This window comes from Haliotis cracherodii, unplaced genomic scaffold, assembly GCF_022045235.1.
Source record: "Haliotis cracherodii isolate W230 unplaced genomic scaffold, xgHalCrac1.p SCAF_12, whole genome shotgun sequence".
In the NCBI taxonomy this organism is placed as follows: domain Eukaryota; kingdom Metazoa; phylum Mollusca; class Gastropoda; order Lepetellida; family Haliotidae; genus Haliotis; species Haliotis cracherodii.
In genome coordinates this window covers 23,741,862-23,872,778 of record NW_027266267.1, presented here as the reverse complement: position 1 = coordinate 23,872,778, position 130,917 = coordinate 23,741,862, and the positions used below count along the sequence as shown (strand labels likewise).

Sequence of the window (130,917 nt, the reverse complement as noted above, 5' to 3'; positions counted from 1 at the left end):
CATTTGTGGTCTGTATTCGCCTGATAGTTTGTTATTTTTATTGTGTAAGCATATCTACGATTTGTTTTTCGTTTTAGCCGTCCACGTCTAATTTATAAAACCGTCATAAACCGTAACTGAATTCTTATTTTGAATGCGCATTTAAAAGTCATCACGTCACGAGCAATACTCACGAACCATCAAACTTCTGCTGGTGACGCGTTTGAGAAACGTGGGCACGAAAGCATGCCACGTGCGATCACAATAATTGCACAGAGAGTTTTCATTTGCACGCAGGGCACGTGCGCAGTATACACACGTGACAACCTCGTGCACGCTACTGTTTCGCTCACAGCAGCACTCACACGGTCGCGATCGTATTCATTTGTTCAACCCACGAGTGAGTGAGTGAGTTTGGTTTTACGCCTCTTTTAGCAATATTTCAGCAATATCACGGCGGGGCACACCAGAAATGGGCTTCACACATTGTACACATGTTGGGAGTCGAACCTGGATTGTTTCGGCGTGAGGAGCGAACGCTTTAACCACTAGGCTACCCGACCGCCCTCAACCCACGAAACTCACTCAAGCATTGCGAGTAATCGAACAGGGGACACTGTTATGCCAAGGTATTTCCACAAACCCTGGAATATACCACTCAACATTTGATAGGGATATGTATAATATTTGATTATCTCTATCAAAAATTGAGCAGTATGCTTTGAAAATATCCCCCATTCATGTTCATTGTGGTGACAGCTCTCCTCATCTCATCTGTGTGTAGCGGTAAGTTCCAGTAAGGGGGCACGGGTGGCCCAGTCGTGTGCAGAGTTGCGTCCCTTAGGCACGCCAGAAACCTATGATTGTGGGTTCGAATCCCAGTTCGCCCCGATTATGTTTTCTAGATTTGTTAGCACCGTAAACGTGCTCGTGGGTTTCACCGAAGTGATGACAACATGGGTTGTGGCATATTTTCGATGCTGAGTTCGGAGTTGTTGTTTCCAAATGGCATACAAATTGTCACGAAAAGAAGCCCCTCTTCTAAAGTTGTAGTTTTTCAATTTCGTTTTCGACAAGTTTTTATTAATTTGTGTATTTTAGACATCACGTGAACCACTCTTATTCCTTTTTAGTCCATACATAACAGGCACTTTCGAATGTTAAACGCAGACTCGCTGAATTGGTTGATGCATGTCATCGTATCCAAATTGCGTTGATCGATGCTCATGATATCAATCGCTGGATTATCTGGTCCAGACTAGATTATTTACAGGCCGGAATATTGCTGAGTGTGGCGTTAAACAACAAACGAACAAAAAACAAAAACAATGTTAAACGAAACAGCTTTACAACGTAATCTCCAGTGTTAGTGAATAACATGTTGATATGAATAACGTCTGTCGTGTTTATTAAACTCGGTTTATAATAGGGCTGGCACTTTTCATATGCTTTCCAGTTTCAAGTCGCATGTGTTTTCAATCATGTTGTTGTGTTCTTTATCTGTAATGGTCACATGTGGTGCTCGTATATTTTTAAATTTGTAATACAACCAGGTCAGTAATTTGTTGCCACTGAACATTTTGATAAGTTATCCTGAAAAAAAACTTATCCACGTTTAAAAAATATAAAAGTTACACAATATACATTTAGTACTCCAAATCAATATTTTATTTCTGTTTGCTGGTATCACATTATTAATAACTCAGAAATGCTTTTCAGTTTTTCGCATGCAAAAGTATTTGGTATATATAATTTTGTTATCATTTTTGTGTTTTGCTGTGTCTTCGCCATTTTGTACCAATCTTTTTACAAAATAAATATATATGACGTTATGTGTGCAACTCGCACTGTCTCAGAAGTGATTATTGTACAAACTGTTTTTCAAACGTTGTTGTTATTTTGTTTGAAATAAAGGTGTTTGGGTTTAAATCTTTCATTGTGCATTTGTTAGGATAACCAGTGACTATATGTATATAGGTGCATGCAAACCTGTCATAGTTTTAATACTTAAACATTGTACAAGTCATAGTATTCTTATTTCACGGGGGCACGGGTGGCCTAGTCGTCCCTTGGGCACGCCAGAAACCTATGATTGTGGGTTCGAATCCCGGTTCGCCCCGATTATGTTTCTAGGTTTGTCAGCACCATACCCGTGCTCTTGGGTTTCACCGAAGTGGTAAACGTCTGATACCTACATCACTTCGGACTTTCCTCCCACATTAAGCTGACACACCGCGATATAACTGGAATACTGTTAAAAGCGGCGTTAAACCCAACTCACTCACTCACTCACTCACTCACTCACTCACTCACTCATACTTCACGCCCGGTTCGATCCCCAACATGGGTACAGTGTGTAAGGGCCCTTTCTTGTGTCCCCCGTAGTGATGTAATATTGTCAACAGGGACACTATATCTTTTCATTTCAGATGCACCCGTGAAGATCCGGGTTAGAATAGGCCTTGAGCAAACCATGCTTGTCGTAAAAGGCGACTATGCGTGCGTCTGTGTTCGTGTGGGTAGGGACCAAGTGGCTTCTGAGCTTGATATAACTGGAATACTGTTAAAAGCGTCGGTAAACACACCTGCTAGGACTTTGCATGGGCAAATTCGCGTTAACAATTAGCTGAATTCACTGCGGACCTGGTCCTAGAATAGACAAGTAGAGATTGCTGCAGAGCATCAATAGCTCCCCGCAATATAATGTTATGTGCAGAGGAAGGAAGTGTAAGCTATGGGAGGAGAGTATTGGTGTAAAGTACAAATTGGTTGTTATTGATGTAGTTATCTTTGGAAAACACAATAAAAGAAACAGTATATTTAAACGGTCAGCACAAAGAAACACCCATGCAAGAAAACTGGGCCTGTCAGACAAAGCTTCATATATAGCCACTAATAGTACCAATAAAAAAATAATTGATTCCAAGTCCTATATAGATAACACAACAAATGTCATTCTAAAACATGCCTCTTCAGCATATATCAATATGTCTGGTCAAAATGTTGGTTGGGTTAAAAAAAAACACTTTTTAAATAGAAAACACAAAAATGTAATGAATCCACTGTAAATACACTTCAGTTCAAATTTAAAAATTCACGCAATTATTAAGGGATTCCCATTTATCCAACAGCAAGTTAAGATCACAGTTTGGTCAAGTCATCTGTAAATATTGAGAATTATCTTACATATTGTGAAAACAAAGGTCGTAGGTCACTTTTCTCAAAACTTCATTTAAGTAGTCACAAACTGAAATTGAAAAATTGGTAGATATACAAAAACACCAACGCCATTGGAACAACGTCTCTGTGAAACATGTGATGTCTCAGAAGATGAAGAACGCTACGCACTGTCTTACATGATACAGCCAAGTAAGAGGATGACAATTCTCAATTATGATAGAGAATTTGGTACACTCTGTTCAAAAAGGAACAGTTCTTAATAATTTTACCAACAGTTATCCAGAAACAACTACCAAGATCTGTTATATCAACAATGACAAACAAATTCCTTGTATGGACAACATTGCCATAGTTTTGCTCAATTCTCATATAGTTTCCATATCATTATAATACACTTGTTTTGAAATAAAATCGTTATAATGTACCTCCTTTGTATGTTGAATGTACCTGTGTTTTTTAATTGTCGTTTATTGTGCATGTATTTTTTAGTTTGTGATGGTGTAATATTGCCACTGTTTCTTCATGGAATGTTCCGCAATACATATCTCATCTAAAATATCTTTGTTGTATAATAGTTTCTTACAGTTGTGTACAGGGGCACGGTTGGCCCAGTCGACGAAGGCGCTGCAATTCGCTATGCAGAGTTATCTCCCTTGGGCACGCCAGAAACCTATGACAGTGTGTTTGAATCCCGGTTCGCCCCGAATTTGTTGTGAGCACAAAACCCTTGCTCGTTGGCTTCACCAAAGTGGTGAACGTCTAAGACCTGCATCACTTAGCACTTTCCTCCCACATCAAGCTGACACGGAATACTATTCAAAATGGCGTTAAACCCAACTCCCTCACTCACTCTTGTGTACGGTTCCGTTTGGTTAACTGGGTTTGTGTTGTGATTGCTTCCGGTTTAGATTTGAGGTATGTTTAGAAGAATGTTACTATGTTCAACCCAAACATCGTGAAGATATCATGCAACAGTAAGTAATTGCAAACTACAGACCAACCTGTTGATTTCCTATGTATCCAGAAGCAAAGAACATATACGGGTGTATGATCTCTGCCGGAAGTTAAAAAAACTGTCAAAGCAATAAACCATGCAGAACCGTAAACCGCCGCATGAAACGGTATGAATCGTACATTACATACGGTAAACTATTTAAAACAATGCTGTGCTCAACTATGCACAGCAAGCGCCATACACGTGATTATGAAGACAACTAATTACAAATTTCTGATATCAAACCCGTTGTTTTACATGTGTTGTTTATTGAACAGAGTCATACTTTATAGAAGCCTGGTATTTTATCGTGTTGAACAATATGTTGCAATAGCAATGTGTAGTTGAAAGATTGAGTGCGCGTGACAGGCTTGACACCTATGCCCTCCCGGGAACCTTTCTCGAGGGCTGCCTGAATAACATGCGATACATTGCAAAGGTAGTGCGCAATAGAGTTGTTCGGGTAAGGGAGATAATCACTCACTCTCATTGATACACCTTGAATAAGATACAATGTACAGCATTGCAAGGTCACGCGTGATAAAGCTCTATGCTACGCCTATAGCTAAAGGAGATAATCGCTCAATGCGCAATAGTTTATTCTTACGAAATACAGACCGGTTAACTTTAGCGAAATGAGTTATATATTACCCCTAAACGTTTTTAGCTCTTTTCAAAACAAAATGAACAAAGTTCATGGGTTATCTGCATTACGAAACTTTCAGAATAGCAAGACGATTTAGAAGTATCTCTTATTGCTGGGAAAGAATAGCATCAACATTTCACGCACATTATCTGTATGTTTCGCTTCGGTAACTGTATGGCTTGACATTTCAATGAAACCACCATGTCGCCATACATGCTACACAATTAACCTCTCCCATATACTTCCCCGCCTTCAGGGCGGGGAAGAATGATGACTTCAGTGGGATAACGGGACATTGTGCAGCGTGATGTCAGACATGGCAACAGGTGGTAAACACAGCTTGGTTTCGATTTCATGCAAACCCCTGGACGCCCCTGTAAAACCCGTGTTGACCAAGGTATGACCGGATTTAACTTTGGTTGACCAGCGTTGACACATGTCAACTGATTGACATCATACTTCGGTTGACAAAAGTTGCCCATACCGACTGTTTGTTTGTTTAACGCCACACTCAGCAATATTCCAGCTGTATGACAGTGGTCTGTAAATAATCGAGTCTGGACCAGGCAATCCAGTGATTAATATCATGAGCGTCGATCTTCGCAATTGGGATACGATGACAAGCATCAACCAAGTCAGCGAGCCTTATCACCCGATCCCGTTAGTCGCCTTTTACGGCAAGCATGGGTTGCTGAAAACCTATTTTAACCCGGGCTTTCGCGGTTCCCCCTACCTACTAAACTCCCGGGGTGCGATACTCTGGTCAGCACCATCCAAGACACGTCACCATTAAAGCTAATTAGTTTCATTTATTGACTTAATCATGAATAAAACATTTTAATGAATATAATTTTACTAAAGGACCTTCGGAAATCCTATAAAACTGCTTTTTGCCTTTTAAACAGGATATAATTGTTCACATTCTGTTATTGAAATACCTTATCCACACACAAAAAATATTTTGAGAAATTTTTTACATGTACATCTTCCAAAATGACGCTGCGTTTGTTTTGTTAACATTGCTCCCATGATGCATGTTACGTTACACTCGCATAGCCATAACCATTGGTACACGATATGGAGTCTGTACTGGGAAATGTCGAACCTGGGTTGTTTCGGCGTGAGGAGCGAACGCTTTAACCACTAGGCTACCCGACCGCCCTCAACCCACGAAACTCACTCAAGCATTGCGAGTAATCGAACAGGGGACACTGTTATGCCAAGGTATTTCCACAAACCCTGGAATATACCACTCAACATTTGATAGGGATATGTATAATATTTGATTATCTCTATCAAAAATGGAGCAGTATGCTTTGAAAATATCCCCCTTTCATGTTCATTGTGGTCAGAGCTCTCCTCATCTCATCTGTGTGTAGCGGTAAGTTCCAGTAAGGGGGCACGGGTGGCCCAGTCGTGTGCAGAGTTGCGTCCCTTAGGCACGCCAGAAACCTATGATTGTGGGTTCGAATCCCAGTTCGCCCCGATTATGTTTCTAGATTTGTTAGCACCGTAAACGTGCTCGTGGGTTTCACCGAAGTGATGACAACATGGGTTGTGGCATATTTTCGATACTGAGTTCGGAGTTGTTGTTTCCAAATGGCATACAAATTGTCACGAAAAGAAGCCCCTCTTCTAAAGTTGTAGTTTTTCAATTTCGTTTTCGACAAGTTTTTATTAATTTGTGTATTTTAGACATCACGTGAACCACTCTTATTCCTTTTTAGTCCATACATAACAGGCACTTTCGAATGTTAAACGCAGACACGCTGAATTGGTTGATGCATGTCATCGTATCCCAATTGCGTTGATCGATGCTCGTGATATCAATCGCTGGATTATCTGGTCCAGACTAGATTATTTACAGACCGGAATATTGCTGAGTGTGGCGTTAAACAACAAACGAACAAAAAACAAAAACAATGTTAAATGAAACAGCTTTACAACGTAATCTCCAGTGTTAGTGAATAACATGTTGATATGAATAACGTCTGTCGTGTTTATTAAACTCGGTTTATAATAGGGCTGGCACTTTTCATATGCTTTCCAGTTTCAAGTCGCATGTGTTTTCAATCATGTTGTTGTGTTCTTTATCTGTAATGGTCACATGTGGTGCTCGTATATTTTTAAATTTGTAATACAACCAGGTCAGTAATTTGTTGCCACTGAACATTTTGATAAGTTATCCTGAAAAAAAACTTATCCACGTTTAAAAAATATAAAAGTTACACAATATACATTTAGTACTCCAAATCAATATTTTATTTCTGTTTGCTGGTATCACATTATTAATAACTCAGAAATGCTTTTCAGTTTTTCGCATGCAAAAGTATTTGGTATATATAATTTTGTTATCATTTTTGTGTTTTGCTGTGTCTTCGCCATTTTGTACCAATCTTTTTGCAAAATAAATATATATGACGTTATGTGTGCAACTCGCACTGTCTCAGAAGTGATTATTGTACAAACTGTTTTTCAAACGTTGTTGTTATTTTGTTTGAAATAAAGGTGTTTGGGTTTAAATCTTTCATTGTGCATTTGTTAGGATAACCAGTGACTATATGTATATAGGTGCATGCAAACCTGTCATAGTTTTAATACTTAAACATTGTACAAGTCATAGTATTCTTATTTCACGGGGGCACGGGTGGCCTAGTCGTCCCTTGGGCACGCCAGAAACCTATGATTGCTGGTTCGAATCCCGGTTCGCCCCGATTATGTTTCTAGGTTTGTCAGCACCATACCCGTGCTCTTGGGTTTCACCGAAGTGGTAAACGTCTGATACCTACATCACTTCGGGCTTTCCTCCCACATTAAGCTGACACACCGCGATATAACTGGAATACTGTTAAAAGCGGCGTTAAACCCAACTCACTCACTCACTCATTCACTCATACTTCACGCCCGGTTCGATCCCCAACATGGGTGCAGTGTGTAAGGGCCCTTTCTGATGTCCCCCGCAGTGATGTAATATTGTCAACAGGGACACTTTATCTTTTCATTTCAGATGCACCCGTGAAGATCCGGGTTAGAATAGGCCTTGAGCAAACCATGCTTGTCGTAAAAGGCAACTGCGTGCTTCTGTGTTCGTGTGGGTTTGGGTAGGGACCAAGTGGCTTCTGAACTTGATATAAATGGAATACTGTTAAAAGCGGCGGTAAACACACCTGCTAGGACTTTGCATGGGCAAATTCGCGTTAACAATTAGCTTGGACAAGTAGAGATTGCTGCAGAGCATCAACTGTTCACCGCAATATAATGTTATGTGCAGAGGAAAGAAGTGTAAGCTATGGGAGGAGAGGATTGGTGTAAAGTACAAATTGGTTGTTATTGATGTAGTTATCTTTGGAAAACACAATAAAAGAAACAGTATTTTTAAACGGTCAGCACAAAGAAACACCCAGGCAAGAAAACTGGGCCTGTCAGGCAAAGCTTCATATATAGCCACTATTAGTACCAATAAAAAAATAATTGATTCCAAGTCCTATATAGATAACACAACAAATGTCATTCTAAAACATGCCTCTTCAGCAAATATCAATATTTTTGGTCAAAATGTTGGTTGGGTTAAAAAAACAAACTTTTTAAATAGAAAACACAAAAATGTAATGAATCCACTGTAATTACACTTCAGTTCAAATTTAAAAATTCACGCAATTATTAAGGGATTCCCATTTATCCAACAGCAAGTTAAGATCACAGTTTGGTCAAGTCATCTATAAATATTGAGAATTATCTTACATATTGTGAAAACAAAGGTCGTAGGTCACTTTTCTCAAAACTTCATTTAAGTAGTCACAAACTGAATTGAAAAATTGGTAGTTATACAAAAACACCAACCCCATTGGAACAACGTCTCTGTGAAACATGTGATGTCTCAGAAGATGAAGAACGCTACGCACTGTCTTACATGATACAGCCAAGTAAGAGGATGACAATTGTCAATCATGATAGAGAATTTGGTACACTCTGTTAAAAGGAACAGTTCTTAATAATTTTACCAACAGTTATCCAGAAACAACTACCAAGATCTGTTATCATATCAACAATGACAAACAAATTCCTTGTATGGACAACATTGCCATAGTTTCGCTCAATTTACATATTGTTTCCATATCATTATAATACACTTGTTTTGAAATAAAATCGTTATAATGTACCTCCTTTGTATGTTGAATGTACCTGTGTTTTTTAATTGTCGTTTATTGTGCATGTATTTTGTAGTTTGTGATGGTGTAATATTGCCACTGTTTCTTCATGGAATGTTCCGCAATACATATCTCATCTAAAACATCTTTGTTGTATAATAGTTTCTTACAGTTGTTTACGGAGGCATGGTTGGCCCAGTCGCCGAAGGAGCTGCAATTCGCTATGCAGAGTTGTCTCCCTTGGGCACGCCAGAAACCTATGACAGTGTGTTTGAATCCCGGTTCGCCCTGATTTTGTTGTCAGCACAAAGCCCTTGCTCGTTGACTTCACCAAAGTAGTGAACGTCTAAGACCTGCATCACTTAGCACTTTCCTCCCACATCAAGCTGACACGGAATACTATTCAAAATGGAGTTAAACCCAACTCCCTCACTCACTCTTGTGTACGGTTCCGTTTGGTTAACTGGGTTTGTGTTGTGATTGCTTCCGGTTTAGATTTGAGGTATGTTTAGAAGAACGTTACTATGTTCAACCTAAACATCGTGAAGATATCATGCAACAGTAAATAATTGCAAACTACAGACCAACCTGTTGATTTCCTATGTATCCAGAAGCAAAGAACATATACGGGTGTATGATCTCTGCCGGAAGTTAAAAAAACTGTCAAAGCAATAAACCATGCAGAACCGTAAACCGCCGCATGAAACGGTATGAATCATACATTACATACGGTAAACTATTTAAAACAATGCTGTGCTCAACTATGCACAGCAAGCGCCATACACGTGATTATGAAGACAACTAATTACAAATTTCTGATATCAAACCCGTTGTTTTACATGTGTTGTTTATTGAACAGAGTCATACTTTATAGAACCCTGGTATTTTATCGTGTTGAACAATATGTTGCAATAGCAATGTGTAGTTGAAAGATTGAGTGCGCGTGACAGGCTTGACACCTATGCCCTCCCTGGAACCTTTCTCGAGGGCTGCCTGAATAACATGCGATACATTGCAAAGGTAGTGCGCAATAGAGTTGTTCGGGTAAGGGAGATAATCACTCACTCTCATTGATACAGCTTGAATAAGATACAATGTACAGCATTGCAAGGTCACGCGTGATAAAGCTCTATGCTCCGCCTATAGCTAAAGGAGATAATCGCTCAATGCGCAATAGTTTATTCTTACGAAATACAGACCGGTTAACTTTAGCGAAATGAGTTATATATTTCCCCTAAACGTTTTTAGCTCTTTTGAAAACAAAATGAACAAAGTTCATGGGTTATCTGCATTACGAAACTTTCAGAATAGTAAGAGGATTTAGAAGTATCTCTTATTGCTGGGAAAGAATAGCATCAACATTTCATGCACATTATTTGTATGTTTCGTTCCGGTAACTGTATGGCTTGAAATTTCAATGAAACCACCATGTCGCCATACATGCTACACAATTAACCTCTCCCATATACTTCCCCGCCTTCAGGGCGGGGAAGAATGATGACTTCAGTGGGATAACGGGACATTGTGCAGCGTGATGTCAGACATGGCAACAGGTGGTAAACACAGCTTGGTTTCGATTTCATGCAAACCCCTGGACGCCCCTGGACGCCCCTGTAAAACCCGTGTTGACCAAGGTATGACCGGATTTAACTTTGGTTGACCAGCGTTGACACATGTCAACTGATTGACATCATACTTCGGTTGACAAAAGTTGCCCATACCGACTCTTTGTTTGTTTAACGCCGCACTCAGCAATATTCCAGCTGTATGACAGTGGTCTGTAAATAATCGAGTCTGGACCAGGCAATCCAGTGATTAATATCATGAGCGTCGATCTTCGCAATTGGGATTGATGACATGCATCAACCAAGTCAGCGAGCCTGACCACCCGATCCCGTTAGTCGCCTATTAAGGCAAGCATGGGTTGCTGAAAAACCCTTATCTACTAAACTCCTGGGGTGCAGTACTCTGGTCAGCACCATCCAAGACACGTCACCATTAAAGCTAATTAGTTTCATTTATTGACTTAATCGTGAATAAAACATTTTAATGAATATAATTTAACTGAAGTACTGTGAGAAAATTCTACATGTGCATCTTCTAAAATGACAAAATGACGCTGCGTTTGTTTTGTTTACATTGCTCCCATGATGCATGTTACATCACACTCGCATAGCCATAACCATGGTACACGATATGGGGTCTATACTGGGAAAAGTATACAAGTTCTTTACACTTAAGAGAGATAGAGTGAAACCATTTATTAATTTAGATAGGGTGAATTACCAAACTCCCCAAGCAAAACGTGTTTCAATTCATACCATGAAGTCTACGGTATGATGATTAAAGATACAGTTAATGTTAACTGCACTAACTATTGCCCTCCTAGAGATGGGATTTCGATAAACTGCGCGTGGCGATGACCGAGCACTTTTCATAGGAAAATCTTCCATCCTGTCTATGAGGTCACATTATCTCTGAACCATTCATAACTGTCACAGTCAGGGCATCCAGATAATTTACCTTGGTGAATCATTCCACTGACTACATGTGGCTTTTGGCAGATGGACAAAAAGTACCCATGGTACCATCAGGTAAAGGTAATCGTGTCATTGTTTTGCACGCTGCAACCCATGATATAGGACTTATTGATGGATATGTGATAGTTTTCGAGGCGAAAAATAAAACTGGTGAGGAAATTTTAGGCGGTGATGTGTTCATAGACTGGTTGGAACTTCAGTGGCATTGTCATAGATAACGCCAGTGTTATTGTCATGGATAACGCCAGTTAATATAACGTCCGGGAATCAGATACTGTCGCCCAAACCATGAGTAGTCTGAAGGCGACCATACAGGAATATATGACATTGTCGACTTCAGACCATATGAAACGAAAGTCCAACTCATGGAGAAAATTCGGCTGAATAAGAACCCTGTAAAGTACAGGACATATGTGCTGGCGGCACAACACGGTCACGTTGTCTTACGTACGCCAGTCAGACATTGTGAGCTCAACCCTGTTGTGCCCATCTTGGCTACGTGTAACGGGTTCGTGGCAAGACATAACACAACATTCAAAAGTACAGTTTCATATACGTCATCAGCGGAGATAAATGCTACCTCAAGAAATCATCTGTAGAACAACAAATACTCCTGGATTCCAAAACCGCAACCTTCCAAAAATTGAAGTATACATCCTTAATTGCTACCCCATCAACGCACAGGTCAATCGGGTACAATAACAGCAATATTTTGAGACCACCCCCAACTCGGTGATAAGGGCACCTGTGAGAATAAACGGGACGGTGTGAGGTCATCACCTTGGGACAGGTGTAAGCTAATGACCTCAGGTTATAGGCCATTTCATACATGCACGACAACACACGAATATGTTCAATATTTGAACATGATTTTACCTGTAATTTTGAGGCTAATCCCTGTGTCAGTTAGCACAGGCTAGATTAGGGCAATTTTTGATATATGCCCTTTTTATAGTCATTTTGCTCGTATTTATTAAATGAAGCCAGAAAAGCAGTTTTCTAGCATTTCCAACAGTACTTCAGCTATTGTATCTTGAATTTGGAAATTATTGTTATCAAACCGCTTTTAACACACAATAAAACACCGTTGTGTCGAAGTTGATGGGATTTACGTAAATACTTCGAGTTATCTGAGGTTCGACACAACCAAAACATGATGAATAATGAGTGAGTGTGGTGTTACGCCGCTTTTAGCAATATTCCAGCAATATCACGGCGGGGGACACCAGAAATGGGCTTCACACATTGTACCCATGTCGGGAATCGAACCCAGGTCTTCGGCGTGTCTGGCGGACGCTTTACCCACGAGTGGCCCAGTCGTCTAAGGCGCCGCGATTCGCTGTGCAGAGCACGCCAGAAACCTATGATTGTGGGTTCGAATCCCGGTTCGCCCCGATTATGTTTCTAGGTTTGTCAGCACCCCACCCGTGCTCGTGGGTTTCACCGAAGTGGTAAACGTCTGAGACCTGCATCACTTCGGGCTTTCCTCCCACATTAAGCTGACACGCCGCGATATAACTGGAATACTGTTAAAAGCGGCGTTAAACCCAACTCACTCACTCACTCACTGATGTGGGAGGAGAGCACGAAGTGATGACGTTTTGTGAATCTCATACTCGTGTGGTGCTGACAAACCTTGAAACAAAATCAGGTAAATCTGGGAATCGAACCAACGATCATAGGTTCCTGGTGCGCCTTAAGTGACGCAACTCTGCAAACGAATGGCGCCTCCTTAGAGTACTGGGCCACCGTGTTCCCGCCAAACATGGGCTTGATCATGAGCGCGAAACAGATCGGTATTGTCGAGATAACCAAGGTCTTTTATAGAACTCATAAGGGGGCGGTCGGGTAGCCTAGTGGTCAAAGCGTTCGCTCGCCACGCCAAAGACCCGGGTTCGATTCCAGACATGGGTACAATGTGTGAAGCCCATTTCTGGTGTCCCCCGCCTTGATATTGCTGGAATATTGCTAAAAGCGGCGTAAAACCATACTCACTCACTCCCTATAGAACTCATAAACCCAGAGTCGTCCACGGGCATCTTTTGAGTCTACCCCGTACGGAAACGCACCAGTCTGTGGACACGAGCCCGGCTTGCAAACATTCCCGTTTGATGTTCTTCATCCCGTTGTCGGGGCAACAGATGTTATCTCAGTGACAGACAATTAATCATTCTGACAATGTTGTTTGTTTCATACTGATTTTGTTTTCCATTTGATTAGTGCAGAGATCGACGATTGTGTTGGATATATACTGAACCGCAAAAGAAACGTCACCCAAGTAACATTGCATGAACAGTTGTCATTTAAATATCTGGGTAATTTTTGTCAAAGTTTCTAAAATTTAACATTACCTTGTCCAGAAAAATGAAATTTGATGATAAAATAACCAAAGCAGATGACAATAAAAACGAACATCCCGATGCACGTGAGTTCCGTGCAAAATGAAATGCACATGCGTGCCCCCATTTCGTGCCCTATAAAAACCCACCCAGATCGGATAAAATTCATTTGTTATTGAATTGGTACCACATGCTAAGAGTGACAAGAAATCAGCGAAAATCAAGCCCTTGGACGATTGCAAGCTGGAGAAACCGCCCGGCAAGTAGCCAATGCATTTCAAGTCCGCGTTCTGACCATATACCAGCAACGGTACCAGACCACCAACACTACAAATGACCGACCACGTAGTGGAAGACCAAGGGTCACCACCCGACGTCAGGATTGTCAGATTGTACGACAGCATCTTCAAGATCGCTTTGTTACCGCTCGACAGACCATGGGGACACACAAGCGACACATTAGTACGGACACCGTGCGTCAACGATTTGACGAGCAGACACCTCCACTGTCACAGGCCACACCGAGGACCCATTCCGACGCCACGTCATCGCCGAGACCGTCTTCAGTGGGCAACCAGCATTGACGCCACCAGCAGTGGAGAAGAGTCATCTTCTCAGACGAGAGCCGTTACTGTATCTCAACAGCAGATGGCAGAGGGCGAGTCTGACGCAGCCTCGGGGAACGTTATTCGGATGCTTGTGTTGTTGAGAAAGACTCGTGGGGTGGTCCGAGCATCATGGTGTGGGGTGGAATTGGTCTTGCACAGAGGGTCAACATTGTGGTCTTCCAGAACATCGGTCCAGGGAGAGGCAATGGTGTCACAGCAGCTCAGTACACTGATCAAGTCTTGAGACCACACGCCATACCTCATTTGGCACGTCGCCGCAACCACGAGTTTCAGCATGATGACGCCCGTGCCCACACTGCGAGAGCAACAAGAGACTTCCTCCAGCAGAATGGCATCAGAACCATGCAGTGGTCTGCCCTCAGTCCCGATTTAAATCCCATTGAGCACCTGTGGGGCGAAATTCAAAGACAGCTAAATGACGTCAGATCAAGACCGACAACTGCAGCTGAACTGCGTCAGGCGTCCCTTGGAGTGTGGGCTCAAGTGCCTATGACCTTCATCAACCGCCTCATCCATTCAAAGTTTCGACGTTGCACGGCAGTCATCAATACACATGGCGGACACACGAGATACTGACTTGTGATACCATTTTCTCAGAAACTAGTGTTGTGTTTCACTTTAAGAACATTCAACACTTTAATTTCAACCTTGATGATCAGTTTTGCCAAGTTTCATCTTTTTAATATGTCTCAAAGTATGATTACAGTGTTTGGACAAATAAGGTTTCTCATATATCTATTCATGGTGATATTTCTTTTGCGGTTCAGTATATTATACTTTAAACAATATATATCGCTGGTGATATGATCCATAAAGACCTGGTCAAAATATACACAAAGAAAAAAGTTAAGTACACCCTAATATCTTTCATTATTGTTTGGTCCCAATATGTGTAACAGTAATGAAAGATAAAATTACGGGATGAATTATATTTTCTCAAGATCAGTCATGCGTGGCGAAAGTATGTGTGTTTTTGTTTATGTGACAAACCTTGAAACATAATCGAGGCGAACCAGGATTAGAAAACCCAATCATAGGTTTCTGGCGTGCCCAAGGGATGCAACTCTGCACATCAAATTGCGTCACCTTCGACGACTGGGCCACCCATGCCCCCGAATGGTTAATTAAATTACGTATAAGTAAAGTTACATCACGTTACATAACTGTAGAACATGTGGAGGAATATCATCATCTCCAGTACGTTTTGTAGGGCTGGATGTAGTTGTCGCCTTGCCAACAAAAATCTTGAAAAAATCTGAAATTACAAAACGGTAGAGATTGATGTTGAGCTTAAATGATAGTAATGGAGGCCAAGAGGCATAGGATGTCAGTTCAGAAGTCGTCTGTGTTTGCGTGTGTATTCCATTCAACATATGTATGGGTGCGTTAAGGATTAGACGTCTGGGACCTGCGCCATTTCGAGCTCAGCTCCCACAGCGAGGTTTCTGGCGTGCCCACGGGACGCAACTCTGCACAGCGAATTGCGGCGCCTTAGACGACTGGGCAACCCGTACCCCCGGGAAACAAAAACTGAGGTAATGTGCCTTACACGTACTATCAACACAGGATGAAGAGGAGGAGCCTTTTAGTGCTGTGTTTATATACCAGATTGTCACACGGCAAAGCAGATAACGAGTACTAATCACGTCTAACGTGCAAACATTTCTGACATTCCAAAATGGCGGCCGGTCGCCATTATTGCGCTGCCTGGCGACGCAAACAGCCAACCGATGATAGGACATTGAAAAGCAATATGGCGGCGATTCTGACCCTGTTGATTTTAGGTAGGTCTGTTTAAGCGTAAACTTTGCTTTAATTGGTGATGTTTTAAATCATTCCTCATTTAGGCTCATCAGTTAATGACGTTGTTATGACGTTGTTATTACGTGACGAATGTGTTGCGTTGTTTCATCATTACGACGTCGTGTTGATATTGCTACATTTGATAATGCCCCTTGCTGACCAGTATGATATGACCCTTGACCCTCTAATATATCACCGATTGCTTTAAAGAAGAACTTGAAAACCACTTTACAATTAAATCTAGTTTTTATACATATAAAAATTCAATTTTGATGTTTTGGATTTAGAAAATAGACGTGAGGATTAGAATTACTGGAAACATTCAAAGAAACAAATAAATACACACATTAGATTCCACATTATGGGGTTTGCTATTAACTGTGATCCAGATAGTTGTTTATCTGTATAAGTACTCACTCATATGTGCTCAGTGGTAGTCACAACACTGATGTCCTGTGCAGAAATATAACGCCAGGTTTCCAGCCTTAAGTATACCTTGGGTTGTTATGCAACATGTATGTACGTTCTCTCGAGGATAGAAAGGGAAAGCAAAAAAGAAGCACAATCACAAAACGCCAGCATCCCCGTTGATGACCTCGCACTAAATTGTCGTTATAGTGGGAATGACAACGTTTCAACCACTTGTCATCAGACCCCCTTTCGTACCGAAATAGTCCATTGAGTCCTATATAACTGTTATCTTAAACTCACCACAAGCTACAATTACGTGAGATGCTTGTCGTAAAAGGCGACTATGCTTGTCGTAAAAGGCGACTATGCCTGTCGTAAAAGGCGCCTATGCTTGTCGTAAAAGGCGACTATGCTTGTCGTAAAAGGCAACTATTCTTGTCGTAAAAGGCGACTATGCTTGTCGTAAAAGGCGACTATGCTTGTCGTAAAAGGCAACTATTCTTGTCGTAAAAGGCGACTATGCTTGTCGTAAAAGGCGACAAACGGGATCGGGTGGTCAGGCTCGCTGACTTGGTTGATGTATGTCATCGTATCCCAATGGCGTGGATTGATGCTCATGATGTCAATTACTGGATTGTCTGGTCCAGACTCTAATATTTACAGACCGCCGTCATACAGCTGGAATATTGCTGAGTGCGGCGTTAAATAACACACAAACAAACATGTACATGGCTCGTCTTGTGGAACAGAGACAAGTGTAGATCCTACAGTCGTGGACTTCCTTGCAGGTGTGTGTGCGGAGATTGCTGAAGCGTCCAACTGTCAACCTGGATCCCCTCCACAGAATGGACTCCTGAGCTGTCGACAAGACGGATCAACACTGTACGTCATGAGTCACTATATTTGTATGTGGTTCTTAGAGGTGTTCAGAGTATGTCTTTAAATGATTGTTTTGTTTTATTTGTTTGTTGTTTAACACCGCACTCAGCAATAGTCCAGCTATATGACGGCTCTCAACATTAAGGGTCTAAAATACGGACGGGTCGGCTCGGAGTCAGTATAGTTTGTCTGAGAGGGGTATTCATGTTCAACTGCGGCATGGTATCTCAGTGGTCTGGCACAATAAAACGGGCACTAGTCCGGACTAGTACAAGCAGGTATCTAGACACACACACACACGCACGCACGCACGCACACGCGCGCGCACACACACACACACACGCACGCACGCACGCTCGCGCGCGCATGTACATGCTCGTCGTCGCTATGGAAGTGTAATAATCTTGAACGTGACGCTAAACCCAATTTCACCTCACTTCACTGCACCAAACACTATTAACTCATGGACTCTGACTTCGCCCAAGATTGCTCTCTTCCCACTATGTTCTGTGTTGTAATTCATTGCAGGGTCTGCCATGCTACGTGTAACGACTGCTACATGTTCCCAAACAAAGAAAAGGTTATGACGTCAAAGTGTGACGTCAATACCGGTCGATGGGAGGGTACCAGCACATTTGAAGACTGTGCTATTGGTAAGAATACTAACTAGGCCCCAGATGAAATCCACGGATCTTAGCGAGACAACAACTGTGTATAGTTCTCGAGGCAAGGGAGTTAACTGTATGTCTAAGTCCAGTTTCTACCCTTGCCGAACAAGGCTGAAACTTCTGGGCTCGATCGTAGCGCCACCAATCGCTCTAACGAGTTATGGCCCTTCTATGTACCTCCTACCGAATTTCGATTTTGATTGGACTATGCATAGACTCGTTAGTCCGGCCAACACATCCTTGAACAAAAACAAGAATCCTTGAATAAACCCCTTCCTTGAATAAACGGCTGTCTTCAATGACTAGGTATCTTGAATAAACCCCTTCCTTGAATAAACGACTGCCTTGAATAAACCCCTTCCTTGAATCAACGGCTATCTTGAATGACAAGCTGCCTTGAATCAACGGCTATCTTGAATGACTAGCTGCCTTGAATCAACCCCTTCCTGAATAAACGGCTATCTTGAATGACTAGCTGCCTTGAATAAACTCCTTCCTGGAATAAAGGGCTGCCTTGAATAAACCCTTTCCTTGAATAAACGGATGTCTTGAATGACTAGCTGCCTTGAATCAACGGCTATCGTCAATGGCTAGCTGCCTTGAATCAACGCCATCCTTGAATAAACGACCATCTTCAATGACCAGCATGGATCTGGATGAGAGTGTGCCAACCCTAGACAGAACATAGCCTGACACAATGTTTCAAAAAGATGATTTAAGGAACGACAACCAGAAGTACATCCGTATTATTAAAGGTCGGTGTCGTCTTTCGCCAACGACGGATACTCGGGTCTTAATCTGCCCCGGAATCCCTCATAGTGAGCTATGCAGCATAGGAAACGATGACTGATTTGGATATTGTGTTTTTCATTTCTATATCGTGAACATTTATCTAATACCGTGGTGTGTTTAGTAATCGTGTTTGTTGTAGAGTCATGTACGTGCTCCCTCCTCAGCAGCTCCTCCCCCGACACCACGATGACAGCATCGACGGTGTACCTCAACAGGTCAGATATATTCGGACCAGAATTAGCTCGTCTTTCAGCGACTCGAGGAATCTGGCGGCCAGACATTGAAGATGTCGCTCAGTATGTTCAGGTATATGTTGTTACTGGCGTTGGTTGGTTGCTTGGTTGTTTAACGCCGCACTCAGCAATATTCCAGCCATATGACGGCGGCCTGTAAATAATCGAGTCTGGACCAGACAATCCAGTGATTGACATCATTAACATCGATGCACGCAATTGGACACGGTGACATGCATCAACCAAGTCAGCGATCATACCCAACCAATCTCATTAGTCGCATTTACTCACAGCATGGGTTGTTGCAAACCTATTCTACCCCGGATCTTCACGGGTGTCTCTGAGATTCTGATCAGATATATCTATATCAAAAATCAGCATGGGAATATACTGCTCTTGGATATATATTCCTGAATTTGGAAAGCCGTACTTAGGCATTCGACACATGCATATGTAAAAAAGGAAAACGGTTAGTTATCAGCCATATAAACATGTATCATTATCAAAGTTTTTTTGTTATTTTAAATTTGACATACCACTAGGACAATAAATGGCCCATATACTAAAATGTACCTGGTTTATTGCCTATTGCCATTTACTTCAGTATTTCAATGTCGACGTTTTCATTTCAGGTTAATTTCAAATCTCTGCACAAGATCACTGGCGTGGTAACCAAGGGAGACGGCCTTGATGCCTACGTCAGGCTCTACCGGATGTTGTTCAGCATGGACGGGGTCACGTGGTTCCCCTATACAGATACCGTGAAAGATAAGGTAAAGGAATGGTGCATAATATAGTACTGTAAATATTCACCGAAGCATGGACAGGTCGATGCATAAGAAGGAATCGATATATACTGAACCGCAAAAGAAACGTCACTTCATGAAAGTTTCCAATTGAAATATCAATGCATTTTTTTAGATATCTCGTTTTTTACTTCTGTCTGTGTCCAAATTTAAGGGAACACAAATAAGGATATTATGAGTCGTCAAAACTCAGCTTAACAAACGACCATGGTACAAAGCCCCGAGTGCTTTCCATGAAAATCAAAATGCACTTGCGTTTCCATGTGTCTTTTCTGATAAATAACACCCCAATACGTGCATCTGACATTCTTGTATCGATACTAGCGCCACGCCAAGACTTATAGGAAGAATCAGAGAACCCAGGCTTGAGGAGGACTGGAACCTGTTGGTGGCTTAGTATCGTAACGTTGCAGTAATCTGTAGATGGTTCTCACGTTGACATTAGCAGCATTGGCAAACAACATGCAGTCGCCCTGAAGCCTGGTATCTCTGACTCCTCGTAAGTCTTGGCATACCCCAAAAAGGCGTTGATATTTCAATGGGAAACTTTCAAGAAGTATTGTCACGAAGCCAGGTTTCTTTTGCGGTTCCGTATATAAACACTTAACTACATGTTACATTGTTCATTTTGTTTGTTTGATGCCTAGCGTTTGTTGTTTCACAGCAATGAGCAACACTGGGATGAGGTGAGGTGAGGTGAGGTGAGGTGAGGTGAGGTCAAATGGGGTTTAACGTCGCGTCCAAGATTATTGCACTTATATAGCGACGTGCATGCACGTGTATGTGTGTGTGTGTGTGTGTGTGTGTGTGTGGCTGCTTGTACTAGTCCGGACTGATGCCGATTTATAGTGCTAGCACACTGAGATACTATGCCGCAGTTTAACATGAATACCCCACTCAGACACAGTATACTGACTCCAAGCTGACCAGTCCTTGTTTTAGCCCCTTAATGCCGAGCGCCAGACAGGGTAACAACAAGTACCATCTTTAAACGTCTTTTGGTATGACGCGGCTGGGGATCGGGATGATGGAGGCTGATCATCCTATTCATGTTGGTTTGTTTGTTTAACGCCGCACTCACCAATATTCCAGCTATATGACGGCGGCCTGTAAATAATCGAGTCTGGACCAGACAATACAGTGATTAATATCATGAGCATCGATCCACGCAATTGGGATCGATGACATGCATCATCCAAGTCAGCGAGCCTGACCACCCGATTCCGTTAGTCGCCTCTTACGACAAGCATAGTCGCCTTTTACGGCAAGCAGGGTTGCTGAAGACCTAGTCCACCCCGGAATCCTCACGGGTCCCCCTATAAGTTGCATGGGGCCTTTTCCAACTTCTCAGGCAAGGGAGTTAACTGACTTTTAAAGTCCAGGGAAACAAACAAAGTTAAGGCTTGGTCTCTTTTTAGTTGGCTAAATTGCTGTTGCGATGGCGAGTATCTTTCCCATGCCTTTCTCCAAGTGGTGAACCTGTATCTTTGAGTGAGAGTAAGTATGGTTTTACGCCGCTTTTAGCACTATTTCGAGCAATATTACAGCGGGGGACGCCAGAAATTGGCTTCACACATTGTACCCATGTCGGGAATCGAACTAACGTCTTCGGCGTGACGAGAGAACGCTTTAACCACTAGGCTACCCGACCGTCCCGTATCTCTTTGAGCCTAACACACCGTGGTTTAATACTGTTCAAAGGGGGCACGGGTGGCCCAGTCGTCTAAGGCGCCGCGATTCGCTGTGCAGAGTTGCGTCCCTTATGCACGCCAGAAACCTATGAATGTGGGTTGGAACCCCGGTCCGCCCCGATTATGTTTCTAGGTTTGTCAGCACCATCCCCGAGCTCGTGGTTTTCACCGAAGTGGTAAACGTCTGAGACCTGCATCACTTCGGGCTTTTCTCCCACATTAAGCTGACACGCCGCGATATAACTGGACTACTGTTAAAAACGGCGTTGCACCCAACTCACTCAATCCCTAATACTGTTCAAAGCGGGGTTAATCCGACCTCACTCACTGACCTTTTTCTTCAGTTCTTCCAGGGTAACTCCGACAGCAGACACAACCACACTGTGAGTCTCCCCTGCCCTCACATAGCCCAGTATGTCCGGATCAACCCCCTCTCGTGGCACCAGCACATTGCACTACACCTCGACCTACTTGGATGTCCTTACGTCAAACGTAGGTGTGATGTTCTCACTCAGCAATACTCCAGCTAAATGACGGCGGTCTGTAAATAACCGAGTCTGGGCCGGGAAATCCAACCGATCCCGTTAGTCGCCTCTTACGACAAGCATGGGTTGCTGAAGATCAATTCTAACCCGGATCTTTGCGAGGGTCTCGTGAGGATCAAGGGTCACAGAAAATCGTCACCACTCGCATCTTTCCGTAACCGATAACAAGATATCAGTCCCCGCCTCCTCTATGGATTCCTGGTTCGTCAGCAACTCGTGCGTGCGTGCCCAATGTGGATCGGTTGGTTAAAATAAGTTTGTTATCTCCTATCCGAAAGGCGTGGTTAACGAAATCTGGTTTGTCCTGTGGCCAAGACATGAAGCCCAGCTTGAAACACTAACTTCAGCTTCAGTTTGGCGTAATATATTAATTATCATATTATAATCTCCGCCTCTCCGCCAAACAACATTATTTTGTGGTTCCCAGATACCCCGAGGCGAAACACGTCGCTGTGTGTTTCGTAACTTGTTGAAATGCATCATACCATTATGATATGAACCACTCGTGGTGAATCACATCCGTGGGCAGGTGATGTACACATATGCCTTGAAGTTGGTTTGCTGGTTGGTTTGTTGTTTAACGCCGCACTCGGCAATATTCCAGCTATATGACAGCGGTCTGTAAATAATCGAGTCAGGACCAGGCAATCCAGTGATTGACATCATAAGCATCGACCCACGCAAATGGGATCGATGACATGCTTCAGCCAAGTCAGCGAGCCTGACCGCCCGATCCCCTTAGTCGCCTCTTACGACAAGCATGGACGACCATTACGGCAAGCATGGGTTGCTGAAGACCTATTCTTTGCCTTAAGTGATTCATTGCATATGGTTTTACACCGCATTTTGAAAAAAAGAAATGAGTGAAACTCTAATACTTAATTTGCAACCTTACACCATTCGGGGAACGGGTGGCCCAGTCGTCTAAGGCGCTGCAATTTTGCTGTGCAGAGTTGCGTCCCTTGGGCACGCCAGAAATCTATGATTGTGGGTTCGAATCCAGGTTCGCCCCGATTATGTTTCTAGGTTTGTCAGCACCATACCCGTGCTCGTGGGTTTCACCGAAGTGGCAAACATCCGAGATCTGCATCACGTCAGGCTTTCCTCCCACATTAAGCTGACATGCCGTGATATAACTGGAATACTATTCAAAGCGGCGTTAAACCCAACTCACTCACTTATTATATATAATTACAACTTATTACTAATATGGTCATGCCATGTTTCATGTTTGTAATCATCAGATTTGTTTCGCTGCTGAGACATTAATGCAGGATGACAGCTCCATTGGTATAAAAAAACTTATTTGTTTTACCTGAATATGGTGAAAAACGCTATTCCCTGACCAATGGTATCGATTAGTTACAAAAAAAAATTGTTCAAAGCTTAAATGACATTTTTTTGCAAAATATTTAAAAAAACAATTGTGTCTTTCAGAAACAGCGAAGCCAGCCAATGGTAGGTCGATTGCGTCATAATTATTCCCGTGTAATTGCTTTCGTAAATCCTCTGGCAAAATTATATTCTCAAGTCATTATGGATCAAAACAATCTGATCATTGTAATATTAAATTTTCACAAATTCGACGTTGAACAACTTTCACTCACTCATCCTTGTGAACTCTGTACAGGTGCACTGTGTGAACCCATGCTGCCACCGAAGCATGGAATGACGTCGTGTGAAAAACAAGGACAGACTGTGTACGTTTTCATAACCATTTGTACAGTTGTATATCATCAATGTACATCTAGATTAATGTTGCCACCCAGTACATCCAGATCCCACCTACTCCTCTTACGACATCAGTCATATGGGTTGCTGAAGACTAAATCTATCATCATGGGTTCCAAGCCTAATCATATTTAGTAAACATAAGTCCATTAGTGAGTGAGTGGTTTAACGCCGCTTTTAGCAATATTCCAGCAATATCAGGGCGGGGGGCACCAGAAATGGGCTTCACACATTGTACCCATGTCGGGACTCGAACCCGGGTCTTGCAAACCAGTGACGAGCGAACGCTTTAACCACTAGGCTACCCGACCGCCTCCATAAGTCCGTTAAGCTACACATGACGTAAGGTACATGATATACATAGTTATCGCTCGTGAAATGATTAATGTTTGCTGTATATTTCAACAAATGACAAAAAAATATATCAATCATCAGTCACTGAAGACAAAGTCATCCCGGGTCTTCACGGGTAACAAAAAAAAACAAGACAAATAAGCCATCATTTATCTAAGGGGGCACGGGTGGCCCAGTCGTCTAAGGCGCCGCGATTCGCTGTGCAGAGTTGCGTCCCTTGGGCCCGCCAGAAACCTATGATTGTGGGTTCGAATCCCGGTTCGCTCCGATTATGTTTCTAGGTTTGTCAGTACCATACCCGTGCTCGTGGGTTTCACCGAAGTGGTAAACGTCTGAGACCTGCATCATTTCGGGCTTTCCTCCCACATTAAGCTGACACGCCGTGATATAACTGTAATACTGTTAAAAGCGACGTTAAACCAAACTCACTCGCTGACTCATCTATCTAATGACATAAATAGCGCAACGTCGAGATTGATTTCGGCCGTCAGTAGTGTTGTTTATTAATTAACAATCAAATTTGTTTTTCACTTTAGGGTGTGTACCTTCACCTGTCAAAGGGGTTTCATGTTTGAAACCAACAAACTGAAGAAACCGGTTGCCATTAAGCGCACGTGCGACACGAGTGTTGGGCTGTATGATTATGGCCCGGTGCCACGCTGTGTTGGTGAGTTGTTTTTTCTTCTTAAAAAAACATAAAAAATGACATCCAGTCTGTGTTTAATCAACAGCAACGATTACTTCATCATCTTTTGATGTTTTGAACACATCATATTACGACGTGTGTTATTGAGTGTGTGTCAAATGATTCACATTGGATCCGTAAAGATCCGGGGTAGAATGGATCTTCAGTACCCAATGCTTGCCGTAAAAGGTGACTATGCTTGTCGTAAGAGGCGACTAACGGTGGTCAGCCTCGCTGACTTGGTTGATGCATGTCATCGATCCCAATTGCGTAGATCGGTCATCATGGCGTGAAACACTGGATTGTCTGGTGCAGACTCGATTATTTACAGACCGCCGTCATACATTGCTAAATTGTTGAGTGCGGCGTTAAACAAACAAACAAACAAACAAACAGGGGAACCTTGCCGCTGCCACATGCCTTTGGGTCATTCTATTCATGCTTCGAGCAGTAGGGGGCGTGGCCAAAATAGGTCACTTGGTATATTCAAATCAGGTTCACCTTTGATGAAAAAAATAAGAAACTTTTGAAAATATGTATAATCATAACTTTATAACTATAACAATGCACACATTCACGTTCAATATCGGTGTTATTTCAGAGAGAGGACAGTCGGTATCTTCCAACGCCAATATAAGTAAGTATTGCTCAACATTTCCATTTCTACAGAACTGAAAGAGAAAATCCCTCACTCACTCAATGCATGAATGTACTGTAATGCGACGACAGCTTCATTTGCAAAGGTACCCGTAAATATCCGGGTACAATAAGTCTTCAGCAACCTATGCTTGCCGTAAAAGGCGGCTAACGGGATCGGGTGGTCGGACTTGATAGATGCAAGTCATCGTATCCCAATTGCGTCGATCGATACTCATGATGTCAATCACAGGATTATCTGGTAAAGATTTGATTTATTATAATTTATTTTCTGACCGCCGTCATACAGCTGGAATATTGCTTGGAGCGGCGTTAAACAACAAACAAACAAAACATCATTTCCAAAGCCGTTGGGCTGCGCTCAGCGATATTCCATATGTATGGCGTCGGTCTGTAAATAATCGAGTCTGGACCAGACAATTCAGTGATTAACATCATGAGCATCGGATCCACACAATTGGGACACGATACCATGCATCAACATTGTCAGCGAGCCCGACCTTCCGATCCCGTTCGTTGCCACTTACGACAAGCATGGGTTGCTGACGACTTATTCTTGCCCGGATCTTCACGGGTCTCACCATTTGTAGATAAATAGTTTTAATCACAAGTATTCCATGTTTGCAGCGGGATTCTGTATAGAGTCACTGGAAGATTGCGATCAACTCGGAAACGGAGATTACCAATTCTGCGGCGACTGCCACTTCTTTTGCACATGCTCTGAGCACATCTACTACGTCAGAGCGTGTCCCGCGCAACTCAAGTTCGACTCGAAGTCGCACCTGTGTGATTTCTACAGCAGCACGTGCAAACGCACGGGTCGCCATGCCATGTTACAAAACAAGACAGATTAGAGAAAACCAAAAACAACACGTGCAACAACTGAAGTCCGTGCATCGCATGATAAAATAGATTAACGTATGTTGTTACACTGCAGCAAGTCAAAACGCAGTTTCCGGCATTACCCAGCTGCCATCCATTCGTGACCAACTCGTGTTGTTCCGGGACAATCCGATTAGCGAGGTTACGGAAAAGGGCGAGTGGTGACGAATGGCTGCCATCGTGACAGAAAACGTTGTAAATTGCCCAGCGCAGTGCGACCACACAACATACCATTTTAATGTACTCCAAGGAAAGAGTTCCTTCAGAAAATAATCATATTGTATATTTATTACATTGTGGACTTTATTGTTTTATTATTTGTCCGTGCAAACAACAATCTATAGACTAACATCTAGTCCTTGAAATGAACATATTTTACAGAATAAGTCTAAAACACCGCACTCAGCAATAGTCCAGCTATATGACGGCGGTCTGTAAATAATTGAATCTGGGGGAGATAGTCCAGTGATTGACACCATGAGCATCGATCTTTGCAATCGGGATACGATGACTTGCATCAATCAAGTCGAGTCTGACCATCCGATACCTTTAGTTGGCTCTTACGACAAGCAGTGTCGCCTGTTACGGCAAGCTTGGATCGTCACGAATTATGTCAAGTCGATTGATTTTCTTACTGACTTCCTCACATTGTTCACGTAAATATCGGGAAATATTAGTCCATACTTCATACGTATACCCTTTAATATGCCAGAAGCTAACTTGCAAGTGTGAGAAGGAAACAACGTACCGGTATTCAGCCATTTGTACATGTCTGATAACTTTAATACACATATTTTAAGAGTCCCTTAATTATATAAAATGTTACATTTCCCATGTTCCACAATTGGCCCAGTCCTATCTCGTCTTTTGAAATTTTTTTTTGAAGTTTTAATTGAGTGAGTGAGGTTTTACGCCGCTTTTAGCAATATTCCAGCAATATTACGGCGGAGGACACCAGAAATGGGCTTCACACATTGTACTCATGTCGGGAATCGAACCCGGGTCTTCGGCGTGACGAGCTAACGCTGTAACCACTAGGCTACCCGACCGCTCCGAAGTTTTAATTGACCAATACTTATTTCGATTCCAATGCGTAGTAATCTATTCAAATGGTTGATGAAAAGAAATATTAAGTCGTGGAATATGAGCATTTTAACAAACTAATATAGTTTTACGTCGAAATAGAAATTCTTTCGAAGTACGTCTAAAAATAAGATGCCTAAGGTTCATTATGGTTAAGCATGTATCAAACATATCTTTTCATTTATTAATGTTACCCGTTATCCGACATTATATTCTTATTTATACATATATTGAACATATATCAGAAATGTTTATACACTCTGTAATGCGTACTCATTAAAGTTGTTTTTTTTCAAAGTGATTTTGTTTGTTTGCTGTTTAACGCCGCACTCAGCAATATTCCAGCTATAAGAGGTCTGTGAATAATCGAGTCTGGACCAGACAATCCAGTGACTGACATCATGAGCGTCGATATCGATGTACGCAATTAGGATGTGACCAAGTCAGCAGAACATCGATCTACCTTACAGGGATACGATGTCATGCATCAACCAAGCCAGCGAGTCTCTTTCTCTCTCATCCCCTGTCTCTCAACCTTCCCCTCTCTCCCTCTAACCCCCTCTCTCTTTCTCTCTCATCCTTCCTCTCTCTCTCTCACTCCCCTTTTTCTCCCTCTCTCACCCCTCTCCCCTCTCTCTCATGCCCCTCTCTCATGCCTCTCTCTCATCCCCCTCTCTCTCCCTCTCTCTCATCCCCGTCTCTCTCGACAACTCCCTCACTCTCTCATCCTCCCTCTTTCTCATCCGCCGTCTCTATCTCTAACCCCTCTCTTTCACCCCCTTTCCCCTCGTTCTCATCCCCCTCCCCCCTCACTCTCGTCCCCTCTCTCTCTCATTCCCCTCTCGCCCTATCTCTCATCCCCCTCTCTCTCCCTCTAACCCCCTCTCTCATCCCCCGTCTCTCTCGTCCCCCTCTCTCTCATCCCCTCTCCCCTCTCTCTCATCCCCCTCTCTCTCCCCTCTCTCATCCCCCGTCTCTCTCATTCCCCCTCTCCCCTCACTCTCACCCCTCTCTCTCATCCCCTTCTCTCTCCCTCTAACCCCCCTCTCTCATCCCCCGTCTCTCAGCCTCTAACCCCTTCTCTCATCTCCCGTCTCTCTCATCCCCCTCTTTCTCATCCCCTCTCCCCTCACTCTCACTCCCCTCTCTCTCATCCCCCCTCTCTCTCCCCTCTCTCATCCCCCGTCTCTCTCATTCCCCTCTCCCCTCACTCTCATCCCCCTCTCTCTCACCCCCTCTCTCCCTCTAACCCCTCATTCTCACCCCCTCTCTCTCACCCCTCTCTCTCCCTCTAACCCCCCTTTTGTCTCACCCCCACTCTCTCATCCCCCGTCTCTCTCATTCCCCTCTCACCTCACTCTCATCCCCCTCTCTCTCATCCCCCCTCTCTTCCTCTAACCCCCTCATTCTCATCCCGATCTCTCTCACCCCCTCACTCTCATCCCCCTCTCTCTCACCCCCTCTCTCTAACCCCCTCTCTCTCATCCCCCTCTCTCTCACCCCCCTCTCTCTCACCCCTTCTCTCTAACCCCCCTCACTCTCATCCCCTCTCTCTCATCCCCTTCCCTCTCACCCCCTCTCTCTCCCTCTAACCCCCCTGTCTCTCACCCCACTCTATCTCCCTCTAACCCCCTCTCTCATCCCCCGTCTCTCATTCCCCTCTCCCCTCACTCTCACCCCCTCTCTCTCCCTCTAACCCCCCTCTCTTTCACACCCCTCTATCTCCCTCTAACCCCCCTCTCTCATCCCCCGTCTCTCTCATTCCCCTCTCCCCTCACTCTCTCCCCTTTCTCTCACCCCCCTCTCTCACCCTCTTTCTCATCCACCTCTTTCTCAACCCCCTCTGTCTCTCAATCCCCTCTCTCTCTCTCTCTCTCTCTCACACACACACACACACGCACACACACCTACCAAAGTTTGAAGACAAAACATCATATAAGAAGAAAGCTTCATCATGAAAAGTTCATTTTGCCCAGAAAATTTACAAATAGTCATACACCTAATGAATGTTTGATCTTCCAGTGAATGATAACTAATATATTATAAATTTCCGCAGAACAGTAACCAGTTACTGACCAAAGGTCATGTTCGTTCCCAAATATGTGCACTGCAGTCGCATGCATCCCTGCAAAAACAGGGCAAATGACATTTTTAAAAGTCACAGTGAATTTAAAATCGATTTGTTACACGCCTCAATCATACCTCTGAAATTGATCTTGTAATACAATGAACATACCGATAGCATCAGACACAGATACACTGGGGATACGATGTCATGCATCAACCAGTCCGGGAGTCTCTCTCTCCCTCTCTCTCATCCCTCTCTCTCTCATCCCCCGTCTCTCCCATCCCCCCTCTCCACCCTCACTCTCTCTCTCATCCCCCTCTCTCAGCCCCCTCTCTATCCCTCACTCTCACCCCCCTCTCTCTCACCCCCCTCTCTCTCTCACCCCCCCCCCCCCCCCCTCTCACACACACCTTAGTCACAGTGAATTTAAAATCGATTTGTTACACACCTCAATCATACTTTTGAAATTGATCTTGTAATAAAATGAACAGTCATACAGATAGCATCAGACACAGGCACCAGTAGCTGCCAATATCTGTAAGGGCTGCTGAGAACATTATTTTTAGGGTTCGTATAAGTTAGACAGTCACTAAATCAAATCTTGTCAATGACAGTTTAGGAACAATCACAACATTTTATAAAGCATCTTTACCGCCCCATGTGTTGACTTTATAATAACAATATCCTTTCTGCAAAGTGTTGATTAGACTTTATTTAGGAGCAAAATGCATCTTATTTATAATTATTTGTACTTAAAGACTTATCCCTGTTTCGGTACGCAACACTAAGGCATCCATGTTTGAAATTCAGATGGTTCGATACGTATCATACGTCGATATGCCGCGAGCAACAAGCGTAACAATAAAAAGAAACACGGCCGACGGCAATCTGCAAAGATAACCTTGCGATTCTGATCACACCGATATGGTTCCCCCTTGGTCAGCGATACAGTTATATAACAGATTTATTTGATAACAGTTACTGACCTCTGGTCACTATATAAATGCTGACATGGAAACGGACTAGATGTTCCCATTCGCCCATCGTTCCAAGCTGCAACATTTGAAGCCGTCTTCACACATCTATCCATTATAAAGGTGAGTCCAGCCCTCTTTAAACTGGTTACTCGCACACAGTGTCGAGCGATGGGATCGACAAACGGGCAAAGCGTTAGCTCGTTGAGCGGATGGTCCGGGTTCGACTCCCAACATTGGTACAGTCTGTGAGGCCGATCCTTGGTGTCGCGCATTGTAAATTTGTAATCTTCAATAATAATAATGATGATGATGATGATGATGATGATGATGATGATGATGATGATAATAATGTATATCATATCTTCCTTGCCACAGACTTGACGATGTCCTTGGGGAAGTTATGCGGTGTCGCTGCAGCCTTGCTTGTTGTCATGGTAACACAGACGGAGGGTGCGTATCCGCGAGAGAGTCCGCGAAACTGGTTACATGAATTCTGACATGAATTTAACTTTTTTAACCGATTAACTGACAATGTTCATGACCTCATCAGGGCAACCATGTAATGTTGAAAAGTATAATTTGTTCCTCAAACTTCTAGAAGGCAATATTTTGCCTCAAGTTTGAAAGAAAAAAAGGTTCTGAAAAAAGCGTTGTGTAAAAACAAAACCGCGTTGCTTTTCCTTTCAGTGAAAAAGAAATGTCTCAAACAAAAGTCTAAAATACAACTGTACTATTTCTCGCGTTACAATCTCTACAGCTATTAAACTGTTGTTGGGCGGTTGGGTAGCCTTGTGGTTAAAGCGTTCGCTCGTGATGCCGAAGGCCCGCCGGGTTCTACTCCCCGCATTGGTACAATGTGTGAAGCCCATTTGATATTGCTGGAATATTGCTAAAAGCGGCGTAAAACCATACTTACTCACTCTTATTTAACGCCACATTCAGCAGCATCCAATGTCTATCAATTCAGCATGTGCTGTGGCAGAGCCAGTGGCTGATAGCGTGAGCAGTTGTCCACATCGTCGACATACGCTGTGATAATTAGCCAAGCATTACATCCCCACATATCAATGTGGCTGTGTAACTTCTGTTCAAAGTCGTGTTGAACTTAAGCCACTCAAAGACGTGTACAAGGAGCTCATTCAGAGACTTGACCAGGAATTTACACTTTCAACAAAAAGTAGAATCGCCACACAGATCTGATATATGACCAAAGTTTTGTTTTATACTGATCTTCTTCTCCAGCTGCCGCCTGCGTGAACAGCACCGACTGCGGCGTCAACGCCAACTGCGCCAACTCCACCTGTGTGTGTGATCCTGGGTATCAAGGAGATGGCATCACCTGCACCAGTGAGTACCATCAGCAGGGAGACTTTCAGAGTATAGTGCTGATCACAGCCGATGTAATAACTGTTAATCTCCGAATTAACGCTCTCGATAACATTACACGTTTTACCGAAACGAAATTGACTTACGAACCTAACTGAAACGAAACAAATTGATAACAGCTGATTAAGTAAAATGAAGTACTTGACAAAAGAGTATTGCTAAATTGGTTAGTTATTTGCTGATTACTACATTGAAATGCACCGTGCGACCAAAAAACGACTGTTTACCTATCACCGTGGACAAATATGATATTGAAATTGGACAAGACATGCGAAAGTGTACTCGTCAAAATACTTAGTGAAGATTATGTCTAAATGTATTTCTAAGACATGTCCTAATTACTAAATGTAAATGCACCATTCGATCAAATATGCTAACCCATTTGCGTGGATCGATGATCATGATATCAATCGCTGGATTGTTTGGTCCAGACTCGAGTATTTACAGACCGCCGTCATATAGTTGAAATATTGTTGAGTGCGGCGTTAAACAACAAACAATACAATGTGTGAAGCCCATTTCTGGTGTCCCCCGCCGTGATATTGCTGGAATATTGCTAAAAGCGGCCTAAAACTATACTCACTCACTCACTCACTAAACAACAAACAAACTAACATATAATGTTGGACAAATATGCTTACTAACATATCACGACGGACAAATATTTTATGGAAAATAGACAATGTTTGATAGACACGGTTTGATAGACATGTCACCTGATCTTTCACGTCCTTGAACTTCAGCTATATGCAGCATGCTGGACTTCCTGCTGGGGGTCGGGTTCCTCGCCCTGCCAGGGGACTGCAGTCGCTTTGTCCAGTGTGACGTCACAATACCCAAGGTGCAGTATTGTAGCTACGGCACAGTGTGGAGTGACGTCATCAAGGCGTGTGTGACACCAAGTGACGGCAACTGCAGTAAGTAGTAGAACAAAACATCTGCATTAGTTCAAGTGGCAAAGGTCTATAAGCAGTGGTTTCAAATTAGGAGAGATTGCGATATGCACTATCATTATATTCAGGTTGTAACGGTAACGAAAAGGATTTTGATCATACATGTTATAATAAGGTTTATATTATTTCTAAAAATAATACTTTTTGATGCACGTTGAGGACAGATACGTAATAGGTTATACAGTATTTAAAAAAAGTAATCATTTTTATCAGCATAATAACGCCAATCAACACACAATCAAACATGGAATTTAACAAGTTTATATTCGACTGCACAAAAGAATCAGCCATATTAATTTAACAAGTTTATATTCGACTGCACAAAAGAATCAGCCATATTTTATGTCAATCATGTTCTCATGACGTCATGTTTTTCCCAGACAAGTGCAGTGGACAGGCTGACGGCGTCGAGCTGCCCTACCCCCTCATGTGCAACTCCTACTGGCAGTGTCAGGGTGGGGTACCCCGTGCCATGTGTTGCCCTGTCAACAACACCTTCGTGGATGGATCGGGGTGTGTCAGTGGGTCATGTGCTGACACCTGTCCTCCTGCCCTGGCTAATTACACAGCAGGTAAATTCACATTATTATACTCTTGTTTGGGCTAATTACACAGCAGGTAAATTCACATTAATATACTCCTGCCCTGGCTAATTACACTGCAGGTAAATTCACGTTAATATACTCCTGCCCTGGCTAATTACACAGCAGGTAAATTGACGTTAATATACTCCTGCCCAGGCTAATTACACAGCAGGTAAATTGACGTTAATATACTCCTGCCCTGGCTAATTAGACAGCAGGTAAATTCACGTTAATATACTCCTGCCCTGGCTAATTAGACAGCAGGTAAATTCACGTTAATATACTCCTGCCCTGGCTAATTACACAGCAGGTAAATTCACGTTAATATACTCCTGCCTTGGCTACTTGCACAGCAAGTAAATTCACGTTAATATACACCTCTTCCGAAACAATGCTTAAATATGTTTAAATGAAGAGTTATTATGTTAATTCTCTTTGCCATCACACAGATCCATGTGAGTTTGCGCCCTCTAGCGACGGCCCCGAGTTTTACATGGAAACAGTTACCGGGTTTGGTCTCATCAGGAAGGATTGTCCCCCCGGCACCAACTTCAACAACGTCACATGCGGCTGTCACGACTTCGTGAATGTTCCATCATCTCCACGTAGGTGTCAAAACCAATCTTCTTATTGTCTTACTACAAACTGTATGCATAAATGAGTTTCTTTTTCCAACACCACTTTCCCTCATCGTTGGAATTGTGCATTCCAGTGTGCCCTATGATGGCTGACATCTACTACGACAACGCCACCACCGCATTCATTGACAACTCCACCAACGACGCCTGGATCCAAGTCAACAACGTCGCCCTTGGCAACCAGGCAGTGTTTTCAGGTTCCAGTAGTCTGACGGTTTTCGCTCTGGCTGATGTCACGTATGGCTCCAATCTGGAAATCGACACCGTCTTCTCTGTCAACCCTTCTTCCTCCATCAACGACCAGATTGTCCTCCAGAACGGCAAGTGTGACGACAACGGACCTTCCTTCATGATTTACGTCAACGACGTCCCTGGCAACGCCTCCATCATGGACGTGACCTTCACCCTTCAAACTGGCAACTCCGTCGTCGAGATCAACTCCACCTTGACGATCGACGTAATAATTTCTTTATTAAAATACTATGATAATACATAAAAGCGACAAAGCATTACCACAATCATACGAAACTTTTGTTGAAAGAGTCATCAACACATGCAATGGCGAGTCAAGTGTTAACCTGAACAAACATTGGAATACGTGGTACAATTCAAAATAGGAAGTTGCATCAGACATAAATTTTGTCATTGATTCGAATTCGTCAAATATGGAAATGTCCCCCACGTGTCTTCGTAAAACTTTCTTTAAGCTTCACTGCGACCTTACATGTTGAGCTAATTCTACCACTACCTGTGTTTAGCAATTAAGTATTAAATAACATGTATTTCTTAGGGACGGTAATGCACATATAATTTTGTAAAGACGAATAATAATAATGTGCTGGTTTATTTGTACCCAGAAAACCACCACAGCGAGGGTTGAAGTCAGGTACCCAACTCCCAACAACAGCAGCACCTACTCCTTCACACTGTTCGACGACGACACCGACATGTCTCTCACCTCCGTCACGGACGTCATGCCTGCCACAAGTGAGTACAACTTTGAATTCATGAAAATAAGTTTTTCACAGTGGCACAGACCAAAATTTGAATTCATGAGTTAGTTGAGTGGATCTCTTGCTGACAAGGAATATAATAAAATTCAACTTAAAGGCCGTCCATTTAAAGGGTGTGCGTTGTATCGGGGACATGATGGATGCACTAAAATATATGTTGTAAACTAACATAAGTTGAAATTTGTCTTCGCTTACAATCAGAGGGGGCGGTCGGGGGGCCTAGTGGTTAAAGCGTTCGCTCGTCACGCCGAAGACCCGGGTTCGATTCCCGACATGGGTACAATGTGTGAAGCCCATTTCTGGTGCCCCCCCGCCGTAATATGGCTTGAATATTGCTAAAAGCGGCGTAGAACCAAACTCACTCACTCACTCACTACAATCAGAGGATATAATTGAATGTGTTGAGGGAGCGATCGAAAACGTAGTCTGTCTCTAGAAGAACGTTGACTTGAGTTTAAGTCGGGTGTTATTGCCATTATTATTTCAACCTCGTAGCCACCATCACAAGGAAGAACGCAGCTCTACAGATAGGGAGTGGAGACTGCACCAGTCAAGGATTCTCTGGGTTTGTTGGATCCATCTTCAGGGTACGTATTCACGCCTTTCGTTACATTTCCCATGTTGTTATTGTGTTGAAATAACTCCCAGGTAAACAACACAACCCATTTCTCGATGTCACTGACAATGTGACTGACGTGATGTGGCAATATTTTGCTTCTGTAAATAATTACAAGGTCTTTAAAGTATTTTTCTTGTTTGTCTATTCACGTATTTCGCTGATACGTTTTTTGAGTTTCTAAGCCTGTTAAGTTTTCAAGTAAAGTTTTGTTTTTGCAACTGATTTCATTTTTTTGCGCACGATTTGCCATTTCTGGTGTGCCTGACTCACTGAAAACAGCGGTGGTCACTCATTCACTCACTCACTCACCCAAGTGATGTCTATTTCCCTGTACATGCAGAGTCTTTTCACTTGTCTCTTAACACAGGAAGTAAAAGTACTGTAGGACCCCAGCATGGGGATCTACCTTCTGATGCTGGCGATCTAAAGCCTTTTTTTATATTGTACTGTTTCGTTTAGTGATATCTTTTTATGGTTGTATGCTAGTTTTAAATATAAATCTGTGATAATCTAGTAATTTTACTGTCCATCGATGACAGGTTTTATTTTGTTTAAATATATGTATAAATAATGCATAACTTCTCTTCACGATATGGCTTAAATATTGCCGATGTGACGTAAATCATAACTCACTCACTCACTCACTCACTCACTCACCCACTACGCTCGCTCACTCACTCACTCACTCACTCACTCTTAACATAAATACTTATACTCCTTGTTTGACGCTATATATATATCTCATACCAATGTTTTTAGTATGTTAACGATCTTGCTTTCAGACCGGAATTCGCAGTTGCGGCATGGGCGTCTGAGCTTGCAACAGTGTCGACATCCAGACAGGAACGACTTACAATGTTGTTCGATATATACAACGTGACGAACAACGACTTTTTGAGATTTTTCAATTTGTATTTAATTGCTATTGTTTTGTATTATTTATGTTTTACGAATAAATTATGTTCTTCATAAAACAAATGTTTGTTGCTCATGTGAATACATGCAACTGTGCTGTCACAAAACCTTTCTAATTTTTTAGATAAATGACATCCATAAATCAATGACCACGTAAAGTTGAGATGCCTTTATCGTGTAAAATACTGTATACATTTTTTATTTATTTTAAAGCGTGGGGAATGAACAAAACACTAACGTTAAATAGTTGAGTATTATTCATAAACATAAGAATGCTAAGACCTATTCTTGAATGGAAAAGGGGAATGGAGGTCACATATGAAATAAACGGGTATCACCAAAATATAATGAATACTACGTTCATTGAAAGTAGACAAGATTGTGTTGCGGGTAGATGTCGATTTAATTGATATTAAACACATTTCTTTGTGATAGAAAGTCTTTTTTCAATTGAGGGTCTTATCACAAAACCTTAGGAACGTAACTATTACAGTGTGGGGCAGGACCAAAACCCTTTTAGAGATCATGTTGCCGAGCACGCTCACCCATCCAACTCCTCTCCGCAACCAACGTTATACGATTTGTAATAAGTACCACAGTGGGTGTCACTATTTAAAGCATTTTCAGTTTAAATAATATCAAAGTTAATGAAAGCCTACATATAGGTTAGGTCACATTAATTGTCTTGAATATACAATAGAACACAAGAGGTGAGGTGAAATGGGGTTTAACGTCGCGTCCAAGATTATTGCACTTATAAAGCGACGTGAATGCACGTGTGTATGCATGTGTGGCTGCTTGTACTAGTCCGGACTGATGCCGATTTATAGTGCTAAGAGACCCGTGACGATTCCGGGAGTAGAATAGGTCTTCAGCAACCCATGCTTGCCGTAAAAGGTGACTATGCTTGTCGTAAAAGGCGACTAACGGGATCGGGTGGTCAGGCTCGGTGACTTAGTTGATGCATGTCATCGATCCCAAATGCGTGGATTGATGCTCACGATATTAATCACTGGATTGTCTGGTCCAGACTCGATTAGTTACAGACCGACGCCATATAGCTGTAATATTGCTGAGTGCGGCGTTAAACATCAAACCAACGAACCAACCTCTCATTAAGGAATTCTAATCCAGTCTCAACACACACACATTCTGAAGAAACATGCACAGGGAATCCAGTATTTTTTTTTATAGTTTCCCTTTTTGTTCAGTGCCACATTCATCCAGAACGTCAAATGGATATACAAAATTAGGTAGAACGAACGTTATGCATTTTAAGGCATCTGCAAAGCTTTCAAAACGTTCTTTGGAAGCCATGTGTAAAATTGCGGTGAAAATTAGATGAATTAATGACGGAAAATGAGTAGGAACACCAGGTGTTCGCGAAAAGGTAAGCCTATCCTGCCCTAGTCTGTCTTACAGACCCTGATACAAATATATATCAAATACAGCCCATGCAAGTCTATAATGTTTGGCAAGTCTAGATAAGTGAAGAGAGTCACTGGGCTCCCTTTTATTATATTTTTATTAAGATAACTGAACAACTGGTTTTTCTGTACGATATGTTGATTTCAGAGATTACATGTTTTGCTAATCCTGCCCTACAAACTCACGCTGTGTGAAAATCAATATTAAAGAGAATGCTAGTCTATTCCCACAATGCAGTTATGCAGAGCTATGCAATAGATGGATGCTAGTGTGATATGGCAAGACGTTATGACATACCAAAATACGTATCTTAATCGCAATGTTATTGTGCGGCAGTGGGTAACCAATCTGGCTAAACTGATCCATAATCGACCTGATTAGCATCACCCCCCTCGGCAACTGCGACTACAACTACCAGTTGCGTCGTGACCCCGGGGTCCGATTGTCCATGTTTCCCCGTGGCAAATGTTACAGATATATGAATAGATAATGACGTAACGCTCGCTGACCACTGGTCAGTATATCAGCTGGCGCATTGGTCACCTCGTCAGTTATCGATATCCCGTCTTCACACAAGGTCTTCCAACTTGTAAGTAGAATTGGATTTTTATATTTAAAAAAAATAATAATTTCAAGTGACTTTGTACGTTTGTACCGCTTACCTCACAAATTGTTTTTGAAGTTGCAAATTAGCAACATCTAGATCTGTATCTGCAGTTGGATACAAATATGAAAAGAATATGGCAGCAATACTATTTATTGTCTGTTTGGACGAAATACTTATTTAAATGGACAGTGCAACCTCGTTTTTCCGGACCCTGTTAATCTGGAAATCATATGTATCACTTCCTCCAACATGAGGGGCGGTCGGGTAGCCTAGTGGTTAAAGCTTTCGCTCATCACGCCGAAGACCCGGGTTCAATTCCCGACATGGGTACAATGTGTGAAACCCATTTCTGGTGTCCCCCACCGTGATATTGCTAGAACATTGCTAAAAGTGGCGTAAAACCATACTCACTCACTCACTCCTCCAACATCAAGCAGACACGCCGTGATATAACTGGAATACTGTTAGAAGCGGCGTTGAACCCACTCATACATGCATGTTATAAAAGCAGTGCAACATAGACTAGTTTCTATATTGCCAATTGGTATGGAACATTTGGAAAGAGATTGTGTTGAGAATCGGGGAGAATATCTATTACTTATTAACTTATCGTGATGAATTTTCCATACAGATATCAACATGGCACTGGATACGTTTTGTGGTGTAGCGACGGTCATGCTTGTTGTCATGGTCATGCAGACAGAGGGTATGTATATAAAAGCGATACAAACAATGTCCATAGTCACAAGAAACATCAAACGGTAATTCAAGTGTTCATCTGATAGAAAAGCGAAACAAACCTTTACATATTCATAAGAAATATTTGCCGAAAGCAGAGTCGATTTAACCGTTTAGATTATACCATAATCGTGTGTTTACGAATCACTATCAGATAGTGATGGTACCAGGAGTTGGCGAAAAGGTGAGCATACCCAGCCCCATATCTAGCGGTGGCACCCGCTACAAATACATGCAAAGTCAAGTCAATTGCTCACCTGAAATAGGGCGGTCGGGTGGCCTTGTGGTTAAAGCGTTCGCTCCTCACTCCGAAGATCCGGGTTCGATTCCCGACATGGGTACAATGTGTGAAGCCCATTTCTGGTGTCCCCCGCCGGGATATTGCTGGAATATTGCTAAAAGCTTCGTAAAACCAAACTCACTCACTCACTCACCTGAAATAACACGGAAACGTATGATACAAGTCAAAATGGGGAACAGTAACGGACACACTTCCTGTCACTGATGCGCAAAATATGAAAACTTCCTGATCATATCTAACTTAAAACTTTTTGAATCTTTGCTTAGGCCTTGACGTTGTAACAATGATCAAACAACATTTGATCAAGAGTCGTACGACATTGTTTGAAAGCTTCATAGAAAGGGCATCCTCAAGTATACCTCATGGGTTGTGAAATGTAGACACCGAAGGATGGAGGTGAAGGAATAGTGCTCCACACACGTTCTGTAACGTTTAACAGTACACACTTTATGGCAATAGATGAGGTCCAAATCTTGCCTTGATACCGATGAACAAAGGCAAACATGTACGCAGTTTTATTTGTTACATTAAGACAAAATGGGGGTGATTGATTGAATGAAATCTAGGTATGTGTCCTGATCCAATATATCTGTCGAAGAAGAATATCACTTCGTTTTCAACTGTAAGCATCATGTTCACTTACGTAAAGTTTATTTGCCAGAATTGTATTGGAAATTTAAAGTTTTTATGAATTTAAAAGTTTGATGTGTACATCCCAGGATGATCTATTAAAACGTTGGCAATATGATGTATATTAGGCATTAAAAAATATATGACGTCTTCAATTTATGTAATATGTTTCACATTGTACTTCTTGTATATAGACGAAAGGCCTACTCACAGATAAGCTAAACTTGCCCTAACTGCTTGCATGGTATGCTGTTGCACACATTAAAATGGCTGGGAGAGGTGATGTGAGGTGAAATAGGTTTAACGTCGCGTCCAAGATTATTGCACTTATATAGCGACGTGAATGCACGTGTGTGTGGCTGCTTGTACTCGTCCGGACTGATGCCGTTTTATAGTGCTAGCACACTGAGGTACCCGGCCGCAGTTTAACATGAATACCCCACTCAGACACAGTATACTGACTCCGAGCCGACCAGTCCTTGTTTTAGCCCCTTAATGCCGAGCGCCAGACATGGTAAGAACAACGTTTCGGATAACCTTCGTTGCTACCCACAAAGACTTGGCTGCGTGAGAGAGGTCCCACATACCACCACAGTTGAGATCTAAACATAACTCCTTTCAGCTGCCGCCTGCGTGAACAGCGCCGACTGCGGCGTCAACGCCAACTGCGACAACTCAAACTGTGTGTGTGATCCTGGGTATCAAGGAGATGGCGCCACCTGCACCAGTGAGTACCATCAGCAGGGAGACTTTCAGAACATAGTGCTGATCACAGCCGATGTAATTATTGCTAAACTCAAACCTTAAAGGTTTTCACAACATTGCCCATTTTTACAAAACAAACACTGACATACGAATTTAACTTGAATGAAACAAAAATGATAACAGTTTATGGGAAAGTGTACTTGATAAAATACTTTCGTGAAGATTATGTCTAAATCATTTACTAATTGCTAAATGTACTCAGTTCTATCAAATATGCTTGCTAACATATCACGAGGGACAATTTTTTTATGGAAAATAGACAAGGTTTGATAGACACGGTTTGATAGACATGTCACCTGATCTTTGACGTCCTTTACCTTCAGCTATATGCAGCATGCTGGACTTCCTGCTGGGGGTCGGGTTCCTCGCCCTGCCAGGGGACTGCAGTCGCTTTGTCCAGTGTGACGTCACAATACCCAAGGTGCAGTATTGTAGCTACGACACAGTGTGGAGTGACGTCATCAAGGCGTGCGTGACACCAAGGAACGGCAACTGCAGTAAGTACAACAGAAACCATCAACATTTATAAGCTTGAGCTTCATACATACAGTAAACTACGTTTATAACGAACACGCTTATAACGAACTGACGGATATAGCGAACTTACTTTTCTGTCCCGACTACTATTTTGCTGTATATATATATATATATATATATATATATATATATATATATATATGCTATAACTAACTACGGTTATAACGAACTAAAATAAGTGGTCCCTTTGAGTTCGTTATATCCGTAGTTCACTGTAATTCATATTGGTTAAAGCATCAATAATAGCAACGCCCTGTAACCATCACCAACGCGTATTAACAACAGTGACTCTTATATAATATTTCTTTAGTAAATGCCTTAGAGATACGACCCCTTCTTCTGGATCCAGAGGTTATATGTTAAGCCAACTTGGGGTCGGTGATTGAGTAAATGGTTGAACGCCACAGTCAGCAATATGTCTTCCACATAATAAGACGAATACATGACACTTTCTCATGGACAGCGACTTCTTTGATTCTTTGTAAGACGTTTCAGAGCTACTTCCTCCTCCTTGGTCAGGTGAATGATGATGGAGCAAGATGTAGCTCTGAAACGTCTTACAAAGAATCAAATAAGATGCTATCCATATCCAAACAGTGTAATGTATTCACGTTCTCCCAACCTCTAAATGCCTTCTCAATGACCACATAATGAGGTCTGTGTATACTTGAATCTGTAGCAGACAAACCAATACACGAGCATCAATACACGTCTTCCCCAGTGAGTCAGTCCTCTTCACGTGCAGTTAGTTCTTACAGGTGACCTTTTTCATTGTTATTCCAGAAAGAGAAATGAATAATTTTATCCCCCAATCGTTAAACAGTGGTCGATGTGTTTCTGTATATATAAACTTCATACTGATGATTCATTTTATCTGTTTTTCCCAGACAAGTGCAGTGGACAGGCTGACGGCGTCGAGCTGCCCTACCCCCTCATGTGCAACTCCTACTGGCAGTGTCAGGGTGGGGTACCCCGTGCCATGTGTTGCCCTGTCAACAACACCTTCGTGGATGGATCGGGGTGTGTCAGTGGGTCATGTGCTGACACCTGTCCTCCTGCCCTGGCTAATTACACTGCAGGTAAATTCACTTTAATATACCCCTGTCCAGGTTAATTACACAGCAGGTAAATTCACGTTAGTATACTCCTGTCCAGGTTAATTACACAGCAGGTAAATTCACATGAATATACTCCTGTCAAGGCTAATTACACAACAGGTAAATTGACGTTAATATACTCCTGTCCTGGCTAATTACACTGCAGGTAAATTCACGTTACTATACCCCTGTCCAGGTTAATTACACAGCAGGTAAATTCACGTTAGTATACTCCTGTCCAGGTTAATTACACAGCAGGTAAATTCACATGAATATACTCCTGTCAAGGCTAATTACACAACAGGTAAATTGACGTTAATATACTCCTGTCCTGGCTAATTACACTGCAGGTAAATTCACGTTAATATACTCCTGTCCCGGCTAATTACACAACAGGTAAATTCACGTTAATATACTCCTGTCCTGGCTAATTACACAACAGGTAAATTCACGTTAATATACTCCTGCCCTGGCTAATTACACAGCGGGTAAATTCACGTTAATATACTCCTGTCCTGGTTAATTACACAACAGGTAAATTCACGTTAGTATACTCCTGTCCTGGCTAATTACACAGCAGGTAATTTGACGTTAATATACTTCTGCCCTTGCTAATTACACAGCAGGTAAATTGACGTTAATATACTCCTGTCCTTGCTAATTACACAGCAGGTAAATTCACGTTAATATACTCCTGCCCAGGCTAATTACACAGCAGGTAAATTCACGTTAATATACTCCTGCCCTGGCTAATTACACAGCAGGTAAATTCACGTTAATATACTCCTGCCCTGGCTAATTACACAGCAGGTAAATTCACGTTAATATACTCCTGTCCTGGCTGCTTACACAACAGGTAAATTCACATTAATATACTCCTGCCCTGGCTAATTACACAGCAGGTAAATTCACATTAATATACTCTTGCCCAGGGTAATACTAACAGGTAATGTGTTATGGATATACTCCTGTCTAGTTATATTATAACAGGTAAAGTAACATTTATACAGTCAAGTCCAGGTTAATTATACTACAATATAAAGTGTACATTTAAAAAAAATTCATCTTCCGAAACAAAGCTTAGATAAACGAAGAGTTATTATGTGAATTCTCTTTGCCATCACACAGATCCATGTGAGTTTGCGCCCTCTAGCGACGGCCCCGAGTTTTACATGGAAACAGTTACCGGGTTTGGTCTCATCCGGAGGGACTGTCCCCCCGGCACCAACTTCAACAACGTCACCTGCGGCTGTCACGACGTCGTGAATGTTCCATCATCTCCACGTAGGTGTCAAAGCCGATCTTCTTATTGTCTTACTACAAACTGTATGCATAAACGAGTTTCTTTTTCCAACACCACTTTCCCTCATTGTTGGAATTGTGCATTCCAGTGTGCCCTATGATGGCTGACATCTACTACGACACCGCCACCACCGCATTCATTGACAACTCCACCAACGACGCCTGGATCCAAGTCAACAACGTCGCCCTTGGCAACCAGGCAGTGTTTTCAGGTTCCAGTAGTCTGGTGGTTTTCGTTCTGGCTGGTGTCACGTATGGCTCCAATCTGGAAATCGACACCGTCTTCTCTGTCAACCCTTCCTCCTCCATCAACGACCAGATTGTCCTCCAGAACGGCAAGTGTGACGACAACGGACCTTCCTTCATGCTCTACGTCAACGACGTCCCTGGCAACGCCTCCATCATGGACGTGACCTTCACCCTTCAAACTGGCAACTCCGTCGTCGAGATCAACTCCACCTTGACGATCGATGTAAGTGGCGACAGTAGTAACATCATTGTCAAAAATGTCACAAGTGAAAAGTGTCATCATAACAAGGTGTGCCCATAGAGAAAGTCTGTACTTCAACTAATCAAAATATGTACTTTAGGAAACATCCTTTTAAATTGAACAGGTATTTCGTTACCACATTATTATCATATTTACTTGTTGGAGTTGTTATTGTGTGATATTCATATGATGGAAACAATAAAACTGCTGCTGATGATAATTATAAACATCTGATTATTTACAATCAGACAACCACCACAGCGAGGGTTGAAGTCAGGTACCCAACTCGCAGCAACAGCAACACCTACTCCTACACCCTGTTCGACGACGTCACCGACATATCTCTCACCTCCTTCTCCGACGCCATGCCTGCCACAAGTGAGTTAAACAGCGATATCCATGTTACATGCAATTGATGATGACATTTTACCATTTCATTGAATATTGAAATCATGCACATTTTGAAACACATTTTTAAATAGAAATATGAATGATATTTTCACAAGAGTTTTTGAACTCATCTGTCGTTTACATCTTCAAGTGATACATTTATCTAAAAAATGCAGCAGTTCGTAATGACCGATAATTAATGCCAATGACGCCCCTCTCTCGTAGCCACTATCACAAGGAAGAACGCAGCACTACAGATTGGGAGTGGAGACTGCACCAGTCAAGGATTCTCTGGATTTGTTGGATCTATCTTCAGGGTAAGCATCTGAACCCTAATGTTTATCAATAAGGTTACCTTGTTTCAGTTAGTGTGCATTGTGACCTAGTGGTCTCCGGCACTGTACAGAATTGCCACCCTTACGCGACCCAGGATCCTATGATCACTCTCTCATTAAGGTGATCATGAAACACTGAGATAATAATAATGATAATAATAATAATAATAATAATAATAATAATAATAATGGTGATGATGGTACTACTACTACTACTACTACTACTACTACTACTACTACTTCTACTACTACTACTACTACTACTCATTGCATTTATAATGCGCCAGATTCAATTGTGGATACTCATAGCAATACACTATTATTAACCCGGTCAATGAATAAGTGAGCACTCGATTTTTATTCTCATCTCCCTGGGGAGTATACAACCCTGTGAGGAGCTAGAAGGTTAACAGCAACATTAATTACCATCTCATCCTACCGGGCGCCCACTCACTGCATTGATAGTCCAACATTCTGCAGCAGCTTTTACTCCATCTCTTCATATTAGTTGAAATTCAGCATTACAATAATTCAGATAATTGCAATCGAAAGTGAGATTTGGAGGTGTTCGGGTCATGAAATGGTTAATGATACATCATTTGACCAGGCATAGCAATCTCCTGGAATACAGAGGATGGCGTGGGCGAGGTTGGATTGGGTGTGCACAGCCCTTCGTCAACCGTCAACCTTGCGTGCACCCCATCAACGTCTCCCGTTTCCAAAATCCGCATTTACTTATTTGCGTATCCAAGTTGTTTACTCTGACGTCTAAGACGCCGCGATTCGCTGTGCAGAGTTGCGTCCCTTGGACACGCCAGAAACCTATGATTGTGGGTTCGAATCCCGGTTCGGCCTGATTATGTTTCTAGGTTTGTCAGCACCATACTCGTGCTCTTTGGTTTCACCGAAGTGGTAGACGTCTTAGACCTGCATCACTTCGGGCTTTCCTCCCACATTAAGCTGACACGGCGCGATATAACTGGAATACTGTTAAAAGCGGGGTTAAACCCAACTCTTTCACTCACTTATAGTGATGCACGGTGACGTTCACATGATTGCCATAAAAACTGTATTTCAATCAATAATATATATTAATATTTGAGTTTCGACCTGTTTTCATGTGGTACTTGTGTTTATTGCAGACTGGAATTCGCAGCTGCGGGATGGGGCTTTAACGGTTCTATAACCAGGAAACCCAGTTCATGTTATCATACATTGTAACACTTTGTTACATACACATATGGTGTTCACGCTATATAAATATTACTGTGTGTGTATGCGTTATATTCATAATGTCAATAAAATCATTGATAAATAGTTATGCTTATGTGATTTGTTTCTTGAGATGAGTAGATTGGTTTCCTTTTTACCCACAAGCTCTACACACACGAACTACTTTCTGAATATTTTTGGTTTGGTTTGGTTCGTTTTTTAACGCCGCACTCAGCAATATTCCAGCTTTATGACGGCGGTCTGTAAATAATCGAGTATGGACCAAACCATCCAGTGATTGAGCATCAATCCACACAATTGGGATACGATGACATGCATCTACCAAGTCAGCGAGCCTGACCACCCAACCTTGTTAGTCGCCTCTTACAACAAGCATAGTCGCCTTTTACGGGAAGCATGGGTTGCTGAAGACCTATTCTACCCCGGATCTTCACGAGTCACATTCTGAATATGCAATGGTAAGGTCTCTTAGGTACGAAAGCCTATGTTGCCACTTTGGTAACGCATATTCGTTTTTAATGACATTTCCCGTTATTTCAGTTATTTGTGTATTATTTCAAAATTTTGATTTGTTTTCTCGTTACTTGTTTATATTTTTTTGTAATTTTGATTCTTTCGATACGTTGAGTATTTTCTCAATAAATAATTGAAGTAATGAAAAAAATAATTGAAAACAACGTAAAAGGCTAGTAATTTGAAGTTAAAATAAGCTCTTAATAATGAAAAAAAACTTGAAATTGCGAGTTTTTAATATAAACTTGGTAAAAGTATCGAAGTTACGAGAAAAAACTGTAAATATTGAGAAACTGCTTGAAATAACGAGAAAATATTCGAAGTAAAGAGAAAAACCTCGACATTTTAAATAAATAGACAAATAATTGAAAGGACGAGATATTTCGATTGAAATATGAATACATTATACTTCCAAAGTGGCACCATTAGTCTTTCAAAGTGGAAGCCTGTGATCGTGGGTTCTATCCCACATTCCGCTTGACCATGTTTCATAGTTTGTCAGCACTTTTTGTTTAAGGGTTTAATAAAAAATGTGTCACGGGTTTCACACACCTCACTCATTCTAACTAGTTCTACTGCTGTTGCTACTACTACTGCTTCTACTGCTACTACTTCTACTACTACTACTTCTACTACTACTACTTCTACTACTACTTTTACTTCTGCTGCTATTGCTACTACCTCTACTTCTGCTTCTACTACTTCTACTGTTGCTAGTACTGCTACTGCTGCTTCTTCGACTACTACTACTGCTGCTACTACTACTCCTGCTACTTCTACTACTACTACTTCTTTTTCTACTACTGCTAATTCTTCTACTTCTACTACTACTTCTACAGCTGCTACTACTACTGCTGCGGCGACTACTACTGCTACTACTTCTACCGTTGCTAGTACTGCTACTGCTGCTACTTCTATTACTACTGCTACTTCTATTGCTACTACTACTGCTTCTTCTTCTACTACTACTACTACTTCTATTGCTGCTACTACTACTACTGCTGCTGTGACTACTACTGCTACTACTTCTACTGTTGCTGGTACTGCTGCTACTTCTACTACTACCGCTACTACTGCTACTACTACTACTGATGCGACTTCTACTACTACTGCTACTACTATTACTGCTACTACTACTACTACTACTGCTGCGACTTCTACTGCTACTGCTACTACTGTTACTGCTGCTATTACTACTACTACTACTACTACTACTACTACTGCTGCTGCTGCCAATTCTTCCAATACTGCTACTACTGTTACTGCTGCCAATACTTCTACTGCTGCTACTACTTCTACTGCAGAGCAAATGACAGATTTAAGAACATAATCTTCAACAAATCGAAAACGAGATGTTCACCGTCTCATTCTCCTGGACTGGCATCATTGTTATTCTCTATTGTCTTCTACTGTCTTTCCTCCGAATGAACGAGTGAGCATCCCTTAATACATACATTTGAGCATTCGATTACTTTAAAATCAATCCTGTATAGTGCGTTCGCTGTAAAAATCCCCATAATAATTACTGTCGATATCGACGGAATGGCTCTTCATTCAGAAAAAGGGAATCAGTCACCAAATTTTTTTCACAAAACCACTTTACCACTTAACCACTTTACCACTTAACCACTTTACCACTTAACCACTTTACCACTTTACCACTTAACCACTTAACCACTTTACCACTTTACCACTTAACCACTTAACCACTTTACCACTTAACCACTTTACCACTTTACCACTTTACCACTTAACCACTTTACCACTTAACCACTTTACCACTTAACCACTTTACCACTTTACCACTTAACCACTTTACCACTTTACCACTGTAATTCAGATACCATGAGAGATTAAGGTATAACACATCTTTCTTTCTGAAAGTAACCGTAAATATTTATCTCAAAACACATAGTCCTGGTTCTAAATATTGACTATCATATCAAGTCTTAATATAATATGTCAAGAACTTAAATCTGTGACAGTTTTTCCCTGATAGGATTGTGGAAATATGAAGCATTTAAACACAAGTTGACATGGCCTAGAGATTAACGTCCACCATTAAACAACTAGGACAGCGATTATTCGATAAAAAAATACACGAAATGCTGCCTTGGATTAGCAAAATACTAATTGTAAATACTACTGTAATTGCTAAGTGAACTTTGTTAAACTTTCAAAATCTGTTATGTTTGCAGAGAAGGAAATTGTTGATCTTGAAGAAGGGATAAATAAATATTCTATATATAACGTTGTTTTATGTAATTATTTCTATGAAAACCTATTATCCACGTCCAGCTCTCTTACTGATAATTATTCAAGAATAATAATAATCCTCAGATATATCGTGTATAAAAGGGTTTTATCATTACAAAACATGCTGATTTGATAATCGGGATAGAACCTACAACCTCAGATCGTTGTCACTTATTTTTACGTTAGCGAGTCACCCGTCAGTTACCTTCCTTGAACTATACCTGGCCTCACCGCAACAAAAATGTTACACATTGCATGTGAGGCTTGACGGCTGCTCCAAAAGACTGTGTTCGAACCTCAACAGTATCTAGGCACCCCTAACGTCAGGTGGGAAGAGGTAAAGGTGGATTTAATTTTTTTTTATGATTCCTGGTGTTGAATCCTTGTTCAGTGTGCTTGGAGTGATTATAGATTACATGCTCACCAGGAATTAGATATCAACAATCTGTTCAGATGGTATACAGACACATATTGCAGTTCACATGTGGAGTTGACGCGATGCAGCTCGTATGTGAGTCTAGATAGGATACACATACCTATTCTGAAGGTAATATATGTATCGACAAACTACTAATTAACTAAATTAATATAAGTATTTCATGCAGAAATATTCAGCATCGGCAAACCCCATTTGGGGGCGAAATACGCCCATGGCAACCAGTAAATGTATATCCCATATAGGACTTCAGCATGGAAAGGTCGTGATTGCATTAAATATTCAGACTATTTGATTCTATCAAGGTGTTCATTGGTGATTTCGTTCGCTTTTTAGTCGGTTTCTCCCAGTTTGGATATTTCGAATTTGCACATTGCATTATTAGAAAGGGGAGGTAACCCCGCAAGACTTAATATGAAGCGGAAACACTGGCCAAAGAAACGTGAAGGAAAAGTGAGAAACGTGTTACGCTGTTATGTAGGTTGTGGCTGAAGGCTTATAATAATTTCAATCAATAACATAATGGTACTTATGTTTGTTCATATATGACAATTATGTACATCATGAATTTGAAGTATAAATATTGTCTTAACAGAGGCAGAGAATACTTTACCCCACTGCAGATGGCGATGTGGCAGGATAAGAAAGTGCAAGAATTCCTCACCTGTGTGATCTGCCAGGAAATTTACACAGACCCGTGTACACTGAGGTGTGACCACACATTCTGTAGGAAATGTGTCACTGCATACATCCAAACTAGACTAGATGCTGTGCAGTCCAAGACAATCCCCTGTGCCTTCTGTCGACAAGATACCAAGGTGCCCCACCCCAGCAGACCAGTGGAGGAGTGGGCGGGGCAGATCAAACCCGGCATCATTATACAGGGGCTGGTGGACACACAAAGTGAAGCTGTGGAAGCAGGTATGATTTGTTTGAAGAGTATAGGAGTGGTCTCTGTAAAAGTTAGTATTCAACGTAAATTTGCATATAATCATTTTAGTATTCTTAAAATGTTAGTAAATGGCGACTATGCTTGTCGTAAAAGGCGACTAACGGGATCGGGTGGTCAGGCTCGCTGACTTCGTTGATTTGCGTGGATCGATGTTCATGATGTTAATCACTGGATTGTCTGGCCCAGACTCGATTATTTACAGACCGCCGTCATAAAGCTGGAGTGCGGCGTGAAACAACAAACCAAACCAAAAAAATCTTTAAACGTTAAACACCAACGTCTATATTTCAGATACAACGGACAATCACTGCTCAATGTGTATAGCTATAGGGAAGACAACTCCTCGAGCTTGGTGGTGTCATGAATGTGAAGTTTCCCTATGCAAAACATGTTTAAAGATGCATCATGCAAGTCCGATCTCACGTGACCACGAAGTGGCTGATCTATCTGAAGGGGGCCCGGTTAAGAAAACCCGCAAGGTTATGTGCAAGGAACATAAAAGAGAAGCCGTCAGTCTTGTGTGTAGAGATTGTCACAAAGCTGTATGTCAGACATGTTGTGTTGTTTACCACAGGAGATGTGACTCTGTGGTTTCAATAAGCTCTATGATAACACCAATTAAATATCACTTGACAAAGAGAAGAAATATGATGGCGAATAAGATAAAAGGAAAACAAAGAATGGTTCAGAAAACCCAAGAAAGTGTTATCAGAATTAAGGAAAAAAGTAAACAAGCAGAAATGGATGTCCAAAATGACATTGCAAGCGCCATTAAAAAAATCAAAGAGAAAGGTGAACGGCTGATAAATGAAATCAAAGAATTTACAGAAAATGAATCTAAACAGTTGCAAGCTGGTGTGAAGCTTGAAGAGATTGAGATGCAGATGTACAGACAACATTGTGAGTTCATTGAGCAGGCCTTGGTGTCGGACTGTGAGATGGACCTGTATGACGCGTATCAGGCTTGGGAGACGAGGGAAATGAGGGACAAAGCCTCAGCCAGCAAACGAAGAATAGATGACATCAGGTTTACTTCAGACGCTGATGAAGTCCAGCACATCCTGGATGACCTACGGCTGGGGAAAATTGACGTCACATACCTGGATCAGGGAAGATGTTTGCCGACTCGTGTTGTGGTTGACACGATAGACGGGAAGATGGAGACTGACGAGAAGGAGCCTTCCCTTCGTGATGTCACAGTCCTGGTTGTCGATGGCATGGAGACAGTTGTAGTCACTGACTTTCAGAACATGTGTGTGAAATCATTCTACACCAAACACAACAGGTCTTGTCACAGAAAACTTCCCCTGGGAAGCGATCCATTTGGTATAACTCATTGGAAGGAGAACAAGGTGATGGTTGCTATGGCTAACTCTTGTCAGATTCTAACGCTGGAAGTGATACCTGCCCTGAAACTGCTCTCAGCCGTCTCAACCAGCAAGGGGTATTTCAGCATGGCTGTTCTGGGTCCTTCAACTCTAGCAGCAGGTGGTCACGAGCGTGTTGATATCCTGGATATTTCTGGACACGTGTTGAAGTCAGTCACTGCACACAACAACAAGAGACTGTTCACCTACCCTTTCCACATGTGCGTCAACACCAAGGGCAGCATACTCGTCTCCGACTGGAAGGAAAAGTCTGTGACATGTGTTACGTCAGAGGGTGATGTGGTATGGAGCTACGCTCCTACCGGACACAGAGCTCTCATTTACCCTCGCGGTATCACAACTACAAGTACCGGCGATATCCTGCTTGCTGATAATTTCTCCGACAAAGTCATAGAACTGAATGAGTCTGGGGAGTTTGTCAGATATATCCTCCAGTCAAAAGATGGTAAAGCTATTATTTCTCCAAGGGGTTTGTATGTAGATAACAGCAACTCACTGTATGTGTGTGGAGGCAGGAAGACAATAGAAATAATCTTCACATGAAATTGTATCACAATTGATATTTGTGTCATATGGACCAAATGAATCTATATTGACTCATGTTATGAGAGCGGACTTATCTTGTGAAAAGAACATAACAACAACGATGATACTTATGATCGATAAATACAGTCAACGGACACATCATAGAGTATATATCTTGATTAAAAAGGCAATAAAATAGATGATTAGAAATTATAGTCTTTAATTGATTCCTTCGTGGTGATGTTAGAATATTTTTAACCTGTATTATCGTTATTGTTTTTCAATCGTTGAAAGACTCAGAGGACATGCAATAAAAGTTCACTTCAACAGAGGCTTGGGCTTGTTCAATTGCTGTGGATGAAAGGTGTCACCGGGTCGTTACTTTGCTCGTGTCATGATTTAGTGACCTCTCCGCTCCCTGGCTTTATTTCAGGCACCGCTCGACAAAGTCCGGCGATCGTCATTGATCAGTGTCATAACATTCTGTGTTTGGGAATTTCTGTGTTTCTTTCTCTTGTGTTTTATTGGCACACTCATATTTACTGACTTGATGTAAGTATCTCTTATATGTTCGCTAACTTATTCTTGTATTGAAAATGTTTTTGTGACCATGATTTGCAAACATGAGGGGAATTTATATGTACATTCAGATATTTTTCATGTATTTATAATCATTTTTGCCTCATCAATAACTGTACATATTTTGTTGTAAATCTTTAATGATACCATTGGATAGCTTATGTTCAGGGTTTTATTTTGACATTAACATCTTCAGTAAGGATATAGTAGTCAGTTTGCTATTTGTATTTTCACCCGTGTTTAGAAACACACGTTGTCTGAGCGCCCAGTCTGTTGTATTCGACGGCTGTCCAAGGGAAATGCTCTCTCTGAGGTCCGCGTGCACACACTCTTTGGGCCACGGTTGGCCTCGTTAACTATGGCTCCATGATTCAGTGTTGTTCCTTGGGCACGACAGAAAACTATGATCGCTGGTTCGAATCCCAGATTCACCCTGATTTTGTTTCTAGGTTTGTCAGCATTCCATACCTGTGCTCATGGTTTTAAACGTCAAGATCTATACTCGTTTCGATGTTTCGTCCCTCATGAAGTTTACATAATATTAAATGGTGAGGTGAAGTGAAATTGGGTTAAACGTCGCGTCCAAGATTATTGCACTTATATAGCGACGTGCATGCACGTGTGTGTGTGTGTGTGTGTGTATGTGAGTGTGTGTGTGTGTGGCTGCTTGTACTAGTCCGGATTGATGCCGATTTATAGTGCTAGCTCACTGAGATACCATGCCGCAGTTTAACATGAATACCCCACTACACAGTATACTGACTCCCAGCCGACCAGTCCTTGTTTTAGCCCCTTAATGCCGAGCGCGAGACAGGGTAAAAAGAAGTACCATCTTTTAACGTCTTTTGGTATGACGCGGCCTGGGATCGAACCCAGGACCTTCCGCTCCCAGGGCGGACGCTCTACCTCTTGACTAGTGTACCCATGTCGGGATTCGAACCCGGGTCTTCGGCGTGACGAGCGAACGCTTTAACCACTAGGCTACCCGACCGCCCCGGTACGAGGAAGAACTGGTGTAATAATGCTGTCTTTGACAATATGCACCATTCTGTAATACCTGCTGTGCCATCGGCTGATGTATTTCCTCACTTGACAGTGATAGCTTTCAGATATATTGATGCTTATTACAACATGTTACACCGTGAGTACATGTTATGTCTCCATCACTGGGTTGTTACAGTCCAGACTATTATGTAAAAGCCTCGTCATACAGCTGAAACATTGCTGTGCGCTATTCAGGAGTGCATGGCCTCCAAAGTGACATTCACATTTGACACAAACCGGAATAATGCTTATATTTAACGTATGAATATTTACTCTTCGTAAAATTCATTGATTTCGCATACAAAGAATTTCCCCGACTCCCGTAGAAACAGCTGCTGACATCGTCAGTGTTTTCCAGAACCTCCACCTTTGCAATTATCAGAACAAACGACTCAGGAAGAAACCAAAGGGATCATTCCATTCATATACTACTCAAAAGAAGTTAAGGATCACACGATTCTTTCATATCGGTAATGTTAATCTGTCATGGCATGAGAGATTCACTTTTGTAATATGAACGAATCAGGTGATCCCTAACTTCTGTTGAGTAGTATACATACAAAGATAACACAAATATTGTGATTGTGTGTATTTATGTACAAGCAATACAAAGATAAACAATATTCAAGTATGAACACACAATGCCTTTCAGGAAGTGGTCAAATGTAACAAATGTTATATCTGGGATAAAACGTTCTGAGTAAAGTACAGATTCTCGTACTTTTTGGGGTTGAGTCTCGCCCGGGATTCAGTCATTATGTTATCCTCTCGCATACAACGCGAGCTAGTCTACCCCTGAGCTTGTTGCATCTATTACAGCATCGATGACTTTCATGGCGTCTTTCTCCAAGTCATCGATCATCTTAATCATCATATAGTAGGCAGTGACGAAATTGGCTGTCCCGCCAACAAGAGCACCTAGATATGGTACAAAACGTGTCAGTTCTATGGGAACACGCTTGACTGACTCCTCTGCTGCCTCAGACTTGATCATGTTCATTAAGAATGTTTTGACAGACTGACGGGAAGTCATGATGGCGGAACCGTCTTTCAGGGCATCTTTGAAATAGTCCAGCGGTTTATTAGTCCCGGCAGATAGTTCCTGTAATGATTCGTCATTAAGTCCATACTGCTTCAAGTAGAAAGTCACCTCTGTAGCCAGAAGAGCAATATCTAGTGACACACCGATGGCTCCCCCTAGCAGAGGAATTGGTATTAGTGAGGTACATGCTCCTTGGATTCCGGATGCCATTGCCACCATTGGTACCCGTTTCCTCAACACCATGGTCTTAGACTTAATGACACCTTTTGTGAGAGGAGACAGTGACAGCACGAGTGTATTCCTCTTCAGTTCAGGCAGTGACACCAGGATGTCTTCCATCAATTTGGAGTAGTCCCACTTATGTTTGTCATAGCAGTCGATGCAGTACACTGGCCTCTTTTTCAACTGTCCTGCTGTAAAGTTGTCTTTGCAGTTCTTCTTGATTCGCTCGAGAACCCTACTTTCTGAAAAGTCACGTTCGGTGTACTCAGCACTTTCCATGGCATCATCAATCTTTGTCCTGATGAAGAAGTATTCTTTCTTCAAAGACTCTATTTCCCGCGCTAACCAGATGTCCTTAGATGTGAACCTGTCATCTGACAGCAGGAGGAAGAAGTCGTAGTTAGAGTATCCAACCCGTCCCAGGTACGACTTGTCCTGGGGGAAACGTGGCGTTCCGACACCAGGTAGGTCCCAGAATACCAGCTGTTCATTGTAGGGGTGGCAGTACTTAGTTGGTTCCCGTGTCACGTCTCCTGTCCCCACAGGCGCACTGCCTTCATCATCTGCAGTCAGTCCACGGATGCTGTTGATGAAGGATGACTTCCCCACAGCCGCCTCGCCTACAAGAGCTATTGATAATGGGACATCTTGCCAGTCCCTCATTTTATTTTGTACTAGTCCTGGCAAGCCGCTCAACCCATGTTCGTCAACGTGGCGGCGGATTTCGTCAATCTCAGCTTCAGTTATGACTTCGAAAGCAATGTCATCCATCTGCAAAATAGTCATATTGCCTTTTGTCACTGACACAAACATGAGTTTTTTAAATCTACACGATAAGATCAATTGTAATATTCTAGCAGATAGTTTGGTGTGTTTTTATAATTAATCAGTGAAAAACACAGAAATGCTGTCATCGCGTGTCCAAATCTAAGTAAGTCAGAGAGTGAGTGAGTATGGTTTTACGCCGTTTTTAGCAATACTCCAGCAATATCACGACGGGGAACACCAGAAATGGGCTTCACACATTGTACGCATGTCGGGAATCTAACCCGGGTCTTTGTTTTGACCACAAGGCTACCCGACCGCCCCCAAAATCTAAGTAAAAACGAGCATGTATAAAAATAATTGCCCCTACTGTTACATGGTGACAAATCAAAACTAAAAACTATATTCATTTCATTAAAAAAAACCATGATCAAGCAGGGTAGAAACTGAGAAGGGAGTTTGAAACACAGCCATTTGAGGGCATTAACTAATTGGGATATAAAACAAAACTGATTTGCCTTAACCGTTATGTCTCCACTGTTACAAAACAGTGATGCTTAAAACGAATACTAATATAGTAGGGAGCACAGATGGCCGAGTTGTCTAAGGCGCCGCGGGGGGCACGGGTGGCCCAGTCGTCTAAGGCGCCGCGATTCGCTGTGCAGTGTTGCGTCCCTTGGGCACGCCGGAAACCTATGATTGTGGGTTCGAATCCCGGTTCGCCGCGATTATGTTTCTAGGTTTGTCAGCACCATATCCGTGCCCGTGCATCACTTCGGGCTGCTCTCCCACATTAAGCTGATATGCCGTGATATAACGTTAATAATGTTAAAAGCGGCGTTAGACCCGACAGTCACTCACTAATGTAGTGATGAATTGATAGATAGAGTATAAATACTTTGTCTGATAGTTGCACGGTGCTGAAATGTCTCACATCGTTTGCAGTTCTTCATTTTATGGCAGTGTGACAGTAGAGACAAACGTAAATGATCGAATTATATTACTTTCCAAATGTGACAGTTGTGCATCATGAAACACAACCTTTTAAAGACTAAAACTAACAACTCAAAGGAATAGTCGTATATATCATAACATTGGTTCCCATTATTTGACATCAATATTCACGATAACGTCTTGAAACTTGAACGGGACAGAAGGGACATCAAAGTATAGACCCGTGAAGATCCGAGGTAGAATAGGTCTTCAGCAATCGGGTGGTCAGGCTCGCTGACTTGGTTGATGCATGCCATCGATCCCAATTACGTGGATCGATGCTCATGATGTCAATCACTGGATTGTCTGGTCCAGACTCGATTATTTACACCCCCACCCCTTCATATGGATGGAGTAGTGCTGAATGCGGCGTTAAACAACAATCAAACAGTGATTCACAGTGGTGACTATACATGCCATGTCAGATACCTGTTAATTAACAAATACTTGTGACATTGACCTGCTCTATAAGACACCGGGTACAGCTGGATATCCTCCTCAGTGTGGACATTTCCTTTATGTCACGTGTATGTCACGTGTATGTCACGTGTATGTAGTCTTCTGCATTACCCAAATTGTCAAATGGGTAGCATTCCTGGTAGCAAATCCGGGTACTCTCCCAATGTCAGTCAACAGATTTGGATGTACCAAACCTAAGGCACCGAGAACAATGGGGAATCTGACAACTTGTTACTTGGGATGCAAGCGTGACATTTCGAAAGCGAAAGTTATATAGCTGGAATATTGCTGAGTGCGGCGTAAAACAACAAACCAAAACCAAAATGTAACAGTTTGGATAAAATTAAAAGATATCAATTGATGGTTCATTCGTTGCAGTAAAGTTTCAAATGGTTCTTGTGAAGATACATTGCCTCATAGTAAACAGAATGTGTACAGTTTGACTCAGATAAATACCAGTGTGGGAACTTAACTTGAGATTATTGATGATACAGTAAACTACGGTTATAACGAACACGCTTATAACGAACTGACGGATATAACGAACTTACTTTTTTGGTCCCAACTATTTGCTGTAGTTATGTTGTATATATGCCTATTACGAACTACGGTTATAACGAACTAAAATTAGTAGTCCCTTTGTGTTTGTTATAACCGTAGTATGTACGTGTAAAAGTAGGGACATTAAAATGTAACATTATGGACAAAATTATTCAAAAGGTTAAATTGTTGCTTTTTTCATTGTAGAAAATTTTCAAATGTTTGCTGTAAAGTTAAATTGCTTCATTAAAATCAATGAATATATAAACAGATATTTACCAATGTTAGAACTTAACTTTAGACAATTATGTGTAACAGCATATCAGATTAAAAAGAAAAATATATTAAGAAATGATCTTAAACAAGCGAAATACGCAACAAACGCGGCATCACAAAACTTCACGTTGGTTCACGACGACACATTCGTCTCTGCCGTGCAGAGTTTCGTCCTTTGGCACGCCAGAAACCTATGATTGTTGGTTCGAGTCCCGGTTCGCTCCAATTATGTTTCTAGGTTTGTCAGCACCATACCCGTGCTCGTGGGTTTCACCGAAGCGGTAACCTTCTGACACCTGCATCACTTCGGGCTTTGCTCCCACATTAAGCTGACACGTCGTGACATAACTGGAATACTGTTAAAAGCGGCGTTAAGCTCATCTCACTCACTCACTCACTATACGAATAGGTAGATGGTTACCAAGTAACTAAGAGTAACTCGGTTCAACGTGTTATGATTTGTGTTACACAACAATTCAGGACAACAAAGAGACAACAGTCGATTTAATCAGCACGAAGAGGTTTGTTTTTTAGTTGTTTAACGCCGCATTCAGCAATAACTATTTGACAGCGGCCTGTAAAAAATCGAGTCTGTGACAGACAATTCAGTTATGACGTCGCGAGCATCGACCTACGCAATTGGGATACGATGACATGCACTCAGCAATACTCCATCCCTATGAAGGAGGGATGTAAATAATCGAGTCTGAACCAGACAATCCAAGGATTGACATCATGAGCATAGGTCGATGAAATTGGCATACGATGACATGCATCAACCAAGTCAGCGAGCGTGACCACCCGATCCCGTTAGACGCCTCTTATGACAAGCATAGTCCCTATTACGACAAGCATGGTGTGCTGAAGACCTCGTCTAACCCATGCTTGTCATGATCATAAGCGTGGGACAAGTCAGGGCATGGGGAGGTAGCTGAAATAATGGAGTTCGTCTTCAAGGCCCTGCGGCCCTATATACGGCGGCTTTAAGCATCCTTCCCTTGTGTTGTACTCATATCTCCCTGGATGTCTTTTGGTGTAAAGACATTTTACGTGATCATTCCCCATTCTTCAGAATTGTCACTTGTCCAAAGGTCCAAACTCCTGCTTCTGTTCACAACAAAAGGGGGCGGTCGGGTAGCCTAGTGGTTAAAGCGTTCGCTCGTCACGCCGAAGACCCGGGTCCGATTCCCGACATGGGTACAGTGTGTGAAGTCCATTTCCGGTGTCCCCCACCGTGATATTGCTGGAATATTGCTAAAAACGGGGTAAAACCAAACTCACTCACTCAAAACAAAAGATTTCACAACTAGGCAAATCCTTCTGTGTGAGATTCAAAGCCCGTCAATCGCCCCTCGTTGCTGAGGGCACATATGGACAGAAATTAATATCAGCAAACGGGAAACAAACTTAAAACAAAACAGAAAGAAACCATTGGGATAAGTCTTTAAACAAAAGGTTGTCATACGAAAATACATTCACTAAACTCATGCGCAGAAAACCTGAACAAAGATCAAAGGATGTTCTGGTATGACGTGAGTGATTTAATTTAGGTCAGTGTTCCAACGTACCCTGCTTTTATCCTCATGTACAGAGTTTTCAAATTTTAAATTTTAGTTCCATTTACTTATTTATTTATTGAAGGGGAGGGGTGGGGTGGGGTGGGGGGGGTGGGGGGGGGGGGGGGGGTGGGGGGGGGGAACCCCCCTATAAATCAGGCCCTGCTGAGCTTCTTTTAATTATATTTTGCCAAGATAACAAAACTGGATCTTTTTCTGTAAAATGTCTTTTTTTTCAGAGACTAGAGGTGTAGTCTATGAATCAATAGGGATAAGACAGTTCACTTCTTGACCTGGAGGTCGTGAGTATATTTAAAAAGGAATCTCAGTACATCTGTTTCTTTAAAGCGGCACACGAATGTGTGTAGTCCTGCACCATGACCGAGGAATATATCTATTTTATGAAAACAAAAAATCTAGAAACGCATACAAAAGCAAGTCTAGCCAGCCCTAGCTAGCTCTATTCCACATGAAATCAACATAGGTTTTTAAAAAAAAAAATTAGAGTCAAGAAGGATATTGTGTAATATAAGATTTCAGAGACTAAATGTTCGTCTAGGCTGTGTGAGGGAGCAGTTCTTTCCCTACAATACATTGCTGTCGGTACAAATACAAAATATCATTTCTAGAACTAAAGATATATTCATGCATAGTTTAAGATTTGTTACATTACTTCATCTATTCATTATAACTTTCTCATACTCCTATTAATTTGGGCAGTAGGACTTTTGTCATTTAAAACTGACTGCTCCCCACAGGTCCAAAGTGTGCAATCTCAAAACGACGACCATAGACGGCACCTTCAGCTGGTCAATAATCCCTATCTATCGGGACCCGTGAAGATTAGAATAGTTTGTTGTTTTACGCCGCATTCATCAATATTCCAGCGGTATGACGTAGGCCTGTAGATAATCGAGTCTGGACCAGACAATCCAGTGATTGATATCATGAGCATCGATCCACGCAATTGGGATCGATGACATATATAAGTCAGCGAGTCTGACCACCCGATCCAGTTAGTTGCCTTTTACGACAAGCATAGTCGCCTTTTACGGCAAGCATGGGTTGCTGAAAACAAACAAACCTATCTATCGAACTAACTGTATTACGAGTCAGTCACATAACTAAAACCATAAATACAACCATGGGGGGGGGGGGGGGGGGGGGGGGCAGTCATCTAAGACGCCGCGATTCGCTGTGCAGAGTTGCGTCCTATGATTGTGGGTTCGAATCGAAAGCGGCGTTAAACCCAACTCACTCACTCAATCACTACAACCAGTAGGAAGCAGTGTACGGAACGCCAATTACAGCAGCACACAGAAATTTTCAAGAAAAGGTTTTGTTGCTCGACCAGTTGTGTGAAGCTTTCGTTTGACGATGTCTCTGTGAGACTTTAGGGAGAAGTTGGCGCCATCTGCCACAAGACTCCTGAGGGTTGGTAAGTCGTGGCCCTCGAGCTCCCTACAGCTGACCAGGAAGACTGGCACGTCAGGGAAACAGTCCTCGATCTTCTTCAGGATAGCTTCTTTTTCATTATCTTCATTGAATGTTCTTGGGTGTGCCTTTTTCTGATTTTTTAGGTCACGGTCGATCTTCGTCCTGACATAGAAGTAGCGTTTCCCCTGTTTCGCAATAGCGCTGTGAAGAAGAAGTTCCGTCTCCTCAATTTTGGTACACGACACATGCACATAGAAATCGTAACTTTCAAAGTTAATCTTCTTCAGATAGTCCGGTCCATATGGGACCTTTTGGGTGTCATATCCGGGTACATCCCACAGCACAACATCCGATCCGGGTAGGTGATAGGGGTGGTTTTCAGATGAACACTCCACTACGTCAGTCCTGGCTGCGTAGTCCTCCTTGTGTGGTAAACCAAAATAGGCATTAATAAAACTGGACTTGCCGTTGCCTGACTTGCCTATGACACCAACGTTATAAAGACGTTGACTGGCAGTCTTGCCGCTGTCCTTGCCGCTGTCCTTGCCCCGTGTAGACATTGTCACTGAAACATCACAATGTCACACTTGCAGAACATGCAACACCGGCTCAGGCTAGCATTATACACAGTACTACACAGTATCACGAGTACTACACAGTACTCCACAGTATCACAAGTACTACACAGTATCACCAGTACCACACAGTACTACACAGTATCACTAGTACCACACAGTACCGCAAGTACCAAACAGTACTACACGGTATCACAAGTGCGACACAGTACTATACAGTACTACCAAGTATTACACAATACTGCACAACACTACAGAGTAGCACAAGTACGACACAGTACTACACGTGCAACACAGTACTACAGTGCTACACAATACTGCAGAGCACTACACAATAACACAATTACGACACAGTACTGTTCAGTACTACACAGTACTTGATGGGTGCCCGGTGATACATATTTTATATTATATTGTAATTACATCTAAGCAACCAAATGGAGTGAATGCTGCCCTTAACCTCAACCTTAAACACTAGTCAATACCCTTATCAGAATATCTTACAATAGTAACAATGAGGTAATGCACAGGCATATCAGTTCATGGTGGTGTATTGTATCATGGTGTGAACATTTTGTGCTTGATAACAGTTCTACAATAATATACACAGGAGTGAGTGAGTGAGTTGGATTTAACGCCGCTTTAAACAGTATTCCAGTTATATCCCAGCGTGTCAAATAAAGTGTGGAAAGACCGAAGTGATGAAGGTCTCAGGCGTTTACCACTTTGGTGAAACCCACGGGCACGGGTATGGTGCTGACAAACTTAGAAACATAATCGGGGCGAACCGGGATTCGAACCCACGATCATAGGTTTCTGGTGTGCCCAAGGGACGCAACTCTGCACAGCGAATCACGGCACTTTAGACGACTGGGTCACCCGTGCCCCCACATATACAGGAAACATGAACAATATACTACACCAATCTTGTTAAGAAATCTAAAACTTTCAGGCTGAATTTATCACGGATGTGTGATTTAAACTTACCATACTAATTATGTAATTATGTAATTATGTAATTATGTCACTGTATGTATCGGCGTCTCTCGAGATTTAGATACTGCAATCGTGGTTAACAAATTGAAGACTGTGAGTGAGTATGATTTTATATCGTTATAAGCAATATTCCAGCAATATCACGGCGGGGAACACTAAAAATGGGCTTCACACATTGTACCCATGTTGGGAATCGAACCCGGGTCTTCGGCGTGACGAGAGAACGCTTTAGCCACTAGGCTACCTAACCGCCGCCTTCCGATCTCCGGGCAGACACTCTATCCACTAGACCACGGAGGCGGTCCGCATTAATTTTGTAGAGTGAGTATGTTTTTACGCCGCTTTTAGCAATATTCCAGCAATATCACTGCGGGGGACAGCAGAAATGGGCTCCACACATTGTACCCATGTCTGGAATCGAACCCGGGTTTAACCACTAGGCTACCCGACCGCCTTTACGACTGACTTTCATGGAGGAATGCTATATTTTGGGTATCAGGCATTATTTTTTCAATCAATTATGAATATATGTATTATAGGTACTACGTAAGGGTTGTATACTGGAGCACAAAATGCTGAAAGTCCAGAGAAGATGTTAATACAATATGTATACACGTGACACACACGTGACATACACGCGACATAAAGGAAATGTCAACACTGAGGAGTATATCCAGGTGTACCAGGTGTCTTATATAGCAGGTCAATGTCACAAGTATTTGCTTAATTAACAGGTGTCTGACTTGGCATGTATCGTCACCACTGTGAGTCACTGTTTGTTTGTTGTTTAACGCCGCACTCAGCAATACTCCACCCATATGAACAGAGGATGTAAATAATCGAGTCTGAGCCAGACAATCCAGTGATCGACATCATGAGCATAGATCTACGCAATTGGGATACGATAACATGCATCAACCAAGTCAGCGAGCCTGACCACCCGATCCCGTTAGTCGCCGCTTACAACAAGCAAAGTCGTCTTTTACGGCAAGCATGGGTTGCTGAAGACCTATTTTACCCCGGATCTTCACGGGTCTCAGTTTCATGTAAATATGCCTGATACAGCCTGTACATGTCACGATGTAATACTGTCACGTACATGGATAACTTGTGTGACACGTATAGTTAGTATGTAATACGTTCAGGCCAACGTAAATGCCTGCAGTGAGCGCATCTAGTGAGTGAGTTGGGTTTAACGCCGCTTTTAACAGTATTCCAGTTATATCGCGGCGTGTCAGATTAATGTGGAAAAGGAAAGCCCGAAGTGATGCAGGTCTCAGACGTTTACCACGTCGGTGAAACGCACGAGCACGGGTATGGTGCTGACAAACCTAGAAACATAATCAGGGCGAACCGGGATTCGAACCCACAATCAAAGGTCTCTGGCGTGCCCAAGAGACGCAATTCTGCACAGCGAATCGCGGCGCTTCAGACGACTGGGCCACCCGTGCCCCCAGCAAGCGCCTGTAAAGGATTTCCCTACACGACCAATGGCTACAACGGCGTATGCTGTGCAGTAGCTAAGCCTGTAATAAAACTGATGGTAAACAGTTCGTCATACCATGTGTAGATAACGATCAACTATATAAAGACATTCCGAATTGTCCGCAAGCGCAAGGCCTTTAACAAAGGTCATGAACTCCCTACCTAAAACGCAGGACAATAACAGTGACATTATCGAACTAAGCGTTACCTTCGGTATATTAAATCTTAGGTATCCCACTCACAGAACCGGAGACGATCAGTGTTTGTCCTGATTCAGCTGATTTGGGTATTATCCATTGTCCGATGATTTGGAGGAAACGAAGTGTCTGCGCGATGCGCTAAGCGACGGACAGGAGCCGCGCGTTCTGATTGGTTAAGGAAAGTCTTACCTGTGTGACGTCAGGCTAAAAATAGCTCGCCAGCGCCAGGCGAGAATGTTGAAATAGCAATAGCGGAAAAGCCCATCGAAACCTCCCCTCTCACAAACAGTCGCAAAACCAGGTCACGCATTCAATATCGTTTGTATTAACCGGTAGTGACAACCTTTTTAAGCCTGGGCGAGTTGACGTCAGTGTTGGGGGCAACAGAATTCTTAATGAATGGAGGGCGACAGAGGATTTGAGGGACGACATGTGGTGCTCTATCCCAGTGTGGAGCTCTATTCGAGGAAGCCGACCTTTGTCTGGTCCTGCACCATGACTGTGGAATATATTTATTTTATGGAAAAAACACACTCTAGAAACGTATACAAAAGCATTTTCAGAGTCAAGAAGGGTATTGTGTAATATAAGATTTCATAGGCTAAATGTTAGTCTAACCTCTGTCCTCCCTGTTAGCTGGTAGACTAACATCCAATCTCTGAAATGAACATATCGTACAGAAAAAAACAGTTGTTCAATTATCTTAATAATAATATATTAAAAAGGACCCCAGAGACTCTTCATTTTCATGATATAGCAGTAATCTGAACTTGTCAAACATTATAGACTTGCATGGGCTGTATTTGATATATATTTGTATCAGGGTCTGTAAGACAGACTATACAGCTGAGTTTTGTCGACTGAGCCTTTTGGTCGAACTGCCATCCATACATTTCAGAAGTTATGCCTGGCGCACGATAACAACGAAACATGAACATTTTAACGCGTGTGTATTACTGTAACTCTCCTTCAGAGGAATATTTTGTCTGTTTGTTTCTTTATTTGTTGTTTAACGCCGCACTCAGCAATATTCCAGCTATATAACTTTCGCTTTAGAAATGTCACGCTTGCATCCCATGTACCAAGTTGTCAGACTCCCCATTGTTCTCGGTGCTTAAGGTTTTGGTACCTCCCAATCTGTTGACTGACATTTGGAGAGTACCCGGATTTGCTACCAGAAATACAGCCTGTCTGACCATCTGGGTAATGCAGAAGGTTGCAGTGTTGGGGAGTCTTCACATTCTCCGAAAAGTTGGGTTTGACTTGGCAGCGCTTCCTGGGAGAAGTCCCATTCGATGTCTGGGCTGCGTGTAGAGGGGTCAAGGGCCCTAAGCTGATGATGAGCCTAACCAGTCGGACTGTGCCAGTATCACCCAAACCCTCTTTGCTGCATTTTATTATTTTAATCTGTAAATAACAACAACAACAACAACAACAACAACAATAATAATAATAATAATAATAATAATAATAATAATAATAATAATGAAGGTGTTACGTGCGAAAATTGTTCACAGAAGAGTGAAAAAGGGTTAAATCAAAACTGATTTATTGGTGCTCTATGGCGTTTGGTGAACACGATTAAAAACCTACAGGTTTAATTTTCAGGATTACCGATACCCGACTCAAGGAGTCAGCTTTGTCATTATATGGATGCTTTTAATAAAATATGACTGCTCCCGAATATTAAACAATGGCTGCTGGCTTACAGCGAGAACCCCTCTCCGCCCCCCACCCCCACACCCCCACCCCACCCCCACCCAACCCCCGCACCCGGCACCAACGCAGTTGGCTAATCTTTACAATTCTTTTAATAATTTCTTTGTATTTACAACACGCTTCAGCTTGCCGATGTTCACATGACATGGGCAAAGGGAAGTAACTCGTGCTAGCTCTGTACACCAAACTAGGATAGGCAGGATAAGTTTTATTCCATACTGAAAGGCCTCGGGCCCATAGTACAATTCTGTTTTCGGGAGTGGTTACAGATCCGTTTAACAGGTCATATTCTAATCAACATAGCATGATAAATGAACATTGATAGATTGACTATCTTTATCAGTTGTTGACATGATCGTTATAATTTTTTGTAGAGGAGGATGTACATAACAAGGCAGATCAATATAATTTCTTCAAAATATATTTGATCGAAACTTGAAAGATGTATCAGTCACATGCTGAAGTGGTGCCTTTAGCTATTTTGTAATATTTATATTCTATAAAATCTATAAAATTTATATTTTTACAAATCTTTAATGAAACCAGTTGGACAAGGACTCTTTTGGGGGGACAAATGTATGCTTCTTCAAGAACATTCAACTCTTGACTCAGAATAGCTGCCGGATATTTTACTTTTCTGACGACTCAGAGATGTGACACCTTAGAAAGCTGAGATGTTGCACATTTTTTTGTAGTGACTTTACAGACATCTGCCGGATATGTCATCTTTCTGATGACTCTTCTTTACGCTTTAAAGGGTGTGAATCAGAGTTGTGACACCTTAGAAAGATGAGATATTGGGATACGTGAGGAAATATCTCCAGTATCAGACATCAGGATACTAGAGCCATTGTGACACCTGAGGCAATATGACCAGTGACATACTTTTGGATACCGAGGGCAATGCGATCGTTATGATCGTTAACTGGTGAACTCATCCAGTGAAGAGTATTGCCATTCAACGAAAGATTAACCTAAGTTTCTACAGTTTGGATGGGATTCTGGTAGTTGAGGTACTGGTCCCTATACGCAATACACCCCTGTGACCCTTATTCTGCCTAGATTGTTGTTAGGATAGGCCCCGACCTATCAATTGGCTGGTCATGCTATGGACACCTTACTCTTCTTGTTCTATCACTATTTGACTTGGAAGAGTATATGTAAAATGGAAATGTTTGATTATTCATGTTTATTTATTTTAACTCCACTTCTTAAATGCAAAATTTACCAAGATGTCAGTGCCAGAAGGCTGTGGCGCATAGGCCTATCTGGTTAAAAAGTAATCTTTTGACATTTCTCCATCTGGATATCCTTGGTGCTGCAAGTCCAAGATCAAGTTGTTTTTGGCTTCACATATTCTCAATTCTCTGGCTATGCCTGCCTACTGCCTGCCTACTGCGATCCTAAGTCTATGAAAGCTGTATCTAAATTGTGCTAAACTTATTCTAAACCTTTTAAAGTTGACGTCAAACAAATAGTATTCTGGGGAAATTGTTGTCTTAAAAAGCCGGTAATAATTGCATTTTTCTGAACTTAAAACATTTGTAAGTATATATCCTTAAGTCTTTGGCGTAAAGATACTAAAAATGAATCTGGATTGTTTGGTAAACATTGACTATGCTAAACATACCTATAACCGCAATCATTTAATAACGACTTTACATCATATACCCAATTGCGGATTCCATGTTTTCTATACAATAACATCATTTTGCAACATTTTCTAGGTAATCTAAAAATAGGCATTTTAAGAATCTTGAGCCAATACTTGAGAATTCGAATATGTTGAAATATGTAAAGTGCTACACGTCCACATTGACCACATACCATAACACTCGATGTAGAATTTTTTACGCCAAGGAATCGTTTACAAGCATATAGATGGACCAGTTCAATAGTTCTGTATTCCTAAGTGCGCAAACTGTTCGAAACCGTCTGAGAACTGCTCACCTTCAAGCACGACGGCCATACTGCGGGCCGATTCTGACTCAATTACACAGACGTCAACGTCAATTGTGGGCACAGCGACACTTACGATGGACTCTTCAGTCGTCTTCAGTGATGAATCCCGATTTAATCTTCGATTTGCTGATGGTAGGGCGAGGGTGTGGAGGCGCCGTCATGAACGTTACGCCAAGTGTTATGTACAGGAAGTTGACAGATTGCGAGGCGGAAGTGTCATGTTGAGGGGTGCTTTCTGTGGCAATGCACGTTCCAGGCTTCCTGTCATCCGTGGCAACCTCAACGGTGCTGCTTACCGAAATCAGGTACTGGCACCAGAACTTCTGCCTTTTATAGCAGCACATGGACCCGGTTTGATCTTCCAACAGGTCAATGACAGACCCCAACACAGCAATTTTGACAAGTAGTCAACGTCATGGAGTGGCCGTCAAGGTCTCCGGACCTCAATCCCATCGACCACGTCTGGGATGCTCTTGGCAGAAGTCTGCGCACTCTCCAGAACCAACCACAGAATTTGCAAGATCTTGGCACCATTTTGCAGCAACAATGGCGTCGTCTTCCCAATCATGTGTTCACAAGCATCACAAGGTCCATGCGGACGCGATGTGTGGCAGCTGTCAACGCACATGGTCGCCATACACGCTACTGAACTTGTGTGCCATCAGATTCTCGTGCTTAGGACTTATGACTGTTGATGTTATTACCGAAAACCGTAGGTGTTTGGAACAAATTATGGTTACCACCGTTAATTAAAATCCTTCTTTAGCCATTAAGGATTAAAAATTACCTTCTCTGATACATTTGTCCGTTGTATATCATATATGGGAATACTTTTAAAAGTGTAGTATCTTTTTTGCCTGTATTGCTGCATTACTGGTGTGGTAATTCCACGATAATCTGCCTGTAAAGGTTACCCCCAGATATTTATAAGAAGTGACAATTTGTAACGGTTGTGAGTTGAAGAACCATTTTTCCTTACTTGATAGTTTATTTCCCTTTTTGAAAACTAACACTTTCGTTTTTCTCAGTGTTCACTTTGAGGTTACAATTAGAACAGTACAGTTCCAGTTGATCTATCAAATTCTGAAAACCTTTTTATCGTACAAGAGAACACAACAAACTAATCAAAGTGATTATCGTCAATCGCACCCGAACGTGAAAATAACACAAAGGATGTTTAAAAGAAATACGTTATGAACAAAAAAGGTTCATTTCAATGAATGGAAACATTTCAATGAATCAAGCTTTAATCAAAGTCAAATATACCTGGACACCACAAGGCCCTTTAAATTCATGTAAATATCCAGTCTGGATAGTTAAACATGTTTCTCTGTACTTTAACAACATTTTTGAATCAGTCACCGAAATGGATTGGTTGTCACTCGATCCCGTTAGTCGCCTTTTAAGACAAGCATAGTCGCATTTTACGCCAAACATGGTTTACTGAAGACCAATTCTACCGCGGATATTCACGGGTCGAGTCTTAACAAGAAAACACATTACTACCAATACGATTTACACATTCTTAAAGAATAATGAAAATCATTCTAAATTTCTTTCTTTCTGAAAATTCCCATAATTATTTATTTTAGAATAATGGTGTTGTCATAAATATTGACAATAATATCAAGTCTTTGTGTGATATGTCAAATAATGTGTATGATAAAATTTTCATAGGAAGCTTAATTCTGGCAAAATGAATCAGTTTAACACAATCTAAAGCAACTGCAAACCCGACTGTGTCACCATAGAAATTTCTGTCCTCAATTCAAGAACTTAGGTACCAGTTATCTGATCCCAGAAATATTGCCTCAGATCAGCAAATTAATACATTATATTTGTGTAGTGAATTCCATCAATCAACCTCCCTTGGACTATCCCACAACAAGCAGTGAGCACACAATGACATTCAGAAAGTGGTCAAATGTAACAAATGTTATATTTGGGAAAACACTTTGTTAGTAAAGTACAGATTCTCGTACCTTTTTGGGATGAGTCCCATCTGGGATTCGAACCCACACTGCCAGAGTGAGGCACCTAATCGCCAGCACACAAAGTCAGGACCTAATCTAGCTTCTGCATATTACCGGGCAGCCAAGAAAGTACGAGAATTCATCACCTGTGTGATCTCCCAGGAATTGTAAAAATAACCGTGTACACTGAGGGGCCATCACACATTCTTCAGGAATTCCTCAACTGTTTGATCTCCCAGGAATTGTAAAAATAACCGTGTACACTGAGGTGCCATCACACATTCTTCAGGAATCCGTCACCTGTGTGATCTCCCAGGAATTGTAAAAATAACCGTGTACACTGAGGGGCCATCACACATTCTTCAGGAATTCCTCAACTGTTTGATCTCCCAGGAATTGTAAAAATAACCGTGTACACTGAGGGGCCATCACACATTCTTCAGGAATTCCTCAACTGTTTGATCTCCCAGGAATTGTAAAAATAACCGTGTACACTGAGGGGCCATCACACATTCTTCAGGAATTCCTCAACTGTTTGATCTCCCAGGAATTGTAAAAATAACCGTGTACACTGAGGTGCCATCACACATTCTTCAGGAATCCCTCACCTGTGTGATCTCCCAGGATTTGTAAAAATAACCGTGTACACTGAGGTGCCATCACACATTCTTCAGGAATCCCTCACCTGTGTGATCTCCCAGGATTTGTAAAAATAACCGTGTACACTGAGGTGCCATCACACATTCTTCAGGAATTCCTCACCTGTGTGATCTCCCAGGAATTGTAAAAATAACCGTGTACACTGAGGTGCTATCACACATTCTTCAGGAAATGTGTCACTGTACACATCCAAACTAGACCAGATTTTGGACAGCTTTACGCCGCTTTTAGCAATATTCGAGCAATATCACGGCGGGGGACACCAGGAATGGGCTCCACACATTGTACCCATGTCGGGAATCGAATCCGGGTCTTCGGCGTGACGAGCCAACGCTTAAAACACCAGGCTAACTGACCGACCCAACAAAGAAAAGATATATGATGGTAAAGAAAATAGGCGGAAAACATTAGGAAAACAAAGCAAAATACTTTGGGAATTAAGAAAGGTAAGACATGAGCAAAAGTGGATGCCCAAACGACCATTGAAAGAGCTATTATAAAATTGAAACAAAAAGGTAAACAGCTGATAAATGAAATTATGGAAGTGACAGAAGTGGAATGCAAACAATTTCAGTCTTGTTTGCAGTATCTAGGGGCTGTAATGCAGATGTACCGACACCATGGTGAGGTGAGGTGAAATTGGGTTTAACGTCGCGTCCAAAATTACTGCACTTATATAGCGACGTGCATGCACGTGTGTGTGTGGCTGCTTGAACAAGGCCGGAATGATGCCGATTTATAGTGCTAGCCCACTGAGATACCATGCCGCAGTTTAACATGAATACCCCACTCAGACACAGTATACTGACTCCGAGCCGACCTGTCCTTGTTTTAGACCCTTATTGCCACCACGGTGAGCTTGCTGACCAGGCACTTCGTGTCGGATTGTGAGATGGACCTGTTTGACGCGTATCAGGCCTGGGACTTGAGTCCTTTAGAGTCGGTGATTGTCAGAGACAACACAGACAAATCAGACAGATGAGTGTGATGAGTAAATGAGTTTGGTGTTACGCTGCTTATAGCAATGTTCGAACAATATCTCAAGGGGGGACACCAGAAATGGACTTCACACATTGTACCCATGACTCACTGTTTGTGTGTGGTGCTGTGTTGGTTGGTTGATTTGTTGCTTAACGCCTCATTCAGCAATATTCCTGCTGTCTGTAGACAATCAATTCTGGAAGTCAGTGATTCATATCATGAGCATCGATCCACGCAATTGGTATCGATGACATGCATCAACCAAATCAGCGAACCTGGCCACCCGATCCCGTTAGTCGCCTTTTACGACAAGCAAAGTCGCCTTTTACGGCAAGCATGGGTTGCTGAAGAACTATTCTACCCCGGAATCTTCACAGGTCTAAATGACATGGAACTTTGTTTTCCTCGAACATCGTTATATTTGCCTAGAGTGCCTTTAAATAATAGTAATGGAATCGTCAGAGATAGAGGAAGATTTCTGGCAGATATGACTGGGGATGAATTTGTAATTTAACTGAAGGGACAAGGTGTGACATCGGTGAATCGCTTTCTACCAAAAGACAAAATGAAGTTGTTTTAACCAACATATCTTTTCTCGCTTGGATTTCCTAAAATCCCAGATTCACTTAAAGCATGGTATTGCAAGATCAAGGTGGATATGTACATCCCTTTTTCGCTGAGATGCTACAATTGCCAATAATTTCGTTATGGATTTTATTTTTATCACAACAAGCAATATTAAATTCATCCACAAAAAGTGATCCATATTGAATCAAACTTTTGATAAACTGTTTATCTTAATGCTAAACAATGTGGCAGACAGGATACTGCCTTGTGGTACACTCTGTAATGGTCAGACAGGGTTGAACCCACACAAATTTGAAATTGTCTATCTTTTAAAAATATATAAATAGAGGCAAACGGCCCCTTAAACAACAATCATGAAGATCGTTTGAAATGCCATACTTCCATTTGGTATAATATACCTTTTCGAGATCATAAACGATAGATACAGCATGTTGTTTATTAATCATGGAATTTTTAATAAAATATTCTTAACGTACTAAATGATCGAAGGTACTTCGATTGTTGCGGAAACCACATTGCATATAATGAGATTGTTGGTTTCCAAATACCAAACAAAATGATTATTTATCATTCGTTCCATAGTCTTACAAACGCAGCTAGTAAGGGATATTGGTCTATAATTAGAGCGATATGTATGACCCAGACCAGGCTTAGGTATAGGGATAACAGTAACATTTCGCCATGATGATGGAAAATTACCACAAGTCCAAATATTGTAAACGATATTTAGCATTGTTTCAACACGATTCAAATAAATCTTTAAGCAGCTGATAATGAATATTATACGGTCCGAAAGCAGTATCATGAGCTTGTCCAAAGGCGATGTGGAGCTCATGAATGGAAAAGATTTCATTATAATCGTCACTGTTATCAAACTTAAAAAATCAATTTACTTTTCTTTCTAAATATATGAAAGTTTGGTACATACTTGGATGATGAGAAATGTTTAGCTAATATTTAACTGTCTTTATTATCAATGTGAGATTTATCTGTTAGAAGAGTGTCACCCTACTTTAGATGGCGAACACTGGATTTGCACCCTTTTCCTTTAATTATTTGTACCATATTCCACACCTTAGAAATCGGTGTTCGTCAATCATTTTTAGAAACAAACCTTTGCCATGACTGTCGTTTATTTTGCTTAAATATGAAATTGATTTAAGTTATGGGCTGTGGGATGACGACAAAAATATAATTCTGCCTTCTAAGGAGCCCTTCTTGCTTGTTTGCAGCCAATGTTAAACCATGGTTTACGAATACGTGGAACCGTAGATATATTATATTCATAAGAAAAGACTTGAATGGAATAATTAGCATTTAGAAATAATTCGGGTTTTAATCTTTCAGTGCATAATGTGTGAAATAAAGACCAATTGGACTTTGTAAAATTTAAAAAGAAATTATATGAATTGTACCGTCTTATATCAAGTTGATCTGTATCTCTAAAATAGGTTACCTGTAGACAATATGCTAGTGGTTGAGGTCTTGTATTAATAATTGTAAATCATTAAAATTGTTCTTTAGTCCTCTACAGTTCCATTGAATGATATTATCTGAGGTTTTCGTGTGGGTTCAACTTGAGAACGAGAGCGAAGAAGGTCCATTCCCATGATTGAGAGTGAGTGACCAAACTCTATCTCTAGAGGTTGAAATAGATTATGTACCTGTACCGGGATTACCCTGGTCATTTTCTCCATTTGTGTTTTCTCTTTTTTAGTCAAGTGGGCTAGAATTTTGGTCTAATGATCAAAAACTGGATATGTTTAAGAAAAGGCAAGGTGCTCACTGCTACAGTTAGCACATTTGACATCATTGGTGCACTCGGAGCTGTCATGAGCGCCACTGCAGTGGCAGCAAATCACAGGCTTGGTACGCACGGCCTTGGCACCATGGCCAAATTATAGACATTGGAAACACCGGAGTGGGTTTGGTATGTAAACCCATACTCTGATGTTGAAATAGCCAGCTCTTAAAGACTTTGTTGACTGGGAAAAGGTGAAAAGATGGGCATGGGTCTTGTTTATGGTTCCATCATTATACTTGTTAGTAAATCTTTTTATCATGATAACACCTTGATTTTTCATTTCAGTGACAATTTCCTCTTCATTAATGTCCGTCAGACAATGCGCCCGGTCCCGCACAATCCCTCTGCTTGACATCAGTGGCCTGTGGCCTTGGATATGGCAAAGGGATTTAACTATAACGGTAACCTGTCAACAGAATCTATGACTATAAACCTAAGCCAGGAATTCGAAACTTGAGATCAATATGACAACGTTTGTGGAGCTTTGATGAACCAGAAGAGTTGTGAAGAGCCATGATGGAAATAAGATTGATTCGGCATCCCTGCTCCCCACCCGCCGTCGAGTGTCAACATGGACAATATTGCAGTGGAAGCTAGCCTGCAACACCAGGGCTACAGGGACGTTATACTCCTGAAATAAAGACATGAAAAGCTCTGAAAACAAAAGAATAAATGTCAGGATGGTTCGGCCCACAACATTCTCAAGAACCACAGATTTCAGAGGTCTGTATCACCGGATTGGCCAATGAGCCACCGCCTACTGGCTTGGGACTTTAGGCAATTCTTGTAACATTCATGAATTGTGAAATAAGTCAAAATAAGTTACACATGAATGGTTTCCATGCTCAGGGCATGGCATGACCAGCCGATTGATAGAATCGGGCCCATTCTACCACCCGTCTGGGTGAAGTAAGGGTCAAGGTGGTCTGTTGGGCAAAAGGAACACTGTTCTTGGCTCCATCGCCCTCAACCATCAGAATCCCGTCCTCCACAGACACAGGGGCGCAACCCATGGCAAAACAGGTTGCCCAATTCGTTCGCCTTTTACGACGAGCAATTCTGAAGACAACATATGAATCGCCACTGATCATCTCGTTTATATTAGAATCATTTGTATGAGACGGTTTTTTTAAATAAACAACTCGTGGTCTCCATCTTTGTTTATTTGGAGAAAGCTCATGAAACCACGCGGAAATTCAGCATAATTCAGATCCCCACAATATTTGAATTATATGATCAGGAAATGGGAGTCCCTCTAGGTAGTATTTCATCAGTCACTCTTTCTAGTTTTGAATAAACAGCTTTGCTGAGGTTTGAAATGAATACTGGATCACTGTTTGTTGACGATCTTATGCAGAGGTACAAATATGAACAATGTTGAAAGACAATTACATCTTTGTCCCAACAAAATACAGAAGTGGTCGTTGGAAAACAGGTTTAAGTTTTCTAAAACTAAAGCATGTGTACACGTGTACACAAACGGAGAGTACATTCTGACCCAGAATTTCACCTAAAGGGACCAAATTTCTAGGCATTACGTTTGTCAATGTCAATCAGTGTTTGCAATCAACTGAGAATAGACAAACAACTAACAAAATGCACAAGACTCAGGACCTGCGAAGATTCCGGGGTAGAATAGGTCTCCATGCTTGCCGTAAAAGGTGATTATGTCGTAAATGGCGACTAACGGGATCGGGTGGTCAGGCTCGCTGACTTGGTTGATACATGCCATCATTTCATCATATTCTTAAGGTGAAAAGAGTTTTCCGAGGTTGAGAAAAGTGATATTTTCATTGCAGTGAGCATAACAATTGATATTACTCGTGAAGATTCCGGGGTAGAATAGGTCTCCATGCTTGCCGTAAAAGGTGACTATGCATGTCGTAAAAGGCGACTAACGGGATCGGGTAGTCAGGCTCGCTGACGTGGTCGAAACATGTCATCGATCACAATTGCGTGGATCGATGCTCATGATATTAATCACTGGATTGTCTGGTCCAGACTCGATTATTTACAGACCGCCGTCATATAGCTGGAATATTGCTAAGTGCGGCGTTAAACAACAAACCAACCAACCAACCCTAATACTCAGCACTGATTAATCATAACAATGTCAGTTTTTGCCTGTCGGAGAGATGATGTTGTTCTACGTCGTTGCCGAGTAGGGCATTCACATCTTTTGCTTGCTTTCCAGCTTTAATCTGTCATAAATACTTTATTCTATGAAAGCACGTTTTACTCAAGTTCATAACTATATTAAGATTTTAGCATTCTTGAAATAAATTCATCTTTTTGAGGACATAAAGATTTTGCAGCAGATAGTAAGTTTCACTCGTTTGTCTGTGATATGTGCCTGATATTTTCTATCATCCTTAGACAACAGTTCTTTATATGCACATACTGGTTCTCGACGCGACTAACAGTTATATCGCTGATGCGGCGTCAAGCAATATTTATTCATTCACACATCCTGAAAACTTATGATGGAGTAGTGAGTCACTTCTCTGCGTCAAGCGACACACCTGAGACAGTTTGGATAAAGCTGCAATGGAAACACCTAAGAGTTTGAAGCACGTATCATTACTGGGTGTGTTAAACTGGGGAACCGTGAGATGAATGTAATGTGTAACTACCGGCTCATGCCTGTACGTCAGGAGGCAACGCCCGTCTGTTCAGGTGATTAGTATTATAAGGGTAACGCAGTTCTTCAGGGCATTATCATTTGCAGAAGCCTGAGGTCTTCCATTAACTGCCCGACAAAGGAAGGCAGTTGAAAAGACTTGCTTCTTCTGCAAATGATAATGCCATGAAAAATAGCGTTACCGTTATTATAGTTAATATGGATGGAATTTGTTATCATTGAACGTGACGTCACCTATCCCTACCTATGACGTCACCCAACAACGGGCTTGATAATGGATCATATTGCCCCAGATGAACTTGTCCAGTGTAATTTCGTTCTAATATCAGCCGGATTGCCGCCTATCAGATGTTGCCCATGTACATGTAGAACAGTCATACAGTATTTTCAGATGAGGGTGAATATTATTGAGATAGTATGTTAATGAGCTTAGTTCTCTTTGGTGTTCTTTAACGCCGTACTCAGCAATAGTCCAGCTATATGACGAATCGAAATCGAATCTGGACCAGACATTCCAATGACTGATATCGTGGGCATCGATATTTGCAGTTGGATGCCGTGACATGCATCAACCAAGTCTACTAGCCCGACCATCAGATCCCGTCTGGCTCCTATTACGTCAAGCATGGATTACTGAAGATTAATACTATTGCGTGCGTGCGTGCGTGCGTGCGTCAGATTAACATTGATAACCCATCCGTGTGCGTTATACTTCAGGCCGTCAAGTTCTTGACTAATCCCCCTCAACCCGACAGGATAACAAAACATTATAACTTATTTACATATATTTTGGTATATAGCGGCCAGGGAATTGAACTACTGACTATCCACTGTCTAGCACTAGCACTAGCACCGGTATTTGCGACTGCAGGAGTAGTGCTGTGTGGCGTCAAACATCAAACACATACATTCCAAAAAACATGTTAGGACAATATACTGTCAGATAGCAGGCTGCTATTCAACCCTAATAGAACACTGAAAAATATGAAAGATACTACTAGACGACGCGTGTGTTTATTTTTATTGTACTGATTTCAACTATTGACATGGCCACTTACAAATACACCCTTTATAGGTTTCAATGTAATGTACTACGAACAGACACCCTTCAGGCATAGTAAATACATTTTGAGGAAACAACATTTTGGATGTTATTCTCATGATGAGTGGTTCAAAGATAGGTATGTTGTCAAATGAGAAACATGTCATTAAACTAGTATCACTCATTTTTAAACTGCAATCATCTCCTGAAAGAACTTCTTTTTATGCCATGCCAAGCAGTTATCTATCTAGCCTTGTTGACATCAAGTGTGTAAGTGCTACTAGCCCACATCGACCATACCGTTTGTACCGATACTCATGAACTCGTGTCACGACAGTCCCTCTGTGGATTACACAGACTTAAAATACTGGTCAGAATGTGTGATTTGACTTAAAGCGTGTCATCGTACATGGTACCCTTCTTGGACAAACTAAACATCATTTTAAAAAACAAATTCAGATTTAAATATTCAATGATTTATTGGTAATATGTAACTATGAGTATGACATATTGTTAAAAGACATGAACATATATTATGCATACAATTTCAGTTACTGTTTTATTTTGGACACTGAACGTCCCTCAATAGTAATGCCACTTCAGCGTCGTCTATTCCATTTCAGTTACTGTGGACGTCCCTCAATGGAAATGCCACTTTTGTGTCGTCTATTCCTTAAAAAGAAATTTCTGATTGATCGCAACTTTTTAGAAAGACGTGAGTGCGTCTTTTTTTTATCAGTCACAGAAACATGTTTATGATGTCGCTTCATAATCTGTTCCAGTACCTGTATGACACTGAAATCCTTCTCAGCCGAGATCTCTACGTGTCCATATTCCCATTCACATCTAATGTTCAGATCTCGGGACATTCTCTCGGTCTTATCTACAGAGTCAGCGATGTCTGTCTTGTTGGCCACGAACACTATTGGGACTGAAGGTCCCTGTTGCTGGAGGATCTGGTCCCTGGCTGCTACCACAGACTCAAAGGAGTCATCACACACCAGCGAGTACACCAACACGTATGCATCAAAGGAGGGGAGTCCCTGCGGGAAGGTGCAGCTCTTCGTTGTGGATGTGTCCACAATATCGACTGTCAGACTTCGCCCTTTGATTCCAAGATCAACTCGAGCGTTACCACGTTTCTTACTTTTCTTGTGGGATTTGCTGCTCCGTTCTGTCCAGTGTTTGATGAGTCTGCAGATTAAGGTTGACTTTCCTACACTGCTATCTCCAATAACAGCAAGGTTGAAGCTATCTTCCTCTTCTGAAATACTGCTGACCTCTGAGTGGAGAGTAAATCTGCGACTCATATTTGATACAATGTTCTTGATACTCAATAGTGATGTGGTTTACAACTACACTATGATGTGGTAAGGCAGTATCCCTTTCTTTTATAGAGGTAATGTGTGTAAATTGAAATGGTAGACATGTTCCATAACTGTATCAGAAAACTCTCAGCCCTTACCATGTATCTGTATTGACTTGTACTGCATTGCACTCATTGGCCAAGAAATGTGCGAACATCTGTTCCACGTTGCAATCCAGTGACACACGCTTCATTAGAGAACGTGTTTAAACACCTTTTTTTAATATTTAAGTATTTCGTTCCTTGCATCTTGAAGGAGTCAGTGAGTTGGTTTTAGTGCCGCTTTTAACAGTATTCCAGCTATATCACGGCGTATCAGCTTAGTGTAGGAGGAAAGCGCAAAGACTTTGGGATACCTGAGAAATTTGATCTTTATAGTAAGACGTTGGGATACCTTATAAAATGACATGGCCTGATTGTCTCCTCTCGTGTAGAGCATAACTAATCAGCGAAATTAAAGTCACTCATCTTGCATTATGAAGTTTAGCCATGAGAAGACTTACCTTATTTTCCATTCAATCCCAACAATTGTTCCATCCAATTTATGGTCTTTCAGATGTATATTTTCTCACTATTGTTAAAAGTTGTGACTTTATACAACTGATAGAATACACTTTCATTAGTACCATTCACAAATGCTAACTGTTTCTATAAGACGCCAGCCTGTCTGCTCGTCCGTCCGTCTGTCCGTATGTCTGTCCATAATTATTTCCTTTACCATGGCAGAAATCGAAAACTATTAAGTGTAACTGATAGAAACTTGGAAAATCTATCATGGGATTTTTCAAATGTTATTTTTTTTTAAATTTTAGGGACAGAAGTTGGACATAGACTCCATTGGGAATGGAGTTCGTTTCCGGGGCAGAATTCGTAAGTCATTCAGTATATTTGCTCGAAAACTTGAAAGATGTATCAGTCATATGCTGAAGTGGTGCCTTTTGCTCTTTTGAAATACTTAAAATATAGATTTTTACAAATCTTTATGGAAAGAAGTTGGACAAGGACACGATTGCTAGTTTCACGGAAGCGACCATGGTGCATCTTTTGTGGGAAAAACATGTATGCTTTTTCAAGAACATTCAACTCTTGACCCAGATTTGCACATTAAATTTGCGTTACTTTACCGACAGCTGCCGGAAATATCATCTTTCTGATGACTCTTCGTTACGCGTTAAAAGGTGTGAATCAGAGTTGTGACACCTTAAAAAGCTGAGATATTGGGCTTTCCGCCACTAGTGCCCACGCTACTCAGGTAAATTTCGAATAGGGAGAGCAACGCGTTGCTCAATTTGGTAATTGACCAGTATCAGACTTCAAGACATCTGAGGTAATGGGACAATTATGATACTTTAGGATACGTGAGGAAATATCTCCAGTATCAGACTTAAGGATACTAGAGCCATTTTGATACTTGCGCCAATATGACCAGTATCATACTTTTGAATACCGAGGGCAATGTGATCGTTATGATCGTTAACTGGTGAACTCATCCAGTGTAGGGTATTACCAATCAACGAAAGATTAACCTAAGTTTCTATAGTTTCACACCCCAAAATTGCTAAGTTTTTCACACGAAGTCCTCGGTGGAGGATTGGATTCTGGTAGTTGAGGTACTGGTACCTTTACGCAAAACACCCCTGTACGTGACCCTTATGTTGCCTGGAGGGTTGTTAGGTTAGGCCCCGCCCTATCAATTGGCTGGCCATGCTATGGACACCTTACTCTTCTTGTTCTATCACTATTTGACTTGGAAGTGTATATGTAAAATGGAAATGTTTGATTATTCATGTTCATTTATTTTAACTCTACTTCTTAAATGCAAAAATTACCTAAATGTCAGTGCCAAAAGGCTGTGGCGCATAGGCCGATCTGGTTAAAAAGTTATCTTTTGACTTTTCTCAATGTGAATGTCATCCGGATATTCTTGGTGCTGCAAGTCCAAGATCAAGTTGTAATTGGCTTCGTCTTCATGACACTCCAGGAGAAGTAAAGAACATTAAACGCTTGCACACAAGGTCCCTATCACTTGAATATAATGAAAAACAACAAGCAACTAATCTGTAATCGGCAATAGATTTGTTGCAGTCCCTGTTCTGATCTCTCCTCACAGAACACTGAACACCAGCAAAGGTATTGTAAGAGACTGGGATCGATTGTTTGCTGAGTGGCATATGCCAAACGATTCACAATGCGAAAAGACAACAAGACTGTTGAAACAAACACATACATCTTTTCGTTTTCTGCCCTTACTGCATACAAATCATTTAAACCAGGCTATTGCATTCATAAGGTTTGCATCTTCATTCCTAACCCTTTGAGGTGATTCAAATGTCAAAAGTATGGACATCACATGAGTACTTGCACATTGGGAAAAGACACACGTAACGGAAGATTGCGACAGCATTTATAAAAAAGGCATGAACTGCTGAGGTTATCACCCATCTTTCTCTAAAAACTGTCCAATCTAGAAACAGCAAATGGAAATAAACAAAATACAATTCACAAACTTAGTTTTGTCGATGCCAACCTCAGAACCTAAAGAAACCTATGCTTCAATCACCAGAACCCCTTCTGAAACAACCACTAAAATTACAAATTTGCCAGTTGCCACAGCATCAGTAAACTGTCACACGGACTTATATAACATCATCCTTATATAACAGTTCTTTATATGCACATACTGGTTCTCGAGGCGACTAACTGTAATATTGCTGATGCGGCGTAAAGCAATATTTATTCTTTCACACATCCTGAAACATCCTGAGTGTGAAGCACGTATCATTACTGGGTGTGTTAAACAGGGGAATGTGTGATAAATGTAATGTGTAACTACCGGCTAATGCCTGTACGTCAGGAGGCAACGCGAGTCTGTTAAGTTGATTAGTATTATAGTGAGTGAGTGAGTGAGTGAGTATGGTTTTACGCCGCTTTTAGCAATATTCCAGCAATATCACAGCGGGGGACACCAGAATTCGGCAGCACACATTGTACCCATGTCGGGAATTGAACCCGGGTCTTTGGCGTGACGAGCGAACGCTTTAACCACTAGGCTACCTGACCGCCCCAATTAGTATTATAAGGGTAACGCTATTTTTCAGGGCATCATCATTTGCAGAAGCCCGAGGTCTTCCATTAACTGCCCGACGAAGACTGGCTACTTCTGCAAATGATAATGCCCAGAAAAATGGAATTTGTTATCAAATAAAAAGAAACAACAATATCGGTTTTAAAACATTTACTGCAATCAACACAAATGTCACTGACCCACTTTTACAAATATGGAAACGTCAGAGAACAAACCAGATGACGTCACTATTGAACGTGACGTCACCTATCCCCAATGATGTCACCTAAATGCTACTGCGTGCGTGCGTGCGTGCGTTCGTGCGTGCATGCGTCAGATTAACATTGATAACCCTCCCGGGTACGTTAAACTCCAGGCCGACAAGTTCTTGACTAATCCCCCTAAACCCGGAAGGGTAACAAGTAATTATAACATATTTACATATATTTTGGTATACAGCGGTCAGGGAATTGAACTACTGACTATCCGCTGTCTGGGTAGATGTTCTATCAAATACACCACGGAGATGGTTTAAAGTGTATAGCAAGTGACATGTGTAAGAAACTGTAGAATACCAGTCCATGTGACTTTCCACTTCAAATAGCCGAAAGTGGCTCAAGGGTTCGACCGTGGTAAACGGCACCTAACGTTTTACACGTCTCCGGCAGGGCGTGACGGACACGAAACATTAGACTAAAACTCTGTCCTATTCCTTTCAGACAAGCCTTTTCCAGTGAGACTCACAGATACACCAGATACTAACACCGGTATTTTCGACTGCCTTTTCAGAACCCCATGGTATGGCAGGAGTAGTGCTGTGTGGCGTCAAACATCAAACACATACATTCCATTTAAAATGTTAGGTCAATATACTCTCAGATAGCAGGTTGCTATTCAACCCTGATGGAACATTAGAAACCTAGGGTAAATTATGTCTATTGTTTCGTGGGTGCATTGCTATCGTGGAATGACCGCCAGTCTGCATGTACCGCTCACTACTGATTATCCAACAAGTATACTTGCTGATCAGAGGGAGGTCCATACTGAAGATTTATTAACTTGTCCCTTTCTGGTAGAGTTGTTCAGGTTGTTTATTGACCTGCCCCTCACTTGAGGTTTTACCAACAGATTTATTAACCTGACCCATGGCGCAAACCAGGCGTGGGGTAGCGGATTAGTTCTTTAAAATAAATCAACACACACATGTTTCAATTTCAAGAATGTTTATTCTGAGATGCCATAAACCATGCCATTTACAGTTCAGCTGAAGTTGAATGTGACACAAATGTTCCGCGAAGCGTCTTTTTTGGTTTTCTCTCGCAACTCGTGATCAGAGACAATTTCGCTGGAAACGGCTGGTGGTGGTGCTGCAGATGACGGAATAGCAGTAGCAGTAGCAACTGACGGCGGCGCAGTAGCATCATCTGGAGGTGGTCTCGTGGCAGTGGCAGTAACAGATTTTTTCTGCTTTCCACCACCATAGATGATGTACGACGCCAGCAGTTTCTGATCTTCGGATGTCCGATTATAAGTGCGCACAGTTTCGCTTCGATGGCCTGAAACATATACGCTATCAATTGTACCTTTCAAATGATAACACTACTCCAAAATAGTTGCCCACAAATAATTTGTATGTTATCTTTGCCACCAATTTGGAAGTAAAAATATTTTTTTTAAAACTTCAATCCGTAAAATGTTGCTTTACCTGTCTGCTCCCCATTAACGTTGGCTCTGTATAGTCTGGTGGCAGAAGTTGCCCTGAGAGAGTGATTTGTTCGCTTTCCCTCGATTCCTGCATTCCGACACAGTCGCTTGATTATGCTTTGAAGCGTGTTGTGTCCTATCGGGAAATTGCTGAACCATCTGTCTGCCTTGGGTTTCGCTAATGGCGAGTAGTAGAAAGTGTCCATTTTCTGAGCATGGGTTAGAAAGATGTCCTCGTCGCTCATCGTGTTCACGGTAAAAGTGTGTGGTTACTGTGGAAATGCGCACGTTTAAAAAGAAGCTGGTCACGTGACATGACAATTGTAAAACCTCTCACAAGTATCGGCAATCTGCACGTGCAGTGCGTGATAATCCGGTGAGCTAGGATATGTTTGGTTACGTCCTAGTCACGTGACATGACAATTGTAAAACCTCTCCCAAGTACCAGCAATCTGCACGTGCAGTGCGTGATAATCGGCACATGCATGATCTGATCAACGTTCTATAACTTACGTCAGTACAGGGAATCAAAACGTAGTTCTGATACACTCGAAATTTTCAGTTTCCCCAAGGTTTCTAAGCTAGATACAACACTCCTCCTCGATTATGCCTCGGGATGTAAAACACTCGGTGATCGGGGATTCCAAAGGTAGGTATGTTGTCAAATGAGAAACATTAGATTAAACTAGTATCACTCATTTATAAACTGCAATCATTTCCTGAAAGACCCTTTTTCATGTCATTCCAAGCAGTTATCTAGCCTTGATGACATCAAGTGTCTAAGTGCTACTAGCCCACATCGACAATACCGTTTGTACCGATACTCATGAACTCATGACACGACAGTCCCTCTGTGGATTACACAGACTGAAAATACTGGTCAGATTCTGTGATTTGACTTAAAGCGTGTCATCGTACATGGTACCCTTCTTGAACAAATCAAACATCCTTTTAAAAAAAACAAATTCAGATTTAAATATTCACTGATTTATTGGTATTATGTGACTATGAGTATGACATATTGTTAAAAGACATGAACATATATTATGCATACAATTTCAGTTAATGTGTTATTTTGGACACTGAAAGTTCCTCAATTGAAATACCACTTTAACGTTGTCTATTCCTTAAAAAGAAATGTTTGATTGATCGCAACTTTTTAGAAAGACGTGATTGCGTCTTTTTTTCATCAGTCACAGAAACATGTTTATGATGTCGCTTCATAATCTGTTCCAGTACCTGTAAGACACTAAGGTCCTTCTCAGCCGAGATCTCTACGTGTCCATGTTCCCATTCACAGCTAATGTTCAGATCTCGGGACATTCTCTCGGTCTTATCTACAGAGTCAGCGATGTCTGTCTTGTTGGCCACGAACACTATTGGGACTGAAGGTCCCTGTTGCTGGAGGATCTGGTCCCTGGCTGCTACCACAGACTCAAAGGAGTCATCACACACCAGCGAGTACACCAACACGTATACATCAAAGGAGGGGAGTCCCTGCGGGAAGGTGCAGCTCTTCGTTGTGGATGTGTCCACAATATCGACTGTCAGACTTCGCCCTTTGATTCCAAGATCAACTCGAGCGTTACCACGTTTCTTACTTTTCTTGTGGGATTTGCTGCTCCGTTCTGTCCAGTGTTTGATGAGTCTGCAGATTAAGGTTGACTTTCCTACACTGCTATCTCCAATAATAGCAAGGTTGAAGCTATCTTCCTCTTCTGAAATACTGCTGTCCTCTGAGTGGAGAGTAAAACTGCGACTCATATTTGATACAATGTTCTTGATACTCAATAGTGATGTGGTTTACAACTACACTATGATGTGGTAACGCAGTATACCTTTCTTTTATAGAGGTAATGTGTGTAAATTGAAATGGTAGACATGTTCCATAACTGTATCAGAAAACTCTCAGCCCTTACCATGTATCTGTATTGACTTGTACTGCATTGCACTCATTGGCCAAGAAATGTGCGAACATCTGTTCCACGTTGCCACCCAGTGACACACGCTTCATTAGAGAACGTGTTTAAACACCTTTTTTAATATTTAAAGTATTTCGTTCCTTGCATTTTGAAGCAGTCAGTGAGTTGGTTTTAGTGCCGCTTTTAACAGTATTCCAGTTATATCACGGCGTATCCAGCTTTAATCTGTCATAAATACTTTATTCTATGAAAGCACGTTTTACTCAAGTTCATAACTATATTAAGATTTTAGCATTCTTGAAATAAATTCATCTTTTTGAGGACATAAAGATTTTGCAGCAGATAGTAAGTTTCACTCGTTTGTCTGTGATATGTGCCTGATATTTTCTATCATCCTTACACAACAGTTCTTTATATGCACATACTGGTTCTCGACGCGACTAACAGTTATATTGCAGATGCGGCGTCAAGCAATATTTATTCATTCACACATCCTGAAAACATTCACACAGTTGAAAAGACTTGCTTCTTCTGCAAATGATAATGCCATGAAAAATAGCGTTACCGTTATTATAGTTAATATGGATGGAATTTGTTATCATTGAACGTGACGTCACCTATCCCTACCTATGACGTCACCCAACAACGGGCTTGATAATGGCCCGTCGTCAAGCAATATGAGGGCATCATCAAGTTACAGTGGCCCCGCTGATTTCTGATAACATGCGGGCGGTTTAATGATATTTCTGTCCATTTTAGCTATAATACTGAGTCTGAAAACGATCATATTGCCCCAGATGAACTTGTCCAGTGTAATTTCGTTCTAATATCAGCCGGATTGCCGCCTATCAGATGTTGCCCATGTACATGTAGAACAGTCATACAGTATTTTCAGATGAGGGTGAATATTATTGAGATAGTATGTTAATGAGCTTAGTTCTCTTTGGTGTTCTTTAACGCCGTACTCAGCAATAGTCCAGCTATATGACGAATCGAAATCGAATCTGGACCAGACATTCCAGTGACTGATATCGTGGGCATCGATATTCGCAGTTGGATGCCGTGACATGCATCAACCAAGTCTACTAGCTCGACCATCAGATCCCGTCTGGCTCCTATTACGTCAAGCATGGATTACTGAAGATTAATGCTATTGCGTGCGTGCGTGCGTGCGTGCGTGCGTGCGTGCGTCAGATTAACATTGATAACCCATCCGTGTGCGTTATACTTCAGGCCGACAAGTTCTTGACTAATCCCCCTCAACCCGACAGGATAACAAAACATTATAACATATTTACATATATTTTGGTATATAGCGGCCAGGGAATTGAACTACTGACTATCCACTGTCTAGCACTAGCACTAGCACCGGTATTTGCGACTGCAGGAGTAGTGCTGTGTGGCGTCAAACATCAAACACATACATTCCAAATAACATGTTAGGACAATATACTCTCAGATAGCAGGTTGCTCTTCAACCCTAATAGAAAACTGAAAAATATGAAAGATACTACTAGACGACGCGTGTGTTTATTTTTATTGTACTGATTTCAACTATTGACATGGCCACTTACAAATACACCCTTTATAGGTTTCAATGTAATGTACTACGAACAGACACCCTTCAGGCATAGTAAATACATTTTGAGGAAACAACATTTTGGATGTTATTCTCATGATGAGTGGTTCAAAGATAGGTATGTTGTCAAATGAGAAACATGTCATTAAACTAGTATCACTCATTTTTAAACTGCAATCATCTCCTGAAAGAACTTTTTTTATGCCATGCCAAGCAGTTATCTATCTAGCCTTGTTGACATCAAGTGTCTAAGTGCTACTAGCTCACATCGACCATACCGTTTGTACCGATACTCATGAACTCGTGTCACGACAGTCCCTCTGTGGATTACACAGACTTAAAATACTGGTCAGATTCTGTGATTTGACTTAAAGCGTGTCATCGTACATGGCACCCTTCTTGGACAAACTAAACATAATTTTAAAAAACAAATTCAGATTTAAATATTCAACGATTTATTAGTATTATGTGACTATGAGTATGACATATTGTTAAAAGACATGAATATATATTATGCATACAATTTCAGTTAATGTGGACGTCCCTCAATAGAAATGCCACTTTTGTGTCGTCTATTCCTTAAAAAGAAATTTTTGATTGATCGCAACTTTTTAGAAAGACGTGAGTGTGTCTTTTTTTCATCAGTCACAGAAACATGTTTATGATGTCGCTTCATAATCTGTTCCAGTACCTGTATGACACTGAGATCCTTCTCAGCCGAGATCTCTACGTGTCCATGTTCCCATTCACAGCTAATGTTCAGATCTCGGGACATTCTCTCGGTCTTATCTACAGAGTCAGCGATGTCTGTCTTGTTGGCCACGAACACTATTGGGACTGAAGGTCCCTGTTGCTGGAGGATCTGGTCCCTGGCTGCTACCACAGACTCAAAGGAGTCATCACACACCAGCGAGTACACCAACACGTATACATCAAAGGAGGGGAGTCCCTGCGGGAAGGTGCAGCTCTTCGTTGTGGATGTGTCCACAATATCGACTGTCAGACTTCGCCCTTTGATTCCAAGATCAACTCGAGCGTTACCACGTTTCTTACTTTTCTTGTGGGATTTGCTGCTCCGTTCTGTCCAGTGTTTGATGAGTCTGCAGATTAAGGTTGACTTTCCTACACTGCTATCTCCAATAACAGCAAGGTTGAAGCTATCTTCCTCTTCTGAAATACTGCTGACCTCTGAGTGGAGAGTAAATCTGCGACTCATGTTTGATACAATGTTCTTGATACTCAATAGTGATGTGGTTTACAACTACACTATGATGTGGTAAGGCAGTATCCCTTTCTTTTATAGAGGTAATGTGTGTAAATTGAAATGGTAGACATGTTCCCATAACTGTATCAGAAAACTGTCAGCCCTTACCATGTATCTGTATTGACTTGTACTGCATTGCACTCATTGGCCAAGAAATGTGCGAACATCTGTTCCACGTTGCCATCCTGTGACACACGCTTCATTAGAGAACGTGTTTAAACACCTTTTTTTAATATTTAAGTATTTCGTTCCTTGCATCTTGAAGGAGTCAGTGAGTTGGTTTTAGTGCCGCTTTTAACAGTATTCCAGTTATATCACGGCGTATCAGCTTAGTGTAGGAGGAAAGCGCAAAGACTTTGGGATACCTGAGAAATTTGATCTTTATAGTAAGACGTTGGGATACCTTATAAAATGACATGGCCTGATTGTCTCCTCTCGTGTAGAGCATAACTAATCAGCGAAATTAAAGTCACTCATCTTGCATTATGAAGTTTAGCCATGAGAAGACTTACCTTATTTTCCATTCAATCCCAACAATTGTTCCATCCAATTTATGGTCTTTCAGATGTATATTTTCTCACTATTGTTAAAAGTTGTGACTTTATACAACTGATAGAATACACTTTCATTAGTACCATTCACAAATGCTAACTGTTTCTATAAGACGCCAGCCTGTCTGCTCGTCCGTCCGTCTGTCCGTATGTCTGTCCATAATTATTTCCTTTACCATGGCAGAAATCGAAAACTATTAAGTGTAACTGATAGAAACTTGGAAAATCTATCATGGGATTTTTCAAATGTTATTTTTTTTTAAATTTTAGGGACAGAAGTTGGACATAGACTCCATTGGGAATGGAGTTCGTTTCCGGGGCAGAATTCGTAAGTCATTCAGTATATTTGCTCGAAAACTTGAAAGATGTATCAGTCATATGCTGAAGTGGTGCCTTTTGCTATTTTGAAATACTTAAAATATAGATTTTTACAAATCTTTATGGAAAGAAGTTGGACAAGGACACGATTGCTAGTTTCACGGAAGCGACCATGGTGCATCTTTTGTGGGAAAAACATGTATGCTTTTTCAAGAACATTCAACTCTTGACCCAGATTTGCACATTAAATTTGCGTTACTTTACCGACAGCTGCCGGAAATATCATCTTTCTGATGACTCTTCGTTACGCGTTAAAAGGTGTGAATCAGAGTTGTGACACCTTAAAAAGCTGAGATATTGGGCTTTCCGCCACTAGTGCCCACGCTACTCAGGTAAATTTCGAATAGGGAGAGCAACGCGTTGCTCAATTTGGTAATTGACCAGTATCAGACTTCAAGACATCTGAGGTAATAGGACAATTATGATACTTTAGGATACGTGAGGAAATATCTCCAGTATCAGACTTAAGGATACTAGAGCCATTTTGATACTTGCGCCAATATGACCAGTATCATACTTTTGAATACCGAGGGCAATGTGATCGTTATGATCGTTAACTGGTGAACTCATCCAGTGTAGGGTATTACCAATCAACGAAAGATTAACCTAAGTTTCTATAGTTTCACACCCCAAAATTGCTAAGTTTTTCACACGAAGTCCTCGGTGGAGGATTGGATTCTGGTAGTTGAGGTACTGGTACCTTTACGCAAAACACCCCTGTACGTGACCCTTATGTTGCCTGGAGGGTTGTTAGGTTAGGCCCCGCCCTATCAATTGGCTGGCCATGCTATGGACACCTTACTCTTCTTGTTCTATCACTATTTGACTTGGAAGTGTATATGTAAAATGGAAATGTTTGATTATTCATGTTCATTTATTTTAACTCTACTTCTTAAATGCAAAAATTACCTAAATGTCAGTGCCAAAAGGCTGTGGCGCATAGGCCGATCTGGTTAAAAAGTTATCTTTTGACTTTTCTCAATGTGAATGTCATCCGGATATTCTTGGTGCTGCAAGTCCAAGATCAAGTTGTAATTGGCTTCGTCTTCATGACACTCCAGGAGAAGTAAAGAACATTAAACGCTTGCACACAAGGTCCCTATCACTTGAATATAATGAAAAACAACAAGCAACTAATCTGTAATCGGCAATAGATTTGTTGCAGTCCCTGTTCTGATCTCTCCTCACAGAACACTGAACACCAGCAAAGGTATTGTAAGAGACTGGGATCGATTGTTTGCTGAGTGGCATATGCCAAACGATTCACAATGCGAAAAGACAACAAGACTGTTGAAACAAACACATACATCTTTTCGTTTTCTGCCCTTACTGCATACAAATCATTTAAACCAGGCTATTGCATTCATAAGGTTTGCATCTTCATTCCTAACCCTTTGAGGTGATTCAAATGTCAAAAGTATGGACATCACATGAGTACTTGCACATTGGGAAAAGACACACGTAACGGAAGATTGCGACAGCATTTATAAAAAAGGCATGAACTGCTGAGGTTATCACCCATCTTTCTCTAAAAACTGTCCAATCTAGAAACAGCAAATGGAAATAAACAAAATACAATTCACAAACTTAGTTTTGTCGATGCCAACCTCAGAACCTAAAGAAACCTATGCTTCAATCACCAGAACCCCTTCTGAAACAACCACTAAAATTACAAATTTGCCAGTTGCCACAGCATCAGTAAACTGTCACACGGACTTATATAACATCATCCTTATATAACAGTTCTTTATATGCACATACTGGTTCTCGAGGCGACTAACTGTAATATTGCTGATGCGGCGTAAAGCAATATTTATTCTTTCACAAATCCTGAAACATCCTGAGTGTGAAGCACGTATCATTACTGGGTGTGTTAAACAGGGGAATGTGTGATAAATGTAATGTGTAACTACCGGCTAATGCCTGTACGTCAGGAGGCAACGCGAGTCTGTTAAGTTGATTAGTATTATAGTGAGTGAGTGAGTGAGTGAGTATGGTTTTACGCCGCTTTTAGCAATATTCCAGCAATATCACAGCGGGGGACACCAGAATTCGGCAGCACACATTGTACCCATGTCGGGAATTGAACCCGGGTCTTTGGCGTGACGAGCGAACGCTTTAACCACTAGGCTACCTGACCGCCCTAATTAGTATTATAAGGGTAACGCTATTTTTCAGGGCATCATCATTTGCAGAAGCCCGAGGTCTTCCATTAACTGCCCGACGAAGACTGGCTACTTCTGCAAATGATAATGCCCAGAAAAATGGAATTTGTTATCAAATAAAAAGAAACAATAATATCGGTTTTAAAACATTTACTGCAATCAACACAAATGTCACTGACCCACTTTTACAAATATGGAAACGTCAGAGAACAAACCAGATGACGTCACTATTGAACGTGACGTCACCTATCCCCAATGACGTCACCTAAATGCTACTGCGTGCGTGCGTTCGTGCGTGCATGCGTCAGATTAACATTGATAACCCTCCCGGGTACGTTAAACTCCAGGCCGACAAGTTCTTGACTAATCCCCCTAAACCCGGAAGGGTAACAAGTAATTATAACATATTTACATATATTTTGGTATACAGCGGTCAGGGAATTGAACTACTGACTATCCGCTGTCTGGGTAGATGTTCTATCAAATACACCACGGAGATGGTTTAAAGTGTATAGCAAGTGACATGTGTAAGAAACTGTAGAATACCAGTCCATGTGACTTTCCACTTCAAATAGCCGAAAGTGGCTCAAGGGTTCGACCGTGGTAAACGGCACCTAACGTTTTACACGTCTCCGGCAGGGCGTGACGGACACGAAACATTAGACTAAAACTCTGTCCTATTCCTTTCAGACAAGCCTTTTCCAGTGAGACTCACAGATACACCAGATACTAACACCAGTATTTTCGACTGCCTTTTCAGAACCCCATGGTATGGCAGGAGTAGTGCTGTGTGGCGTCAAACATCAAACACATACATTCCATTTAAAATGTTAGGTCAATATACTCTCAGATAGCAGGTTGCTATTCAACCCTGATGGAACATTAGAAACCTAGGGTAAATTATGTCTATTGTTTCGTGGGTGCATTGCTATCGTGGAATGACCGCCAGTCTGCATGTACCGCTCACTACTGATTATCCAACAAGTATACTTGCTGATCAGAGGGAGGTCCATACTGAAGATTTATTAACTTGTCCCTTTCTGGTAGAGTTGTTCAGGTTGTTTATTGACCTGCCCCTCACTTGAGGTTTTACCAACAGATTTATTAACCTGACCCATGGCGCAAACCAGGCGTGGGGTAGCGGATTAGTTCTTTAAAATAAATCAACACACACATGTTTCAATTTCAAGAATGTTTATTCTGAGATGCCATAAACCATGCCATTTACAGTTCAGCTGAAGTTGAATGTGACACAAATGTTCCGCGAAGCGTCTTTTTTGGTTTTCTCTCGCAACTCGTGATCAGAGACAATTTCGCTGGAAACGGCTGGTGGTGGTGCTGCAGATGACGGAATAGCAGTAGCAGTAGCAACTGACGGCGGCGCAGTAGCATCATCTGGAGGTGGTCTCGTGGCAGTGGCAGTAACAGATTTTTTCTGCTTTCCACCACCATAGATGATGTACGACGCCAGCAGTTTCTGATCTTCGGATGTCCGATTATAAGTGCGCACAGTTTCGCTTCGATGGCCTGAAACATATACGCTATCAATTGTACCTTTCAAATGATAACACTACTCCAAAATAGTTGCCCACAAATAATTTGTATGTTATCTTTGCCACCAATTTGGAAGTAAAAATATTTTTTTTAAAACTTCAATCCGTAAAATGTTGCTGTACCTGTCTGCTCCCCATTAACGTTGGCTCTGTATAGTCTGGTGGCAGAAGTTGCCCTGAGAGAGTGATTTGTTCGCTTTCCCTCGATTCCTGCATTCCGACACAGTCGCTTGATTATGCTTTGAAGCGTGTTGTGTCCTATCGGGAAATTGCTGAACCATCTGTCTGCCTTGGGTTTCGCTAATGGCGAGTAGTAGAAAGTGTCCATTTTCTGAGCATGGGTTAGAAAGATGTCCTCGTCGCTCATCGTGTTCACGGTAAAAGTGTGTGGTTACTGTGGAAATGCGCACGTTTAAAAAGAAGCTGGTCACGTGACATGACAATTGTAAAACCTCTCACAAGTATCGGCAATCTGCACGTGCAGTGCGTGATAATCCGGTGAGCTAGGATATGTTTGGTTACGTCCTAGTCACGTGACATGACAATTGTAAAACCTCTCCCAAGTACCAGCAATCTGCACTTGCAGTGCGTGATAATCGGCACATGCATGATCTGATCAACGTTCTATAACTTACGTCAGTACAGGGAATCAAAACGTAGTTCTGATACACTCGAAATTTTCAGTTTCCCCAAGGTTTCTAAGCTAGATACAACACTCCTCCTCGATTATGCCTCGGGATGTAAAACACTCGGTGATCGGGGATTCCAAAGGTAGGTATGTTGTCAAATGAGAAACATTAGATTAAACTAGTATCACTCATTTATAAACTGCAATCATTTCCTGAAAGACCCTTTTTCATGTCATTCCAAGCAGTTATCTAGCCTTGATGACATCAAGTGTCTAAGTGCTACTAGCCCACATCGACAATACCGTTTGTACCGATACTCATGAACTCATGACACGACAGTCCCTCTGTGGATTACACAGACTGAAAATACTGGTCAGATTCTGTGATTTGACTTAAAGCGTGTCATCGTACATGGTACCCTTCTTGAACAAATCAAACATCCTTTTAAAAAAAACAAATTCAGATTTAAATATTCACTGATTTATTGGTATTATGTGACTATGAGTATGACATATTGTTAAAAGACATGAACATATATTATGCATACAATTTCAGTTAATGTGTTATTTTGGACACTGAAAGTTCCTCAATTGAAATACCACTTTAACGTTGTCTATTCCTTAAAAAGAAATGTTTGATTGATCGCAACTTTTTAGAAAGACGTGAGTGCGTCTTTTTTTCATCAGTCACAGAAACATGTTTATGATGTCGCTTCATAATCTGTTCCAGTACCTGTAAGACACTAAGGTCCTTCTCAGCCGAGATCTCTACGTGTCCATGTTCCCATTCACAGTTAATGTTCAGATCTCGGGACATTCTCTCGGTCTTATCTACAGAGTCAGCGATGTCTGTCTTGTTGGCCACGAACACTATTGGGACTGAAGGTCCCTGTTGCTGGAGGATCTGGTCCCTGGCTGCTACCACAGACTCAAAGGAGTCATCACACACCAGCGAGTACACCAACACGTATACATCAATGGAGGGGAGTCCCTGCGGTAAGGTGCAGGTCTTCATTGTGGATGTGTCCACAATATCGACTGTCAGACTTCGCCCTTTGATTCCAAGATCAACTCGAGCGTTACCACGTTTCTTACTTTTCTTGTGGGATTTGCTGCTCCGTTCTGTCCAGTGTTTGATGAGTCTGCAGATTAAGGTTGACTTTCCTACACTGCTATCTCCAATAACAGCAAGGTTGAAGCTATCTTCCTCTTCTGAAATACTGCTGACCTCTGAGTGGAGAGTAAATCTGCGACTCATATTTGATACAATGTTCTTGATACTCAATAGTGATGTGGTTTACAACTACACTATGATGTGGTAAGGCAGTATCCCTTTCTTTTATAGAGGTAATGTGTGTAAATTGAAATGGTAGACATGTTCCATAACTGTATCAGAAAACTCTCAGCCCTTACCATGTATCTGTATTGACTTGTACTGCATTGCACTCATTGGCCAAGAAATGTGCGAACATCTGTTCCACGTTGCCATCCAGTGACACACGCTTCATTAGAGAACGTGTTTAAACACCTTTTTTAATATTTAAGCATTTCGTTCCTTGCATTTTGAAGCAGTCAGTGAGTTGGTTTTAGTGCCGCTTTTAACAGTATTCCAGTTATATCACGGCGTATCAGCTTAATGTAGGAGGAAAGCCCAAAGTGATGCAGGTCTCAGACGTTTACCACTTCGGTGAAACCAATGAGCACGGGTATGGTGCTGACAAATCTAATAACACGATCGGGGCGGACCGCGTTTCGAACCAACAATCCTAGGTTCCTGACATACCCAAGGATTGCAATTCTTCACAGCTAATCGCGGCGCCTTAGACGACTTGGCCACCTGTGTCCCCCTTGAAGCAGTGATAAAATAAATATGCATATATTTTACCACACCATTACTGAATATATTATTTACCCATAATTGTTTGCATTCCAAATATCTAAGGAAATATGACAATTATTACTCTTTTTGGTCACGCAAAGAAATATGACCTTATTAGACTTTGGGATACCTGAGAAATTTGATCTAAATAGTAAGACGTTGGGATACCTTATAAAATGACATGGCCTGATTGTCTCCTCTCGTGTAGAGCATAACTAATCAACGAAATTAAAGTCACCCATCTTGCATTATGAAGTTTAGCCAGGAGAAGACTTACTTTATTTTCCATTCAATCCCAACAATTGTTCCATCCAATTTATGGTCTTTCAGGTGTATATTTCTCACTATTGTTAAAAGTTGTGACTTTATACAACTGATAGAATACACTTTCATTAGTACCATTCACACATGCTAACTGTTTCTATAAGACGCCAGCCTGTCTGCTCGTCCGTCCGTCTGTCTGTATGTCTGTCCATAATCATTTCCTTTACTGGCGCAGAAATCGAAAACTATTAAGTGTATTTGATAGAAACTTGGAAAATCTATCATGGGATTTTTCGAATGTTATTTAAAAAAAAAAAAATTGGGAATGGAGTTCGATTCCGGGGCAGAATTCGTAAGTCATTCAGTATATTTGCTCGAAAACTTGAAAGATGTATCAGTCATATGCTGAAGTGGTGCCTTTTGCTATTTTGAAATACTTAAAATATATATTTTTACAAATCTTTATGGAAAGAAGTTGGACAAGGACACGATTGCTAGTTTCACGGAAGCGACCATGGTGCATCTTTTGTGGGAAAAACATGTATGCTTTTTCAAGAACATTCAACTCTTGACCCAGATTTGCACTTTAAATTCGGGTTACTTTACCGACAGCTGCCGGAAATATCATCTTTCTGATGACTCTTCGTTACGCGTTAAAAGGTGTGAATCAGAGTTGTGACACTTAAAAAGCTGAGATATTGGGCTTTCCGCCACTAGTGCCCACACTACTCAGGTCAATTTCGAATAGGGAGAGCAACGCGTTGCTCAATTTGGTTATTGACCAGTATCAGACTTCAAGACATCTGAGGTAATAGGACAATTATGATACTTTAGGATACGTGAGGAAATATCTCCAGTATCAGACTTAAGGATACTCGAGCCGTTTTGATACTTGCGCCAATATGACCAGTATCATACTTTTGGATACCGAGGGCAATGTCATCGTTATGATCGTTAACTGGTGAACTCATCCAGTGTAGGGTATTACCAATCAACGAAAGATTAACCTAAGTTTCTATAGTTTCACACCCCAAATTTGCTAAGTTTTTCACACGAAGTCCTCAGTGGAGGATTGGCTTCTAGTAGTTGAGGTACTGGTCTCTTTACGCAATACACCCCTGTACGTGACCCTTATGTTGCCTGGACGGTTATCAGGATAGGCCCCGCCCTATCAATTGGCTGGTCATGCTATGGACACCTTTCTCTTCTTGTTCTATCACTATTTGACTTGGAAGTGTATATGTAAAATGGAAATGTTGATTATTCATGTTAATTTATTTTAACTCTACTTCTTAAATACAAACATTACCTAAATGTCAGTGCCAGAAGGCTGTGGCGCAAAGGCCGATCTGGTTAAAAAGTTATCTTTTGACTTTTCTCAATGTGAATGTCGTCCAGATATTCTTGGTGCTGCAAGTCCAAGATCAAGTTGTCATTGGCTTCGTCTTCATGACACTCCAGGAGAAGTTAAGAACATTAAACTCTTGCACACAAGGACCCTATCACTTGAATATAATAGAAAACAACAAGCAACTAATCTGTTGCGAATTGGCAACAGATTTGTTGCAGTCCCTTTTCTGGTGTGTCCTCACAGAACACTGAACACCAGCAGAGGTATTGTACGAGACTGGGATCGACTGTTTGCTGATATTATTGATATTGTTTCTGAAATGAAAGATCAATGAGTGGCATATGCCAAACGATTCACAATGCGAAAAGACAACGAGACTGTTGAAACAAACACATACATCTTTTCGTTTTCTGCCCTTACTGCATACAAATCATTTAAACCAGGCTATTGCATTCATAAGGTTTGCAGCTTCATTCCTAACCCTTTGAGGTGCTTCAAATGTCAAAAGTATGGACATCACGTAAGTACTTGCACATTGGGAGAAAACACACGTAACAGAAGATTGCGACAGCCTTTATAAAAAAGGGCATGAACTGCTGAGGTGATCACCCATCTTTCTCTAAAAACTGTCCAATCTAGAAACAGCAAATGGAAATAAACAAAATACAATTCACAAACCTAGTTTTGTCGATGCCAACCTCAAAACCTAAAGAAACCTATGCTTCAATCACCAGAACGCCTTCTGAAACAACCACTAAAATGACAAATTTGCCAGTTGCCACAGCATCAGTAAACTGTCACACGGACTTATATAACATCATCCTTATATAACATTTCTTGATAAGCACATACTGGTTCTCGAGGCGACTAACTGTAATATTGCTGATGCGGCGTAAAGCAATATTTATTCTTTCACACATCCTGAAAACTAATGAGGAGTAGTGAGTCATTTCTCTGAGTCAAGTGACACATCTGAGACAGCTTGGAATAAAGCTGCAATCGAAACACCTAAGAGAGTGTGAAGCACGTATCATTACTGCGTGTGTTAAACAGGGAAATGTGTGATAAATGTAATGTGTAACTACCGGCTAATGCCTGTACGTCAGGAGGCAACGCGAGTCTGTTAAGTTGATTAGTATTATAGTGAGTGAGTGAGTATGGTTTTACGCCGATTTTTTCAATATTCCAGCAATATCACAGCGGGGGACACCAAAAATGGGCTTCACACATTGTACCCATGTCGGATATCGAACCCGGGTCTTTGGCGTGACGAGCGAACACTTTAACCACTAGGCTACCCGACCGCCCCAATCAGTATTATAAGGGTAACGCTATTTTCAGGGCATCATCATTTGCAGAAGCCCGAGGTCTTCCATTAACTGCCTGACGAAGACTGGCTTCTTCTGCAAATGATAATGCCCAGAAAAATGGAATTTGTTATCAAATAAAAAGTAACAACAATATCGGTTTTAAAACATTTACTGCAATCAACACAAATGTCACTGACCCACTTTTACAAATATGAAAACGTCAGAGAACAAACCAGATGACGTCACTATTGAACGTGACGTCACCTATCCCCTAGGACGTCACCTAATTGCTATTGCGTGCGTGCGCGCGTTCGTGCGTTCGTGCGTTCGTGCGTGCATGCGACAGATTAACATTGATGACCCACCCGGGTACGTTATACTCAAGGCCGACAAGTTCTTGACTAATCACCCCAAAACCTGGAAGGGTAACAAGTAATTATAACATATTTACATATATTTTGGTATACAGCGGTCAGGGAATTGAACTACTGACTATCCGCTGTCTGGGTAGATGTTCTATCAAATACACCACGGAGGTGGTTTAAAGTGTATAGCAAGTGACATGTGTAAGAAACTGTAGAATACCAGTCCATGTGACTTCCCACTTCAAATAGCCGAAAGTGGCTCAAGGGTTCGACCGTGGTAAACGGCACCTAACGTTTTACAAGTCTCCGGCAGGGCGTGACGGACACGAAACATTAGACTAAAACTCTGTCCTATTCCTTTCAGACAAACCTTTTCCAGTGAGACTAACTGATGCACGAGAAACTAGCACCGGTATTTTCGACTGCCTTTTCAGAACCCCATCGTATGGCAGGAGTAGTGCTGTGAGGCGTCAAATATCGAACACATACATTCTAATGAAAATGTTAGGCCAATATACTCTTAGATAGCAGGTTGCTATTCAACCCCGATGGAACACTGAAAAATATGAAAGATACTTCTAGACGACGCGTGTGTTTATTTTTTTTGGGTATTGATTTCAACTATTGACATGGCCACTTACAAATACACCCTTTATAGGTTTCAATGTAATGTACTAAGAACAGAAACCCTTCAGGCATAGTAAATACATTTTTAGGAAACAATTTGGATGTTATTCTCATGATGAGTGGTTCAAAGGTAGGTATGTTGTCAAATGAGAAACATGAGATTAAACTAGTATCACTCATTTATCAACTGCAATCATTTCCTGAAAGACCCTTTTTCATGTCATTCCAAGCAGTTATCTAGCCTTGTTGACATCAAGTGTCTAAGTGCTACTAGCCCACATCGACAATACCGTTTGTACCGATACTCATGAACTCATGACACGAGTGTCCCTCTGTGGATTACACAGACTGAAAATACTGGTCAGATTCTGTGATTTGACTTAAAGCGTGTCATCGTACATGGTACCCTTCTTGAACAAATCAAACAACCTTTTAAAAAAACAAATTCAGATTTAAATATTCACTGATTTATTGGTATTATGTGACTATGAGTATGACATATTGTTAAAAGACATGAACATATATTATGCATACAATTTCAGTTATTTTGGACACTGAAAGTTCCTCAATAGAAATACCACTTTAACGTCGTCTATTCCTTAAAAAGAAATTTTTGATTGATCGCAACTTTTTAGAAAGAAGTGAGTGTGTCTTTTTTTCATCAGTCACAGAAACATGTTTATGATGTCGCTTCATAATCTGTTCCAGTACCTGCAAGACACTAAGGTCCTTCTCAGCCGAGATCTCTACGTGTCCATGTTCCCATTCACAGTTAATGTTCAGATCTCGGGACATTCTCTCGGTCTTATCTACAGAGCCAGCGATGTCTGTCTTGTTGGCCACGAACAGTCTCAGCCCTTACCATGTATCTGTACTCATTGGCCAAGAAATGTGCGAACATCTGTTCCAAGTTGCCATCTAGTGACACACGCTTCAGTTGAAAACGTGTTTAAACACCTTTTTTAATATTTAACTATTTCGTTCCTTGCATTTTGAAGTAGTCAGTGAGTTGGTTTTAGTGCCGCTTTTAACAGTATTCCAGTTATATCATGGCGTATCAGCTTAATGTGGGAGGAAAGCCCAAAGTGATGCAGGTCTCAGACGTTTACCACTTCGGTGAAACCAATGAGCACGGGTATGGTGCTCACAAATCTAATAACATGATCGGGGCGGACCGCGTTTCGAACCAACAATCATAGGTTCCTGACATACCCAAGGGTCGCAATTCTGCACAGCTAATCGCGGCGCCTTAGACGACTTGGCCACCTGTGTCCCCTTTGAAGCAGTGACAAAATAAATATTCATATATTTTACCACACCATTACTGAATATATTATTTACCCATAATTGTTTGCATTCCAAATATCTGAGGAACTATGAAAATTATTACTCTTTTTGGATACGCAAGGAAATATGACCTTATTAGACTTTGGGATACCTGAGAAATTTGATCTATATATTAAGGCTTAGGGATACCTTATAAAAAGACATAGCCTGATGATCTCCTCTCGTGTAGAGCATTACCAATCAAGGAAATTAAAGTCACTCATCATGCATTATGAAGTTTAGCCATGAGAAGACTTACTTTATTTTCCATTCAATCCCAACAATTGTTCCATCCAATTTCTGGTGTTTCTTTCAGATGTTTATTTCTCACTATTGTTAAAAGTTGTGACTTTATAGAACTGATAGAATACACTTTCATTAGTACCATTCACACATTCTAACTGTTTCTATAAGACGTCAGTCTGTCTGCTCGTCCGTCCGTCTGTCCGTCTGTCTGTCCATAATCATTTCCTTTACTGGGGCAGAAATCGAAAACTATTCAGTGTATTTGATAGAAACTTGGAAAATCTATCATGGGATTTTTCGAATGTTATTTTTTTAAACAGTTTTAGGGACAGATATTGGACTTAGACTCCATTGGGAATGGAGTTCGTTTCCGGGGCAGAATTCGTAAGTCATTCAGTATATTTGCTCGAAAACTTGAAAGATGTATCAGTCATATGCTGAAGTGGTGCCTTTTGCTCTTTTGAAATATATAAAATATAGATTTTTACAAATCTTTATGGAAAGAAGTTGGACAAGGACACGATTGCTAGTTTCAGGGAAGCGACCATGGTGCATCTTTTGTTGGAAAAACATGTATGCTTTTTCAAGAACATTCAACTCTTGACCCAGATTTGCACATTAAATTCGGGTTACTTTACCGAAAGCTGCCGGAAATATCATCTTTCTGATGACTCTTCGTTACGCGTTGAAAGGTGTGAATCAGAGTTGTGACACCTTAAAAAGCTGAGATATTGGGCTTTCCGCCACTAGTGCCCACGCTACTCAGGTCAAGTTCGAATAGGGAGAGCAACGCGTTGCTCAATTTGGTCATTGACCAGTATCAGACTTCAAGACATCTGAGGTAATAGGACAATTATGATACTTTAGGATACGTGAGGAAATATCTCCAGTATCAGACTTAAGGATACTTAATGATACTTGATGACGTTATGATCGTTAACTGGTGAACTCATCCAGTGTAGAGTATTACCATTCAACGAAAGATTAACCTAAGTTTCTATAGTTTGGATGGGATTCTGGTAGTTGAGGTACTGGTCTCTTTACGCAATACACCCTTGTGACCCTTATGTTGCCTGGACGGTTGTTAGGATAGGCCCCGCTCTATTAATTGGCTGGTCATGCTATGGACACCTCACCCTTCTTGTTCTATCACTATTTGACTTGAAAGTGTATATGTAAAATGGAAATGTTTGATTATTTATGTTCATTTCTTTTTTAACTCTAGTCAAGTTGGACATATACTCCATTGGGAATGGAGTTCGTTTCCGGGGCAGAATTCGTAAGTCATTCAGTATATTTGCTCGAAAACTTGAAAGATGTATCAGTCATATGCTGAAGTGGTGCCTTTTGCTCTTTTGAAATATATAAAATATAGATTTTTACAAATCTTTATGGAAAGAAGTTGGACAAGGACACGATTGCTAGTTTCAGGGAAGCGACCATGGTGCATCTTTTGTGGGAAAAACATGTATGCTTTTTCAAGAACATTCAACTCTTGACCCAGATTTGCACATTAAATTCGGGTTACTCTACCGAAACCTTCCGGAAATATCATCTTTCTGATGACTCTTCGTTACGCGTTGAAAGGTGTGAATCAGAGTTGTGACACCTTAAAAAGCTGAGATATTGGGCTTTCCGCCACTAGTGCCCACGCTACTCAGGTCAAGTTCGAATAGGGAGAGCAACGCGTTGCTCAATTTGGTCATTGACCAGTATCAGACTTCAAGACATCTGAGGTAATAGGACAATTATGATACTTTAGGATACGTGAGGAAATATCTCCAGTATCAGACTTAAGGATACTTAATGATACTTGATGACGTTATGATCGTTAACTGGTGAACTCATCCAGTGTAGAGTATTACCATTCAACGAAAGATTAACCTAAGTTTCTATAGTTTGGATGGGATTCTGGTAGTTGAGGTACTGGTCTCTTTACGCAATACACCCTTGTGACCCTTATGTTGCCTGGACGGTTGTTAGGATAGGCCCCGCTCTATTAATTGGCTGGTCATGCTATGGACACCTCACCCTTCTTGTTCTATCACTATTTGACTTGAAAGTGTATATGTAAAATGGAAATGTTTGATTATTTATGTTCATTTCTTTTTTAACTCTAGTCAAGTTGGACATATACTCCATTGGGAATGGAGTTCGTTCCCGGGGCAGAATTCGTAAGTCATTCAGTATATTTGCTCGAAAACTTGAAAGATGTATCAGTCATATGCTGAAGTGGTGCCTTTTGCTCTTTTGAAATATATAAAATATAGATTTTTACAAATCTTTATGGAAAGAAGTTGGACAAGGACACGATTGCTAGTTTCAGGGAAGCGACCATGGTGCATCTTTTGTGGGAAAAACATGTATGCTTTTTCAAGAACATTCAACTCTTGACCCAGATTTGCACATTAAATTCGGGTTACTTTACCGAAAGCTGCCGGAAATATCATCTTTCTGATGACTCTTCGTTACGCGTTGAAAGGTGTGAATCAGAGTTGTGACACCTTAAAAAGCTGAGATATTGGGCTTTCCGCCACTAGTGCCCACGCTACTCAGGTCAAGTTCGAATAGGGAGAGCAACGCGTTGCTCAATTTGGTCATTGACCAGTATCAGACTTCAAGACATCTGAGGTAATAGGACAATTATGATACTTTAGGATACGTGAGGAAATATCTCCAGTATCAGACTTAAGGATACTTAATGATACTTGATGACGTTATGATCGTTAACTGGTGAACTCATCCAGTGTAGAGTATTACCATTCAACGAAAGATTAACCTAAGTTTCTATAGTTTGGATGGGATTCTGGTAGTTGAGGTACTGGTCTCTTTACGCAATACACCCCTGTGACCCTTATGTTGCCTGGACGGTTGTTAGGATAGGCCCCGCTCTATTAATTGGCTGGTCATGCTATGGACACCTCACCCTTCTTGTTCTATCACTATTTGACTTGGAAGTGTATATGTAAAATGGAAATGATTATTTATGTTCATTTCTTTTTTAACTCTACTTCTTAAATACAAACATTACCTAGATGTCAGTGCCAGAAGGCTGTGGCGCATAGGCCGATCTGGTGAAAAAGTTATCTTTTGACTTTGACATGTGAATGTCATGATCATCCGGATATTCTTGGTGCTGCAAGTCCAAGATCAAGTTGTTATTGGCTTCGTCTTCATGACACTCCAGGAGAAGTTAAGAACATTAAACGCTTGCACACAAGGTCCCTATCACTTGAATATAATAGAAAACAACAAGCAATTAATCTGTTGCGAATTGGCAACAGATTTGTTGCAGTCCCTTTTCTGGTGTGTCCTCACAGAACACTGAACACCAGCAGAGGTATTGTAAGAGACTGGGATCGATTGTTTGCTGATATTATTGATATTGTTTCTGAAATGAAAGATCAATGATTGGCATATGCCAAACAATTCACAATGCGAAAAGACAACGAGACTGTTGAAACAAACATATATATCTTTTCGTTTTCTGTTCCTACTGCACACAAGTCAGTCAAACCAGGCTATTGCATTCACAAGGTTTGCATCTTCATTCCTAACCCTTTGAGGTGCTTCAAATGTCAAAAGTGTGGACATCACGTGAGTACTTGCACATTGGGAGAAAACACACGTAAAGGAAGATTGCGACAGCATTTATTAAAAAGGCATGAACTGCTGAGGTTATCACCCATCTTTCTCTAAAAACTGTCCAATCTAGAAACAGCAAATGGAAATAAACAAAATACAATTCACAAACTTAGTTTTGTCGATGCCAACCTCAGAACCTAAAGAAACCTATGCTTCAATCACCAGAACCCCTTCTGAAACAACCACTAAAATTACAAATTTGCCAGTTGCCATAGCATCAGTAAACTGTCACACGGACCTTATATAACAATTTTTTATATACACATACTGGTTCTCGACGCGACTAACTGTAATATTGCTGGTGCGGCTTAAAGCAATATTTATTCTTTCACACATCCTGAAAACTAATGATGGAGTAGTGAGTCACTTCTCTGAGTCAATTGACACACTGACACAGTTTGGATAAAGCTGCTATCGAAACACTTAAGAGAGTGTGAAGCACTGGGTGTGTTAAACAGGGGAATGTGTGATAAATGTAATGTGTAACTACCGGCTAATGTCTGTACGTCAGGAGGCAACGCGATTCTGTTTAGTTGATTAATATTATAGTGAGTGAGTGATTGAGTATGGTTGTACGCCGCTTTAAGCAATATCCCAGCAATTTCACAGCGGGGGACACCAAAAATGGGCTTCACACATTGTACCCATGTCGGGAATCGAACCCGGGTCTTCGGCGTGACGAGCGAATGCTTTAACCACTAGGCTACCCGACCGCCCCAATTAGTATTATAAGGGTAACGCTATTTTTCAGGGTATCATCATTTGCAGAAGCCCGAGGTCTTCCATTAACTGCCCGACGAAGACTGGCTTCTTCTACAAATGATAATGCCAAGAAAAATGGAATTTGTTATCAAATAAAAACATTTACTGCAATCAACACAAATATCACTGACCCACTTTTACAAATATGGAAACGTCAGAGAACAAACCAGATGACGTCACTATTGAACGTGACGTCACCTATCCCCCTATGACGTCACCTAAATGCTATTGCGTGCGTGCCTGCGTTCGTGCTTCCGTGCGTCCGATTAACATTGATAACCCACCCGGGTACATCATACTCCAGGCCGACAAGTTCTTGACTAATCCCCCTAAACCCGGAAGGGTAACCAGTAATTATAACATATTTACATATATTTTGGTATACAGCGGTCAGGGAATTGAACTACTGACTATCCGCTGTCTGGGTAGATGTTCTATCAAATACACCACGGAGGCAGTTTAAGGTGTATAACAATGACATGTGTAAGAAACTGTAGAATACCAGTCCATGTGATTTCCAACTTCAAATAGCCGAAGGTGTCTCAAGGGTTCGACCGCGGTAAACGGCAGCTAACGTTTTACAAGTCTCCGGCAGGGCGTGACGGACACGAAAGATTAGACTAAAACTCTGTCCTATTCCTTTCAGACAAACCTTTTCCAGTGAGACTCACAGATGCACCAGATACTAACACCGGTATTTTCGACTGCCTTTTCAGAACCCCATCGTATGGCAGGAGTAGTGCTGTGTGGCGTCAAACATCAAACACATACATTCCAATTAAAATGTTAGGTCAATATACTCTCAGATAGCAGGTTGCTATTCAACACTGATGGAACATTAGAAACCTAGGGTAAATTATGTCTATTGTTTCGTGGGTGCATTGCTATCGTGGAATGACCGCCAGTCTGCATGAACCGCTCACTACTGATTATCCAACAAGTATACTTGCTGATCAGAGGGAGGTCCATACTGAAGATATATTAACTTGTCCCTTTCTGGTAGAGTTGTTCAGGTTGTTTATTGACCTGCCCCTCACTTGAGGTTTTACCAACAGATTTATTAACCTGACCCATGGCGCAAACCAGGCGTGGGGTAGCGGATTAGTTCTTTAAAATAAATCAACACACACATGTTTCAATTTCAAGAATGTTTATTCTGAGATGCCATTAACCATGCCATTTACAGTTCAGCTGAAGTTGAATGTGACACAAATGTTCCGCGAAGCGTCTTTTTTGGTTTTCTCTCGCAAGTCGTGATCAGAGACAATTTCGCTGGAAACGGCTGGTGGCGGTGCTGCAGATGACGGAATAGCAGTAGCAGTAGCAACTGACGGCGGCGCAGTAGCATCATCTGGAGGTGGTCTCGTGGCAGTGGCAGTAACAGACTTTTTCTGCTTTCCACCACCATAGATGATGTACGACACCAGCAGTTTCTGATCTTCGGATGTCCGATTATAAGTGCGCACAGTTTCGCTTCGATGGCCTGAAACATATACGCTATCAATTGTACCTTTCAAATGATAACACTACTCCAAAATAGTTGCCCACAAATAATTTGTATGTTATCTTTGCCACCAATTTGGAAGTAAAAATATTTTTTTTAAAACTTCAATCCGTAAAATGTTGCTTTACCTGTCTGCTCCCCATTAACGTTGGCTCTGTATAGTCTGGTGGCAGAAGTTGCCCTGAGAGAGTGATTTGTTCGCTTTCCCTCGATTCCTGCATTCCGACACAGTCGCTTGATTATGCTTTGAAGCGTGTTGTGTCCTATCGGGAAATTGCTGAACCATCTGTCTGCCTTGGGTTTCGCTAATGGCAAGTAGTAGAAAGTGTCCATTTTCTGAGCATGGGTTAGAAAGATGTCCTCGTCGCTCATCGTGTTCACGGTAAAAGTGTGTGGTTACTGTGGAAATGCGCACGTTTAAAAAGAAGCTGGTCACGTGACATGACAATTGTAAAACCTCTCACAAGTATCGGCAATCTGCACGTGCAGTGCGTGATAATCCGGTGAGCTAGGATATGTTTGGTTACGTCCTAGTCACGTGACATGACAATTGTAAAACCTCTCCCAAGTACCAGCAATCTGCACGTGCAGTGCGTGATAATCGGCACATGCATGATCTGATCAACTTTCTATAACTTACGTCAGTACAGGGAATCAAAACGTAGTTCTCATACACTCGAAATTTTCAGTTTCCCCACGGTTTCTAAGCTAGATACAACACTCCTCCTCGGTTATGCCTCGGGATGTAAAACACTCGGTGATCGGGGATTCCAAATGTAAGACCTCGGGGCTTCGCCCTCGGTCTTACATTTTCTCTCCCCTGTCGCCTCGGGTTTTACATCCCCAAGCATAACCTCGGATTCGTGCTTTATCCTATACCTAAAAAATATGAAAGATACTACTAGACGACGCGTGTGTTTATTTTTTTGGGTACTGATTTCAACTATTGGCATGGCCACTTACAAATACACCCTTTATAGGTTTCAATGTAATGTACTACGAACAGACACCCTTTCGGCATAGTAAATACATTTTGAGGAAACAACATTTTGGATGTTATTCTCATGATGAGTGGTTCAAAGATAGGTATGTTGTCAAATGAGAAACATGAGATTAAACTAGTATCACTCATTTATCAACTGCAATCATTTCCTGAAAGACCCTTTTTCATGTCATTCCAAGCAGTTATCTAGCCTTGTTGACATCAAGTGTCTAAGTGCTACTAGCCCACATCGACAATACCGTTTGTACCGATACTCATGAACTCATGACACGAGAGTCCCTCTGTGGATTACACAGACTGAAAATACTGGTCAGATTCTGTGATTTGACTTAAAGCGTGTCATCGTACATGGTACCCTTCTTGAACAAATCAAACAACCTTTTAAAAAAACAAATTCAGATTTAAATATTCACTGATTTATTGGTATTATGTGACTATGAGTATGACATATTGTTAAAAGACATGAACATATATTATGCATACAATTTCAGTTATTTTGGACACTGAAAGTTCCTCAATAGAAATACCACTTTAACGTCGTCTATTCCTTAAAAAGAAATTTTTGATTGATCGCAACTTTTTAGAAAGACGTGAGTGCGTCTTTTTTTCATCAGTTACAGAAACATGTTTATGATGTCGCTTCATAATCTGTTCCAGTACCTGCAAGACACTAAGGTCCTTCTCAGCCGAGATCTCCACGTGTCCATGTTCCCATTCACAGTTAATGTTCAGATCTCGGGACATTCTCTCGGTCTTATCTACAGAGTCAGCGATGTCTGTCTTGTTGGCCACGAAAACTATTGGGACTGAAGGTCCCTGTTGCTGGAGGATCTGGTCCCTGGCTGCTACCACAGACTCAAAGGAGTCATCACACACCAGCGAGTACACCAACACGTATACATCAATGGAGGGGAGTCCCCGCAGTAAGGTGCAGGTCTTCGTTGTGGATGTGTCCACAATATCGACTGTCAGACTTCGCCCTTTGATTCCAAGATCAACTCGAGCGTTACCACGTTTCTTACTTTTCTTGTGGGATTTGCTGCTCTGTTCTGTCCAGTGTTTGATGAGTCTGCAGATTAAGGTTGACTTTCCTACACTGCTATCTCCAATAACAGCAAGGTTGAAGCTATCTTCCTCTTCTAAAATACTGCTGACCTCTGAGTGGAGAGTAAATCTGCGACTCATGTTTGATACAATGTTCTTGATACTCAATAGTGATGTGGTTTACAACTACACTATGATGTGGTAAGTATACCTTTCTTTTATAGAGGTAATGTGTGTAAATTGAAATAGTAGACATGTTCCATAACTGTATCAGAAAACTCTCAGCCCTTACCATGTATCTGTATCGACTTGTACTGCATTGCACTCATTGGCCAAGAAATGTGCGAACATCTGTTCCACGTTGCCACCCAGTGACACACGCTTCATCAGAGAACGTGTTTAAACACCTTTTTTAAATATTTAACTATTTTGCGCCTTGCATCTTGTAGCAGTCAGTGAGTTGGGTTTAATGCCGCTTTTAACAGTATTCCAGTTATATCACGGCGTATCAGCTTAGTGTGGGAGGAAAGCCCAAAGTGATGCAGGTCTCAGACGTTTACCACTTCGGTGAAACCCACGAGCACGGGTATGGTGCTGACAAATCTAAAAACATGATCGGGGCGAACCGGGTTTCGAACCAACAATCATAGGTTCCTGACGTACCCAAGGGTCGCAATTCTGCACAGCTAATCGCGGCGCCTTAGACACCTTAGCCACCTGTGTCCCCCTTGAAGCAGTGACAAAATAAATATTCATGTATTTTACCACACCATAACTGAATATATTATACGGTTGATCCCTTAACGTGACTTTATTTACCCATAATTGTTTGAATTCAAAATATCTGAGGAAATATGACAATTATTACTCTTTTGGATACGCGAGGAAATATGACCTTATTAGACTTTGGGATACATGAGGCAATTTGATCTATAGACTTTGGGATACCTTATAAAATGACATGGCCTGATGGTCTCCTCTCGTGTAGAGCATTACTAATCAACGAAATTAAAGTCACTCATCATGCATTATGAAGTTTAGCCATGAGAAGACTTACTTTATTTTCCATTCAATCCCAACAATTGTTTCATCCAATTTCTGGTGTTTCTTTCAGATGTTTATTTCTGACTATTGTTAAAAGTTGTGACTTTAAGGAACTGATAGAATACACTTTCATTAGTACTATTCACACATGCTAACTGTTTCTATAAGACGTCAGTCTGTCTGTTCGTCCGTCCGTCTGTCTGTCCGTCTGTCCGAAATCATTTCCTTTACTGGGGCAGAAATCGAAAACTATTCAGTGTAACTGATAGAAACTTGGAAAATCTATCATGGAATTTTTTGAATTTTTAAAATAAAATAAAATTTAGGGACAGAAGTTGGACTTAGACTCCATTGGTGATGGGGTTCGCTTCCGGGGCAGAATTCGTAAGCCATTCAGTATATTTGCTCGAAACTTGAAAGATGTATCAGTCATATGATGAAGTGGTGCCTTTTGCTATTTTTTAATATTTAAAATATATATTTTTACAAATCTTTATGGAAAGAAATTGGACAAGGACACGATTGCTAGTTTCACGGAAGCGACCATGGTGCATCTTTTGTGGGAAAAACATGTATGCTTTTTCAAGAACATTCAGCTCTTGACCCAGATTTCCACATTTATTTCTGGTTACTTTACAGACAGCTGCCGGAAATATCATCTTTCTGATGACTCTTCTTTATGCGTTAAAAGGTGAAAATCAGAGTTGTGACACCTTAAAAAGCTGAGATATTGGGCTTTCCGCCACTAGTGCCCATGCTACTCTGGTCAAAGTTCGAATAGGGAGAGCAACGCGTTGCTCAATTTGGTCATTGACCAGTATCAGACTTAAGACATCTGAGGTAATAGGACAATTATGAGACAATTTAGGATACGTGAGGAAATATCTCCAGTATCAGACTTAAGGATACTACAGCCATTTTAATACCTGCGCCAATATGACCAGTATCATACTTTTGGATACCGAGGGCAATGTGATCGTTATGATCGTTAACTGGTGAACTCATCCAGTGTAGGGTATTACCAATCAACAAAAGATTAACCTAAGTTTCTATATTCTCCCCCCCCCCCCCCCCTCCCCCCCCCGAAAAAAATAAAAATTGCTAAGTTTTTCACACGAAGTACTCGGTGGAGGATGGGATTCTAGTAGTTGAGGTACTGGTCCCTTTATGCAATACACCCCTGTACATGACCCTTATGTTGCCTGGACGGTTATCAGGATAGGCCCCGCCCTATCAATTGGCTGGTCATGCTATGGACACCTTTCTCTTCTTGTTCTATCACTATTTGACTTGGAAGTGTATATGTAAAATGGAAATGTTTGATTATTCATGTTCATTTATTTCAACTCTACTTCTTAAATACAAACATTACCTAAATGTCAGTGCCAGAAGGCTGTGGCGCAGAGGCCGATCTTGTTAAAAAGTTATCTTTTGACTTTTCTCAATGTGAATGTCGTCCAAATATTCTTGGTGCTGCAAGTCCAAGATCAAGTTGTCATTGGCTTCGTCTTCATGACACTCCAGGAGAAGTTAAGAACATTAAACGCTTGCACACAAGGACCCTATCACTTGAATATAATAGAAAACAACAAGCAACTAATCTGTTGCGAATTGGCAACAGATTTGTTGCAGTCCCTTTTCTGGTGTGTCCTCACAGAACACTGAACACCAGCAGAGGTATTGTACGAGACTGGGATCAACTGTTTGCTGATATTATTGATATTGTTTCTGAAATGAAAGATCAATGAGTGGCATATGCCAAACAATTCACAATGCGAAAAGACAACGAGACTGTTGAAACAAACACATACATCTTTTCGTTTTCTGCCCTTACTGCATACAAATCATTTAAACCAGGCTATTGCATTCATAAGGTTTGCATCTTCATTCCTAACCCTTTGAGGTGCTTCAAATGTCAAAAGTATGGACATCACGTAAGAACTTGCACATTGGGAGAAAACACACGTAACAGAAGATTGCGACAGCCTTTATAAAAAAGGCATGAACTGCTGAGGTGATCACCCACCTTTCTCTAAAAACTGTCCAATCTAGAAACAGCAAATGGAAATAAACAAAATACAATTCACAAACCTAGTTTTGTCGATGCCAACCTCAGAACCTAAAGAAACCTATGCTTCAATCACCAGAACGCCTTCTGAAACAACCACTAAAATGACAAATTTGCCAGTTGCCACAGCATCAGTAAACTGTCACACGGACTTATATAACATCATCCTTATATAACATTTCTTGATAAGCACATACTGTTTCTCGACGCGACTAACTGTAATATTGCTGATGCGGCGTAAAGCAATATTTATTCTTTCACACATCCTGAAAACTAATGAGGAGTAGTGAGTCACTTCTCTGAGTCAAGTGACACATCTGAGACAGCTTGGAATAAAGATGCAATCGAAACACCTAAGAGAGTGTGAAGCTCGTATCATTACTGCGTGTGTTAAACAGGGAAATGTGTGATAAATGTAATGTGTAACTACCGGCTAATGCCTGTACGTCAGGAGGCAACGCGAGTCTGTTAAGTTGATTAGTATTATAGTGAGTGAGTGAGTATGGTTTTACGCCGCTTTTTGCAATATTCCAGCAATATCACAGCGGGGGACACCAAAAATGGGCTTCACACATCGTACCCATGTCGGATATCGAACCCGGGGCTTTGGCGTGACGAGCGAACACTTTAACCACTAGGCTACCCGACCGCCCCAATCAGTATTATAAGGGTAACGCTATTTTTCAGGGCATCATCATTTGCAGAAGCCCGAGGTCTTCCATTAACTGCCTGACGAAGACTGGCTTCTTCTGCAAATGATAATGCCCAGAAAAATGGAATTTGTTATCAAATAAAAAGTAACAACAATATCGGTTTTAAAACATTTACTGCAATCAACAGAAATGTCACTGACCCACTTTGCAAATATGAAAACGTCAGAGAACAAACCAGATGACGTCACTATTGAACGTGACGTCACCTATCCCCTATGACATCACACCTAAATGCTATTGCGTGCGTGCGTGCGTTCGTGCGTGCATGCGACAGATAAACATTGATAACCCACCCGGGTACGTTATACTCAAGGCCGACAAGTTCTTGACTAATCACCCCAAAACCTGGAAGGGTAACAAGTAATTATAACATATTTACATATATTTTGGTATACAGCTGTCAGGGAATTGAACTACTGACTATCCGCTGTCTGGGTAGATGTTCTATCAAATACACCACGGAGATGGTTTAAAGTGTATAGCAAGTGACATGTGTAAGAAACTGTAGAATACCAGTCCATGTGACTTCCAACTTCAAATAGCCGAAAGTGGCTCAAGGGTTCGACCGCGGTAAACGGCACCTAACGTTTTACACGTCTCCGGCAGGGCGTGACGGACACGAAGCATTAGACTAAAACTCTGTCCTATTCCTTTCAGACAAGCCTTTTCCAGTGAGACTAACTGATGCACGAGAAACTAGCACCGGTATTTTCGACTGCCTTTTCAGAACCCCATCGTATGGCAGGAGTAGTGCTGTGAGGCGTCAAATATCGAACACATACATTCTAATGAAAATGTTGATATACTCTCAGATAGCAGGTTGCTATTCAACCCCGATGGAACACTGAAAAATATGAAAGATACTTCTAGACGACGCGTGTGTTTATTTTTTTGGGGTATTGATTTCAACTATTGACATGGCCACTTACAAATACACCCTTTATAGGTTTCAATGTAATGTACTACGAACAGACACCCTTTCGGCATAGTAAATACATTTTGAGGAAACAACATTTTGGATGTTATTCTCATGATGAGTGGTTCAAAGATAGGTATGTTGTCAAATGAGAAACATGAGATTAAACTAGTATCACTCATTTATCAACTGCAATCATTTCCTGAAAGACCCTTTTTCATGTCATTCCAAGCAGTTATCTAGCCTTGTTGACATCAAGTGTCTAAGTGCTACTAGCCCACATCGACAATACCGTTTGTACCGATACTCATGAACTCATGACACGAGTGTCCCTCTGTGGATTACACAGACTGAAAATACTGGTCAGATTCTGTAATTTGACTTAAAGCGTGTCATCGTACATGGTACCCTTCTTGAACAAATCAAACAACCTTTTAAAAAAACAAATTCAGATTTAAATATTCACTGATTTATTGGTATTATGTGACTATGAGTATGACATATTGTTAAAAGACATGAACATATATTATGCATACAATTTCAGTTATTTTGGACACTGAAAGTTCCTCAATAGAAATACCACTTTAACGTCGTCTATTCCTTAAAAAGAAATTTTTGATTGATCGCAACTTTTTAGAAAGACGTGAGTGCGTCTTTTTTTCATCAGTTACAGAAACATGTTTATGATGTCGCTTCATAATCTGTTCCAGTACCTGCAAGACACTAAGGTCCTTCTCAGCCGAGATCTCCACGTGTCCATGTTCCCATTCACAGTTAATGTTCAGATCTCGGGACATTCTCTCGGTCTTATCTACAGAGTCAGCGATGTCTGTCTTGTTGGCCACGAACACTATTGGGACTGAAGGTCCCTGTTGCTGGAGGATCTGGTCCCTGGCTGCTACCACAGACTCAAAGGAGTCATCACACACCAGCGAGTACACCAACACGTATACATCAATGGAGGGGAATCCCTGCGGGAAGGTGCAGGTCTTCGTTGTGGATGTGTTCACAATATCGACTGTCAGACTTCGCCCTTTGATTCCAAGATCAACTCGAGCGTTACCACGTTTCTTACTTTTCTTGTGGGATTTGCTGCTCTGTTCTGTCCAGTGTTTGATGAGTCTGCAGATTAAGGTTGACTTTCCTACACTGCTATCTCCAATAACAGCAAGGTTGAAGCTATCTTCCTCTTCTAAAATACTGCTGACCTCTGAGTGGAGAGTAAATCTGCGACTCATGTTTGATACATTGTTCTTGATACTCAATAGTGATGTGGTTTACAACTACACTATGATGTGGTAACGCAGCATACCTTTCTTTTATAGAGGTAATGTGTGTAAATTGAAATAGTAGACATGTTCCATAACTATATCAGAAAACTCTCAGCCCTTACCATGTATCTGTACTCATTGGCCAAGAAATGTGCGAACATCTGTTCCACGTTGCCATCCACGCTTCATTAGAGAACGTGTTTAAATACCTTTTTTAATATTTAACTATTTCGTTCCTTGCATTTTGAAGTAGTCAGTGAGTTGGTTTTAGTGCCGCTTTTAACAGTATTCCAGTTATATCATGGCGTATCAGGTTAATGTGGGAGGAAAGCCCAAAGTGATGCAGGTCTCAGACGTTTACCACTTCGGTGAAACCAATGAGCACGGGTATGGTGCTCACAAATCTAATAACATGATCGGGGCGGACCGCGTTTCGAACCAACAATCATAGGTTCCTGACATACCCAAGGGTTGCAATTCTGCACAGCTAATCGCGGCGCCTTAGACGACTTGGCCACCTGTGTCCCCTTTGAAGCAGTGACAAAATAAATATTCATATATTTTACCACACCATTACTGAATATATTATTTACCCATAATTGTGTGCATTCCAAATATCTGAGGAACTATGACAATTATTACTCTTTTTGGATACGCAAGGAAATATGACCTTTTTAGACTTTGGGATACCTGAGGAATTTGATCTATATATTAAGACTTTGGGATACCTTATAAAATGACATGGCCTGATGATCTCCTCTCGTGTAGAGCATTACTAATCAAGGAAATTAAAGTCACTCATCATGCATTATGAAGTTTAGCCATGAGAAGACTTACTTTATTTTCCATTCAATCCCAACAATTGTTCCATCCAATTTCTGGTGTTTCTTTCAGATGTTTATTTCTCACTATTGTTAAAAGTTGTGACTTTATAGAACTGATAGAATACACTTTCATTAGTACCATTCACACATGCTAACTGTTTCTATAAGACGCCAGTCTGTCTGTTCGTCCGTCCGTCTGTCCGTCTGTCTGTCCATAATCATTTCCTTTACTGGGGCAGAAATCGAAAACTTTTCAGTGTATTTGATAGAAACTTGGAAAATCTATCATGGGATTTTTCGAATGTTATTTTTTTAAACAGTTTTAGGGACAGATATTGGACTTAGACTCCATTGGGAATGGAGTTCGTTTCCGGGGCAGAATTCGTAAGTCATTCAGTATATTTGCTCGAAAACTTGAAAGATGTATCAGTCATATGCTGAAGTGGTGCCTTTTGCTCTTTTGAAATATATAAAATATAGATTTTTACAAATCTTTATGGAAAGAAGTTGGACAAGGACACGATTGCTAGTTTCAGGGAAGCGACCATGGTGCATCTTTTGTGGGAAAAACATGTATGCTTTTTCAAGAACATTCAACTCTTGACCCAGATTTGCACATTAAATTCGGGTTACTTTACCGAAAGCTGCCGGAAATATCATCTTTCTGATGACTCTTCGTTACGCGTTAAAAGGTGTGAATCAGAGTTGTGACACCTTAAAAAGCTGAGATATTGGGCTTTCCGCCACTAGTGCCCACGCTACTCAGGTCAAGTTCGAATAGGGAGAGCAACGCGTTGCTCAATTTGGTCATTGACCAGTATCAGACTTCAAGACATCTGAGGTAATAGGACAATTATGATACTTTAGGATACGTGAGGAAATATCTCCAGTATCAGACTTAAGGATACTTAATGATACTTGATGACGTTATGATCGTTAACTGGTGAACTCATCCAGTGTAGAGTATTACCATTCAACGAAAGATTAACCTAAGTTTCTATAGTTTGGATGGGATTCTGGTAGTTGAGGTACTGGTCTCTTTACGCAATACATCCCCTGTGACCCTTATGTTGCCTGGACGGTTGTTGCCTGGACGGATAGGCCCCGCTCTATTAATTGGCTGGTCATGCTATGGACACCTCACCCTTCTTGTTCTATCACTATTTGACTTGAAAGTGTATATGTAAAATGGAAATGTTTGATTATTTATGTTCATTTCTTTTTTAACTCTAGTCAAGTTGGACATATACTCCATTGGGAATGGAGTTCGTTTCCGGGGCAGAATTCGTAAGTCATTCAGTATATTTGCTCGAAAACTTGAAAGATGTATCAGTCATATGCTGAAGTGGTGCCTTTTGCTCTTTTGAAATATATAAAATATAGATTTTTACAAATCTTTATGGAAAGAAGTTGGACAAGGACACGATTGCTAGTTTCAGGGAAGCGACCATGGTGCATCTTTTGTGGGAAAAACATGTATGCTTTTTCAAGAACATTCAACTCTTGACCCAGATTTGCACATTAAATTCGGGTTACTTTACCGAAAGCTGCCGGAAATATCATCTTTCTGATGACTCTTCGTTACGCGTTGAAAGGTGTGAATCAGAGTTGTGACACCTTAAAAAGCTGAGATATTGGGCTTTCCGCCACTAGTGCCCACGCTACTCAGGTCAAGTTCGAATAGGGAGAGCAACGCGTTGCTCAATTTGGTCATTGACCAGTATCAGACTTCAAGACATCTGAGGTAATAGGACAATTATGATACTTTAGGATACGTGAGGAAATATCTCCAGTATCAGACTTAAGGATACTTAATGATACTTGATGACGTTATGATCGTTAACTGGTGAACTCATCCAGTGTAGAGTATTACCATTCAACGAAAGATTAACCTAAGTTTCTATAGTTTGGATGGGATTCTGGTAGTTGAGGTACTGGTCTCTTTACGCAATACATCCCCTGTGACCCTTATGTTGCCTGGACGGTTGTTGCCTGGACGGATAGGCCCCGCTCTATTAATTGGCTGGTCATGCTATGGACACCTCACCCTTCTTGTTCTATCACTATTTGACTTGAAAGTGTATATGTAAAATGGAAATGTTTGATTATTTATGTTCATTTCTTTTTTAACTCTAGTCAAGTTGGACATATACTCCATTGGGAATGGAGTTCGTTTCCGGGGCAGAATTCGTAAGTCATTCAGTATATTTGCTCGAAAACTTGAAAGATGTATCAGTCATATGCTGAAGTGGTGCCTTTTGCTCTTTTGAAATATATAAAATATAGATTTTTACAAATCTTTATGGAAAGAAGTTGGACAAGGACACGATTGCTAGTTTCAGGGAAGCAACCATGGTGCATCTTTTGTGGGAAAAACATGTATGCTTTTTCAAGAACATTCAACTCTTGACCCAGATTTGCACATTAAATTCGGGTTACTTTACCGAAAGCTGCCGGAAATATCATCTTTCTGATGACTCTTCGTTACGCGTTGAAAGGTGTGAATCAGAGTTGTGACACCTTAAAAAGCTGAGATATTGGGCTTTCCGCCACTAGTGCCCACGCTACTCAGGTCAAGTTCGAATAGGGAGAGCAACGCGTTGCTCAATTTGGTCATTGACCAGTATCAGACTTCAAGACATCTGAGGTAATAGGACAATTATGATACTTTAGGATACGTGAGGAAATATCTCCAGTATCAGACTTAAGGATACTTAATGATACTTGATGACGTTATGATCGTTAACTGGTGAACTCATCCAGTGTAGAGTACTACCATTCAACGAAAGATTAACCTAAGTTTCTATAGTTTGGATGGGATTCTGGTAGTTGAGGTACTGGTCTCTTTACGCAATACATCACTGTGACCCTTATGTTGCCTGGACGGTTGTTGCCTGGACGGATAGGCCCCGCTCTATTAATTGGCTGGTCATGCTATGGACACCTCACCCTTCTTGTTCTATCACTATTTGACTTGGAAGTGTATATGTAAAATGGAAATGATTATTTATGTTCATTTCTTTTTTAACTCTACTTCTTAAATCCAAAAATTACCTAGATGTCCGTGCCAGAAGGCTGTGGCGCAGAGGCCGATCTGATGAAAAAGTTATCTTTTGACTTTGACATGTGAATGTCATGATCATCCGGATATTCTTTGTGCTGCAAGTCCAAGATCAAGTTGTCATTGGCTTCGTCTTCATGACACTCCAGGAGAAGTTAAGAACATTAAACACTTGCACACAAGGTCCCTATCACTTGAATATAATAGAAAACAACAAGCAACTAATCTGTTGCGAATTGGCAACAGATTTGTTGCAGTCCCTTTTCTGGTGTGTCCTCACAGAACACTGAACACCAGCAGAGGTATTGTACGAGACTGGGATCGATTGTTTGCTGATATTATTGATATTGTTTCTGAAATGAAAGATCTATGAGTGGCATATGCCAAACAATTCACAATGCGAAAAGACAACGAGACTGTTGAAACAAACATATATATCTTTTCGCTTTCTGTTCCTACTGCACACAAGTCAGTCAAACCAGGCTATTGCATTCACAAGGTTTGCATCTTCACTCCTAACCCTTTGAGGTGCTTCAAATGTCAAAAGTGTGGACATCACGTGAGTACTTGCACATTGGGAGAAAACACACGTAACAGAAGATTGCGACAGCATTTATAAAAAAGGCATGAACTGCTGAGGTTATCACCCACCTTTCTCTAAAAACTGTCCAATCTAGAAACAGCAAATGGAAATAAACAAAATACAATTCACAAACTTAGTTTTGTCGATGCCAACCTCAGAACCTAAAGAAACCTATGCTTCAATCACCAGAACCCCTTCTGAAACAACCACTAAAATTACAAATTTGCCAGTTGCCATAGCATCAGTAAACTGTCACACGGACCTTATATAACAATTTTTTATATACACATACTGGTTCTCGACGCGACTAACTGTAATATTGCTGGTGCGGCTTAAAGCAATATTTATTCTTTCACACATCCTGAAAACTAATGATGGAGTAGTGGGTCACTTCTCTGAGTCAAGTGACACACTGACACAGTTTGGATAAAGCTGCTATCGAAACACTTAAGAGAGTGTGAAGCACTGGGTGTGTTAAACAGGGGAATGTGTGATAAATGTAATGTGTAACTACCGGCTAATGTCTGTACGTCAGGAGGCAACGCGATTCTGTTTAGTTGATTAATATTATAGTGAGTGAGTGATTGAGTATGGTTGTACGCCGCTTTAAGCAATATCCCAGCAATTTCACAGCGGGGGACACCAAAAATGGGCTTCACACATTGTACCCATGTCGGGAATCGAACCCGGGTCTTCGGGTGACGAGCGAATGCTTTAACCACTAGGCTACCCGACCGCCCCAATTAGTATTATAAGGGTATCGCTATTTTTCAGGGTATCATCATTTACAGAAGCCCGAGGTCTTCCATTAACTGCCCGACGAAGACTGGCTTCTTCTGCAAATGATAATGCCCTGAAAAATGGAATTTGTTATCAAATAAAAACATTTACTGCAATCAACACAAATGTCACTGACCCACTTTTACAAATATGGAAACGTCAGAGAACAAACCAGATGACGTCACTATTGAACGTGACGTCACCTATCCCCCTATGACGTCACCTAAATGCTATTGCGTGCGTGCCTGCGTTCGCGCTTGCGTGCGTCCGATTAACATTGATATCCCACCCGGGTACGTCATACTCCAGGCCGACAAGTTCTTGACTAATCCCCCTAAACCCGGAAGGGTAACCAGTAATTATAACATATTTACATATATTTTGGTATACAGCGGTCAGGGAATTGAACTACTGACTATCCGCTGTCTGGGTAGATGTTCTATCAAATACACCACGGAGGCAGTTTAAGGTGTATAACAATGACATGTGTAAGAAACTGTAGAATACCAGTCCATGTGATTTCCAACTTCAAATAGCCGAAGGTGTCTCAAGGGTTCGACCGCGGTAAACGGCAGCTAACGTTTTACAAGTCTCCGGCAGGGCGTGACGGACACGAAAGATTAGACTAAAACTCTGTCCTATTCATTTCAGACAAGCCTTTTCCAGTGAGACTCACAGATGCACCAGATACTAACACCGGTATTTTCGACTGCCTTTTCAGAACCCCATCGTATGGCAGGAGTAGTGCTGTGTGGCGTCAAACATCAAACACATACATTCCAATTAAAATGTTAGGTCAGTATACTCTCAGATAGCAGGTTGCTATTCAACCCTGATGGAACATTAGAAACCTAGGGTAAATTATGTCTATTGTTTCGTGGGTGCATTGCTATCGTGGAATGACCGCCAGTCTGCATGAACCGCTCACTACTGATTATCCAACAAGTATACTTGCTGATCAGAGGGAGGTCCATACTGAAGATTTATTAACTTGTCCCTTTCTGGTAGAGTTGTTCAGGTTGTTTTTTGACCTGCTCCTCACTTGAGGTTTTACCAACAGATTTATTAACCTGACCCATGGCGCAAACCAGGCGTGGGGTAGCGGATTAGTTCTTTAAAATAAATCAACACACACATGTTTCAATTTCAAGAATGTTTATTCTGAGATGCCATAAACCATGCCATTTACAGTTCAGCTGCAGTTGAATGTGACACAAATGTTCCGCGAAGCGTCTTTTTTGGTTTTCTCTCGCAAGTCGTGATCAGAGACAATTTCGCTGGAAACGGCTGGTGGCGGTGCTGCAGATGACGGAATAGCAGTAGCAGTAGCAACTGACGGCGGCGCAGTAGCATCATCTGGAGGTGGTCTCGTGGCAGTGGCAGTAACAGACTTTTTCTGCTTTCCACCACCATAGATGATGTACGACACCAGCAGTTTCTGATCTTCGAATGTCCGATTATAAGTGCGCACAGTTTCGCTTCGATGGCCTGAAACATATACGCTATCAATTGTACCTTTCAAATGATAACACTACTCCAAAATAGTTGCCCACAAATAATTTGTATGTTATCTTTGCCACCAATATGGAAGTAAAAATATTTTTTTAAAAACTTCAATCCGTAAAATGTTGCTTTACCTGTCTGCTCGCCATTAAGTTGCCCATCAACGTTGGCTCTCTATAGTCTGGTGGCAGAAGTTGCCCTGAGAGAGTGATTTGTTCGCTTTCCCTCGATTCCTGCATTCCGACACAGTCACTTGATTATGCCTTGAAGCGTGTTGTGTCCTATCGGGAAATTGCTGAACCATCTGTCTGCCTTGGGTTTCGCTAATGGCGAGTAGTAGAAAGTGTCCATTTTCTGAGCATGGGTTAGAAGGATGTCCTCGTCGCTCATCGTGTTCACGGTAAAAGTGTGTGGTTACTGTGGAAATGCGCACGTTTAAAAGAAGCTGGTCACGTGACATGACAATTGTAAAACCTCTCACAAGTATCGGCAATCTGCACGTGCAGTACGTGATAATCCGGTCAGCTAGGATATGTTTGGTTACGTCCTAGTCACGTGACATGACAATTGTAAAACCTCTCCCAAGTACCAGCAATCTGCACGTGCAGTGCGTGATAATCGGCACATGCATGATCTGATCAACTTTCTATAACTTACGTCAGTACAGGGAATCAAAACGTAGTTCTCATACACTCGAAATTTTCAGTTTCCCCACGGTTTCTAAGCTAGATACAACACTCCTCCTCGGTTATGCCTCGGGATGTAAAACACTCGGTGATCGGGGATTCCAAATGTAAGACCTCGGGGCTTCGCCCTCGGTCTTACATTTTCTCTCCCCTGTCGCCTCGGGTTTTACATCCCCAAGCATAACCTCGGATTCGTGCTTTATCCTATACCTAAAAAATATGAAAGATACTACTAGACGACGCGTGTGTTTATTTTTTTGGGTACTGATTTCAACTATTGACATGGCCACTTACAAATACACCCTTTATAGGTTTCAATGTAATGTACTACGAACAGACACCCTTTAGGCATGGTAAATACATTTTGAGGAAACATTTTGGACGTTATTCTCATGATGAGTGGTTCAAAGGTAGGTATGTTGTCAAATGAGAAACATGAGATTAAACTAGTATCACTCATTTATAAACTGCAATCATTTCCTGAAAGACCCTTTTTCATTCCAAGCAGTTATCTAGCCTTGTTGACATCAAGTGTCTAAGTGCTACTAGCCAACATCGACCATACAATTTGTACCGATACTCATGAACTCATGACACGACTGTCCCTCTGTGGATTACACAGACTGAAAATACTGGTCAGATTCTGTGATTTGACTTAAAGCGTGTCATCGTACATGGTACCCTTCTTGAACAAATCAAACATCCTTTTAAAAAAAACAAATTCAGATTTAAATATTCACTGATTTATTGGTATTATGTGACTATGAGTATGACATATTGTTAAAAGACATGAACATATATTATGCATACAATTCAGTTAATGTGTTATTTTGGACACTGAAAGTTCCTCAATAGAAATACCACTTTAACGTCGTCTATTCCTTAAAAAGAAATTTTTGATTGATCGCAACTTTTTAGAAAGACGTGAGTGCGTCTTTTTTTCATCAGTCACAGAAACATGTTTATGATGTCGCTTCATAATCTGTTCCAGTACCTGTAAGACACTAAGGTCCTTCTCAGCCGAGATCTCCACGTGTCCATGTTCCCATTCACAGTTAATGTTCAGATCTCGGGACATTCTCTCGGTCTTATCTACAGAGCCTGCGATGTCTGTCTTGTTGGCCACGAAAACTATTGGGACTGAAGGTCCCTCTTGCTGGAGGATCTGGTCCCTGGCTGCTACCACAGACTCAAAGGAGTCATCACACACCAGCGAGTACACCAACACGTATACATCAAAGGAGGGGAATCCCTGCGGGAAGGTGCAGGTCTTCGTTGTGGATGTGTCCACAATATTGACTGTCAGACTTCGCCCTTTGATTCCAAGATCAGCTCGAGCGTTACCACGTTTCTTACTTTTCTTGTGGGATTTGCTGCTCTGTTCTGTCCAGTGTTTGATGAGTCTGCAGATTAAGGTTGACTTTCCTACACTGCTATCTCCAATAACAGCAAGGTTGAAGCTATCTTCCTCTTCTAAAATACTGCTGACCTCTGAGTGGAGAGTAAATCTGCGACTCATGTTTGATACAATGTTCTTGATACTCAATAGTGATGTGGTTTACAACTACACTATGATGTGGTAACGCAGTATACCTTTCTTTTATAGAGGTAATGTGTGTAAATTGAAATAGTAGACATGTTCCATAACTGTATCAGAAAACTCTCAGCCCTTACCATGTATCTGTATCGACTTGTACTGCATTGCACTCATTGGCCAAGAAATGTGCGAACATCTGTTCCACGTTGCCACCCAGTGACACACGCTTCATCAGAGAACGTGTTTAAACACCTTTTTTAAATATTCAACTATTTCGTTCCTTGCATTTTGAAGTAGTCAGTGAGTTGGTTTTAGTGCCGCTTTTAACAGTATTCCAGTTATATCATGGCGTATCAGCTTAATGTGGCAGGAAAGCCCAAAGTGATGCAGGTCTCAGACGTTTACCACTTCGGTGAAACCCACGAGCACGGGTATGGTGCTGACAAATCTAAAAACATGATCGGGGCGGACCGGGTTTCGAGCCAACAATCATAGGTTCCTGACATACCCAAGGGTCGCAATTCTGCACAGCTAATCGCGACGCCTTAGACGACTTGGCCACCTGTGTCCCCCTTGAAGCAGTGAAAAAATAAATATTCATATATTTTAACACAACATTATTGAATATATTATAAGGTCGATCCCTTAACGTGACTTTATTTGATAGTTTACCCATTATTGTTTGAATTCAAAATATCTGAGGAAATATGACAATTATTACTCTTTTGGATACGCGAGGAAATATGACCTTATTAGATTTTGGGATACATGAGGCAATTTGATCTATAGACTTTGGGATACCTTATAAAATGACATGGCCTGATGGTCTCCCATCGTGTAGAGCATTACTAATCAAGGAAATTAAAGTCACTCATCATGCATTATGAAGTTTAGCCATGAGAAGACTTACTTTATTTTCCATTCAATCCCAACAATTGTTTCATCCAATTTCTGGTGTTTCTTTCAGATGTTTATTTCTGACTATTGTTAAAAGTTGTGACTTTATGGAACTGATAGAATACACTTTCATTAGTACCATTCACACATGCTAACTGTTTCTATAAGAGGCAAGTCTGTCTGTTCGTCCGTCCGACTGTCTGTCCGTCTGTCCGAAATCATTTCCTTTACTGGGGCAGAAATCGAAAACTATTAAGTGTAACTGATAGAAACTTGGAAAATCTATCATGGGATTTTTTGAATTTTTAAAATAAAATAAAATATAGGGACAGAAGTTGGACTTAGACTCCATTGGTGATGGGGTTCGCTTCCGGGGCTGAATTCGTAAGCCATTCAGTATATTTGATCGAAACATGAAAGATGTATCAGCCATATGCTGAAGTGGTGCCTTTTGCTATTTTGTAATATTTAAAATATATAGTTTTACAAATCTTTATGGAAAGAAGTTGGACAAGGACACGATTGCTAGTTTCAGGGAAGCGACCATGGTGCATCTTTTGTGGGAAAAACATGTATGCTTCTTCAAGAACATTCAGCTCTTGACCCAGATTTCCACATTTATTTCTGGTTACTTTACAGACAGCTGCCGGAAATATCATCTTTCTGATGGCTCTTCGTTATGCGTTAAAAGGTGAAAATCAGAGTTGTGACACCTTAGAAAGCTGAGATATTGGGCTTTCCGCCACTAGTGCCCATGCTACTCAGGTCAAAGTTCGAATAGGGAGAGCAATGCGTTGCTCAATATGGTCATTGACCAGTATCAGACTTAAGACATCTGAGGTAATAGGACAATTATGATACTTTAGGATACGTGAGGAAATATCTCCAGTATCAGACTTAAGGATACTAGAGCCATTTTAATACCTGCGCCAATATGACCAGTATCATACTTTTGGATACCGAGGGCAATGTGATCGTTATGATCGTTAACTGGTGAACTCATCCAGTGTAGGGTATTACCAATCAACGAAAGATTAACCTAAGTTTCTATATTCCCCCCCCCCCCAAAAAAAAAATAAAAATAAAAAAAATTGCTAAGTTTTTCACACGAAGTCCTCGGTGGAGGATGGGATTCTGGTAGTTGTGGTACTGGTCCCTTTACGCAATACATCCCTGTACGTGACCCTTATGTTGCCTGGACGGTTATCAGGATAGGCCCCGCCCTATCAATTGGATGGTCATGCTATGGACACCTTTCTCTTCTTGTTCTATCACTATTTGACTTGGAAGTGTATATGTAAAATGGAAATGTTTGATTATTTATGTTCATTTATTTTAACTCTACTTCTTAAATACAAACATTACCTAAATGTCAGTGCCAGAAGGCTGTGGCGCATAGGCCGATCTGGTTAAAAAGTTATCTTTTGACTTTTCTCAATGTGAATGTCATCCAGATATTCTTGGTGCTGCAAGTCCAAGATCAAGTTGTCATTGGCTTCGTCTTCATGACACTCCAGGAGAAGTTAAGAACATTAAACGCTTGCACACAAGGACCCTATCACTTGAATATAATAGAAAACAACAAGCAACTAATCTGTTGCGAATTGGCAACAGATTTGGTGCAGTCCCTTTTCTGGTGTGTCCTCACAGAACACTGAACACCAGCAGAGGTATTGTAAGAGACTGGGATCGATTGTTTGCTGATATTATTGATATTGTTTCTGAAATGAAAGATCAATGAGTGACATATGCCAAACGATTCACAATGCGAAAACAAACATATATATCTTTTCGTTTTCTGTTCCTACTGCACACAAGTCAGTCAAACCAGGCTATTGCATTCACAAGGTTTGCATCTTCATTCCTAACCCTTTGAGGTGCTTCCAATGTCAAAAGTATGGACATCACGTGAGTACTTGCACATTGGGAGAAAACACACGTAACGGAAGATTGCGACAGCATCAGTAAACTGTCACACGGACTTATTTAACATCATCCTTATATAACAGTTCTTTATATTCACATACTGGTTCTCGACGCGACTAATTGTAATATTGCTGGTGCGGCGTAAAGCAATATTTATTCTTTCACACATCCTGAAAACTAATGATGGAGTAGTGGGTCACTTCTCTGAGTCAAGTGACACACTGACACAGTTTGGAATAAAGGTGCAATCGAAACACCTAAGAGAGTGTGTTAAACAGGGGAATGTGTGATAAATGTAATGTGACTGTACGTCAGGAGGCAACGCGAGTCTGTTTAGTCAGGGAATCGAACTACTGACTATCCGCTGTCTGGGTAGATGTTCTATCAAATACACCACGGAGGCGGTTTAAAGTGTATAGCAAGTGACATGTGTAAGAAAACTGTAGAATACCAGTCCATGTGACTTTCCACTTCAAATAGCCGAAAGTGGCTCAAGGGTTCGACCGTGGTCAACGGCACCTAACGTGTTACAAGTCTTCGGCAGGGCGTGACGGACACGACAGATTAAACTAAAACTCTGACCTATTCCTTTCAGACAAGCCTTTTCCAGTGAAACTCACTGATGCACGAGATACTAGCACCGGTATTTTCGACTGCCTTTTCAGAACCCCATCGTATGGCAGGAGTAGTGCTGTGTGGCGTCAAACATCAAACACATACATTCCAATTAAAATGTTAGGACAATATACGTATCATTCCTGGGTGTGTGAAACTGGGGATCGTGAGATAAATGGAATGTGTAACTACCGGTGTCCCGGTATAAACTCTCCCCCTACAAATTCTCCCCCGGATATTTTATACCGCTACAGATTCTCCCCCGGGCGGATATATTTTGCGTCCCCTCTCAGTATAAGGTATCCCCGCCCTGATTATTTGGTTTGTTGCAATGTCTTTAAGAACTATATTCTTTAAATAGTTATCTTTAATGTAAAGAGGGTTACTTTAAAAAATAGATTATGAAATATGGTCATAATGAATTGATATTTCAGCATATTTTATTTGGTAACTGTACCTTCCATCCTAAAATAATTATAAGTCATAATCATACCAAACAAATTTGAATGAAATGACTTAATGTAACATGTACGGTTACTGTTGTAACTGAATTCAGAGATGGCATTAATCCTCGCAAACATTCGGTTTTAACATTAACTACGTAAAAACTGTCAACATATGCACGCGTGCGTCATGCGATATGAATGCTTTACCTGGGTTACATACGGGTGATCTAAGTTAGAAATATATGACTGATATAAATTCTTAAAACACGGTAACATCGAATATGCTTGGATTTTCTTTTTTTCAAATGTGCTCCATTCAAGAAAAGTTATATAAAATTATGTATTTACTCTGCTCCATGTATTTTGCTCTTTAATGCAAAAGCTTTTCACACCTTAAACATTTTGATTACAGATTCCTTTGTTTTGATTTTAATGCAAACAAACCAGGCTTTACAATGTATTTTATTTCAACAGATTTGTATACATAAATATGTGAATGGGGACTAGCAAACTAGCTTTACTGGCTTGTGTAAAAGCCGCCGCCCTTTAGGCTGAGTTTCCATGTGCGCGGTTTGCCACGCGGTTTGGGGCACGTTTAGGGAGGCGGTTGAAATGCTATACAAAAACTATGCTATAAAGTTGGGCGGCTTAGTTTCCATAGTGCGCGGTTGGGCGCGGTTTCACAAACTGCAAACCGCTAAGGATAAGCGTTTGGTAAAACCGCGCAAATCGAAACAGTTCATTTATGATGTAGTATTTCCATTGGCGCGTTTAGGACCGCTGGGCTAAAGAAAATCGAAAAGTGCTCGATTAGCTTTAACCTCGTGGTTAGCCCAGCGGTTCTACCCAAGCCAATGGTAATTTTACAGAATAAGGCCTAATTTCCTTTGAAAAAAAACAATGCATAGCGGTTTGAATGTATACAGAGTTTTGTATTACATTTCAACCACCTCCCAAAACGGGCGCCAAACCGGGTGGCTGAATGAAAGTGTTTTTCATTCAAAAGAAACACGTCAGAAAGATATATTCTTAATTGAAATATGAAATTTAGGATATTTAATATAGCTATTGTTTGCTTGTATTATTGAAAAGTAAGCTTATAAACGTAATATTAATTCATAGAATGTAGTACCCAAAAAATCATTTTCAAACAAACTATTCCAACGTGTCCGTAGATGACTAGCCGTCAATTCATGTGGGTGTCACTGCTGGTGTCACCCTGAGAAAATGGGACTGGCGTGTCACGCCGGGGTGTTTTCATGTAGGGAGGGTGGTTGTGGGCAACGGGCATGTCAAGTTGCTGCCCCTCACACATAATACGTGTACAAATACCTCAAGATTTAGAACAATTGCTATCATTTGCTTGTATCGTTCGTCAACACATTGTCATACAGTTCTTCAGTGTTACCGAATCTTCATATTTTCTCGTGATGGATGCCAGCGAAGTATCTCGCATTGTAGACTACATCGCCTCTATTAAGTACCCAGAAGACCTCACCAAAGATCAAAAGATCTACGTGAGAATGCCATCTCTTTCACAGTTGCTGACAAAGTTCTCTACCATCTAGGCAATGGGGGGAAGAGGCAGAAGGTCGTCGTTGGTGAAGATGAGAAGATGAAGATCATAGAGACTCTCCACAGCAGCATTGTCGGTGGTTGTCACTTCGGTGCTCGTGGCGCAGTATGAGTAATGACGTCCGTGAGTTCTGTAAGTGTTGCCCTGCTTGCCAGAAAGCGAACCCCATTAACAGAACCCAAGTGGCAAGCTTACACCCTGTCCCTGTTAAGGAACTTTTTCATCGATGGGGCTTGACCTTATTGGACCACTTAAAGAAACTGTAGATGGGTTCAGGTATATCATCGTTGCCACCGAGTACCTTACCAGATGGGTGGAGGTTGCTGCACTTCCAGACAAGACAGCCATCAGCATTCATCAGTTTCTGATGCAGCTAGTATACAGAAACGGGGCCAGGCAAGTACTCCTGCACGACCAGGGAAGGGAATTTTGCAATTTTCTTGTGAAGGAACTCTGTGACATTTTAGCTACTCACCAAGCCACGACGTCCCCGTATCACCCCCAGTCCAATGGTCTCACCGGAAGATTCAACCAGACTATGATCACCCAGCTGATGAAGATGGTTAACAGGGACGGAGACGACTGGGACAAGTTCCTTCAACCCGTTGCGTTTGCCTACAGGACCAACATCCAGGCGTCTACCAAGACGTCTCCGTTTGAGCTCCTGTACGGCCAGAAAGC

The 130,917-nt window shown here is 41.4% G+C and overlaps 13 protein-coding genes and 1 pseudogene across 16 annotated transcripts; 3 read left to right on the top strand and 11 right to left on the bottom strand.

Annotated features, from left to right (window-relative positions):
• Window positions 1-31,103: 31,103 nt before the first annotated feature.
• LOC139457679 (protein PIF-like) lies at window positions 31,104-36,728 on the top strand. Its single transcript, XM_071239033.1, has 9 exons — window positions 31,104-31,170; window positions 31,963-32,067; window positions 32,850-33,023; window positions 33,440-33,631; window positions 34,093-34,248; window positions 34,356-34,738; window positions 35,139-35,268; window positions 35,790-35,881; window positions 36,696-36,728. Exons 1-9 carry the CDS (start codon window positions 31,104-31,106, stop codon window positions 36,726-36,728), a joined length of 1,332 nt encoding a protein of 443 aa, XP_071095134.1.
• A 2,774-nt stretch (window positions 36,729-39,502) lies between these two features.
• Window positions 39,503-46,623, top strand: LOC139457678 (protein PIF-like). Its single transcript, XM_071239032.1, has 9 exons — window positions 39,503-39,569; window positions 41,155-41,259; window positions 41,621-41,794; window positions 42,722-42,913; window positions 44,060-44,215; window positions 44,323-44,705; window positions 44,972-45,101; window positions 45,339-45,430; window positions 46,591-46,623. The coding sequence occupies exons 1-9, from the start codon at window positions 39,503-39,505 to the stop codon at window positions 46,621-46,623; spliced, it is 1,332 nt and encodes a 443-aa protein (XP_071095133.1).
• A 3,886-nt stretch (window positions 46,624-50,509) lies between these two features.
• Window positions 50,510-53,016, top strand: LOC139457677 (E3 ubiquitin-protein ligase TRIM56-like). The gene is made up of 2 exons (XM_071239031.1): window positions 50,510-50,807; window positions 51,130-53,016. The coding sequence occupies exons 1-2, from the start codon at window positions 50,510-50,512 to the stop codon at window positions 52,767-52,769; spliced, it is 1,938 nt and encodes a 645-aa protein (XP_071095132.1). The 3' UTR covers window positions 52,770-53,016.
• A 2,009-nt stretch (window positions 53,017-55,025) lies between these two features.
• LOC139457675 (T-cell-specific guanine nucleotide triphosphate-binding protein 2-like) lies at window positions 55,026-65,039 on the bottom strand. 4 transcript variants are annotated; one of them, XM_071239027.1, is made up of 3 exons: window positions 64,929-65,039; window positions 61,579-62,229; window positions 55,026-56,409 (listed from the first exon to the last, which is right to left on the bottom strand). In XM_071239027.1, exon 3 carries the CDS (start codon window positions 56,407-56,409, stop codon window positions 55,159-55,161), a length of 1,251 nt encoding a protein of 416 aa, XP_071095128.1. In that variant the 5' UTR covers window positions 61,579-62,229; window positions 64,929-65,039; the 3' UTR covers window positions 55,026-55,158. The 4 variants fall into 4 exon arrangements, with proteins under 4 accessions (XP_071095128.1, XP_071095130.1, XP_071095129.1 ...); XM_071239029.1 differs by having other exon boundaries at window positions 64,963-65,030; XM_071239028.1 differs by lacking the exon at window positions 61,579-62,229.
• An 18,941-nt stretch (window positions 65,040-83,980) lies between these two features.
• LOC139457674 (uncharacterized) lies at window positions 83,981-84,669 on the bottom strand. Its single transcript, XM_071239026.1, has 2 exons — window positions 84,426-84,669; window positions 83,981-84,276 (listed from the first exon to the last, which is right to left on the bottom strand). Exons 1-2 carry the CDS (start codon window positions 84,667-84,669, stop codon window positions 83,981-83,983), a joined length of 540 nt encoding a protein of 179 aa, XP_071095127.1.
• Window positions 84,670-85,248: 579 nt separating this feature from the next.
• LOC139457212 (uncharacterized) lies at window positions 85,249-86,188 on the bottom strand. Its single transcript, XM_071238629.1, has 2 exons — window positions 85,664-86,188; window positions 85,249-85,275 (listed from the first exon to the last, which is right to left on the bottom strand). The coding sequence occupies exons 1-2, from the start codon at window positions 86,186-86,188 to the stop codon at window positions 85,249-85,251; spliced, it is 552 nt and encodes a 183-aa protein (XP_071094730.1).
• A 643-nt stretch (window positions 86,189-86,831) lies between these two features.
• Window positions 86,832-89,141, bottom strand: LOC139457211 (uncharacterized). Its single transcript, XM_071238628.1, has 2 exons — window positions 88,617-89,141; window positions 86,832-86,840 (listed from the first exon to the last, which is right to left on the bottom strand). Exons 1-2 carry the CDS (start codon window positions 89,139-89,141, stop codon window positions 86,832-86,834), a joined length of 534 nt encoding a protein of 177 aa, XP_071094729.1.
• A 4,373-nt stretch (window positions 89,142-93,514) lies between these two features.
• On the bottom strand, window positions 93,515-94,203 carry LOC139457673 (uncharacterized). The gene is made up of 2 exons (XM_071239025.1): window positions 93,960-94,203; window positions 93,515-93,810 (listed from the first exon to the last, which is right to left on the bottom strand). Exons 1-2 carry the CDS (start codon window positions 94,201-94,203, stop codon window positions 93,515-93,517), a joined length of 540 nt encoding a protein of 179 aa, XP_071095126.1.
• A 579-nt stretch (window positions 94,204-94,782) lies between these two features.
• LOC139457210 (uncharacterized) lies at window positions 94,783-95,722 on the bottom strand. Its single transcript, XM_071238627.1, has 2 exons — window positions 95,198-95,722; window positions 94,783-94,809 (listed from the first exon to the last, which is right to left on the bottom strand). Exons 1-2 carry the CDS (start codon window positions 95,720-95,722, stop codon window positions 94,783-94,785), a joined length of 552 nt encoding a protein of 183 aa, XP_071094728.1.
• Window positions 95,723-107,426: 11,704 nt separating this feature from the next.
• On the bottom strand, window positions 107,427-108,115 carry LOC139457672 (uncharacterized). Its single transcript, XM_071239024.1, has 2 exons — window positions 107,872-108,115; window positions 107,427-107,722 (listed from the first exon to the last, which is right to left on the bottom strand). The coding sequence occupies exons 1-2, from the start codon at window positions 108,113-108,115 to the stop codon at window positions 107,427-107,429; spliced, it is 540 nt and encodes a 179-aa protein (XP_071095125.1).
• Window positions 108,116-109,000: 885 nt separating this feature from the next.
• Window positions 109,001-109,931, bottom strand: LOC139457209 (uncharacterized). Its single transcript, XM_071238626.1, has 2 exons — window positions 109,407-109,931; window positions 109,001-109,027 (listed from the first exon to the last, which is right to left on the bottom strand). Exons 1-2 carry the CDS (start codon window positions 109,929-109,931, stop codon window positions 109,001-109,003), a joined length of 552 nt encoding a protein of 183 aa, XP_071094727.1.
• A 2,921-nt stretch (window positions 109,932-112,852) lies between these two features.
• LOC139457208 (uncharacterized) lies at window positions 112,853-115,769 on the bottom strand. Its single transcript, XM_071238625.1, has 2 exons — window positions 115,245-115,769; window positions 112,853-112,882 (listed from the first exon to the last, which is right to left on the bottom strand). The coding sequence occupies exons 1-2, from the start codon at window positions 115,767-115,769 to the stop codon at window positions 112,853-112,855; spliced, it is 555 nt and encodes a 184-aa protein (XP_071094726.1).
• Window positions 115,770-122,242: 6,473 nt separating this feature from the next.
• On the bottom strand, window positions 122,243-122,943 carry LOC139457671 (uncharacterized; annotated as a pseudogene).
• An 876-nt stretch (window positions 122,944-123,819) lies between these two features.
• Window positions 123,820-124,758, bottom strand: LOC139457207 (uncharacterized). Its single transcript, XM_071238624.1, has 2 exons — window positions 124,234-124,758; window positions 123,820-123,846 (listed from the first exon to the last, which is right to left on the bottom strand). The coding sequence occupies exons 1-2, from the start codon at window positions 124,756-124,758 to the stop codon at window positions 123,820-123,822; spliced, it is 552 nt and encodes a 183-aa protein (XP_071094725.1).
• Window positions 124,759-130,917: the final 6,159 nt, after the last annotated feature.

Excerpts from the sequence above, each read along its gene's own strand:
- LOC139457679 (XM_071239033.1), top strand. The coding sequence starts at position 31,104 with ATGTCCTTGGGGAAGTTATGCGGTGTCGCTGCAGCCTTGCTTGTTGTC. Across the intron at positions 34,249-34,355 it reads GAATGTTCCATCATCTCCAC|TGTGCCCTATGATGGCTGAC; the intron begins GTAGGTGTCAAA and ends TGTGCATTCCAG. Across the intron at positions 34,739-35,138 it reads ACTCCACCTTGACGATCGAC|AAAACCACCACAGCGAGGGT; the intron begins GTAATAATTTCT and ends ATTTGTACCCAG.
- LOC139457678 (XM_071239032.1), top strand. The coding sequence starts at position 39,503 with ATGGCACTGGATACGTTTTGTGGTGTAGCGACGGTCATGCTTGTTGTC. Across the intron at positions 42,914-44,059 it reads CCTGGCTAATTACACTGCAG|ATCCATGTGAGTTTGCGCCC; the intron begins GTAAATTCACTT and ends GCCATCACACAG. Across the intron at positions 44,706-44,971 it reads ACTCCACCTTGACGATCGAT|ACAACCACCACAGCGAGGGT; the intron begins GTAAGTGGCGAC and ends ATTTACAATCAG.
- LOC139457677 (XM_071239031.1), top strand. The coding sequence starts at position 50,510 with ATGGCGATGTGGCAGGATAAGAAAGTGCAAGAATTCCTCACCTGTGTG. Across the intron at positions 50,808-51,129 it reads AAGTGAAGCTGTGGAAGCAG|ATACAACGGACAATCACTGC; the intron begins GTATGATTTGTT and ends TCTATATTTCAG.
- LOC139457675 (XM_071239027.1), bottom strand. The coding sequence starts at position 56,409 with ATGGATGACATTGCTTTCGAAGTCATAACTGAAGCTGAGATTGACGAA.
- LOC139457674 (XM_071239026.1), bottom strand. The coding sequence starts at position 84,669 with ATGAGCGACGAGGACATCTTTCTAACCCATGCTCAGAAAATGGACACT. Across the intron at positions 84,277-84,425 it reads CGTTAATGGGGAGCAGACAG|GCCATCGAAGCGAAACTGTG; the intron begins GTAAAGCAACAT and ends TATATGTTTCAG.
- LOC139457212 (XM_071238629.1), bottom strand. The coding sequence starts at position 86,188 with ATGAGTCGCAGTTTTACTCTCCACTCAGAGGACAGCAGTATTTCAGAA. Across the intron at positions 85,276-85,663 it reads AGGACCTTAGTGTCTTACAG|AGGGACTGTCGTGTCATGAG; the intron begins GTACTGGAACAG and ends TGTAATCCACAG.
- LOC139457211 (XM_071238628.1), bottom strand. The coding sequence starts at position 89,141 with ATGAGTCGCAGATTTACTCTCCACTCAGAGGTCAGCAGTATTTCAGAA.
- LOC139457673 (XM_071239025.1), bottom strand. The coding sequence starts at position 94,203 with ATGAGCGACGAGGACATCTTTCTAACCCATGCTCAGAAAATGGACACT. Across the intron at positions 93,811-93,959 it reads CGTTAATGGGGAGCAGACAG|GCCATCGAAGCGAAACTGTG; the intron begins GTACAGCAACAT and ends TATATGTTTCAG.
- LOC139457210 (XM_071238627.1), bottom strand. The coding sequence starts at position 95,722 with ATGAGTCGCAGATTTACTCTCCACTCAGAGGTCAGCAGTATTTCAGAA. Across the intron at positions 94,810-95,197 it reads AGGACCTTAGTGTCTTACAG|AGGGACTGTCGTGTCATGAG; the intron begins GTACTGGAACAG and ends TGTAATCCACAG.
- LOC139457672 (XM_071239024.1), bottom strand. The coding sequence starts at position 108,115 with ATGAGCGACGAGGACATCTTTCTAACCCATGCTCAGAAAATGGACACT. Across the intron at positions 107,723-107,871 it reads CGTTAATGGGGAGCAGACAG|GCCATCGAAGCGAAACTGTG; the intron begins GTAAAGCAACAT and ends TATATGTTTCAG.
- LOC139457209 (XM_071238626.1), bottom strand. The coding sequence starts at position 109,931 with ATGAGTCGCAGATTTACTCTCCACTCAGAGGTCAGCAGTATTTTAGAA. Across the intron at positions 109,028-109,406 it reads AGGACCTTAGTGTCTTGCAG|AGGGACTCTCGTGTCATGAG; the intron begins GTACTGGAACAG and ends TGTAATCCACAG.
- LOC139457208 (XM_071238625.1), bottom strand. The coding sequence starts at position 115,769 with ATGAGTCGCAGATTTACTCTCCACTCAGAGGTCAGCAGTATTTTAGAA. Across the intron at positions 112,883-115,244 it reads AGGACCTTAGTGTCTTGCAG|ATTGGACAGTTTTTAGAGAA; the intron begins GTACTGGAACAG and ends TGCTGTTTCTAG.
- LOC139457207 (XM_071238624.1), bottom strand. The coding sequence starts at position 124,758 with ATGAGTCGCAGATTTACTCTCCACTCAGAGGTCAGCAGTATTTTAGAA. Across the intron at positions 123,847-124,233 it reads AGGACCTTAGTGTCTTACAG|AGGGACAGTCGTGTCATGAG; the intron begins GTACTGGAACAG and ends TGTAATCCACAG.